Source organism: Xenopus laevis, chromosome 9_10L (assembly GCF_017654675.1).
Source record: "Xenopus laevis strain J_2021 chromosome 9_10L, Xenopus_laevis_v10.1, whole genome shotgun sequence".
NCBI lineage: Eukaryota > Metazoa > Chordata > Amphibia > Anura > Pipidae > Xenopus > Xenopus laevis.
In genome coordinates this window covers 5480975-5597666 of record NC_054387.1, presented here as the reverse complement: position 1 = coordinate 5597666, position 116692 = coordinate 5480975, and the positions used below count along the sequence as shown (strand labels likewise).

The following is a 116692-nucleotide window of genomic DNA, read 5'->3' as shown; positions in this document are numbered from 1 at the left end:
CAGACTTCTCCTACGCCAACTCTTTTTACACTGGGATGTGGTTCATGGGTAAAATAGGGTTGGGACCCCTGGACTAGAGAGAGAATACCCATAATTATTCTGGGCCAATGTGAATACATCATTCCACACCGTAGGGGAGATTAACCAGTGGTGGATTACCACAAAACCTATCCAAGTGGTTGGGTCTCAAGGGGTCCTGAAATGCAATATCAGGAATTTTCCTGCAGGATGAGGCAGCATAACTCCTACTTGGGGTGAGGTGGAACAGTGCTGGGGTTCAAGTTTACAGTGCAGACCAGAACCTAAACCACTATTAAGTTACATCCGCTACTCACAGAAGAACAAACAAAATACACCAAGATGGGTTCAGTGAAAATAACACAACCCTACTTAGCAATATCAGAAGCTTTTATGGGCATTTATAGGTGGCCAGTCATAGAATTTGTTCCTGGGCCTCATCAGTCCCTTTGCCCATATTTATACGTTTACCCCATTACATTCATTTACAGACCCTCACAAGTCTTTGCCTGTAATATTCTTTACCAACATCTGTCCGCTTCCTTTCTAGACGTACGTGTTCGACTTAGGAGCTGAAACCAACACTTCTGGGAGACCACTGTGGACATGGAATCATTTCTCACATTTTCCATGATCGTGACCTCCCGTGGTTCAAAGAATAGATTAACGATCTGTCACTTCCTGATAAAACCGCTTTGTTTATGGATTTATTAAACTTTCTAAATACGTGTGATTTTGCTATTTCACATTAATTACTGTCCAGAACGGAATGGTTAAAGAACATTTGCTGATTTATTTGTAGTAAGGAAACTCTAAGGGGGTGATCCGATTTAAGCCATCTGCAGCTGGAGCGATGGTTGGTTCCCATAGGATATGAACGCATGCCTCTTTCCCATGGTTTGTGTTTATAAAGCAAAAGGCCTGGGGGAACCATGGACCTCTCTATGTTTCCTAAACTAATAGAAAGGGACAGGAGGAGAGATCGAAAAGCACAGGGATGAGTAAGATAAGAGAAACCCACCCTGACTGATATACCGTATAACCACCCATGGGAGAAACACTTTATGATTATGGAAACTGAATGTGGCTTGCCTATCTCTAGCAATCATCTAGCATATTTTATGAGGCTTTGATCTACATACGAGCCAAAAGCGATGTTTGTTTACAGAGAATTGGCTGAAACAACAATTGGCCAAGTGATTTATGTGTCATCTCCTCTATACACAAAAATGAGATTGCAGCACTGTGATCCAAATGACCACTCTGCTCCTCTAGGGGAGTGTTAATAATGTCTGTGGGTAACAAAATGCCCTGGATACTCCTCAAACTACAATAGGGTAATTGTTATACCAATATTGTTATACTGTATGTTTGTAATGTTCTTCTAAACTCATGATTTGCAGGTTTAGTCTCCAGTTCTGGTCAAATGTTGCTCTGCCAGTGGACTGTGAACCCTAAATCTCTGACTGCCAGTTGAACTGCTAATGGAGTAAGAATCCTAAACCTCTGAAACCTTCTGCTTTAAGAAAGGTCACTTTCTCAACAGTGTGTTCATAGGCACATACAGTAACTCTACTGCCTCCTCTAACTCTGGCTCTGTACATCATAGGACCAGAACTAGGGGTAGGTACATGGTTAGGGTGCAATGGTGGTGGTGGGGTGCCAGGCATTACTCTGCCTCGGCACCAGTGCCATTTGTTCTAGCACTGGCATCCAATTCACAAGAGCACTGAGTGTTGAGTGGGAGTGTAGAGGAGATCTCAAGCTGGGAGATGTGACAGCAGTGGGTGGGAGAGAGACCAAGAGGACTTGCCAAGCTGAGGGAGAGTTGCCAAGTACAGGTGGAGGGAGGGCATGGATAAAGCCAGGAGCTTGTCTGGAGTGCTTTTCTGTTTTGGCTCAGCTCCCCTTGCAAAAATCTTTCTGTTTAGCTTACAGCCTACGGTTGGTACTCATGAGATGTTGGGGAGATGGTTCGGTAATTACAAGTCCAGATCCTCTGTAGTTAGGATAATCCACTTGATGGATATTCTGCATAGGTGTCCAACTATCCAACTGAGAAAGTTCCTAGCATACTCACAGAGATTTTCTTTTCCTGGCCATCCTCCCCGGCAACAGAGAAAAACATGAAATTTAACATCATTCTTATATCTGTTTATTTATACTTAAGAAAATATGCATAAGGAGAAGACTTATTCCTCAATTTGGCCCTGGTTGGCTTTTGTAAGCAATGCATCGACTGGCACCATATTAATCTACTTATATGCCATTTACACATATAAAATATATTTTATTCTCTAGTACTGTCACTCACTTGTCCAGTTAAATATCCTGTTGGCGAAATGCAGATATAAATATACACAAGTACACAGCCTGATCCAAATTTACACTTGACTGTGCATTCTGTAATTGCTCTGTACAATTGTGCTGGCCAGTCAAATCCTAATGTCTCTTATTATCTGTTCCTCTGTGCGTCTCGGAGTAGAAATTTGCCTTTGATATTGCCCATAATGGAGAAATTGTGAGTTGTTGGGATGGGGGAGGTGGCCTCCTGTCTCACTTCATTAAGCTAATTGGATTTCTGGGTCCCAGGCTACTGGTTATTTGTCCATGTTGCTTCTTTCTTTTTTCCCTCTGGGTCATTAACCCTTTCGGGTCAAGAGCATGGTGAGCATCAAACACAAGCAGAAATATGTAAAATGATAACATATATTAAGCATAGATCACTGTAACAGAGTTCAGCACTTTTATCTAAGCGTAAGCACTTTATCTGACCTAGAGATGACTCTACACTGGTCTTCTCAAACAAGCTCCAGATTCACACTTGGGGGCAAATTTAAGGATGCTCGAACCTTTGGGCAGGGCACTGTTCACTTCTTGTAATAATTATTTGTTGCTTTGTATGTAAATCTGTAAATGTCCAATGCATGTGATGCACCCAATCAATGCTCAGTGCTAAACATGTTGGCACTTTATAAATATATCTTAATAATAATAATAATAATAATAATAGGCCTATAGCAAATAAGGCATTCTGATATTTTGATCTTCAGTCCAGTGAAAAACTGCAATAGTCTAAACACCTTTCCCTCCTGTTACTGCTAATGTTATTTAATAGGTACCACCTTGGTGCAAAAATACTCATAGGTCTACCTGTCACCATTCCGCACTCGTCAGAGGTCTTTTTATTAATATTACTAGCTGTGATGGGTGGCAGGGGCATATTGTCCGCCTCCTATTGCTGCTGTGTACCACTGGATGGCAGTAGCAGCAGCAGACGAAACACCCTGACAAATAAAATAATAAAATCCTGTGAGTAAATTTCACTTTAACCTATTATACAGTACAGGTTATCCAGAATGCTTGGAACCCCGCATAAGAGATCTTTTTGTGATTTAGATCGCCACACCTTAAGGGCTCTTACACACGGCCGTTCCGACCTGCGCTCCCCTGCGTTCCGTTTGTTGGCGTTCATCCGCAGGGGAGCGCAGGAATAGACGCAAGTAATGATCTGAAATGGGGCTGTACGAACGCAGGAAAAATGCAGCATGTTGCGTCTGAACCTGCGTTCGGCGCCTACACGCGCCTGAGTGAGTACAGCCCCATTTCAAATCATTACTTGCGTCTATTCCTGCGCTCCCCTGCGGCTGAACGCCAACAAACGGAACGCAGGGGAGCGCAGGTCGGAACGGCCGTGTGTAAGAGCCCTTAATCTATAAAAAGATAATTTCAAAATAAATGAAACCCAGTGGGATTGTTTTGCCTTCTATAAGTTTTCACTTTATCTTAATTGTGATCAAGTGCTATATTCTACCCAATTTGCAGGGCTGAATTCTGCACTGTCTGAGACTATTTCTTCTCCCCAGTCATCTGACACATTTGGCCGGTTACTTTCTACATGCTGGCATTGTGGCCAAGGGAATATCTGAGAGTAGTAGAAGAGGTACCACCACTGTGGTGCATGTGCAAAGGGCAGGGGTCCCCAACCTTATTTACCCGTGAGCTATATTCAAACGAAAAGAAAGTTGGGGAGCAACACAAACATGAAGAAAGTCCCAGGGGATACCAAATAATATAATATGATTGCCTATTTGGTAGCCCTTATGTGGACTAGCAGCCACAGGAGGATCTATTTGGTAGAACACCTGTGTTTTATGAAACCAAAGCTTGCCTTCAAGCTTGGAAATCAAATATAGGCACCCGCTTTGAAGTCACTGGGAGCAACATGTTGTTCACACGCCACTGGTTGGGGATCACTGGCTAAGGGGGAATAAGACTGGAGGGAGGTGAAAGGCTGGAGGAAAGGGATTGATTTGGGACTGACAGGCGGCAGTGAGAATGTCCAGTAGTAGTGTATAGTAGGGGCGGGAGAAAAGCAGAATGACATCAATAGAGAGAAGCACATATGAATGTATCTGGCATTCCAGAATCCATCTAGGTGTCCAAATCCATCTGGAGTAGAAAGGGGGTATCACAGGGACTGGGGCCCACCAATATATTCCTCTGTATCCCATCAGTCCACCCCAAGAGCAGCAGTGAAACTGGGAATGAAGGGTGCAATGTATCTAACTGCCCCCTTAAGCTGGGACTGAGACATCCATCTGCTACTGAAGAACTGTACCTGTCAGGACTATTCACTGTGCCAGAGATGTCCTTACAGGAGTGAATTCACCAGCACAAAAAGGTAACTCCACTGTGCCCCACTGATGTAGCTTTAACCCCGGAGTGCAAAATAGTGTGAATAGTAAGTTATAGTGGTATCAGAGAAAAGGGCTGTAAATCTGGTATAGGGTTATAATACAATAGGGGAGAGGAATGTAACAGGGATAGTGTGTATAGTACGGTAGAACACTCCACTATATAAAGCTATAACCTGAGCATTTCCTTTTCTTTTGAAACAGGTAGCAGGCAATTTTTCCGACAGGAGTGTAATTACAGGGAAAACACACCGTCTGCAGTGTGAGCTTTCCATATTTGAGGTTCAGTCCCCTGTCTTAATCTTTTATGCCTATAATCAAGCACTTACATTTATTATTACCCTTTCCCTTTCACTGCTTTAGTGAAGCTTACACTCCTATTTTATCGGCAGTTTATACACTGTTTATACTGTTGTGCAGTTGTGCTTAGTTGAAATAGGAACAGTAACACCAAAAAAATTAAAGTGTTTTAAATAATGAAAATATAATGTACTGTTGCGCTGAACTGGTAACTATAGTTTATATAAACAAGCTGCTTTGTAGCCATGGGGGCAGCCATTCAAATCTGAAAAAGGATAAAAGGCATTGGGTACACAGCAGATAGCAGATAAGCTCTGTAGTAAACAATGGTATTCTACAAAACGTATCTGTTATCTATTGTGTGTTCTGTGCTTAAATGGCTGCCCATATGGCTACACAGCAGCTTGTTTATATAAATTATAATAGTACTTATCTGTTATCTACTGTGTATCCTGTGCTTGAATGGCTGCCCCCATGGCTACACAGCAGCTTGTTTATATAAACTATAGTAGTACTTATCTGTTATCTACTGTGTATCCTGTGCTTGAATGGCTGCCCCCATGGCTACACAGCAGCTTGTTTATATAAACTATAGTAGTACTTATCTGTTATCTACTGTGTATATTGTGCTTGAATGGCTACCCTCATGGCTACACAGCAGCTTGTTTATATAAACTATAGTAGTACTTATCTGTTATCTACTGTGTATCCTGTGCTTGAATGTCTGCCCCCATGGCTACCCAGCAGCTTGTTTATATAAACTATAGTAGTACTTATCTGTTATCTACTGTGTATCCTGTGCTTGAATGGCTGCCCCCATGGCTACCCAGCAGCTTGTTTATATAAACTATAGCACTGTTTCTAAAGCAAACACATCAGTTTTACCAGTGGAGGGCACTACATTATATTGTCATTCCTTTAAAACATGTTTTTTACTGATACAATGCAAACTCCAATTTAAAATAAATGTGAACATGCTCTGAGTGCTGTGAAAACTTTCTGCACACACACAATTCAGTACTTGCATGGGCCCAACTCTACATACGGGTACTTTATTAACAACCTGCAGATGTCAATGGCAGCCAGTCAGCAATGAGTTCTCAACATTTAGATAAAATGGCACTGATGGTGGAGGGCTAAGTGGCACTTTCGTTACATACCTGGGGATGATTCCACAGGTGTGTGATTCAGGTTTCCCGTCTGTATGAATTTCTCTATTAATTCCAATGTGCCGGGGGTGGAGTTGATCTCGCTGGGCAAACGTGTGGCGTGTCAGAGACCTGAGAGAATAACAGAGAAACTTTGAATCCATGGAGCTGTCAGTCAGGCAGTGCCACTCCAACCAACTTTAAGAGCCATTTTGTAAACAGAAAACAGAGTGCAAGGAGTGTAATTGTGTTCAGGTGGGAGGTATGGGGATGGCAGCAGGTTGGATTGTCTCAGGTGACATGGGGCACAGGCGATAGATTCTGACAAATGCAAGAGCAACTGCTGTAAGATGCCAGAAACAGGCAGCAGTTATTGGACTGTGAGGGCTGTTTGGGGCCTCTGTGTAGTTGAAATACCAGGGCCTATTTTAAATCAAAGTCCAAGCCTGCTCCCCTTTTATCAGATTCTCACAGAAACAAAGATTCTACATTCTAGAGCCTATTTTAAATCAAAGTCCAATCCTGCTCCCCTTTTGTCAGATTCTCTCAGGAACAAAGATTCTACAGTCTAGGGCCTATTCTAAATCAAAGTCCAGGCCTGCTCCCCTTTTCTCAGTTTCTCACAGAAACAAAGATTCTACAGTCTAGGGCCTATTTTAAATCAAAGTCCAATCCTGCTCCCCTTTTGTCAGATTCTCACAGGAACAAAGATTCTACAGTCTAGGGCCTATTCTAAATCAAAGTCCAATCCTGCTCCCCTTTTCTCAGTTTCTCACAGAAACAAAGATTCTACAGTCTAGGGCCTATTTTAAATCAAAGTCCAGGCCTGCTCCCCTTTTCTCAGTTTCTCACAGAAACAAAGATTCTACAGTCTAGGGCCTATTTTAAATCAAAGTCCAGGCCTGCTCCCCTTTTGTCAGATTCTCACAGGAACAAAGATTCTACAGTCTAGGGCCTATTCTAAACCAAAGTCCAGGCCTGCTCCCCTTTTGTCAATTTCTCACAGAAACAGATTATATAGTCTGGGGCAGGGAAACAGTTATAATCCATATGCCAAGTGTTATGTCAGTATAAACTGCCTTTGTTCCCTTTACTTAGTACTTAATAGCCACCTAAATGTAAGAGTGTGGAAGGAAGGTGTGCAGTTTTGGCGGGAAGGCCATCTTCAGGTAGGGTTGCCACCTTTTGTGGAAAAAAAATACCGGCCTTCCTATATATTTATCTTTTTTCCCTATTAAAAACATTGGAATGAGCCATCATTTTTGCCAGTAAAATGGCGACCAGGTGGCCAGCCTATGTTCAGGCATGTGACATTTTACCTCACACAAGTTCTGGGCACAGCTGCTGCCCCCCCACAGAATGTAGTAAACACTCAGTAAAAGCACGAGCTGGTGGCACATAAGAAGTTAATTTATTGTTTTTATTAAAGAAAAAAACAGTTTCTCTCCTCCTCTGAGCCCCAGACTTCCCTCTGCTCAGCTGCTTATCCATTGCAATGTTAGTTAGTCTGTGTGGATGTCGCTGCTGAGCTGCCATTGGACAGTACTGAGGGGCCGGAATTCCAACTTGAAGCGGCCACTCACTTTCCTGTCAGCACATCACTTTGCCTGTGCACTGGGGACGGCTGAAGGGTCCTGCTCATTGCTCAAACCCTATGGGGTCTTTGTGGGCACTGAGGCGGAACAGCATGAGCAGCTGCCACTTTAGCTGCCTTTGTTTGTGAGAGAAAATTGAGGGGGAAATGATCACATGATTGTCCCTGTCCCGAGAAGAGAGAAAGGGAAGGAGGACACAAGCGGGAAGGAGCCTTGGGATGCTGCATGGTGAGTAGTGCTCATGTCTCTCTCTAATTGCTTGTGTGTGAGTGAGTGTGTGATTGAGTATGTGAGTGAGTGTGTGTGTGTGTGAGTGAGTGTGAGAGAAAGAGTGTGTATGAGTGAGTGTGTCTATGTGTGTGTGAGTGAGTGTGTGATTGACTATGTGAGTGAGTGTGTGTCTGTGTGTCTGTGTGTGAGTGTGTGTGTGTGTGTGTCTAGGAGTGAGTGAGTGTGTGAGTGTGTGTGTGTGTGTGTCTAGGAGTGAGTGAGTGTGTGAGTGTGTGTGTTTGTGTGTGTAGGAGTGAGTGAGTGTGTGAGTGTGTGTGTTTGTGTGTGTAGGAGTGAGTGTGTATGAGTGTGTGTGTGTATCTAGGAGTGAGTGTGTGTGTGTATCTAGGAGTGAGTGTGTGTGTGTGTGTCTAGGAGTGAGTGTGTGTGTGTGTGAGAGTGAGTGAGTGTGTGTGAGTGTGTGTGTCTGTGTATGAGTGTGTGTGTGTGTCTAGGAGTGAGTGAGTGTGTGAGTGTGTGTGTGTATCTAGGAGTGAGTGTGTGTGTGTGTGTGTCTAGGAGTGAGTGTGTGTGTGTGTGTGTCTAGGAGTGAGTGTGTGTGTGTGTGAGAGTGAGTGTGTGTGAGTGTGTGTGTCTGTGTGTGTGTAGGAGTGAGTGAGTGTGTGTCTAGGAGTGAGTGTGTGTGTGAGTGTGTGTGAGTGTGTGTGTCTGTGTGTGTGTAGGAGTGAGTGAGTGTGTGTCTAGGAGTGAGTGTGTATGTGTGAGAGTGAGAGTGAGTGTGTGTGAGTGTGTGTGTCTGTGTAGGAGTGAGTGAGTGTGTGTCTAGGAGTGAGTGTGTGTGTGAGTGTGTGTGAGTGAGTGTGTGTGTGAGTGTGTGTGTGTTTCTAGGAGTGAGTGTGTGTGTGAGTGTGTGAGTGAGTCAGTGTGTGAGTGTGTGTGTGTGTCTAGGAGTGAGTGTGTGTGTGAGTGTGTGAGTGAGTCAGTGTGTGAGTGTGTGTGTGAGTCAGTTTGTGAGTGTGTGAGTGAGTGAGTGTATGAGTGTGTGTGTCAGTGTATGGGCAGGGGAGGAGGAATTCTCCCAAATTCAGCACTAAATCGATTCTTTTTGCCTGGCTTTAATACTTTGTGGGGAAGAAGTCCTGATAATATTAGATCCTTAAAATAAAGAACAGGCATGGGAAACCTGTTATCCAGAAAGCTCCGAATTATGGAATGGCCATCTCAAATAGCCTCCATTTTATCCAAATAATCCAAATTTTTAAAAATGATTTCTGTGTAAAAAGGAAATAGTCGCTTGTACTTGATCCCAACTAAGATATAATTAATCCTTATTGGAAGCAAAACCAGCCTATTGGGTTTATTTCATGTTTATATGATTTTCTAGTAGACTTAAGGTATGAAGATCCAAATTATAGAAAGACTTTTTATCCGGTAGAACCCAGGTCTCCAGGATTCTGGATAACAGGTCCTATACCTGTAATATAGAGAAAACTTGTCTACTCTTAAAGTATTGTGGCGTGAAATATGTGCCATATACCAATATAGGGATAAGGATATGTCCAGAAATACTTTGCTTCCCTATACAGGTATGGGATCTGTTATCTGGAAACCCGTTATCCAGAAAGCACTGAATTACGGAAACTCTGTTTCCCATAGACTTTATTTTATCTGAATAATCCAAAATTATAAAACTGATTTCCTTTTTCTGTGTAATAATAAAACAGTCGCTTGTACTTGATCCCAACTAAGATATAATTAATCCTATTGGCTTTATTTAATGTTTATATGATTTTCTAGTATCCAAGAAAGTGAGATAGACTGGAGCCAACAACCACGGGATATTAGAGTAAAAGAAGAAAGTCTTTATTTCCAAGTATCTTTAAAAACACAGACAGGCATTCTCCTGAGGCTGTACAACTAAACCATGACGTGTCTAGTCACCTGACGCGTTTCGTGCCTCTCTTTGGCACTTCATCAGAGGCACCTCTGATGAAGTGCCAAAGAGAGGCACGAAACGCGTCAGGTGACTAGACACGTCATGGTTTAGTTGTACAGCCTCAGGAGAATGCCTGTCTGTGTTTTTAAAGATACTTGGAAATAAAGACTTTCTTCTTTTACTCTAATATCCCGTGGTTGTTGGCTCCAGTCTATCTCACTTTCTTGGATGTTGCCAATTTGCCAGGTGCGGAGTCTGGCTGACTGAGGGCCACCACGAGGATAGATGCGGACCAGTCGCGTGTGAGTAATAAATACATATAATGATTTTCTAGTAGACTTAAGGTATGAAGATCCAAATTACGGAAAACCCCAGGTCCCCGAGCATTCTGGATAACAGGTCCCATACATGTAGAAAGGTAAAAAATACAATACGAATAAATACAAGCTATGAAGAGCTCATTGTTAAGGAGACAAGAGGATGGAAATCCCTGCCCCGTATAGTTTACAATCTAAATGCTCCGTGGCCCATGTGCAAATTAGCACCTATGTTGGTAAATCAGCCCCAGCCTAATGTATAAGGATAATAACTGTGATCTGTCTTTGGGTGCCCCGATGTAGATCAGGATCTGGTTCCAAAACTGTGAGTAGGAGAAAGGCATATTTCTTACAGAAATGTCAGATTCAGGTTCTGTATCCTGAAGTGTGAATTTAATAACTTTCAGCCTGTGTGATACAATATAATTGCAGCATATTCTAGGCACTTAAATATGAATGTTTTCCTGTGCCGCAGATCTCATGGGAACCTAGCATCCCTACACATGCCATTTTATCCATCGGTATGTAGAGTATGTCTATAGCCAGGATTTATTAGAATTCCACCAATTCCTCAGACCTAATCCTACTTCAGAGCTGATTTTACATACGTGACCCTATGTGAGTGGCTCTCACCTTACGTGGGTATTCCACTATAGCAATAAGCAACTTCTAACATTAATTACAGCATTATTATTACAACATGAATATTTGGCTTTTGATGGAAATCATTATTTTATATAAATATGTTGGAAGTTCAGCATGCATGAACCCTTGCATTATTTGTTGCAGCAAAGTGTAGATTTGCTCTGCCGAGAAGATCCTACTAGTGCAGTAACAGTTACAGAGAACAGGAATGGGCTCCTAACTACAGTGAGCAAAGTTCTCCAGGTTAGTAGTTCCAAACTCCAACAGCAACTCAGCAGCAACCGTCTTCTTCATGATGCACTGGGGGTTCATTCTCAGGTACACGTTTTATTTATGTACACCCTATATAAAAGGTGCTTGAAGGACTATGAGAGATCCGTAGCCTGGGGCTCCAAGTGCAGAACATAGATACAGAAATCTGTAAAATAATTTCTGTTTTAATCCAGATATCATGGGGTTTAAAATACTGGATGTAAAATGTGTGTGCATATAGCTGTGGGATCCTAAATAGGAGTTTTCCCCATTTGCCCATGTCTCTCTCATTGCTTGTGTCTGTGAGTGAGTGTGTGAGTGTGTGTGTGTGAGTGAGTGAGTGAGTGAGTGTGTGTCTGTGTATGAGTGTGTGTGAGTGAGTGAGTTTGTGTGTCTGTGTATGAGAGTGAGTGTGTAAGTGAGTGTGTGTGTCTGTGTATGAGAGTGAGTGTGTGAGTGAGTGTGTGTGTCATGGGCAGGGGAGGATGAATTCTCCCAAATTCAGCATTAAATTGATTCATCACTTTTTGCCTGGCTTTCATGCTTTGTGGGGAAGAAGTCCTGTTAATATTAGCTCCTTAATATAAAGAACAGGTATCGGAAACCCGATATCCAGAAAGCTCCGAATTACAGAACGGCCGTCTCCCATAGTCTCCATTTTATCCAAATAATCCACATTTTTTAAACATTATTTCCTTTTTCTCAGTAATAATAAAATAGTCGCTTGTACTTGATCCCAACTGAGATAAAATTAATCCTTATTGGAGGCAAAACCAGCCTATTGGGTTTATTTCATGTTTATATGATTTTCTAATAGACTTAAGGTATGAAGATCCAGATTACGGAAAGATCCGTTATCCGGAAGACCCCAGGTCCCGAGAATTCTGTATAACAGGTCCCATACCTGTTATATAAAGAAAACTTGCCTACTCTTAAAGTATTGTGGCGTGAAATATGTGCCGTCTGCTAATATAGGGATAAGGATATATCCAGAAATACTTTGCTTCCCTATACAGGTATGAGATCCGTTATCTGGAAACCCGTTATCAAAAAAGCTCTGAATTACGGAAAGTCTGTCTCACATAGACTCCATTTTATCCCTGTTCTCTGTAACTGTTACTGCACTAGTTGTATCTTCCCGGCAGAGCAAGTCTATATTTTGCTGCAACAAATAATGCAAGGGTTCATGCATGCTGAACTAAATAGGAGTTTTCCCCATTTATTGTGACCACCAGTGCACCACCAATGTGGGGGGATTTTGTGTTGGTTGCTGTTGACTAGGTTTCGGTTCGGGATTCGGCCAGGATTCGGCCTTTTTCAGCAGGATTGGGATTTCAGCCGAATCCTTCTGTCCGACCGAACCGAATCTGAATACTAATTTGCATATGCAAATTAGGGGCGGGAGGGAAATTGTAAAAAATGTTTTCCCCTTCCCACCCCTAATTTGCATATTTGCATAACCCAATTAGCAGAGTGCTACAGCCCTGAAACAAACACGTCCTGTTTCTTTAAGTATTGTGTTGGTACAACATTATCAGAAATAGAAAAAAATTGATCCTGAATATGTATCTGGTTTCCAGGGTCACTGACCTTGGCAACTAGAACACTTTCACTCGTTAAACGATAAACAAATATAATTAGTAATTAGGCATACATATATTTACTCAGAGATATATCCTTATACTGGTAAAGGATGTGTTATCAGAGGATCTGTTATCAGGAGACCTGTTATCCAGAGAGCTCCAAATCACGGAAAAGGTCATCTCCCATAGATTTCATTTTAATTAAATAATACAAATCTTTAAAAATTATTTTCTTTTTCTGTGTAATAATAAAACAGTACCTTGTACATTATACCAAGTAAGATTTAATGAATCCTTATTAGTGAGAAAACAATCATTTTTGAATTTTAACAGATTTAAGTTCCAAATTACAGAAAGATCCTGTATCTGGAAAACCCCAGGTCCTGAGCATTCCGGATAACATATCCCATACGCCCACTACATTCCTAATAAAGGGAAATCCTGAGTTATACACTTCTGCAAAACTAGTAAAAATATGCAATAACATTTGCATTAATAATAATACAGGTATGGTATCTGTTATCCGGAAACCCGTTATCCAGAAAGCTCTGAGTTAGGGAATGGCTGTCTTCTGTGTAATAATAAAACAGTCGCTTGTACTTAAACCAAACTAAGATATAATTAATCCTTATTGGAAGCAAAACCAGCCTTTTGGGTTTATTTAATATTTATATGAATGTTTTTCTGTATAGAACAACAACATTGTGGGCAAAGAAATAAAAACAATAAGGAGGTTGTTTACTAAACATTGAATTTATCTGGTCAGGGTTTTTGGGGCAAAAACTGTAATTTTTCGTGGAAAAAACCCTCTAATTTTCCGAGATTTATTAAATAAATCCAAATCCGAAAATCTGCCATCTCAGACCTGTCTATGTCCTTTATAAGTCAATAGGAGAGGCACCAATCTCAGTTTAAAGTTACCGTGCTTCACGATTCAGGTTTCCGTTTGATTTTACTGGGGTTTTTTCCCCCGATTAGATTGATTCAAGTTTTTAAAATAATAAATAAGGTCAAATAAAATAATGAGATACATTCTGAGTTTAGTAAATAACCCCCTAAGACATTTGTTCCAAAAAAAAAATAAATGACTCATTTAATAAAAACGAAATGAGCAAAAGTGCTCAGGGGAACGTATCCTTCCCCGTTTAGAAACTGTTCATTGTTATGTCGCTTAATATGGCACCGACATACTCAGCAGTGTTGCATGACAAGATAACCCAATACACAGCGACACTAAATTGCAGCAGACAAGACGAGCGAGACCAAAATGAGTAAAAATTCTCATTCCCGTTGAGTGTAGAATCTATAGGGAATAGTTAATGGACAATTGGATGCTTCTGGCTCCTTTATTTTGGGCCCCGCTGCCTTCATTTTCCCAAATCTGATTTTGCTTATGGACTGTTCCATTAAAATACAATACTAATTGTGGAGGGTTTGAGTATCGGATACACTTCTCCAGTGTCAGCTGGTTCCAGTCAGGCCCATTCCATGGAGAGGTTTTTTTTTAGCCCAAACCCTTTTTCTACATGAATCCCACCGTGTCTGTTCTTTACATTAGATTCCGCTGCTCCGTCATGTCTGCTCTACATTATCCAGAGCCATGCTTTTTACGGAATCTTTAATTTTTCCTGTCTGTCAGGGCAAAAGCCAGTATGTCTGGCGGATTTATGTTTAATTTTCTGTGAAATGCCATGAAAATTGAGAGAGAGAGAGAGAGATAGGGCGTATAATTGTTAGAAGGACTGGCAAACATTCCACTGGAGATATATTTCTACCTATATTTCTCCTTTTGATGTACATGTATAAATAAATAAATAAATAAATATATATATATATATATATATATATATATATATATATATATATATATATATCTGTGCACATGCTTATATATTAAACAGGGATCGGTGGGTACCACAGGGCTGTTTTACACAATAATATTAAAAATATACTAAATAAATTGCATTTTGCAGATGGAGCAGACCATTCAGGTTAGATAGATTGATTAATGTTTATACAATCAGAATGGGCCCCTTACAGGAAGCTGCACTTCCTGTTACAAAGAGAATTATTTCCCCTTATTTTTTTTTCTCCTGCTGCCGTGTGCCCCCATATTTTGTTGGGTGTTTTATCCTGATATAAGTATGCTTATAAGATATCGTTTTTATTAGCTCCCTGGTTTGCAAACAGGTTGCTAGGATTATTTACCCTAGTGACCAGGAGCAGCTAGAAAGTCACAATGGAACATGAACAGGAGCCAGGGTTTCGGTTGTTGGGGGTAAGGCAACTGTATAGCGCAGGATGGAATAAGTCCGAAGGCACACGCTAATGGTTTAAAAACATACAAAATAAATAATGGGGACCATTTGTAAAGTTTCTTTTTTTTTCATTTTCAAGTAGAAGAAATGCATGGCAAGGGTTAGTTCTCCTTAAAAGAGAACTTTGTGCAGATCTGTGATGTCGTGCCGGGCAAAGTATCTTCCGATTGTATGGGATCCCGATGATCCATGAAGAAATCTGGTTGCTCACGCTGAGCCCATCGACGCTGCACCCTGGAGACTGAATGGGAAATGCTTTGTGTATCGCTTCATGTGACTCACATTTTCCATTCCCTCTCATTAAAGGAGCAGGAACTTAGTGCCGGAGCAGTGAATTCCACTTTACTTGTCCTTTAAAAGATATATAGAAAAAGCAATACAGTTTTGCTGATGTATTATATATATATATATAAAATCTACAGTTTGGTCATTTTCTTATGGGACCAAACTATAAAGGATATCCTTATAATACACAAAAGCCATGAATATCTTGTAAATTATATCCTTATAAACGGTGAGTTCTGATGTCATCAGTTAGAAACGGTGAGTTCTGATGTCATTTCTGTCACATGACTCACTGAAATTCGTGTATTATAATAAATAAACCCCCAGTTGCAAAATATGAGGATATTAGAAGTTACCTCGGAGTTCCTTCGGCCTCGTGTTTTTATATGGTCATGAAACTCCTCGGTAACTTATCATATACTTATATTTTACAAGAGGGGGTACTTTATTCACTATATAATACACAAAAGCCATGAATATCTTTCCCCTTTTTGGAAAATCTACTTAAAAACCTCTGTGACTTATAATATTCTTATATTTTACAATAAGGGCTACTTAAATCAGTATATAAACCGTGCATTTCTACGTCAGTAAGCCCCGTTTATACACTAGAGCAGTGATCCCCAACCAGTAGCTCGTGAGCAACATGTTGCTCTCCAACCCCATGGATGTTGCTTCCAGTTGCCTCAAAGCAGGGGCTTATTTTTAAATAAGTTTGGGTTTACAAATTTTGGTTGTATAAAAAACAGTTAAACTGCCAAACAGAGCCTCAGTGTAGGTTGACAATCCACATAAGGGATATCAAATGGCCAATCACAGCCCTTATTTGGCACCCCAAGAACATTTTTCATGCTTGTGTTGCTCCCCAACAACTTTTACTTCTCAATGTTGCTCACGGGTTCAAAAGGTTGGGGATCCCTGCACTAGAGAGAACACTTTCCCCAAAAAGGAACTACTGGGAGAAAATTTAATCAGCAAAAAGCAGAACAGCCTTCAAAGTGTCATTTTGAAGCATTTTGCCAAAACACTGCATATACATATAGCAAAGAAATTAAGACACTGGACATAAAAGCTGTAGAATATATACAGATATATATATATATATATATATATATATATATATATATATATATATATATATATATATATATAGTGAATAAAGTACCCCCTCTTGTAAAATATAAGGATATTATAAGTTACCGAGGAGTTTCATGACCATGGAACTCCGAGGTAACTTCTAATAGCCTTATATTTTGCAACTGGGGGTACTTTATTTATTATAATACACAAGTTTCAGTGAGTCGTGTGACAGAAATGACATCAGAACTCACCGTTTATAACTGATGACATCAGAACTCACCGTTTATAAGGATATAATTTACAAGATATTCATGGCTTTTGTGTATTTTATATATATATATATATATATAGTGAATAAAGTACCCCCTCTTGTAAAATATAAGGATTTTTTAAGTTACCGAGGAGTTTCATGACCATGGAACTCCGAGGTAACTTCTAATATCCTCATATTTTGCAACTGGGGGTACTTTATTTATTATAATACACAAGTTTCAGTGAGTCACGTGACAGAAATGACATCAGAACTCACCGTTTATAACTGATGACATCAGAACTCACCATTTATAAGGATATCATTTACAGGATATTCATGGCTTTTGTGTATTCCATTGTGTATTCCATTCATGTAAATGTCAAGCTGCAGGGCCACGGTCAAGGGGTGCTTTACAACCAGGGGCCACAGGAGTAGTAGGCAAAATATATTCTGCACCTTATTAAAAATCTTAGAAAGTTTGCCTTGTGCGGTTCTGTTTGGTTCAAGGAGGGTGCCACACACCTTTAGGGAACCCTGTACATAGCTAAAGGGCTCCCCAGTAGTGATGTGTGGGCTGATCCGAAAATGGTGGTAACCTGCAAACACACATCTTGGTGGGTATAGGCCAAACTGTGCCAAACACGTGACTTCTCTGTGCCCTGCTTCCAACTCCAGCCGCCACTTTCAAGTTGGCAGTTGCAGATTGGGCAAAGTACAAAAAAAAAAAAACATGGCAGCAACATTCATAAATGAGGCCGCAGGTATGGAGGTCAGTCGTTTCCACCGTCTTTTTTCCACTTTGAACCATATGTAAGGTCTATGTATTTTCCGCAGGACAGGCATGGAGTGTGCAACGCAATGGAATCATAACAGATCATTGTTATTCCCTCTTCCCTTGTGATCAAAGGAAACAAAATATTTATTTAACTTTGATTTTTTTCGTTTCCTCCCCGTATTACAGAATTATCTCCAGCCATGAGGTTCCGTGGTGACCTTTATTGTTCTGGCTTCACTAGAGCACCTGAATGATGAAAATAGATATATAAGGACTAATCTACATTCGGTCCACATTTTCAATGGTTTTTACAATGTAACTGGAAACAATGCAGCAGCAGCAGCCAGTTCTCCTGCGGGTCTTTTAATCTGCTGGCTTCTGTTACACTGCTTTAGGAGTCAGAACCAGTAGTGCAGAGAAAATAAACAAGACAGATGCAATGACAGTTACAGATAACCTTTACATTTTTAATGAACGTATATGGGGAAATTACATTTTCTTTCATTATAGAGAAACAGCTTGGTTTGTTTTTGGGCAGCAAAGTGCACACTCAGCAGCAGGCGACTCGAATACGTGACGTGCATGAGTCATGTCGAGCAGTGACAGTTGTCGTACCACATGACCACGTCTGTTTGACCCTGAGCCGGGCCAATTAAAGAGATAAAATTGTTTTCTGCTCCTTTGTTTCTGCCTCTCTGTGACAGGTGCCAGTACAGATGTTTGTGTTGCTTGTACATGGATCTGTCTGCATTTTGCTGATGAGATGCCTGGAATCAACATGATGTGCCAAGCTGCATTATATCTAGAGGAGGCTCAGTCTATATAAAGGGGACTTTCTACATGTTCTCATCTATTTCTTTTGTGGCATTTTCCTATTACTTTGCATAGGAGTTACAGGGTAATTAGGGATAAACCAAATCCAGGATTCGGTTCGGGATTTGGCCAGGATTCGGCCTTTTTCAGCAGGATGCAGCTTCTGCCTGGCCGAACTAAATCCAAATCCTAATTTGCATATGCAAATTAGGTGTGGGGAGGGAAATCTCGTGACTTTTTGTCACAAAACAAGGAAGTAAAAAATGTTTCCCCTTAACATCCCTAATTTGCATATGCAAATTAGGATTCTGGTTCGCTATTTGGATCTCAGAATCCAAAATAGTGGATTCGGTACATTGCTAGTTCTAATTCATTCAAAAAATTACCATTTGTAAATGTCATTGTGACTAAAAGCAATATCTGTCTGTCCCTTGCTAGTTCCTGCACTGCTGGCCCTGACTACACATACAGTTGAAAAAACATTGCGGTAGTCAGCTCCCCACCAGCCAAGACTTCCACAATGCCTTGCGTGCTGTGTGACCTGTAAAGAAGGAGATTCAGATCAGATCAATTAGAATCAAATCTGTTTTCATTGTGCAAAATGCTTTGTTTAGATTTACAGTAGACTGTACTGATAATACAACAACACTGTGCAATGTCGCCAAACGAGCTGATCTCCCCCTGATATGCCCTCATTGAAGTGGGTGCTATCGGGCTGATCCGATCTGGGGCCCTAGGGCCCAACGATTCGATTAGTTTGTCGGCAGCTTTTAACGGCCTGTGTATGGGGGTCTTTAGATTGCAAGCTCTATGGGGCGTGGACCCCCTTCCTTTTGTCAGTCTAGTAAAATGAATGTGATATTTTTTTTTATCTTTCAGTGCCTTATCTGAATGGATTCGGGAGAGAACTGGATTTCTCAGAAAGATTCAGCTGACCGGAGCACAGGGTTGCAGGTGGGTTGCTTGATTGGCTGTTTTCTAAGCTCGGGGCATGTTTCAGCCAATAGAGTGGCTTGTTTATGGCCAGCTTTACTGTTCTTGACATTGACCCCTGTACTTGTAAAACCACTTGTGAGCCAATGTCAGCAGATTTTTGGCCGCATTATTCCCCAATCACATCTTGATACTCCCTTGACCAGACCTTGCCCCCAGTTCTGCCTAGGGATGCACCAAATCCAGGATTTGGTTCGCGATTTGGCCTTTTTCAGCAGGATTCGGATTCTGCCGAATCCTTCTGCCCAGGCGAACTGAATCCAAATCCTAATTGGCATATGCAAATTAGTGGTAGGATGGAAATTGTGTAACTTTTTGTCACAATACAAGGAAGTAAAAATGTTTTCCCCTTCCCACCAAATTAGTGGTAGGATGGAAATTGTGTAACTTTTTGTCACAATACAAGGAAGTAAAAATGTTTTCCCCTTCCCACCAAATTAGGATTCGGATTTGGTTCGATATTCAGCCGAATCTTTCGCGAAGGATTCCTAAAAAGTGGATTCGGTGCATCCCTAGTTCTGCCTAATTCTTTCTGTATCTCAGGTCAACAAACAAAGTTTGTAGGCCTTTTCAGTGAGGCACACAGTATAAATTCGGAAGCAGATTATGGGAAACAGGTAGGGTTGCCACCTGGCCGGTAAAATATGTATATGCCAATGTTATTAATAGGAAAAAACTGCAAGAATATAGGAAGGCCATTATTTTTTAGGCAACCCTAGAAAGAGTAGACTGGGCTGTTACTGCAGGGATGAGCCAAAACTGGGTCTGTAATACAGTTTATGAACCGCGCATCAGCAGTGATTGTGTTACCAGCTTTTAGTTGGCATGCTCCCTGCCCAGCCCTGGTATAAACATGTCCCTAAATATTTCAGTAACCTAATGAGAACATAACTTGGGGGGAAAAAAGAGAAATCCAGAACTGGATGCATAACCGGACTCCTGCATTCCACTCTACTTTTCTGCTCAGCTTCTCTGCACTGGATCTGTTTCCCTGTCATGTTAATATAACAGCTGCCCCAACTATGTGACTCTTGTTTTTCAATTCATATAAATTTGCAACTTCCTGCCGGCCTGTGGGAGTAAGGCTTGGACAGCAGCCATTGTGTCTGTCTCAGAGCCATAATCAAACTATAACATTCTTGTGCATTAGAGATGTATGGAGTACAAAACACGCACACGGGGCGCAGGGTATTGGGTTTGCCAACTCCATCCTTTGGACTCTTTACTTTACTTTGTGTTTTGCGAGAGTAGGGAAAGATGCCTTCAAATCTGAATGGCTCCCCAGGGGATTTATATAAACGTCCATCTTTAATCAGTTTAAAACCCCCTCCGCCTTCTTTCATTTCAATAATACAACAATAGTTCGAATATTTAGAAAATTAAAAGCATATGTACCCACTTAACAATTGTGTTCTGTAACATCTCTCCTGTTGCCTTAGTTGGAACACACGGTGCTCATATAGTACATAGCACAAGGCAGCACCCTCTTTTGATCGGATGTAGATACAATATTGGCAAGGACAAGTAATGCTGAATAAGTTATAATATCACTATTTTGAATGTTCTCTCCTCTGCTTGTGCCTTAGGAGAAGCTGGCACAATGAGCTGGAGCTTCTTGACACGCCTCCTAGAAGAAATCCATAACCACTCCACATTTGTGGGCAAGATCTGGTTGACCGTCTTGATCGTCTTTCGCATCGTCTTGACCGTCGTGGGGGGAGAGTCGATCTACTACGACGAGCAAGCCAAGTTTGTGTGCAACACCGGGCAACCGGGCTGCGAGAACGTGTGTTATAACGCGTTTGCTCCCCTCTCCCACGTTCGCTTCTGGGTTTTCCAAATCATCTTGGTGGCAACGCCGTCCCTTTTTTACTTAGGATATGCCATCCATAAAATAGCGAGGACGGAGGAGCACCTGGAGCAAGAAAAAAGAGTAAAGCACCGGATGTTCCCAATGCGTTGGAAGCAACAGCATGGTTTAGGGGATGCCGACGATGACAATGAAGAGGACCCCATGATGTACCCTGAAACTGACATTGCAAGCGAAAGGAGCAAACGTGAATGTGTGCGCAGCAGGGTGAAACACGACGGGCGAAGGCGTATCCGTGCTGATGGACTAATGAGGATTTATGTTCTTCAGCTTCTTTTTAGAACATTTTTTGAGGTGGGATTTCTGGCAGGACAGTTCTTCCTGTATGGGTTTGAAGTCACCCCAATATATGTGTGCGATACAAAGCCTTGTCCTCACAATGTGGATTGCTTCATATCACGACCCACTGAAAAGACTATATTCTTGCTTATTATGTATGGAGTAAGTGGTCTTTGCTTGCTTCTCAACATTTGGGAAATGCTCCACCTTGGGTTTGGGGCAATACTTGATGCGATTAACAGCAGGAAGGAGTCTGATGATACCTCTGCCTACAATTACCCTTTCACATGGAACACCCCATCAGCTCCCCCCGGGTACAATATTGTCGTGAAGCCTGATCAAATCCAGTACACAGATCTCTCAAACGCCAAGATGGCTTACAAACAGAACAGGGCCAACATTGCTCAGGAGCAACAATATGGCAGCAGCGAGGACAATATCCCTGCCAATCTAGAGCACTTGCAGCAAGAAATCCAGGTCGCTCAGGAGAGGCTAGAAATGGCCATCCAAGCCTACAACAGCCACAGCCATCTGCCTTCGTCCAAAGAGAAGAAGATCAAGAAGGGCTCAAACAAGAGCAGCGTCAGCAGCCGCTCCGGGGATGGAAAGACGTCTGTGTGGATTTAGTGCGAGTTGTGATGACTTGTCTCCGGGAGGAACTTGAGCAGAGTTATAACTTCCATTTGTGTAAATATTTTGGATTTGTTAGTATTTAAGTGACTCATACGGCAAGGGCCGGGGCTATAGAGAGTAAGGCACTGTATCTGCAGAACGTTAAATGGTTTGTTATTGTGGCAGATCCGATGGCTCTGATTTATAACATTCAATGGGGACAGTAATACACTACGATGACAACTCTGGCTGTCGCATTTGTTTATCTATTGGACATTTTCTCCTGTCTTTTTATAATGAGCATAAACTGCTTATTTAGCCCAAGATTTGTCTTTTTTTCCTTTTTTTTTCGTTCATACATTGGAAGTATTTATCAAAATACCCCTCCCCAGCCGGATGAATCAAAGCAAAAAAAGAACGTGGGACTTTGAGTTTCTGAGCCTGTGTTAAATAAGTGCATTAAACGTTCAGCTTGACGGATTAACCCCACGTGGTCAGCCCGAAGGTTAAAAGTGCCTCTGTTTTGTTACAGTTCTTGCATCAGTTTTTTTTATACTTTATTTTTTGGTTAAAAGATTAAAAAAAACACAGCTGTCCTCATAGGAGGGAATAATTTGTCCTTATACAGCCTTGTTTTCTGTTTGTACTGATGTTCTTGTATAGGAATGCTAGCGGCGCGGCTGATGGAACACAGAATACAGGCGTCCTGTTCATCGAATAAGGATTCCCCTATTGGATATTCCATAGGGTGCTCCCAGAGGATTTAAATCAAAGGTTCTCTAGGTTATTCTTATCATTGCTTTGTTCATTCTAGAGGCGGAAAATATTGCTGTGATTGCGACTTTAGAGCCACATTTCTTAGAGGCAACAATAGAATGCTTCCATTGCCTTCCAAAGGCTGCAAGCACTGCTATCTCTTTATATTCGGTCTTACCCCTGCCTGTGGTGCATACACCTGCTGAGCCTCAAACACCCTGGGAGAAGGCATAATGCCTGCCAACTTACCTTTTCCCTCCATGATGGCATTTTAAAAAGAACCCAACTACCCGTCTGTTTTAATAATCATGTGGTCTGCTTTACACTTATTGCACGTGGGGAGATTTGAGTGCTGTAGTTGGATAGCGGCCGATATGCCTCTGTCGTGGCTTCCCATAGAGCTATAAGTGCAGAGACAGATGAGAAGATTTGGGGAGATTTAGTTGCTTGGTGACAAATCGCCTCTACTTCGGACCATTAATCTCAACCGAACTGCCTTCACGCCGGCTTGCATCACAAGGAAACTTCGGGCGACTTCGGAAAACAAGGCGATCTGGGTTCCATCCCACCGACGATTTAGATTCTAGCCGGCGGGGAGGCAGTTCAGGGAGATAAGTCGTCCAAAGAAGATGCGATTTGTTGCCGGACGACTTAATCTCCCCGAATCTTCTCGTCTGTCTCTTCCCTTAAAGTGGCAGATTTAAATTCTTATTTCTCTAGTCAGCCCTTTCTGCACTGACTGTTTGGGCCTACTAGAAAAGGATTTTCCTTTAAGTCCAAAATCTCCTTCAAGGAGAATTCAACCCCCCACTAATAAAGCCTCCTACCCTACATAGTCCCACTCCCTGCTCCTCCCTGCACAGGTGATAACACCTGTAAGTGCCCCATATCCTTTAATTACCTCTCGTTGCAGAGTCAGCGAAGCTCACGGGCGCCATCTTCCGGCTCTTCGGTCTTCTTCATGTCTTCTCCTTAACTTTGGCAATTTCCGGCACTTACGGAGCATGTGCAGTTGTCAAGAAACGGAAGACTGCTCCAACTGCGCATGCGCCAATACAGCAATAACGTCCTGAAGAAGACCAAAAAGCCGGAAGATTACGCCCTTGAGCTCCGCTGCACTCAGGGGCGATCCACCAATGAAGCGGGTTGAGACACTTATCTCAGGTGGCAGCGCCCCCTGGCACTCTGTGGGTTCTGGCAAATGCCAGAGGGGCATCTCTATGGTTCCATAGAAAGTTACCATATAGTGGGCTGGAAGGGGGCTATTTGGGCTGGTAGGGGGCTGTTTGGGCCTCTGTGTACTTGGAATGGCAGGGCCTATTTTGACTCCCAGTCCAGGCCTGTCCTGGTAACAAAGAGCCAAATTTCAGTTTTTCAACACGGAAAATCGGCTCTTCTAGTGCAGAGAGTGCAATTGTGCTCACTGCACTAGTAACTTGGACCTCCCCCTCCAGTGCAACATGGACCATCCCCAAACCCCCCCGGCGCACTTTTCAGTCGCAGCAAATGAGTTGAATAAAGTATTTTTTGGGGAGAAAAAAAAAGTAAAATTTAAAAAAATCTGAATCTATGTCAAATCAACGAGTAGTATCAGCAGTAAGATCCTTCACAACTGGTGGCCAAGTTCTTCCAACCTTTACTTGCTAATGTGGGGAGCCAACTCTGGCAGCAACATAGCCCCCACACATGCACATACAGGAGGTGAAACACATATTAGTCAATGCAAAATGTATAAGACGAAGGGAGGCTTTTAGTCTGTGATATGCGATGGAATTAAAGGGTTTGTTGTCACTGCTCATTACAGAAAAACGTAAGCAATTTAGATCCTTCCTCCTAATGGTCCATTATTTACTCTCTCAGTCAGATGCCAATGGGGCCGCAAGCATATTACACCGCTTTCAATTTACTTGTGGCCATTAACCTGGCTGACATGGGTGTAAATATTAGTGTGACCCAGAGGCTTTCCAATGAGTATGGCTGTGGGTGGATCCAATATTTCTGAGGTTTTTGAGTTCTGATGGTATTTAAATTTCAGGCACAATTGGGAACTAAAAGCCCCCATACACGGGCCGATAAAAGCTGCCGACAGACCGAGTCGGCAGCTTATCGGCCTGAGTCTCAGGTTATCCGACGGGCTTCCCGTGTCAATATCTCGATCGGGCAGGTTAAAAAATCCTGTCGGATCCCGTCGGACAGCATCTATGCTTGTATGTGGTCCTGCGATCTGACCGCCTGTTTTGAATGCATTATGATCCGATTAATGGGCCCTATGGCCCACGATCAGATCAGCCCGATATCGTCCACTTTAATGTGGGCATATCGGGGAGAGATCCGCTCGTTTGGTGACATCGCCGGATCTCTGCGTCTATGGCCACCTTAATGTTGATATATGAATATATTGTGTGTTTATTCACTGCCATCTTGTGGTTCTGATGCAAATGACAGGTCTTATCTGCTATATAAATAAAGAATACGATGAAGCTATATCCATGGATGAAAAGATGGGGTGCCACAATGCAAAGTGCAACAATGTTAATCTAGATTTGGGGGCAGATTTACTAAAGGGCGAAGTGGCCTGCGTCGCCAGTGTCTCTGCCCCCAGGGACTTTGCCGATTTATAACTGGCGCAGGCGTCACTTCACTAGTAAAAGAGATGCTTGCGGAGATTCTATCTCTATCACCAGGCAACTTTTCGCTCTGACGAATGGACGATACTCTGCAAATTCACTAAAATGCGGATTTTACTGAACATTACCTCTTTTGCCAGACCAGGCGAAGTGCAATGAAGTGCATAAAAAGTCCTCAATCTTCAGTTTCTTACATCATATCTTGTGAGTGGAAAAACTTTAAAAGTCCCAAAAAAACACTGCCTTCTTTTCCTTTTTTCAGGGTGAGAGGCTGCAAAAGTCTTACATTTTTTTTTTCGTGTAACCGGTTTCCCCCATACATTTTATAACATATGGAACATTATTTTACAGTGGGCTCATGTGTAGGGCATTAAAACAACTCTATTATCAGTGGCAATGTAATGTATTAGATGCAACATGTAACAGAAAGAGGTGCATTCAACTTTAAATTTCCCGCCGTATGCAAATTAGTGCAAGACCTCTAACTAGTTTGCGCTAGGCAGAATTGAACGAAAATTCGCCAGCGTCCGCTCTACCAGGACGGAAAGTGTGCATTTTAGTAAATTAGCATTGACCCAGCGAATTTTCACCTGGCACAGTGTTACGATGGATGCGAAGCCGTTGCTGATGAATTTTCGCCACTTAGTAAATTTACTCCTAGGGTCTTTACATGTCAAGGGCGATTCTACTCACCTTGTTAACACTGTGCCACTCCGTGTCCACAATAAACCTTGAATCTGCAGTAGTCTAAAGGGAAATGGAATGAACCAGTTCTTACTATGGCTGCCATAAATGCCAACCAAACACCTCCCCCTTCCCCAATAAGGGATCAGAGGAAGAGAATTCAAGTTACAAGTTACAACAGAACCACACTAAAATCTTCGTTAGCACATTCATTTTATTTGATTTTTTTAATAAAAGAATCCCTTTAATCAAGTTCTCCGAACCCATTCCGCATCGAGTTCGTGTAGAAGTGAAGAGTAAGAGCTGCTAAGAATTGATCAGAATTCAGTTCCGTAGTCGGGTTCTCCTTTATCTTACAATAAAAACATCCAGCAGTGTGGGGCTTCTGGTGGACCACAATCTGGATACTGAGAAGATGAGGTGGTGGCATCCAATAGACACTTGCCCACACTGACGTCAAGGTATGACGGTGACTGGAAAAACAAATGTTTACTGAGGTGTTGATATAGTCCCAGGAGATCCAAGTCTAAGATCTAGCATCTCCCTTCCTGCTATAGAGACCCACCCTGTCTATATTGTGCTCTCTCTTTGGTCCACCAAGGGCCAGTTCTTTCATGTTGCTTCCTGCAGGTCACCATGAATCCAAAATCATACTGGCAGTGACTTATTCAGAGGTTACCAGTCTTGGAAAGACTGACTCCATGTTGGCTTGATGCTCTTCAGCCAACATCATCGATCCTACAGTAGCGGAGTCCAGACTACTGAGGGTGCAGAAAAGAATGGAAATGTCAAGTCAATGTCAATACTTTTGGAAGGAATGTCTTGAATTGAAATAATTACTATTTCGTTCATTGGAATGTTGTCGGTTGCCACCATTACTGGCTAAAAGGGAAGGCCGGTCCAACCTAAGGCTGTCCTTATCCACAAAAAAAATTCTTGTACAAGAAGTAAACAAACACAGGAGAGATTTGGAAGCTATCATCTTGTAAGTCCTTTCCTGGTGGACATTTGGTCATATAGTAAACACACACATACTACATTTGATTCAAGTTGTAGGGGTGGAAGAAAAGCATCTTGGATATGAAATCATGAGGGTACATGTTCCTGTCTACTGACTTCTCCCCTTCCCCGTTCTGCTTCTTTCCTTTCCTATCTGTACAATCTTCAGTGCAACTTGGTGGTCAAAAATATTTCATTAGTGCCTTGCAGATAAATAAGCATTTGCGACAGAAACGTCTAGATAAATAGGAAAAAAAGAACGCCAGGTATAGATCAGATGTTTAACTTTGTTCAAGTAGAATTATTAACCCGGACAGATAAATTCATTTTATATGGTGATCCCCCAATGACAGCTAAAGGTGTGAAGGGAAAGTATTCCTCAAATTAAATTTAAAAATGATGGAGCGGATTTAACGTCGGTGGAAGTGGAATTCCAGCTATTTAATCGGTTTATGGATTTATCAAAAATGTTCAATTAGTTCAGCAATTAGGGTTCAGCCAGACCCCAGAGAGAAGTGCTCCTACACAGAATTGTACTCCTTAATTCTAATTCAGGGAGCACTTCAGGCTGAACTTGGCACCTCTCGGCAGACAAAACTTTGGCACAAATTGCAGAGAGCAATTTTGGCACAGGCCATAGGGCAGGAGGATTTGGACCAATTGTTCCAACACAGAAAATAAATTGGTAAATCCAAAAACCTTTGTAAAAAGGAGTAGCTGTTCCATATGAGGTTTGGGATATTAGCTGCTGAAGTCACACATTTTGTAGAAGTTCTCCAGACATGGAGAACCTCGTTTTTGGCGTTGGGCGCAGTAGAATTTCTACCCATAACTCTGCATGGCAGAAACCTTATCACCGTGCAGTAGCAATGACATAGTTGTCGGTAGTGACTTGCCAAATAAGTTTGTGTTGGAAAAAAAATCCCTCAAACCACATCTATCTTTTAACAATTATTGGTGCAATTAAAAGATGAAAATATGCAATCATTTTACAGTCCCAATCTAAAAAAAAGTATTTGTCAGCAAGCAAGATTTACAGTCTAATAAAAGGGTGCCTGGTTAATGACTTAATTAGAGTTTGCAGTTGAGGAACGAAACACTCTTTCTGTAAAAAGGCCTTAAAACAGACTTCTTCATAGAAAATTCCAGTTGGACAGAAGGCTACTCGGCTTCAAGAAGAATTACCTTGTTCTAGAAGGTTCTCGATGGCCCTACGCTGACATGTTCTACATTGCACTTTCTGTAGTCGTTATGGTGATATGATTCAAGTTTAACGTGGGACCCCCTATTCGAACTATTCAGTGTAAACTAAGGGCAGTGATCGTTCTTCAGGGATATAGTACTTCTAGAAATAAATGGCAGTGATTTCAATGGTCCTTTCCTCCTAGAACCATAGTGTTCTAATGACATATTTGGGGTTTACGGGGGGACAGCATCAGTCATCCAAGTTCCAATAAGTACCAATGATCCTGGCAGGTTTTTAATCAGACATTTGGAATGTGGGCTGATTTATATTCTCACGTTTATGGGCATCAAACACATCTCGGACCGGGGTCTTTTAAGAGACCATCAAAGACTTACGATGACTGTTATTTGAAATAAGCTTCCCCGACTGCCCCCCTCTCTTTATTCTTGGTCGAAGAGTTTGGTTTGTTCCCCCAAAGGATTGGCAGTTAAACTCCAGTTTTGGAAGACAGAGCGAGATCTCAAGCGTTTTCCCCTTTAGACATTGGCCGTTGCTCCTCTTCCATTCTTTACACTTCAGTTCGGTTTGATTGTTAGTTTCCTTAGCAAAGTCCCAGAAGGATCTTAATGGAAATGATTTTAAATATTGAGGAATGGTGAGCGAGCATAGCGTTCTTGTCTATCCGCCTCCAGATCTGAAAGGTAAAAGCAGGGAATAGGTTGATCCCAAGACATAGATAGGTGAATCGACTGCCAGAGAATAAATCATGGATTGTATAGACTTTACCCACAACCATTGTGAAAGTCATGAGTAGGATAGACCTACCCAGGTGGCCAGTGTATAAGACGTATATATTTAAATGAACTGCTCAAATTGGCCACCACTGCTGTGGGACAAATCAAGACAATAATTAGATAAGACAAGATAATTTAGATCTTGTTCAGGTAGGCCACCAGGAGTGCCCCCATACACTGGCCAAAAAGCTGTAGGTCAAGTTAGCTGTTTTTATTGACCTGTGAACTTAGCTTAAGTTGAATTAACAACACTAATTAAAAAGGTTAGGAAGAATAATGGTACTGGGGCAAGAAACTACTCCTAAAATGTTTGGGTCATCCATCCAGTTATAGTTTTCTTACACTTCCCAGTGGATTCCCTCCTGGTGGCTACTTATGGAGTGTGTAACTGGAGGTTGGTGCAATTGATTTATTCTGGGGCCTTTTCTTCCATGGCCTACAAAGTCCTAATGGAAATGACAGGCAGTTCTCTAGGCTATCCATTTAAAGGGTCCCATCAGGATGGACTATTGTGTCAATACCATGAATTTCTCTGGTACATACCTTCCTCTTCGGATATTCCTTGATAGTAAAGTGAGGAGGGGGGAAAAAGGAAAGGTTGGTTAGTTAATCATACTATGGGAAAAAAAGATATCTTTGTATTGGTCTATCACTTAAACTGATAGCTCCTTGACTCCATGTTGGAAAGTGCATGTAATTATGACTATGAGTAATTTTCTAGATTACAAATGTAAGACACATATCCATGAGTTCCCACTCTTCCATCAAACACTTGTGGACTAGTTTATGGTTGAAGGGAGAATCTTCCTAGCTCCAAAATGTTAAATGGACCAGACCCTGCATTATGGATATCATTTGCTAAAAAGGGTGGGTGCTGTATAGGTGTGTGTGTCGAGACCACAGTCAGCGAATTAACACGCAAGGTTCTCTTACTTGAATCCCCATCCGGTCCCTCCAAGCACAATTGCAGCAATGAGGACGGCCCCTGCAATGGATCCAATGATGATATTGGTACCACTAGGACCTGGGGCAAGAAGAGGACAACAGTGAGCTTTACTAACCCTAGCGTTTTAAAAAGCCGCAGTCACCAAACAACATTTTGGGAGGGGTGGTCAGTGCATTTGAATACCTTTGTACTTCTCTACCACCCCTGTAGGTTTAGGGACGGGAAGCGGATCGTACACACTGCAGTCCTTTCCAGTCCATTCTGGGTGACAGATGCACTTTCCTTCATTGCTGCAAACCTAAGGACAGATCATATATAAACCTCTTCAGACGTGAAAAACATCTCCCTGTCGGACAAGGCACTCAGGTAGAAGTGCTTTCTTATCATCAAACGCCACTGTAGTGAAGCAGTTGCCATGTTTTTTTACCCAGAATGCATTGGTTTTTTCCAAACATAACACTGTACATTGAACTCATACTTTTGACTGATGCGGCCCCCTGCCAGCAAGATTTTGCATCTGATTGGTGTCTGAGCACGCACACATTTCTTTGACTCAGATGCTGATATATTGTTTAGTTACTGGGACTTCCTGTCCAACCACAGCTGGAGGGCCACTCCTGCTCAACTGAAGAGCCACTATAACTACTATTATCTAGATCAGAAAGTAATGGTATCCTGGCTTGCCTACACTTACCCCATGATCTGAGCAGATCACGCCATTCCAACTGCCAGGGCAGGTGCTGAAATTAAAAGCAGATGCAGGGAGGCACCTCCGATCCAAACAAATCATATTGGGGCCACATGGTGTCCCATCTTCCACATATCCCAAGCACGATCCATCAGGCAGCGTCACCTGCCCCCCTCTTTGTGTACAATGGAAAGAAAATGGAATTACAGGCACTGAATGGCCTTCAAGGTTCTTTACCAGCCCTTCACCCCTCGTTGCCCCCAACTCACCTACAGTCCAAGTATCGATTCTGATGGTAGAAGCTCATACTGGTGATGTCTCCATTCAGCTCCCCAATCTGAGGAATTCCAGAAATATTGGAGCACAGAAGATATCCGCATAGCACGTCCCTGCAAACATAGGAATGATCAGTGTAAGAGCAGATTAGAGGGCTAATGAACCTTAATGATAACTAATATCTATTATTTAGTTACATTCAGGGAATGACCCAATCTGTAGATACTGAAAAATACCAGAGGGACTGCAGTAAGATGCTATAGACCTCTGTGCACTGGAAATGCCAGAGTCTACTTTGAATCCCAGCCCAGGTTTGGAATGAACCCCAAAACACTACATAGGTTACGCATATTCCCACCTCATGTTCACTCACTGTTTGCTACACTGAATCCAGTTCTGCCTGTCTCTGCCGCAGTTACCCTTCTCTGTCCCCTCGATGTTTAATTTTTCATAGCAAAACCGATCCGATGCACCTGAAACGAGTGGAGACGTATTTATCTGATCGTGGGCCTCTGCGTATCCTCACAGACCCAAATATTTCCTGAATGAATAACCTACCTTTTACTTGTGTCCATTGGAAGTGTGATCAATAAATGATCTTTGTTTAACGCCAATTATTGGATCTAGCTTAATTACTAGTGGCCATCATAAGTGACCCAGAACAAGATCAAAAGCCCCCAGTGTAACGTCACTGCCTGACACTGAGCTATTTCATAGCTGCTGGTATCTAAAGACCTTGAGGGCCAAGGAACCACTAGGAAGCCAATAGCAGTTCTGACATTCTGAGACCTTGGATGCCTTCTGCACTGGCAATGCTTTCTCTAGAGCAGGGATCCCCAACCTTTTGAACCCGTGAGCAACATTCAGAAGTAAAATGAGTTGGGAAGCAACACTAGCATGAAAAATGTTCTTGGGGTGCCAAATAAGTGCTGTGATAGGCCATTTGGTAAACCCTATGTGGATTGTCAACCTACATTGAGGCTCTGTTTGGCAGTACACCTGGTTTTTATACAACCAAAATCAAAATAAACTCCTGCTTTGAGGACACTGGGAGCAACATCCAAGGGGTTGGAGAGCAACATGTTGCTCACGAGCTACTGGTTGGGGATCACTGCTCTAGAGCTACAGTTGAGCAGGATCAGCTTGTGACACCCAGAGCTGTCCCTTGGATATGGCAAACGGGCAGCTGCCTTGGGCCCTGTTCATAGCTGGGGGCCCTATGTTGATTGCAGCATCAGCTGCTTCTTGACTCCTTTATAAATATGGAGGCCTCTGCACTAGATATCTTGCCCCTGGACCCCTCAACCCCTCAGAATGATTCCACCAATACTGTGGTCACAAACAGATGCTAAGAGGAGAGGTAAATAGTTGGAACCACCATATGGGTTGGGTGCACCCTACTGCATGACGTTTAGAGAACTTTTGGAGATTTTGGAATACTGTACACTCTGCAGAACATCTATTGTCAATTAGTGGCATTGCTTTTTCCCAGCCGCTTTCTGCATAGGACTTACCGCGCCCCCATAGTGCATGGCACTGCCGATCTCTGGTCTTGCAGCGACCGCCAAAACATCGTCCCTGTAGGAAATTGATAAAGAGACGCTTGTACAGGAGAAGATAATTACAGGGGGTGATCTATTAATAAGCATTAATGGCTCACAATGCAAGACAATATTCAGACTCTGAGGTTCACTTCGTTTGCCTACTTTACAGAGCATGGCATGTTGGTGATATTTAGGCAATCAGCTTTGTATCTGGACCTTTTTGCAACAGATTTGCTAATGAGAACTAAATGCAATATATGTTACTCTATACTGAAAGTCTTAGCTAAAGATAAATAAATGTTACCTGCTCGTTGTCACAGAAGTATCCATCTTGCTTGTGCAGATTTGCCGGGCACTGAGTGACAAAAACATGGACTGTTAACAGGTAGAACCCATGGATGATCAACCCCAACAATTGAAGTGGATTGATATTTTAAAGGGGACAAGTACCCACCTGCGCAAATTGATGTGAAATTCCCCAGAGTGTTGGTCTGAGCACTTTCACCTTTTACATGAATTTTGTCTTTTTGTTCCAAACTGCTTATGATTTTGTAACAGGAGCGCCCCCTTCTGTTCTATCCACACAACGTCAGAAGTTTATGTTACTGATGCAGGAGACATCTGACACTTGTCTGCTCAGTTCTACCGACTATTATGGCAGGAGCAATAGAATTAAGCAGAAAAGCACAAGAAGACACTTTCTGGCTTAGTAAATTAAGCTTCTGTGGTTATGCCCAGCTGCTGCCTGCAGGGCCTCCATGAATATTCATAGGGTCCCATACGACTAACTTAGTATTAGTCCACCTGGGCTAATATAATAAAATGACCCTTCATAGACAGCCATGCTCCTATCCACCCTGACCATGACCTTGGTCCACTGCAATCCCGACTTCTTTCTTGATTAGTAAACCATGCCTTTTCATCTCAGGGTCCCTGACTGCATTGCCCCCTGTATCGACTGAACAAAACAGCCGGGGTATCCCTGAACTGAGCAGTGAATTGTATTCAAAGTTTGCAGACGAGAATGGGTATATGTCCCCTTTAAGGAAAGCCACTTCCTACAATGCCTTCCATGCTTGTTTGCGGATCTGGTTTCAATCATCGGAACCGTTGAGAAAATAGCATGGGACATACAGATACTGCTTTCAACGGCAATTACATTTACTGAGAGTATCATTGATCAATGGAGCTGGGTGGGAGGCAGCAAGAAACCCTTACCGCGCTGGAATCTCCAGGGCAAGCCTCTGGCACATCACATTCATTAAGAGACTCACGGCACACGGTCCCCCGGGGCTCATACTGTGAAGGGGAACAAGTACACTATGTTATTATAGTCAACAATGGGCTCTTGAGCAATCTAAAAACACAATGTCCAAAGTAACCATTGCACATATCTTCTATCCTGTATAAGGAATTAAAACGATTAATTGTTTAACACTGCAAATTGCATTGCTGTAATTGCAATGGTGCACAGTGTCGGACTGGGACACCAGGGGCCCACCCAAGAACCTTAGACCAGGGGCCCACCCAAAAACCTTAGACCAGGGGCCCACTCTCAGTACAATTATTCTTCCTCTCCTCACTCAACCCCTATTCTTCTAATCTCTATTCTTTACATACTATAAACTATTATTCCATCTATTTAGCTTCCTAGAAATAGGGAATGGCCATGAAATAGGCCAAATATTTAACAGCATGAGGGACCACTGACACCTGGGCCCACCGGGAGTTTCCCTGGTATCCCGGTGGGCCAGTCCGACACTGATGGTGCAAATGATTACTTTATATTAGATACCCATTAGCACCTACAGTTCTTCACACAGCGACACCTGAGAATATTACCTTACAGCCCCGGCAGCACAATCCGTCGCTGCACATAGCATCATGGCTGAGGGTGCACTTCTTGCAGCAATTCCCTGCTCTGGACTTGTTACATTCCTGCAATAAAAGGCAACATGATCAAATCTATTGGATGCTTTGACAAAAAATAACATTAATCATAATAACATGGCTGTGTGGTAGCCCCATGTGAACTTCCAGCCTGCATGTGCACCAATGGTTTGGGATCAATTGTCTACCTGTAAAAATTGACCTGATGAAGATCGGGTAGGTTTGATTAACCAAGTAAGCTAGTTGATGCAGTCTTTGCTCCGACGGCTCCTATATCCGCTGTTATAACCTATCGTTTGTGCCTAGGGCCAACAATTGGATTAAAGTCTAATATTGTCCAATTTAGATGGACATATTGGGAAAAGATATATAGTGTATGGTTACCTTTACCTCTTTACATTGTTCCCTGCCCCTGATACTCCCCTTTCCTTATATTGTTTCCTGTCTCTGACACTCCAATGTTTACAATGTTCTCTTTCCCCAAGACTCCCCTCTTTACACTGTTCTCAATACCTGAGACTCTCCCTCTTTACACTATTTCTTGTAGACTTCCTCATTGACATTGTTCCCTTTATACAATACTGCTACATTGCAGATTTTTTTTCATTTTACCATGCCCATAAACATCAGGTAACAAAGCCATAGTAGGTAGATGAACAAACTCACACCGTAATGAAAACTCAGATATTACTAATGGAAATTATGGTAACCAAGGCGACCATATGTGGGGTCAGCAATAGCTAAAAATAAAGTAGCTTGTGGTATATAGTCCATGAAATACAAGTTGAGGCCACAAAGCTACCTTGGACTACAAGGGTCCTAGGTTGGATTCCAGCCGGGGCGAGGAGTTTGTATGGTCTCTCTGTGTCTGTGTGGGTTTCTGCTGGGTACTCCACTTCCCACCAAACACATACAGGCAGGTCAATTAGCTCCTCATGACCTGACCATCACAGTAACTTATGTATCATCTCTGTTATGCACCCAACATCTATGGCCACCATTACACTAATGGTAGGAATCTGTCAACTTTCCAAGAAGAAGTCTTTTCACAACTGTGCCACAGTTTTTAAAATTGGGCAGATATCTATTGGGCACGTTTAAGGACCACATTGGCCTCTGCTATGATCTGATCTTTGGCCTGAGGTTCAGCTGGATATGACCCAGCACATAGATGGAAGGCAATCTAATTAAGTTACTTTACCTACTTTATAGTAATAAGAAAGAAGGTTTTTATCTAACTCTATGTCACCTTCCATGAATGGACGGACAAATAAAGCAATTTATACTTACAGCAGGAGAGCCGCAGTCACACTCCTCCCCAATCTCAATGAAACCGTTGCCACAGGATGGAGGATCCAGAAGCTGGAGAATAAAAAATCCCACCATGAGATGTGAATGTGCAACAATGTATATATACATATATATATATATATATAGTGCAGAGGACTCTTGTATTTGTCTATATGTATTTTGTGGTCACAGCCTCATTGCACCCCCGATAATGGGTTGAGTGCAGAGGACTCTTGTATTTGTCTATATGTGTATTTCCGTATATGTAACATACAGTATAGTCTTTGTGTAGCGTATAAAGTTATGTGTACAGGAGGAACGGAGGCTGCACAGAGAACTATATTTAAAGAGAAAATGAAGACTAGCAATGGCTGTGCTATGACGAATAGGTTAATACACACACATGGCTGCATTGAGTAGAACAGTCTGCTATTAGTCATCTGCACTCTAATTACCTTGAGGGGTTTATTAAACAGACAGCTGCCTCCTCCATCTTGCAGGAACTTGCTGTACTCATCCACACTGCAACGGGAAAACTTCTGGGGGAGGTAGAATCTAAATATGGTAAAATAAAAAAACACCAGAACACAATAAAAAAAACCCATAAAATATCTCTCTCTGAGCTCAGGCCTCCTTAGCTCCTAAGCACCTAATACTGCTTTTGTACCTACAACAGTGAAAATACAGGTATGGAATGCTTGGAACCCTGGTGTCTTCCATAATTTGAATCACAAAGTGTTATGGGCAGATTCAGTCTGATTTGGCAGCTTATCTGCCCATGTATGGGGCTCTTCAATGGGCTCATTTCTTCTAGAAAATTGATGGTAGGGTAGGTTTGATATTCCTGTTGGATCAAGGACTGTAACGTTCCTCGCTCTTTTGGCTCATCTTATCGGATTAGCCCGATATCTCCTAGCTAAGGTGAGGTGACCAAACAAGAAAGAGACCCTTGGAGATGATCATGAATGGTTTGTGCATGGCCAATAGGACCAAGAACACCTAAGAGCGATGACAGTAATTTCTGTGAACAAAGAATGTAGCAGAGAATGCCCACGGTACAATGGAATTCTACCATCAGCTTCCAGTAGATCTAAAACCATCAAACTCGGAGGAGAAACAACTCAACAAAACATTTCATAGGTCAAATGTAGGATTTCCAACTGGCAGCCCACAGGCCAGATGTGCCCCAAACAAAGCTCTTTTGTATGGCCTTAGTCTTTAGTCTTGACACAACATTCAGCGCAGGGATCATTCCACTAGTACGTAGGCCTAAACAAAACAATGGGCTTCACTCAGACTCCTTGGAGGCTGAGAAACATTTATGGGTGCCTTACACCAAAGGTCACAAATAGCAATATATCCCTTAGAGTAGAAAATAGCTTCTCTCTTCTATTCATGAATAGCTAAAGCCTAAGCAGCTTGCTTCTTCTTTCCGTCAGTCAGTTACAGAACCATTAATAGAGAAAGGCAGTTGAGTCGCAGACTTTCGAAGTGCACCAGCACCTTCCTCCTGGCTATATACGGAGCTAAGATAAACGAGGCCACTAACAAGGCAGCACTGGGCCCGGGAAACTAGGCCTGTGCCCAAGGGATGTGAAAGGGGCTTGGCAAGTTCTGGAATCTCGTGGGAGGCAGTGGGGTTGCCGGCAATTATGTGATCCATTTCTGCAATATGAACATGCTCAAGGGAAGCAGCACATTTGATCTCTCAGTGTTCAAGACCCAGAATGCATCTTTACATAGTCCTGGGGCAATTATACTCCAATGCTGCAAGTGGTTCCATGTACAGATATGTTTGGGAAGCTGTTTCTGAGCAGAACATCTTTGAATACTTCTATACTACAAGCTGAGTACAAGATATTTTATACACCAGGAGCCCTATACTGTAGCTTCTGCCATTAAAACATGCAAAACTTGTTCCTTGTTCTTTCTCTCAAAAGTGGCAACATTCCTAACTGGAATTATGGACATCTAACCTCACCCCTGAGCATAAAATGCACTTGTTTCTAGGGCCAAAGGGAACGCTACAGGTTGATCACTGAGACCAGTCTGGAGAGGAGCACATCAACACAACGATGCTGACTTCAACTGAGGAGATGCCCTATAGATATCTGCCAGATTACTAGCCAGATACTGATTTGTAGGCAGTCTGGAGGGCTTCCAATATAGTGCAAACTCCATCTGGAGGGGTCAAAGATAGCAGCAGACATGCTTCCCATTGTAGGACTTACCCAGTATCCTCCATAATGCAGCCCCGCCACAGATCAGGACATTTGCAGTCACCTGTAGAGAGGAATCTAGATCACCATAGGTCTCACTGACACCAGTGAAGTAATAGCTGTATGGGCAGAGGATCAAGCATAGGGTACCCACCTAAAACTTACCAGTTGTAGTGCGTGGTTTATTCCACATCATGCCAAGGTTTTGCCCCAGGGTCTGGGCCAATGTAATTGCCATGGCACCAATATTCCCATACTGCAGAGATGGAGACAGAATTAGAACATCTGTTTCTAAGACTGATATATTTTTATTTAGGGGTGTACAAAATCATCAGGCAACATGGTGAGGAGATAAACATGTGTCATGAAATCACCACTAAAATATCCAATTTTTCTTATTTCAAGGCATATTGACGTTTCCCAAACCAATATCTTGTAAAGCAAGTCTAGGTGGTTAAAACAAGCAGTAGGAGATGAGCGATTTTCATCAGCACACAGTGCAGGGTCTACCCTGGTCCAGAAACCCAAAACTCCAGTTTTTATTGATCTAATGCAGTTGCGAAAAATAAAAGCAAGTATCTGATTGTTTGCTGTGTACTTCTTTAGTGGTGGAAAGTTTTCCATAATGCTCTTAGCCTTTACCAGAGTTATATGATATTAGGGATAAGGTTTATATTCAAGACTCACCTCATTTACGCCACCACCATGGGTTGGAGAGCAGATGCCACCAAAATAAGCTGCCCCACTGTGACTGCTCTTAAAAGTTTGTCCTCTAAAGGGAAGACAAAAATAAGTTTGTGTAAAAAAATAGGTAATAAAGTCCCACATAAGTGACCTTATGACAATGATAAGTACAACAGATTGAAGATCCATCTCATGTAGAAGCGTAGGTGATGAATTTAGGATGAAAGTAAATTGGTTATAGTAAGTGTAAAGCAACTCTAAAGCTTGTCTAAGGAGGAGGTCATGCAATCAATACATGGGCTTCCATTAAATATTAATGTAGTGTAGCACTTATATTTTTACAAGCTGCCTGGTGTTGCCTATATTGCTTGTTTCATTTTGGGCCATTAAGGGACCATGTGAGAAATATAATAATGAGTGGCAGAAGGGAGCCATATTGGTCCCCAGGGGTCATGCTTACATGGAATGTAGAAAGTTTGACTTTGCTAGAACTTTGCTATTGATGGGACTTTTGTGTATTCAGTACAAGCAGGGACCTCATAGGCAGTCTCTTGTTAAATGAGTTATATAAGAAGGTGCCGCTAACCCAATAAGACTCACGAGAAGAGGTGAGTGGTGTCGCTATGCTCCGGGATTTCTGCTCTCCGGTACCTCATGAATTCTTCCAGAACCTGAAGGGGATCCTCACTTCCAGTTATCTTGTCTGTAGACGTCCAGGTCTCCATGCCAACCAGCACAATCCGGGTGTTTAGTTGTTCTCTAAAAATCTAATGGGATTGGGAGTGAAGAACGCACAAGGGCAGGGAAAGGGGGAAGCAGATATGGGAAGAGAGCAGTGATAAGGGACCTGTCATGGTAAAAGGGATTGGGGTTGCAAGATGCTGACAATCCGAGAGTTATACAGGGAACGCTGAGTATCACTCATGTATTATAAGGGATAATGTACCCCCTACTGTAAATGATAAGGATATTAGAAGTCACTGAGGGGTTGTTCTGTGACCATATAAAGGCACAAGGCTGCAGGCTGAGTTATACAGGGAACTCTGAGTATCACTCATGTATTATAAGGGATAATGTACCCCTACTGTAAATGATAAGGATATTAGAAGTCATTAAGGGGTTCTGCACAAGGCTGCAGGCTATATATCGCTCATTTATAATGGATAATGCATCCCATACTGTAAATTAAAAAGCTATTAACATGAAGACATTAAGCAACCATGTTAACATCACAAAACAACATGTATAGGTATATAAGGTGGCTCCTTCTCCAAGCGCTAATATTCTGCAGGCCTGAAGCTCTCTCTTTAGCAAGGGTATTATAGAGGGGTACAAAATATTTAATAGAAATACTTTGAACGATTGTTCTCTTGATGTCATTGATGCCAGCGCCCTACCCTCAAACAAGTCGTAATGTTCAGGCAGGGAAACCTTACATTCAGCCTGGACTGGAAGAAGAAACATCAGGTGAGTATGTAAGGGTTAAAAAAGAATCCCTAATTTTGGTAATGTGTCGGCAACTTCCTCACCGGCTCAGACATCACTTACGAGAAGGCTCAGTGGTAGTAAGAAGGTTAATTAAACATATTGATCTTAGTGTGCTGGGTAATGTGGTGGGTGGGGGTCCATGTCATAAAGCAATAATAGCAAGGGAAGCAGATGGGACCATTAATGCTCTTTGCACTAGACTGTAGGAAGGTAGAAGGCCAGTACATGGAGGGACACCAGGCAGGAAAGCTCCTATGTTATGATTAAAGGGAATCACTATTGAGAAGAGCACCAATAAACAATTCCAACAGCACAGAAGGGGGGGGGGGTTGGCAAGTAATGTGTCCAGTGTGTCACACTCCCACTCATTATCATGGTCAGTGGTCTGTGACAGTTCCCTGCATTATTTTGCCATGGCAAAAGGCAAGGGGTGGACTACAGGCACTTTTTTACTTTTTTTTTTTACAACTCCTCAGTGACTTCTAATATCCTTATAATTTACAGTAGGGGGTACATTATCCCTTGTAATACATGAGTGACACTCAGAGTTCCCTGTATAACTCAGCCTGCAGCCTTGTGTCTTTATATGGTCACAGAACAACCCCTCAGTGACTTCTAATATCCTTATCATTTACAGTAGGGGGTACATTATCCCTTATAATACATGAGTGATACTCAGAGTTCCCTGTATAACTCAGCCTGCAGCCTTGTGCCTTTATATGGTCACAGAACAACCCCTCAGTGACTTCTAATATCCTTATCATTTACAGTAGGGGGTACATTATCCCTTATAATACATGAGTGATACTCAGAGTTCCCTGTATAACTCAGCCTGCAGCCTTGTGCCTTTATATGGTCACAGAACAACCCCTCAGTGACTTCTAATATCCTTATCATTTACAGTAGGGCGTACATTATCCCTTATAATACATGAGTGATACTCAGAGTTCCCTGTATAACTCAGCCTGCAGTCTTGTGCCTTTATATGGTCACAGAACAACCCCTCAGTGACTTCTAATATCCTTATCATTTACAGTAGGGGGTACATTATCCCTTATAATACATGAGTGATACTCAGAGTTCCCTGTATAACTCAGCCTGCAGCCTTGTGCCTTTATATGGTCACAGAACAACCCCTCAGTGACTTCTAATATCCTTATCATTTACAGTAGGGGGTACATTATCCCTTATAATACATGAGTGATACTCAGAGTTCCCTGTATAACTCAGCCTGCAGCCTTGTGCCTTTATATGGTCACAGAACCCCTCAGTAACTTATAATATCCGTGTAATATCAATAAAGTAGGGTTTAAAGTATGCAGTTTATATTTATTTCTGCACAAATATCTCTTCAGAATGACAAGTAAGGAACGAGACACAGCAATGCTCCCTAATGGGATACTTACAACATCAGCTAAATTCACCACTGATTTGGCAAAGCTACTGGTCAGACCCACAGACTGGCGGTGCTGATCAAACTGGCCCAGGAAAAAGAGAGAAGGGAATTTGAAAAATGATATACAGTGTATATACAGATACATTTAGATAAAACAGATACATATAACTTATATAATAGGTATAAAACTACAACAGTGCAGTTACCAATTAGCAATTACTTCAGTAATCGGGGATTTAGAAGGAAGGACCTGACAATAGTTATATGAGCACCAAGGAATTCTTGCTCCAACATGGAAACTGCAAGGGCCCTGAAAAGCACAATTCTACAGAGACCCAGAAAGAAAATAGTAGCTCGGAGTGGTAGTCTATGAGACTTACCAAATATTGGTCATTCACCACCATGAGTTCAACATATTTGGTCTCAGTCAGAGCTGAGTGTGAAGTCCGACGAACCTGAGAATAGAAAGGTAGAGCCTTATTATACAGGGGTATATGCACTGGGCCCTCCCTGAACACTCCAATAATATTACACCAACCTGTCTTTTCCTTCGTATTTTGGAGCCTGGAAGAATTGTGTGATGTTCACAGTCTGGGGAAAGAGAATTTCAAATTGATATACTTTGTACGCTAATACATATATGTTTATATTCATTCATGAGCTAATATAACATGTGAGCCATATAGTGCCTTCAGTGTAACCTTCATCATCTCATTGCAATTCTTGGATTTCCTGCAACTTAAATTTTCCCTTCTTTCAGTGATATTTCTTATTGAGACTGGATGCCCAATCTGATGCCCAATCTATGCATCCTTTAACACAGTGCTATCCAGCCTTTTACATGTAGTTTTCCGATAATTTCTCATAATGTATCCTCAAAAGCTGGATTGAATTCAGATAATGATGTCATATACAGATGTTATGGGCTGGTGAGCAGACTGGGGGCCATAAAAAAATTGTTGTAGGATCCCATTTGGACCACGGCCTTCCAGCCTGATAGCCCTATTTTAGCAGAAATTCTATTAGTGGTAAGACAAATCAATGAGCAACATTTGAAATCTGCAGACGTCTTTCTGTGGAGTCAGATAACACCACACTGGGCACAATGTATACTGTAACCGCTAATAGACAATCTTAAGTGTAATTAAGCAAGAAGGCACCATGTTTGCAGTTAACAGTTAACAGCAATTAGCACTTTGGCTCCCAAACTTTCTCACATAGTATGTGAAAAACCACAAACAGCAAAGATAATATCCGTCATAAAGTCAACTACTAGGCTTTTCAATGTGAGGTCTAATCCTAACCCCTTGTGTATACTAAGCACAGTATTTGCTATGTATGTAAATGCTGTTTATTTGCAGTTCCAAAAAATAACATGGTATTCTGCACCCCGGTATCACCAACCCCTTTTGCCCAAACTGTAGGTATTATATAAGTACCTGGCTCTGTGCATTTTTTTGTTCGCTCAATAACATGAGGCCATTTTTCTGTCTGAAAGAAAGATATAATAAATGTAAAGAGGAAGAAAGGACCACAACATATTGTATAGTTATTTGTACATATATATGGATATAAATTCAGACAGGGAATGTAAATCTATCCACAGTTATTAGGAACTCCAATCATTTCCATATTTGTATTTCCCAAGCCTATTTTATTGTTCTATAAACGATCCTGTTCATTTACTACACAGATTTACTCACCTCTGTGCTCTGTTCCAAAGGATATATTGTATATGTGTAAACTCCGTCGGAAAAGGCCCCACTGAAAGCACACAAAATAATTCTATATTAGCTTTTCCCTGTTTAGCCTGTGTGCTCTCTTGCATAGAATTGCTGGAAAACCAAATAAAAGCATGGGGGAAATGGGTCCCCTAGGCCTGAATTTTGGCGAGATTGGGACCCCATCCACTCAACTTAAAAATACCATAGAATCTATTAACATTTGGGGTCATATAGATGTATCAGGGGTATACTTAATAGCATTTGCTTTCAAAATTCTTACCTGAGACCGTTGCAAGTGGAAATGGCAGCCCATGAATCCTCTACCCTTCGCAATTTTCCCTGATAATAACAGTGATTGCCAGTTGTACCACCAGTCTGTACAAGAATGAGGGAAAGGATGCATAAATCATAGAACTCCTACAGAACTATCCTAGAGTGCCTGTTACAGCTATAGTTTCGATATATATATAATTGTTTTACAGACTAAGCGACCCTGCATGGTGCTGAAAAGGATCACTTGAAGCCAAAAAATTTGAAAGCTTCTGCTAAATCGCCTCTTCTCTATTTATATGACATGAAATGAAAACGAAATGAATTCTAATTTAACCTCAGGGCATTCTCTGTGACTGGGAATAAGCCTTTATCCTGTTTTGGCAATTCTTCTGCTCCAGTTATATTCACTTTTCAGGGCTCTCTGAGTCTGAAACAAGAATACTCACCACCACATGAGAACTATTGCCATCACCATAGTGCCGCTCCACATACTTCGATGACAGAAGGTGACTGCAAATGTAACAAAATGTAAATATCTCTTAGAAACGTACTATTCCCAGGCTGAATGACATTAGAAGTAGTTAGAAATGTTGTACATTATGTTTTGTGCTTCTGTACCAGCCCAAGGCAACCACAGCCCTTTAGCAGTAAAGATCTGTGTCTCCAAAGATGCCCCAGTAGCTCCCCATCTTTTTTTCTGCTGATTCACTGCACATGCTCTGTGCTGCTGTCACTTACTGAGCTTAGGGACCCACTCACAATATACAGTACACATAGAATAGAAATGTCACAATATAAGGCTGATTAGTAATTAATACACATAATTACTACATGGCAGCACAGAAACCAGTGCAATTAGCATCAGAATTTAATAATCAGCAAACCTGTAGCATCAGCTTATATTACAGCCAGGGAAGCTCATTTTCTGCTGGATAATTAGTGACGAGCCCTAAGCTTAGCTTCTCAACAGCCAATCAGAGCCCACTGAGCATGTGAGTGTCACAGACACTTTCCAAGGTGGTGACCCCCTGTGACAAGTTTGAAGTCCTGGATCATTGCTGCTATTGATAAGCTCAAACTTTAGCCTTGTGCAATAAGTTCAGTAACTAAAACATGGCATTTTTAGCCCTATTTTTAGGGTTAAGTTCTCCTTTAACTCCATGGCATCATGCTATTATTATTGTTTTGCTTCACAAGAGTCTTCTATAGGAGCCCACATTGATTCCCTTGATTTCTTCCTCATCTGTGCCTTCCTATGTATATTCAAAACAGGGGGGGATAAAGGTCCCATGTTGAGGAGAGGACACCTCCTCATCATGTAAATATAGTGAGTGATGGAACCCCATGACAGCAGGGGGCCCTCCTGTGCCTTCTAATATAAATGTGTAACAGGAGAGATAGAAGATTCTGTTCAGTTTTCAGCCTTATGAAACCTGAACAATTATCTGGCCAATACACGAAAAGCATTTAAATACTAAGATACTCACCTCAACATGGCTCAGTTACTATCAAATAAAGTTCATCTCTTTTTATTACAGATACTTAAAAAGGAAATCAATGAAAAATAAGAATGTTTTCTTTTCTAAATGAGCATAGCTGTATTTCAGAGCTTTCTGGATAACTGATTTCTGTATAATAGATCCCATACCTGTAATTAAAGGATTGGACTTAATCATCAAGCAGAATATAGCTAGCGATAGGGTTGCTATTAGTGATGTGCGGCTCAGGGTTTTCCTAACCCGCCCTGCTCCAACCCGCGCCCCCCGCACCCGCGATTCCAGGGTCCTTTTATAGAGCTGTGCTGCCTGCCCCGCCAATGACGTCACAAGGATGTCACAAAAGGGATGGGGCGAGCAGACGTGAGACTATAAAACTGGAACCCGGAAATTGGAAGCCGCATTTGAAGGTGGCGGGCGGGGAGAGCAGAAGAAGAGGTAACCCTGTGGGTATCGGGTCGGCCCGCAAATCACTAGTTGCCATCTATGTGGTTTTGAAGTGGGCATCAACACTTTATAGTAAAACATTGAGAATGCAAGATAGAAATCTAGCCAGTTGCATCTAAGTGATGCAATAACCTTGCCCTGGTGTCATAACTCCACCAACATCATTGTACCCACCTCTGATGTCATCATGCCTATTCCTACATCACTGCCCCACCCCCAATGTTATCTGCCCCGCCCCACGGCCTCGGGTTTAGGCCTTCAGCAAAAGTGGCAACCCTAATAGAAGGTCACAGGTTGAGAACGAGACACCTATAAATGGGGGAAACCTATGACTGCAGGGGGGCTCGTGGGATAGGGATGCGTTCCCCCTGCCATCCAACTGGGGGGAATGATGCCATGTTTTCGCCTGTCATTTTTGTACTGTGTTCAACCTGTCTTCATACTGTCTCCTGTAGTCATACAATGGGAATATAGTTACTAAAATGTATCATTAATCTAAAAAAGCGCCAATAACTTTTAAAATTGGCAGATATTCCCACTAATGAAGCTCCATCTGGAACGAGGGTTCCTCATTAATTGGCCAAGCTGTTCTAACCCTCGGTTCCAGGTTCTAATGAAGTTACAGAGAGATCTCTCAGAAAGTGACAGCTGGGGGCACAACACAGAGTGGGAAGAAAACAGAGCTTCACAGCCAAAAGTAACTGATACGCTGCATCCATTATATCATATGGTTTGCCTTCACTAATTCATATATATGTATACTATTACTGTGAGGCATATTCAGATATAATGGCAGGGGGCTGTGGGTAAGGCCTGTAACAAGTTACTTATGCGAGAGCCTCCTCACAGACAGTCTGAACAGACCTAGCAGTGATAAGTACCTCACAAAAGCATCCTGTCACAAGCCCCGCCCTCTAACCAATCATTTGTCTTTGAATGAATCACATGGTTAAAAGTAAGTCAAAAGAGATTTAGGCCATGTGATTCATTTAAAGACAATGATTGGTTAGAGGGCGGGGCTTGTGACAGGTTGCTTTTGTGAGGTACTTGTCACTGCTAGGCCTGTTCAGATTGACTTGGGCCTTGTCACAAGTAGCTCATTTGAGGTGTAATGTGAGGTGAAAGTTAGAGTAGAAAGATGGGGTAGAGGGCAGGGCATGGTACACGTTTATTTAGGAGAGTTGTAATAAAGGGCTTAACCCTTCCTGCCATAGCAGGGTCTATTGTTCTTGTTGTGCTGCAAGTGTGACAGTAAACAAGCGGCACGACATAGATGAAAAGGAAAGACAGAAATGTAGAATCTACAATGTGGGCACCATTGTAAAATGCTGCTTTGTGGTAAACCAATGGGACCTTTGTGACATCATTTAAAAAAAATAGAACTTTTTGAATTTTCACCCCGTCCTGCACTTAGTAATTTACCCCTCAGGTCTCTCCACAGTATATTGAGGCTAATGCCTGACGAGAGGCCGAGAACCCGCTCCTACGCGTCTTCTCAAACACGGGCACATTTCTTCACTAGAGTTTAGTATTTTGGTACAGAAATCCTGTTCCGACGTAATGTATCCAGGTGCAGGCACATCCGAAAACTAAAGAGATTCATCTCTCATTTATGGACCAATAAAGGTCGCCTCAGCTTACATTTACCCCAATCCAAGTGCTAATCATTTTGACAATGTCTGTACTAATACAAGTGCAGAAAGCTAGGCACAAATATATAAGGTAAAAATGATGGTTTATCCCAATGTTATCAATAAGGAAAAAAGATAAATATATAGGAAGGTCAGTGATCCCAATGTTATTAATAGGGAATAAAGATAAATATATAGGAAGGTCAGTGATCCCAATGTTATTAATAGGGAATAAAGATAAACATATAGGAAGGTCAGTGATCCCAATGTTATTAATAGGGAATAAAGATAAATATATAGGAAGGTCAGTGATCCCAATGTTATTAATAGGGAATAAAGATAAATATATAGGAAGGTCAGTGATCCCAATGTTATTAATAGGGAATAAAGATAAATATATAGGAAGGTCAGTGATCCCAATGTTATTGGCATTTTTTTCTGAAAAAGGTGGCAACCCTACTCATGCCCCTGGGTATGCAAATGACCCCTGTTGTGTTTGTGTTTTACTGGAATCAATACACGTGTGAATTGATTGTGGTTCGGTGCGCATATAGCTACCACACACAAAGTATTATCATCTACTTGAGAAGTTAATTCCAGGGCACCTTACTCAGCAAATGTAAACAAGAATTTTGAGGTAATAAGGCATGTGTATTGCATTTATGATTAGATACAGATATTTCTGGTTACTCACTGATTTAGTTCCAGATCCAGAATAACATTTTTTCCAGACAACGGCACAAGGAAACTGGCGTGTGTAACATGGGCCTCCTGCAAAACAGTTTCAAATGAAAGGGGCATTTATATTAATAATAATTGTTATTTCTAATAATATTACAGTCCTACACAGTTTTGGCATTTCAGTTTGTACCAATGTGTTTGCCCATAGCAGTAAAAAGCTCCACCTTACCAATACACAACCTTGCTCCATAATTCACAAACAGTACAAATTGGCCTGGCTTTGCTCATCCCACCCTGTTCTGCTAAACAGACAGATAGAAATGTAGGTTCCTGTGCCCAGTGACACATTATGATAAGGGTTGCCACCTTTTCTGAAACAAAAATACCAGCCTTCCTATATATTTATCTTTCTTCCCTATTAATAACATTGGGATCATATCACTGACCTTCCTATATATTTATCTTTATTCCCTATTAATAACATTGGGATCACTGACCTTCCTATATATTTATCTTTATTCCCTATTAATAACATTGGGATCACTGACCTTCCTATATATTTAATCTTTATTCCCTATTAATAACATTGGGATCACTGGCCTTCCTATATATTTATCTATTTATTCCCTCCTATATATTTATCTTTATTCCCATTAATAACATTGGGATCACTGGCCTTCCTATATATTTATCTTTATTCCCTATTAATAACATTGGGATCACTGACCTTCCTATATATTTATCTTTATTCTCTATTAATAACATTGGGATCACTGACCTTCCTATATATTTATCTTTATTCCCTATTAATAACATTGGGATCACTGGCCTTCCTATATATTTATCTTTATTCCCTATTAATAACATTGGGATCACTGACCTTCCTATATATTTATCTTTATTCCCTATTAATAACATTGGGATCACTGACCTTCCTATATATTTATCTTTATTCCCTATTAATAACATTGGGATCACTGACCTTCCTATATATTTATCTTTATTCCCTATTAATAACATTGGGATCACTGACCTTCCTATATATTTATCTTTATTCCCTATTAATAACATTGGGATCACTGACCTTCCTATTATATTTATCTTTATTCCCTATTAATAACATTGGGATCACTGGCCTTCCTATATATTTATCTTTATTCCCTATTAATAACATTGGGATCACTGGCCTTCCTATATATTTATCTTTATTCCCTATTAATAACATTGGGATCACTGACCTTCCTATATATTTATCTTATTCCCTATTAATAACATTGGGATCACTGGCCTTCCTATATATTTATCTTTATTCCCTATTAATAACATTGGGATCACTGACCTTCCTATATATTTATCTTTATTCCCTATTAATAACATTGGGATCACTGACCTTCCTATATATTTATCTTTATTCCCTATTAATAACATTGGGATCATATCACTGACCTTCCTATATATTTATCTTTATTCCCTATCAATAACATTGGGATCACTGACCTTCCTATATATTTATCTTTTTTCCCTATTAATAACATTGGGATCACTGACCTTCCTATATATTTATCTTTTTTCCCTATTAATAACATTGGGATCAACCATCATTTTTACCGGGCAGGCCTATAAAATACCGGCCAGGTGGCAACCCTAATTACGATTCGCTAACGACATTTCAAAAATGTACATGGAGGTCACCAGCTGTCTGTTACATTTGATTTAAAGGCCTACTATTCTCCATTCATTTCCCCAAGGTCTCACATAAGCCTTCATTTGGCCTGCTACTTTTCTAATTCAAGGGGTCATGCCAGAATATTTTAATGTGCCTGACATTGATGGGAAAGCCTTACATTAATGATACAACTGGTTGTTTTCAGTTTGTGCAGACCCCAGCGTTCATTTTAGGCTGAAAGGGGACAGTAATAGTGGTAGACAGAGGAATATACACCCTGTTTAGCACAGCCCTAAGGCTCTTCAAGTGTCCGTGGTGTAAACAATAAAAACAAAGAGGACCATTTACTTTTACATTTTGCACTAACACAGGCCACTCTGTGTGTGAAATTCTGTATAAATAAGACTATGACCATGCTGCTTCTTCAATAGCCAGTCATTGAAGCTTTATTTATAGGTTGCAATGAGATGCCAGATGGAGGGGAAAGCAGGGTACCCTGGGTACAAATAAATGGCGGCATACTGTAGCAAACTAACATTTTTTAAGCAAATATCAGCACTGGTGTTATTTCTAAAAAGGTCCCTTGCTCTGTCTTCAGTTATAGGATCATTGATCTCGCTGTGACTCATTTGTGACTCGCTCTATAAAGCTGCTGATCTGCGAGAAGGGTGAATCAGAGCGATAATCACTTACTAGGAAACATGCAAATATACACCGGGGTAATGACCCACAGCAACCAATCAACAGTTTTCATCCATCAAATGTATTTTTTTTAAAAATTAAAGCAAAAAACAAAAACCTGTCTGGTGGTTAGGGGTTATGGCACTAATGCCAATTTACACCAGGGATAAATCACTCTTCCCCGGCACTCTGCTGATTGAAAGGGGTTCTTCCCCTTTAAATAAATATTTAGTATGAAGTAGAGAGTTATATTCTGAGACAATCTGTAACTGCTTTTTATTTTTTATTACTTCAGACTATTTACTTATTTAGCTTTTTAGTCAGCAGCTCTCCAGTTTGCAGTTTTTAGCAATCTGGTTGCTAGGGCCTAAATAGGAGAGGCCTGAATTGAAAGATGATTAATAAAAAGTAGCAATAACAATACATTTGTCGCCTTACAGAGCATTTGTTTTTTAGATGGGTCAGTGACCCCCATTTGAAAGCTGGAAAGAAGAAGCTAATTCAAAAACTAAGGATGCACAGAATCCAGGATTCGGTTCAGGATTCAGTCTTTTTCAGCAGGATCCGGAGTGATCCAATTGCCTGGTCGAACCAAATCTGAATCTTTAAAATCACGTGACTTTGCATCAAGGAACAAGGAAGCAAAACATTTTCTAACCGAGCACAGTTCTGATGCTGAATTACTAAACTATGCTGAATTACTAAATGTTGTGGGAATTTTTTAAATAAAAGTTGTTTGGAAATTTCATTGCAAGAAAAGTGATATTTGTTTGTGCCCTTCCACACTGCTGGTTCTGACTCTTGAAACAAAAAAAGTAAGCTTTCCGCTAGGCTCCAGCCCCCTCATTGACTTGCATACATTGCATTCTGCTACCTTATTTCAAAAGTAAGAACCAGCAGACCCATTTAAAATGGAAGTTGAAGTGTCTGCTAGTGTATGTTGCAACAGCAGATAAAAAAAGTGAAGAGAAGCCTCAGAACTCAACTCAGAGCGTTTGGAATCTGGATTCCCAGGTAGGGTTTCCACCTTTTCTGGAAAATATATTTTATTGGGTTTTCCCTATAAATAACATTGGCATCAAGCAACATTTTTACCGGCAAGGCTGGTAAAATACCGGTCAGGTGGCAACCCTATTGCCAGGCCCAATCATTTAGATACTATATAGAGTCTGGCTGTGTATGTGCTCCTTATAATTAGCCATACACAGTGCCGGATTTCTTTGCCGGCCGCCCCTAGGCCGTGCGGTCCGACCAGGCGGCCGCGCGGTCCTAGCGCCCCCCTTCCCAGCGCGCCGGCGAAAAACGCCGGTGCAGCTGGTGTAATTGAATGGGGATGCACACGTCCCCATAATGCGGCTGGGCGGCATGCCGCCCCTGTTTTTTGCCGCCCAAGGCCCGGGCCTATGTGGCCTTGCCACAAATCCAGGCCTGAACAATAGCAGATTAGTAGTCAGCACAACTGCAACTCACTTCTTTGGCTGGGTGCACGTCCTCAAGTGGCCACCTTCCACTGGCAATATTAGCGAAGAAAGTTAGTCCAGCACCCACTGTTTCATGAATAAAACGGCCTTTATTGGACCAAGGGCATTACAGCAACGTTTCAGACCAACTGGTCTTTTATCAAGCTTGATAAAAGACCAGTTGGTCTGAAACGTTGCTGTAATGCCCTTGGTCCAATAAAGGCCGTTTTATTCATGAAACAGTGGGTGCTGGACTAACTTTCTTCACAAATCCAGGCCTGGCCATACAAATCGAATAAATAAATTGAAAGGGAATTAAATAAAGAAATAAAGAGGCACAGAGAGAACATGGGGATGAGATAGGGACAGGAGCTGGGTGAATGTGGGCAGACAGGCTGGGAAAGCAGAAGCACATTAGAAAGGCATAGAAAGTACAGATGGAGAGGAAACAGAAAGAAAACAAGGAGGGAGAAGGCACTTGGCAGAGTGGGATACGATACAGAGAAGAAGGCAGTCAAACAGACTGTGCAGCGAAATGCGTAAGGGGAAAACAGCTCTTGGGAAAACAGGGAGACAATGTAGCAAAAATGGAAAAAAATGAGGCTAGGGAAGATACTAGGGAGATGAAAAGATAAAGGTGGGGAGCACAAGGCACAGAAAATGGGGCAAAATAAATGAAACAAAAGGAATCAGTCAGAAAAAGGAGGCAGGAGGGCAAGGGGTCACAATGCTGCGAGCAAAAAGGCAGAGGGACAGAAGTAGAAAGCATTGCAGAAAAAGGAACAGCAATTGAAAACAGGATAGTGGGAAATAAGCCGGAAATAGCAGGGAAACTCAGGGAGGAAGAAAAAAAGAACAAGCAGCCTTGGGGCAGAGAGAAGAAAACCTGGAGACATCAGAAATCTCATCACTGAGCCATTCCTGGCCTGACTGGAGCAACATGGGTTTGTGTCCATGTACAACCTGATTGCCCCAATCACAACCATTTCAAGCTGAGATGCTTTTTATTGGGAAGAGAGGTCAATCTGATGGTCGCCTTGATCAGTTCATGAGTTCATCTGCTGTTCTGCCTGGGTGCTTAGGGATCCATCTGTCTGACCAATCTCATTATAAGCAGTTGGGTGCATTTATCAGCCAATCTGTCACTCCCAGTGTAAGGTCACGATGGCAAGTCCAGTGATTTAGTGGTCAGGCTAGTGGGTCGTTGGCCATGCATGAGAGTTCCCTGCATTTCACAGGGTCAATAAAGAAGTGGAACACCCCACGCAACCACATCCACAAGTATATACAATATCTGCACAGCCAGAAGCAGAAAAGCCCACCAGACTTGTTTCTGGAAAAAGAAGGGGCCAATATTATCAGGATGTCCTAGGATTACACAAGTCAGACTGGTACCCTGTAAGGTGTATTTAGAGTTTCCCCAATCAGGTAAAAAAGGAGGGGGCCCTGGCAATGCAGGAAAGTTAGGATCCCCATCTGCGGAGAGGGTTACATAAATCAGGGAGAGAGCAGCTCCACCATAGTTAATACAAAGGCACAGATACTAACTCTATCCCCTTCTCTAGCAGAAGCTTTTCCTGGAACCCACTGGGCTATTTATAGTAGCAAAATAGTCAGTATCATGGTAAAGAACATATCAGCCCTCCAGACAGAAAGGGAACTCTTCACATCTGACCTAAATACATTGATTGAAATCAACACCCTTACAAACTAACTGATACACCTTTGCTACCCATAGCAACCACACAGGGGTTTGAATGAGAGACTAGAAGGAAAGAGGAGAGGGCCTGCATAGAAACACAAATAATAAAGTAACAATAAAACTGTAGCCTCACAAAGCAATTGGTTCTTGGCTGCTGGGGTCAGGGACCAGTTTGAAAGCTGGAAAGAGGCAGAGGAAGAAGGCAAGCAATTGAAAAATGAAGACCAACTTAATAAGAATAGGACATTCTATCGCAAGCACATTTAACTTCCCCTTTAAATCTTTCCCCTGCTAAGACAAGCACTATGGCTATAACCCCTCGCCCCTTAAACAGAAACTCTCTAAAGGCATCTATCTTTGGAAATTATCCTCCCCCCCCCCCCCGGATCCAATTCTTTCTCAGTAGTAAATGGGAAGACTTCGTTAGCAGAGCACTGGTAAATAGGTCAGCAACAGACACATATAATATAATTAGTACCACAGAGCCATCCTGAATGAGTTATGGCAAACCCAAATAGCAGTTCTCCGAGACAACTGGGCCCAAAAGCAATTGGGGTATCAGTCCCAGGTTAACAAACTTTAGTGCTACAGAAGCCAATAGATCGTTACTAATCCCCTGGAGTCCTGCTATTGGCTATTTGCCACTGATTGCCTTTTCGTTATTGAAGGGGAAGCTAAGCCTTCGAAAAAGGTTGCTGTATACAAATGCTAAGGCTACTGTACAATCCTAGAAGTACAGCAGCCCACTGAGAATATTCCCTCAAACTGCAGCTCCAGTTGTGACATCTCCAGCGTCCGCCAGCTGGATGGCCTCAGGTGGAGCTTCTGCACCAAATGGCAATTAGAGACGTATCTGCAGGGTATAGATATGTAATTGTGCATGGGCATGTAATGCTGCAATATGCTATGGCCATCACAGATCACAGGGAGGAATATTCTATCATTAAAGGGAACCAGGGGGTTTAAAACTGGGTGAAGACCCCCAATGTAGGAGTCCTACAGCAATAGGGCATGACTTCTGCTACTGACACCATCTTGACTTACAATACACAATCAGCCCCTCTTTCCTAGAAGTTGAGGACACCGGGGCAGAGGGTATATGATATATATATATATATATATGATATAATGATATATATATATATATATATATATATATATATATATATATATATATATCATTATATCATACACATATAGCAATTAGATTGCATCCCTGCAGCATCTACAGACAAAAGCCACATGCTTAAATGCACTTCGGAATGTGGCCCCCATGCACCAGCGCATGTGGCCCCTAAGTAACTGCTACACATTGGTATCAGGGGTGTATCTACAGAGGAAGCAGACCTAGAGGCTATAGGGTGGCCCAGGAAGTTTAGGGGTCCCATGAGGTCCTAATTTATATGCAATTTCAATAAATATAGGTAAAACAGGTCCATTTCTAGAGATTTTGGGGCCTGAAAAATAATCTGCTGTGGGGCCGAGTAACATCTAGTGACACCACTGAGAGGTATTGACACTCACCGGGTCATTTTGGTTCTGGCTTCTAACCCTGGTGTCCAGCTGATATCTGGGGGTCTCAGCTCCAGAGGTGTGCTCCACCAAGTGGCTGGGGTGGGTGATCTGTTTGTGATTGAGCTTCTGGTGCCATCGCTTCGGGGAGTCCGAATGAGCAGTGATGGGGGAAACTGTGGTATTGACCAGTGAAGAACCTGCAGGGAGAAAGGCAGAGACAAATGAGAACATGGCAAAAGGAGCTAACGTTCAGAACCACTTTAATGTAGGGCTACCCCCCTCCCAGTGGGCTAAATATTCAATACACCCAATATTCAAATAATTGAAAATGATGATGTCATATAAAGACATCATGCCAACCCCTATATAGTCATGCGTTCCACTGGAATCCACTGAGGGGAGGAGGCTACACTAGACCCAGCACCTTCAGTTGGGAATCCCTGGTAGATCCAGTACAGCAGTGGTTCTGAAATAATGGGGCTGACAGTAGATGACAGATAGATAAATGACACATAGAAAGACAGATATATAGACTGATGGAGACCAGGGGCCTAAAGGTGTGTGTAGGATGTGGCAGATCAAGTTGGATGGCAAAGAGTCATGGTGCACAGGGAATCAATAGGAATCCATAGAGAATACAGAAATGAGAAAAGACATTGAGGAGTGGGATATACATATACATTGAGGCAGCAGTGTAAAACGAGGCTGAGATCATGTAAAAAAACAGCTAGAATTGACCGGAATTGTCCCCCCCCATAGGCAAATTCCAATGGGTTCAGCAGGTGGGGGACAAAAGCACCCACAGACCTCAAGCACAGCACCCCCTCTGTATAATCAGCTGATGGGTCCTCCCTGCATTGCCTGGATCTACTGTATCTACCTGATGCATTGCAGTATAAGAGGGGATGTTACAGAATGCAGGGGGGAGGTCTCTTGCCCTTACTGTATTTTGGGGAGCCCTGTATGTCATTGGCACATTATATCATTCCAAAGGAGGGGAGTTACTACTGGCAAGGATAACCTTCCTTCCCAGGTGCATTAGTGCCTATTTGCCCTAGAAACCAGCTATTAACCCATGCTGCTCCAGAAAGCATATACTGTATGTATGTTATGGTGCTAATAATGGGGGCAATACAGGGGGAGGCAAGGAAAGGCATAATGAATCAGAGGAGAGGAAAGAAGCTGAAAGGCGGAGAGGATACAAGTGAATGCTAGTGGGGGGGCAGAAAGCAATAGGGGTGGCATACTGAGGGTGAGAGGGATAGGGTGCTGGTGCATTAAGGGTCAGGGCTGTGTAGGATCCATAGCTACCTGACCCCAGGGAATCTCCAGCCCTAACCCATATACTAATTGGAAAACAAATACAACATGCAACAGGAATCACAGACAGGTGATGGTACAGGGAACACACAAGGCAGAGAAAATAGCCAGACCCATGGCCCCCCCAACTGTCGTTGAACTTTAACTACCAAAATCGACTGTCACGGCGAGATTTATAGTTCAGCAACAGCTGGAGGAGGAGAACAGGTTAGACATTGCAAGGAATGGATGGAGGCGACTGTTGCATGTAGAGGGGGTATCAGGGGTGGGAGTGGGGGTCTGGTACTTACCCAATGGAGGCATAGTGGCACTGGTAGAGATCACAGCAGCTACAACCCAGAGCAGCCCCAGACACATCATTCATACATAATCATTCAGCCCTGAGCACAGGGGGCATGGGGGTGACAGGGAAGAGCCTCACACAGACAGGAGCCCTCAGCCTGGGGACATCAGCCCGGCTTCTTTGTGCCCCCGTCACCATCAGGGTGTAGTGCTCCCTAGCTGTGTGCCCAACGATGCTGGATCTGCAGTGTGTGTGTGAGGCACAGGCTCCTGTATTAACATAGGGACACGTGAGGGAGGACCACTCTCCCCCTCCCTCTCCTGCCTCCCCCCCATCTATTCCCTTCCCCCCATCCTTTCCCATAGACTGATCTCAGCCTTCATCCAACCTTCCACCCTAATTCCTGCCCCTACACACCCACTGGGGCTTCTCCGTAACCCTCTTACACGTTCAATGGGCAGCTATGGGGATGGTGAGATTTTATGGATAAAACATTGTCTGTGTGTTTTATTATTCAAATTGACAATCAATTCTAAAGACATCTGTGATTGTTCTGCTGTCAATTAAACTCCCATGATCCTCAGTCGCTCTACAGGTCAGAATCAGCTCCAGCCTTGGCATCCTACTCTGTGTCCGAATTCCTTCCAGCCAGAGGGGACTGACGCAATTGGATGGAATTATTCTCTTCTCTTCTATATCCACTATCCCACAGTAACACTCCCTTCCCAGAGACTATTATCCAGTTACTATAGACACCATCTCTTCCTACTATACCTGCTATCCCACAGTCACACTCCCTTCCCAGAGACTATTATCCACTGTTACTATAGACACCATCTCTCCCTACTATACCTGTTATCCCACAGTCACACTCCCTTCCTAGAGACTATTATCCCACTGTTACTATAGGCACCATCTCTCCCTACTATACCTGCTATCCCACAGTCACACTGCCTCCCCAGAGACTATTATCCACTGTTACTATAGGCACCATCTCTCCCTACTATACCTGCTATCCCACAGTCACACTCCCTTCCCAGAGACTAGTATCCACTGTTACTATAGACACCATCTCTCCCTACTATACCTGCTATCCCACAGTCACACTCCCTTCCCAGAGACTAGTATCCACTGTTACTATAGGCACCATCTCTCCCTACTATACCTGCTATCCCACAGTCACACTCCCTTCCCAGAGACTATTATCCCACTGTTACTATAGGCACCATCTCTCCCTACTATACCTGCTATCCCACAGTCACACTCCCTTCCCAGAGACTATTATCCACTGTTACTATAGGCACCATCTCTTCTCTCCCTACTATACCTGCTATCCCACAGTCACACTCCCTTCCCAGAGACTATTATCCACTGTTACTATAGGCACCATCTCTCCCTACTATACCTGCTATCCCACAGTCACACTCCCTTCCCAGAGACTATTATCCACTGTTATTGCTCCATATAACCCTCCTATAACTCCTCCTATTGCTCCATATAACCCTCCTATAATTCCTCCTATTGCTCCATATACCCCTCCCTATAACTCCTCCTATTGCTCCATATAACCCTCCCTATAACTCCTCCTATTGCTCCATATAACCCTCCTATAACTCCTCCTATTGCTCCATATACCCCTCCCTATAACTCCTCCTATTGCTCCATATAACCCTCCCTATAACTCCTCCTATTGCTCCATATAACCCTCCTATAACTCCTCCTATTGCTCCATATAACCCTCCCTATAACTCCTCCTATTGCTCCATGTAACCCTCCGTATAACTCCTCCTATTGCTCCATATAACCCTCCCTAAAACTCCTCCTATTGCTTCATATAACCCTCACTATAACTCCTCCTATTGCTCCATATAACCTTCCCCATAGTTCCTCCGGTTGCACAATACAATTGCTCCCTATCGATTCCTTTGTTGCTCAGTATAATCTTTCCCTGTAACTCTCCAGTATTCATGCAATAATGCTGAGCCAGTAGGATTAATAATGCATGGTATGGCATGTTTACAAGTGTGCAATGAGGCTTTCCTAGGGATTTATGGGGTTAATGCATATGGGTGAATTAATAATAAATATAGCAAGAGAATGTTTCCTACCTGTGAGACGTGAATAATTGATTTGCGAGGCTTTGATCGCTCTATTTGCCCAGAGATGGAACAGAGTACAAGTGCAGGGGGGATCCAGCTGGACCTAGAGCCCCTCAAGGATAAGAGAATGTAGGAAAGGTGCGCACAGAGGAACAAGCTCCCTAATGTTGCTCTGGCTGCACAGCAGGATCATCGGGGTCTGTAAGTAACTGCAGGAACTGAAAGGAAATGTAATTCTCAGCAACTTCCCAATATACATCCATTGACTATTTCCATAGGTTTAAACGTTCTATGTAATTACCTCCAACCTTTGTGCCTGGTTCCGACTCCCTGGCCTAGTATTGACTGGTCCCTGCAACAAGCACAGAGTTGGACACACACACACGTGTCTTATCACATGCAAGAGCCCTTTTTTGTCCAAAAATGTTAGAGACTGTCCCAACCCATTGTCCATAACACATCAGTATGTTCCCCCATATTTTATAGGCTGCACCCCTATTAAAAGTTGTAAAAACCCCAAGGAGGAAAGGCACAGTTTTGGAACTTCATTTGTAGGGTGTCTCCTAGCAGTTCTTTCCAACTAAAGCCCCCCAGGGTCTAATGTGGCTCTCCAGTGGCTATTTGTGGCCTATGCACAGGGGAATACCCAAACAGCAGGGGGTTCTCTCTCCTGAGAGATGTGTGCTGCCCAGGAGTCGTTCTACAGCATGTTAAGGCAAATTCACCTTTAAGGGAAACAAATAAACACTCACAACCCCTTCCTAGTGATTAATAATGGGGATTTAGCATGTCACCATCTCTGCCCAGGTACTGATTAATATCCAGGGCAGCATGGAAATGATGATGCAGTAAATCTTCATTATTAATCGCTCAGCTCGGCCTTGTTATTGTGCCTTGTCCATTTGCCCCCTCTCCGTGGGTACACACAGTCACCCGCAAAACGGGGGAAGCTGTTATTAATAGGTAGAGTCCTATTAAATGAAAAATAGAATCACCGGATGGATGGCTGGAAAGCACTGCTTTCATCTATTACTAATATTCCACAGGCTTCCTGCCTACAATTGTGGGTCCCACAATATGTGGGTTCCAAGGGAAATGCTCATAATTGGATGGGTGACCAGATCTTGATGATTGGCATGTGTGTCCCTAGACTTGAAACCTTCTTATCGCAGTGATAAAGCAAAACCAAACTGCCATGCAATGCAACAGATATCCAGGGTAAACCTAAATCAGTGGAAAGGTTCCCCATGCTACACCAAGTGTGAGGAGCAAGTCAAGGAAGATGAGCTGGCTGGTGGAATCCTGGTTTATGAGGCATCACAACCAATCATCTTCCTCTAGGTGAAGGTGTAGGAGATGATCCAACATCTGGTAATGCCCTGCTTTCTGGTTAATGTGGAGGTTTATTGACTGAATTAAATGTCCTTTCCTAGTGATCACATCTGATTATATATGAATCATTCACTAGGATAGTCTTTCTGACGCTATCAAGCGAGCCAGTCGGGGCACCTAGGGTGTTACATATAGCCACTTCTAAGTAAAACAGATCATTTCTTCTACAGTTCATATCATTTTTGTGTCTGTATTGAAATCAAAGATTCACAACATTATCCTTCTCTATGCTTTTTTGGCTTCGAGGATACAAGGCCAGCAGGCCACGTGAGCTGAGGTCAGCTTGTACCTTCTGGGTGATGTAGGCAGGTTATTGTGTTCACTTGCACTTGATATTCAGAGTTTTATTCGTACCATTGTGCCATGTGATATTAGTCGGGGCTCTGAAATATAAGCAGACACAATAAATGCTGGCAAGTGCCTACGTCTTGTCTTTAGCTGGAAGCCAAGGGAGGTTACAGTAAGTAGGAGAAGGGCAGACTGTGTGGGAGAATTATAGTTTCATCTGCCAGAATTTTCCATCATCTGCCAGAATTTTCCATCACTTGTGTGAATACAATGAGATACTTGTAAGGGACAAGTCTTAAGCTTCTGGAACTACAGCTTCCAGGAACATGCGCTGGAAAGAGGTTATAGTACCATACTTGTAAACAAGGGATGAGCCTTAAGATACTGATGCTACAGCATCCAGGAACCTCTTGAGGGCCACGTCCTGGAGGTTATGGTACCATACTTGTAAACAAGGGACAAGCCTTAAGCTACTGAGACTACAGCATCCAGGAACCTCGAGGGTTCATGTCCTGGAGAAAGTTTATGGTACCATACTTGTAAACAAGGGACGAGAGTTTCCCAACATTGAGCCCTACATTTGATGTACAGGTCCCATCTGAAGGCCTAGTTTTCCCCCCAAGTCCCACCATACTAAAGATAGCTCTGGCGTGACAGCTATACTACAGTAGAACAGCCCAAAAATCTCAGTTCCCTGTGGCCCTAATTATGAGCAGTTGGTGGTACAGCTATTTGTACTCAAAGGGGGACATTCAGTTATTAGCCTTTTAATGTCAGGCAGGGGATGGGACAAAGACAATCATTCACTGTTCTGGGAATTTCTTTCCTTAGGGGGGGAATTAATTTGGCTAAGAAGAGCATAACCCCAATTCCCAGAACAGAAGACTACTTGTAATGACTTTCTTTCTGCCACCCACCCGCTCCTTAATAAAGGGGCCTGTATTTTCATTACAGGGATGGAATTTGCTGTCAATGTTGTCAGCAAGCAGGCAGCCAGCAAAGGGTAAGTCACTGAAAACACAATGATGTCAATTTTAATTTCCCCTATAAGATCTTCTGAGATTGCACAACGTCCCCACTCCCCATATGACATTGATTTGGCAGATCAACTTTTAAAAATGCATTTGCTCCTTAGGAAAAAACTTTTAAAAATTGTATCATTGCAAAGTATCTGTACCTTCATTGCCTTTTACCCAATACTATCTCCCAAAGCTGTATTGATTCCAGCAAAGGCTGAAGCTCAAGCCAATGTCACTCAATAGAGTCAATGAATTGGGCAAACCAAGCAATGCAAGTCATCAACTTTTTTGGAAGGCCAGTTAGGATAAAAAAAATTGGGGAGAAAGGTTGTTTGCTCTCCTAGATACCCCTGAAAGCCAGTTAGGGAGAAATTTGGGGTGAATAAAATATTTGCCGTACTAGATATTCTTGGACCTATGGCTGAATTCAACAATATGGTAAATATTTACCTTGTACATCAGCTAAGAGAGACCCGACCAAAGGCTGGGCCTTCAAGTTGGATCAGGGATGAAGACTGGACCTTCAAGTGAGATTCTGGCCAAATGTTGGACCTTCAAATGGAGCTTGAGCTAAATGCTTCTTGTATGCCACTTTGCACTGGTCTCCCCCCAGCAAATGGCATCAAGCCATGCACCCCAAATCTCACTAATATTTAGATTGCAATATCATTATTGATCTTTCCTAATATTTGCATTGGATGAAAAAAAGAAAGGGAAAATAAACAAAAGGAAGGTGCAATGGGAAATGAGTTAGTTGGTATAAAGTAATAAAAACCATACAAGGCTTTGGAGGACCAATAAGTCTTATAGATCAGATGAGCAATGATGGGAAGATACAAAACAATTGATCTGAGACCTGCTATATAGAAAGAAGAGAACAAATGTAGCCACCCTTTTTACCTTCTGCTTTTTAAAATTAGTTTTGAATTCAATCCAAACGGTCTCCGCTAAAATCAATGAAACCTCTTCAGTGAAACAGGAGGCTACTCCCCATGCTTTGTTACATCTGCAATAGCGGCTTCCACTGTCACTGCATTTAGGCAACCTGGACAAACAGTAGGTTCCACTCACACCGCACCCCATCTAATTGGTTACTGTGGGTTTCTAAGAGTGGGAGCAGGCAGAAAAGCTCAACTAGAACTCTCCCGCGACTCGCAGGAGGACGGTCTGGTCCCAGCAAATCACTACTAATTACTCCTCTTAAAGGACCAAAAAAATGGACTCTCCGTTATCTGTAAAGCAAAAACACAGGCAAAAACTGTGTGCAGAGGTCCATTATGCAGAGGACATTACCTTTCATTGACATAAGGCTAGGTTAGGCTCTTCTGCCTAGAAATGCCCTTTCCACAAAAGAGAGAAGCTCTCTGCCACGTGCCTGTAGAGTGCAATGATCCAGCCTGACCATGGGAGAAAAGCAGTATTAGTACATGAAGAACAATTCCACAGGCAATCAGGAGAACTTTTTGTTTATGCCAACCCCTTAGTCATGCGGCCATGTGCTGAGCAGCACTTACTTACTGCTTCTGACACACCAATTTGCTAATCCTCACAGTTGAATTCCAGACAGAGACGTCAATAAGGGAACCATGTTCATTTTCTGGAAGCAGCAGAGAAGGTTAAAGGTCTCCTGGGAGTTGTGAGAAGAAAGCAGCATACAGCAATGATGGATCCTCTCGGTCTTTCCTACACAAGCTAGTTTAGTCCAAGAGAAGCATCTGTTTGCAGGGCTGCTTCAGGGTTCTAATGGGTCACCCCTATGCAACAAACCTGCACCAGGGCTTTCTCCATCTTTTTATTAGAGGAAAGTACCATGTACATCCAGGGGTAGGGGTCACAGCAAAATGCTTGGCACATTGGATGAATAAACTCAGCAATATAAAGATATACGTAGCTGGGTACTTAGTGGGCATCCCTGTTCAAACTGGCATACAGTAAATATCACAAAACCCTTTAGAAAAAAAAAACATTTTATTCATAGCAAACAAACTTTCAATAAAATACATAGCATGGTTGGTAATAAATGCACTGAGAAGTTACAATGTGTAGAGGTATAGATGGTGCCTACTACTGGGCTGTTCCTTTCTTAGGGATACATACGTATTAGATGAACTCCCAGCAGCCACAGTCAATCAACAACTGCAGTTTCAGATGGGTTCGGCTATCCTGGTAATGCCGATTTTATTACTGTATGGCCAAAATGAGTTTCCAATAAAACGTAGTTGTCTAAAAATGTGATGTATAAATACAAGCCTCTCACTGGTCCATGGAAACGAGCAGAGAAACGGACGGAGATGCTTAGTGCATCAGTAACTTAAGCTACCGATGGTATGTCCAACCAGATATTTCTGAGTACAAAAGCAATTGACTTCTAGTGTTGAGTTGGCTATTAAAAGAGAAGGAAAGGCTTCATCACTTGGGGGTGCTCAGTTATGACCCTGGGTGACACACCAGCACCTTGTAGCTGGTGTAAGAGAGCTAAAGTTTTGCTCTATTGCACGAGTACAGCCCAGGGCAGTAGCAAGAATCCTGGAGCAGGAAACACAATGGCGGCACTGCAATCCTTATATTATTACCTTGGGGTGCCAAACAGCTCCCAGTGATTAAGCCTTTCCTTGTCCTTTAACTATTGTTGATTTCAACTAAAATAAGCTCACATGACAACAATATGCTAGCATGACAGGCCCCCAAAAAAGTCCCATGTGCTGCTATTTATAAATGGGTGACCTTTGGCCCAAGGGGGCACCGTAGGTCAGGAATGTCTATCCTGTTCCACCCGTCTCAGCTGGGGCAGAACTACAAATCCCAACAAAGGGGTCTCAAGACACACATGCAGGAAAAAACAGGACCTGCCTGTTTAAACATATTCACATGCAACTTTAGGGCCCATTTTGCTCCCAGTGAGAGAGCGAGAGCCATTAATGTTTCTTTGCTGAAGGCATTGGATCAGTTTGTAGACAGGATGAGTTCATAGCTTGGTGATTCTGGCACGATTGGAGGAGGCATTTCAATTCCATCTAAAAACTTCTTCAACCCATTAAGTCATTAAGAAGCAGTTAAGAGCTCTGGGCAGAGGCAGAGGTCTCCATCTGACTTACCCATTCCGGAAGGAAGGGGGTGGGGAGATCCACAAAGCAGAAAAGAGAAGGCACTTGTGCAAGATAAACACTCACAAAATAACTCATAAAGGGACAGAAAGACGAAGAACAAAATGGATACTAAAAAACAAAAAGGGGACATTTAGCATTATGGGTTTTTGCAGTTCACATGGTCAATTGTACCTTCTCCATCAACTTTCCCAACAGTTACAACTGGATAACGCTGCAGAGGTTATGGATCATGGGTCAGTATGTTGCACAGCTGTTTCCCATACCAGCTCTCATTAAGGGTAACCTGGGCTGTCCTCAGATCCCCACACTGCAAGCTCTGCTGTGGGTTATTCTGGAAAAAAGATGGCAGGTGGGCGTCCCAGTCGGACTCAGAAGAGAAACTGTCCTGGTGCAGTTTAGGAAGAGTAGAAGAAGAACTGCAATCAACCGTCCCCTCTTCTACTGCCGCTGTGCCATCCCACTTGCACAAATCTGCCCACACAGGCACCTGTACCTGCTGCCCATAATTAGGAAACTGGCATAAAAGCCACATGGGCAATGTCAAAGATTGGCAGTGGGAAGGGCTAGTGGGTCTTTTCCCTGGAGGGGATAGAAGTGAATCCCAGTGTTTCCGTTTGGCTCTGTGGCAGTTCGGGTTGGCAAGGTCCATTTCAAGCAAAGATGGGGTTTGGTTACTTTTCACATTCTGATTGGGCGGAGAGTGGGACGTGGAATGAACACTCACGGTGCAACTCTTAAACTCTGTATCCGTGCAGCAAACAGTGGTAATGGATGAACAAGTAGATATGAGCAGTGGTTGTTGTTCTGGAGTGGGATTGTGAGCTTCTGGGCCCAGCTCCCCAACAGTCACTGTAGTGCTGTAACTAAGCAGTGTATCAGTGGTACCTCCCAACGGCACCTCCCAGTGTGACTGCATTGTGGCATCCACGTGTCTTCCTCCATTATCCAGAGTGGGAATTACACAAGACATGGCAAGGGCATCACTCCCAGCTGGTTCTGCGTGACGGTCACCTGTGGAATCTACCGGACAGTTCTCAGTGTGTGGCTTATTAGCAGCTGAATGGGATGTCACATCACCCTGTGACCCGACGGTACCACCGTGAGATGGAAAATGCACAACAGATGCTCCCTCTAGTAGCATACACGGAGCACTGGTAGGAAGTTGTTCATGTGCAGTAGAAAGTAGCTCTGGTTGTGAATCTTTTGTTAATGGATCCTTCTGTAGCTCTGCATGTTTCAGTTCTCTTCCATTCCCAAGAGCCAGGTCTATGTGGGGCTCACACGTGCCATTAGTCCTCTGCAGCACCCGCTCATCACCCACAGTACTGCCTAACAAGTTACTATGGATCTTGCCTTCTGCACTTACATCTGGCAGCTCCATGGTACACGTGACAACAGGTTGATCAAAAGAACAGACATTGTAAACATCAACTTCTATGTTGGCCAATGGGATTTCACCACATCTCTGATCTGGTCCTTCTGCCCCACCGTCCCTTAAATACGCAGGAGCACCTTGATCTTCACAATCAGCATGTCCATCCTTGTCCAACCTTGTAGCCTTAAGGATTCCCAGCTCATGTCCCTCATTCCCTGCAGGCTCTGCCTCACCAGGTGCCAGATCCAAATCCCAGTCCTCATTTTGGGAAGATCTTTCAGCTTCTGGGCTTGTGGGTGACCTACATCAAATTGATTATAATTAGAACAGTCTATTAGAATGAGAATTAACGGCACAATACAAATATGTCTTACTTGGGAAAGAAATTCTAATAAGTGAATTTTGGAGAACAAGGCAAATACTAGGGATGCACCGAATCCAGGATTCGGCCTTTCTCAGCAGGATTCAGATTCGGCCGAATCCTTCTGCCTGGCCGAACCGAATTTGCATATGCAATGCAAATTAGGAGCGGGGAGGGAAATTACATGACTTTTTGTCAGAAAACAAGGAAGTAAAAATGTTTTCCCCTCCCATTTGCATATGCAAATTAGGGTTCGGTTCGGTATTCGGCTGAATCTTTCACATAGGATTTTGGGGTTCGGCCGAATCCAAAAAAGTGGATTCGGTGCATCCCTAGCAAATACATTGGAAGATAAAATGGTACACAGGGAACCTCATTTACTAGGAGCAGTCACTGTGGTTTCTATTACTACAGAGCAAGGCACAGTGTATGGATTGGTGCACAAATGTATGCCCATAATGGTACAGATGCAAGTTATGTCATATTTAGAAACAGGTGCCATGACAAAGGAATTTTGGGAATAATGTCGGTAAATAATGCCCCAATTGTTTGCACCTGTTTGCAAATGTCACAGCATTAAAAACAAAGACCGAGATGTTCTGAATGTTGAATTATTGCACAGTGGGTCGAATGGTCCTGTTCTCAGAGCTTGGCCGAGAGTCCGTAGGAAGCTCCAAGGGTAGGATTACCTGCTCCGTGATTACAGACTATTTCTGGGATGGAAATTTCTGCCACCTGGGACTGAAAGGGTTATAGAAGCAAAGCAGCCAGCCACAGAACGTGGCTATCCGCCAGAGAAGCAATTAGAAAGCTGGATCTGACGAGCAGGAGAGACATTCTAAACACATTAGGTAGAGAGGGGCGAGTTGTTACACTAAAAGGGATTGTCCCACAAGGCACTCTACAGAAAAACAAACCTACCTGATCTGACTAGTCTAGCCCTAAAGTACTTGTTGTACTCAAACTCGTATAAAGCACAATCTCACTGATTATGGGGAATAGGAAGGCCAAGGAGCAATGTTTTACATCATACCCAAAAGGCAGTTCCATGAGGTCACAGGTAAGTTGGGCAGCAAGGTCATCGATCATCTTGTAACTCAAAGGATTGGAAACGAATCGGAAGTGGTGCTCACCAACTAGATGCTGGGGGTGTGTATGAGAAAAAGTATTAGGCTGTGGATGCTTTGTATACCAGCTACAAATGTTTCACCCAGCATTCTATTATTATCCTATTTCCCCATTACTTACAGGGCAGTTTCCTTACCTCACTCAGGGCGTCAAAGGTTTCCTCGCAGCACTCGCAATAACCTTTTCTTTTCCTTGCTTGGGGCTTCTGACTTCTTTGTCCTTCCTCCTCCTCCTGATCACTGAAGGGTTAATGGTTGTTAGCAAAAGAAAAGTAATAGATGCATACATCTGGGAGGGGAATCCTCCATATACTGTACGTATACACATTCACAAGGGGTACATTCATATACAGTATAAGCAATAATTCAAAGAAAAGGACAGTTGTACTTACAGGTCTTTATTAACAACATTTAGAGGGTTACCGTATATACTCGAGTATAAGCCGAGGTACCTAATTTTACCTCCAAAAACTGGGAAAGCTTATTGACTCGAGTATAAGCCTAGGGTGAGAAATGCAACAGCTTCTGGTAAGTTTCAATCAAAAAATTGAGGGTTTCTGCTCCCATTGGAGGTGCCAGCGACTCATTTTTGGATGCCGGCGACTATTCTTGAACGCCGGCGAATAATCTTGGAGACTATTCTTGGATGCCGGCGACTATTCTCAGACGCCGACGACTATTCTCAGACGCCGACGACTATTCTCAGACGCCGACGACTATTCTCAGACGTTTTTTGCGCTTGACCCTAGTATAGCCGAAGTAGAGTTTTTCAGCATATTTTGGGGGCTGAAAAACTCTGCTTATACTCGAGTATATACGGTATGTAATAAAAAGAGCAGTAACCAATCATCAGGTAGAATTTGTACCTTTTATACTGCTGAATACATACATTTATATAAACCTACATGAATAAAACATAAGTGGCAAGTAACCTTTAAGACTGCTTACCCAGGATCCTTCTTTTTGACTGTCTGGACGGTCTCAAAGGGGCTCTTATCGGAACACACAAACGAGAGTTCTGGGAAGCTTGTAAAAGTGCATTGTAGAGGGCGAAACTTTCTATGGATACAGAATATAAGGAAACATTGGAGTGCTGTGCGACAGAAAGAACAAACAGGCAGTTAAAATAAAGCTAATAAGGCTGACAGTTGCACACTGGGCAGCCATTGCTAATCAGGGTCTTGTAGAACGAAGTTAGCTGTGCCACCCCAATGGTGGGTCACAATTATTAGCCCACTGGGTGGTGCCTACAAGTAAATAGCCCGGATGTGGACCCCTAATCCACCCTAGACACTACTCAATTACGCCCAACCCCACAACCCTGTGGGGGCTGCTTGGGACTCTTGAAATTTCAGGACCTGTTTTTACTGTTGAAGTCCGGAGTGACGTGTGTGTTATACGCGCTAAAATCAGATCTGTAGGACAAAACTCCCCCTATTGGCTTACATGTTGTACTCAGTCTACTCATTAGTGCCAATCAAAATAGAGAGAACGCAATTGCAGACTCTTTACCTGCTCTGATCCTCAATTTTTATGAACGGGCTCCTCAGTCTCGCAACTGGCAAAGAGAGAGATTAAAAATACATTTTAGAACACAGTATGTAATAAAGGAGGTGGGAGGAAAGAAATGTGACACGAGGGGAGGGGGTCGTTTACTCACTTTTCAGACTTGGCCTTGTAGAATCTGCAGCTCGGCCCTAAAAACAGAGACACAGAGATACTAAGGGGTTCCCAATACTTGTTGGCTTGCATCACCAACCTACAAAGCATCTTATATCCGTTGTCCAGCCTGATGAACTTAAGATTTACTACAATCTAGACCAGTGGGGCTGCCACCCTTCAGGTTAGGTGGCCTTGAGCAGTGATACATCCCAGCTTGAAGGTCATTCATCCCTGCTATGCTGAATCAATGCTTAGGTTTATCCTAAACCCATGGGATTTCAGATGTCAATTTGAGCCATTAAACGATCGTCTGGAGATGGTTCTACCATACGAAGAGAGAGAGCCAGAGAGACCAAAATTTTTAAACTCATCCGATCAATTTTGCCAACGATACTGTCGAGCCAATCATTCATTCCGACGATTGTTCGTACAACATCAACTATCCGATAAGTTACCGATATTATCGGAACGTTCTGGAATCAGAAGTAAAAAATCTGCCCGTGTATGGCCACCTTAACACAGCCAATAATCTGCTGCTTGCTTGACCAAAAGCCTTTGTCTGACCCATGTACAGGCACCTTAATCTACCCGAGGCACAGGACAATTCAACTTCTGACAAAACCCCTGCAGAATTAAGAGACCAGTGACTTAACCAATAATCACTTTGAGCCTAGTGAAGTAAAGCATCAGATTTCTTGTATTTATGCATCCGTCACCCAGACTAAACAGCACAGGAAACCATTTTTTAATCCTGACCGACAGTTTAAGCGCCCTTGATATACCAAAACCTGCACAATAAATTGATTCTTACCTCTGCCGTTTTATTCTGGATTCCACGAGAGGGAGGTCGCTCCAGACGCTCTATATAACTTACAACATCTGGGGAGAAAGAAGTGTTTAAGTACACAGCAGAGATTTGTACTCTTACATTTTGCTCTTGGGCATTTTTTCCTTGTTTTTACATAAATTGATCATTTAGCAGTGACACAGTCATTTTCCTAATTTCTTCCTCGTTTTGAGGCTGTGACAAGAGGAAGAAAATGATACTGCCTACTTTAGCACTCTCTGTATACAGATAAGAGTCATTATAGGGAAATGAATGGGATACCTTCCACGTAGAGAACCGTGACTCCCCAAGAACGTGCGTTGGTGAGGACGCTGTTGCACTCCTGCGAGAATTGGGAAGATATTAGAAGCAGCCAAATACACTTTAAGGGGTTGTTCACCTTTGAGTTAACTTTTAGTATGATGTAGAGAGGGATATTCTGAGACTATTTGCAATTGGTTTTCATTTTTTATTATTTGTGGTTTTTGACTTATTTAACTTTTTATTCAGCAGCTCTTCAGTTTGCAATTTCAGCCATCTGGTTGCTAGGGTCCAAATTCCCCTAGCAACCATGCACTGATTTGAATAAGAGACTGGAATATGAATGAGAGGCCTGAATAGAAAGAGGAGGAATAAAAAGTAGCAATAACAATACTTTTGTAGCCTTACAGAGCATTTGTTTTTTTAGATGGGGTCAGTGACCCCCGTTTGAAAGCTGGAAAGAGTCAGAAGAAGAAGGCAAATCATTCAGAAACTATGAGAAAGGAAAAATGAAGGCCAGTTGAAAAGTTGCTTAGAATTATAACAGATTAAAGTTAACTTAAAGGTGAACCACCCCTTTAACCTGCCAACATGGCTCTGTAGCCAATCACTTACCTGACTATGGACGACTTTCTTCAGAAGCTGCTTCCCACGGCTACAGTGAATGGGCTGCAAGAAGTTAAAGAGAGGAGACGTTATCCAGCGGGGAAAGGAAGGCCACGGAGTTGGGAAAAGAAGGGTGAAAAGAAAAGTCTTGGGGTAGATGATGAAGAAGATGTGGAGTCACCTCCTTCCGTTCCGCAGCCTGGATTTGGGACTTTTCTCCTCTTCTAGTAGCCACAGAGCTCACACTGGCCACTGCTTTCTTGCTGCCAGTCACCACATAGTCGACATCTCTGCTCAGGAAGCTCTCGATGATCTGCGGAGATTATCAATAAATTATCAAATACTAGTAATTTCCATATATCCCTCCTCGTGCTTGATAAACAAGTCTGCTTAAAGGAGAACTAAACCCAAAAAATGAATATGGTTAAAAAAGGCATATTTTATATAGTGAACTTACTGCACGAGGCTAAAGTTTCAGCTTGTCAATAGCAGCAATGATCCAGGACTTCAAACTTGTCACAGGGGGTCACCATCTTGGAAAGTGTCTGTGACACTCACATGCTCAGTGGGCTCTGATTGGCTGTTGAGAAGCTAAGCTTAGGGCTCGTCACTAATTATCCAGCAGAAAATGAGCTTCCCTGGCTGTAATATAAGCTGATGCTACAGGTTTGCTGATTATTCAATTCTGATGCTAATTGCACTGGTTTCTGTGCTGCCATGTAGTAATTATGTGTATTAATTACTAATCAGCCTTATATTGTGACATTTCTATTCTATGTGTACTGTATATTGTGAGTGGGTCCCTAAGCTCAGTAAGGGACAGCAGCATGTGCAGTGAATCAGCAGAAAAGAAGACGGGGAGCTACTGGGGCATCTTTGGAGACACAGATCTTTACTGCTAAAGGGCTGCGGTTGAACAATAGCCCAAAACATAATGTAAACATTTCTAGCTACTTCTTTAGTTCTCCTTTAAAGAAATAATAAAGTTCATACATATTACCTTCTAGTCGCTCATTCCAACCGCTGTCTGGTTGCTAGGGGTAACTGGACTCTAGCAACCAGGCAGCTGCAGAAATTCCAAACTAGAGAGCCACTAAACAAAAAAAAGCTAAATATTTAGAAAAATTATATTATATTATATTATATTATATTATATTATATATATATATATATATATATATATATATATATATATATATATATATATATATATATATATATATATATATATATATATATATATATATATATATATATATATATATATATATATATATATATATATATATAAAAGGCCATTTAGAAATAAAGGTGAACTAGACCTTTAAAAGGCCATTTAGAAATAAAGGTGAACTAGACCTTTAAACTATCTTCTCTCGGACATTAGAGAACAAAAGTACTTTCAATGCCACTGAAATGAATGGACTAGTACAATAAGCGACTGCTCCTTGCATTACACCTGAGCAGCACTCACCCCTCCAAGTCTTCCGATGGCTTTAGTCAGGAGCTGCGTCTGTCTGTTGGCCGGCACATCCAGGTAGAACGACTTCCCCGCAAAGGTGATCTCCCTGCAGCGACGTCTCTTGGCCAATGGGGGTTCATCGTCCTGCTGCATCACCTGACCTGAGCGCACAGATTGTACACGTCACACACACTGTGGTTATTCATACAGGGACAGACCAGAAGAGATTGTGATACTTATTGATAGACGTTGGCCAATGATATCAGTACGGCTTTGCTCAATGATTAAAGAGCTGCAGTTAAAGCTGAAGGACGATCAATAGCTAAAGCCAGAAGTATTTGTTATCATTTATAAAGGACAAGGCTACTGGGGATTTGTGCCTGAATGATTCATTATTATGGACTGCCCCATTAAGAGCAGGGATGCACTGAATCCAATATTTTGGATTCGGCCGAATCCTTCACGAAAGATTCGGCCGAATACCGAACACAATCCTAGTTTACATATGCAAATTAAGGATGGGAAGGGGGGAAACATTGTTTACTTCCTTGTTCACGTGATATCCCTGTGTATGCAAATTAGGATTCCGATTCAGTTCGGCCGGGCAGAAGGATTCAGCCGAATCCTGCTGAAAAAGGACGAATCCCAGATTGGGTGCCTCCCTAATTTAGAGACAGCAAATGGGGATATAAGGGTGTTTTATTTGCTTTAGAGAGAACAGAATCATAGTGGAGGGTGTCTGTACAAAGGTCTATAGACACCAGTGTTTAGGGGGGACATATATCCATTGGGCAGGTTTAAAGGAGAATTCAACCCTAATATTAAAAAAAAAACCCTACATAGACCCCCTCCCTCCTCCCCCAGCCCAAGTGTTACCCCGGGAAAATGCCCCCAACGTTTTACTTACCCCTCGTGCAGATTCATGCATCGGAGTTCACGGGCGCCATCTTCTTCTCTTCGGAATGAGACCGGCGTGGCGGCGCATGCGCAGTTGGAGCAATTTCTGTTCCGTGACAACGGCGCATCTGGCGAAATTCACGAAAATTGCAGAATCGCCGGTCTCATTCTGAAGATTACTGAAGCGGCTGAAGATGGCGCCCGTGAACTCCGATGCCTGAATCTGCACCGAGGGGTAAGTAAAACGTAAGGGGCATTTACCCGGGGTAACACTTAGGGTCAGACCACACTGGGCGTTTTGGGGAGATTTGGTCGCCTGGCGACTAATCGCCTCGTTTTTGCGGCGACCAATCTCCCCAAACGCCTTCCCTCACCCTGCGCCAGCTAAAATGAAAAAACGCCGGCGCCAATCACACAGCGATTTTTTTTTGGAAATCGCCCGAAAACAAATCGCCATGTGTGAAGCACTCAGGCGACTTCAGAGTGAGGGAAGGCATTTGGGAAGATTGGTCGCCGCAAAAACGAGGTAGGGTAGGGTAGGGCTTTTTTATGTTAAGGGTTGAATTCTATTTATTCTATTTGGAGTTTTTGAGTTATTTAGCTTTTTATTCATCAGTTTGTAATTTCAACCGTCTGGTTGCTAGGGTCCTAATTACCCTAGCAACCATGCATTGATTTGAATAAGAGACTGGAATATGAATAGGAGAGGCCTGAATAGAAATATGAGAAATAAAAAGTAGCAATAACAATACATTTGTAGCCTTACAGAGCATTTGCTTTTAGAGGAGGTCGGCGACCCCCTTTTGAAAGCTGGAAAGAGTCAGAAGAACAAAGTACCGACTTTCAAAACAATAAAAAATAAACAACGATGACCAACTGAAAAGTTGCTTAGAATTACCCATTGAACAACATACTAAAAGTTAACGTAAAGGGGTTGTTCCCCTTTAAATGAACTGTTAGTGTGATGTAGAGAGGGATATTCTGAGACAATTTGCAATTGGTTTTCATTTTTTATTACTTGCGGTTTTTGAATCATTTAGCTTTTTATTCAGCAGCTCTCCAGTTTGTAATTTCAGCCAACTGGTTGCTAGGGCCCAGCTCTCTAGCAACCATGCATTGATTTGAATAAGAGACTGGAATATAAATAGGAGAGGCCTAAAGTGACCCTGTTTGAAAGCTGGAAAAAGTCAGAAGGCAAATAATGTAAAAACAAAAGATGAATTGAAAAGATGCTTGAAATGATAAGGTAAAATATAGGTGAACCCCTTTCTGAAAAGCCTGAACTAGGACTGATCCCTTGCCAATGAAGTGGCCACATCAAGTAACATCTACAGGTATATGCTTGTCTGAAATGTGTAGTTCAGACGAGAATGCTTAGAATGGCTCATTCTAAGCAACATTTCAATTGGCCTTCTTTTTTTTTTTATTGTTTTTTTGATTTGCCTTTTTCTTCTCTTTCCAGCTTTCAAATGGGGGTCACTGACCCCATCTATAAAAACAAATGCTCTTTAAGGCTACAAATGTATTGTTATTGCTACTTTTTATTCCTCATCTTTGTATTCAGGCCTCTCCTATTCATATTCCAGTCTCTTATTCAAATCAATGCATGGTTGCTAGGGGAATTAGGACCCTAGCAACCAGACTGGTGAAATTACAAACTGGAGAGCTGCCTGAATAAAAAGCTAAATAAGTCAAAAAGCACAAATAATAAAAAATGAAAACCAATTGCAAATGGTCTCAGAATATCCCTCTCTCCATTATAATAAAAATGAATGTTAAGGTGGAAGGATCCATTTTGGGGGTGAGCCAAATGGAAATGAGAAGCAGAATGAGAGTATGAGGGAGAGGATAAAGCAAATGAAGAGCCGGGCGCCGGTGTGAGGCCACTTACCATGCAGAACAGAGATCACACTGGCCATGGACCTTGTCTCGCTCCTCCGGTAACGTCAATGCTGCCACTTCTCCCCTTAGTTATGATTCAAACTCCACTCTTTCTCCCGCCTGTGTACGCTTACGGCTAGAAATAGGGGACAAACTATCGCTGACGGCGAGTCTGTGAGTTCTGCGCATGCGTGTTGATGTTACGCAAATCCGAGAGGACAACTCCTCCCACCCGGGAAGGCTTCCCAGCCAGGCTGAAAGATGGCGGCGCCCAGCGGCCAGGTGGCGGCTGTGGATTTCGGGTCATGGCTGGAGAGCAGGTTAGAGCAGCTGGGCATGGATCCGGACGTGTACCCGGCCTACATCCAGGGAGTCCTGCGAGAGGAGGAAGACAGCGAGGAGAGGGACGAGGCATTGCGGGGAATCCTGGCTGCATTTCTGGTGAGTGTCGTCTAGACTGGTGTAAGGGAAGCAGGAGGGGTCAAATACAATTGGATTCCCTATTCTCACCTTTCTTCTCCTTATCTCTTTATTATTGTTATTAAAAGGAATTCACCTTCATATTAACTGTCTGTGAGTATGTTCTAGAATGTCCTATATCTAGCAGCTTTTCAGTTGGTCATCATTTCTTTATTATTTCTGCTTCTTTCAAATGAGGGGTCACTGACCCCCCCCCCTCCGGCAGCCAAAAACGATTGCTCTCTTAGGCTACAATGTCATTGTTACTTTTTATTACTTAAATTCGTTTTCATTCCCTCGGATATTCCTATTCCAGTCTTTCCTTCCAACTGCTGCCTGGTTGCCAGGGTAAACCAGTCCCTAGCAACCAGACAGCTGTTGGAATTCAAAATTGCCTATAATATAAAGTTCAATAACCAAAAAACCACAGAAAGTAAGAAGACCAATTGCAAATTCTCAGTATACCGTACTGAAAATTAATTTAAAGGGGAACTGTTGATGTAGAGACGGATATCCTGAGACAATTTGCAATTGGTTTTCATTTTTTATTATTTGTGATTTTTGACTTATTTAGCTTTTTATTCAGCAGCTCTCCAGTTTGCATTTTTATTTAGCAATCTGGTTGCTAGGGCCTAAAAGAAAGACAAGTAATAAAAAGTATCAATTTCAGCCAGCTGGTTGCTAGGGTCCAAATTCCCCTAGCAACCATGCACTGATTTGAATAAGAGACTGGAATATGAATAGGAGAGGCCTGAATAAAAAGATGAGTGATAAAAAGTAACAATACATTTGTAGCCTCACAGAGCATTTGTTTTTAGATGGGGTCAGTGACCCCTATTGGAAAGCCAGAAAGAGTCAGAAGAAGGCAAATAATTAAAAAATTGCATTTTCTGTGACGTCTTCGTGATATTTCAGGTAATCGTAATTGCACATCGTAGTAGCTCCATTTGCACAAAGACACATTGTGGAAGCAGCTGGGGAGGTCCAAGCAGATACTACTCCGATCCCAGATTCTGTTTGATTCAGAGTATTCTGACTTGTCACTTTTGCTTGGGAGGGTATTTATTATTCATTATTCTGTTGCCCAGGAAGAAGACTCCTTGGAAGACGTGTGCCTTGAAATTGTTACTAAGTGGACAGACTTTCAGAACTCCATCTCCGCGGACTCTGCCCCTAAAGGTAACTCCACCGTTTGGTGTTGTTCACGTATTTGTGTATCATGATGTTGTTCCTACAGAGATGCTGGCGAGAGAGTTTAGGGGAAAGTCCTACACCTTGTGTCTTATTCTCTTTAGATTGTAAGCTCTCTTGCACAGGACCTTCCTTACCTTTTGTACCGGTATTGGTTGTGATGTATGTAACTCCATATGTTATATGTACGTATGTAATTCACGTGTTTTAGTTGTATAAACTAGCGATGCAACGAATCTAGGATTCGGCCAGGATTCAGCCTTTTTCAGCAGGATTCGGCCGAATCCTTCTGCCCAGCCAAACCGAATCCAACCCCTAATTTGCATATGCAAATTAGGGGTGGGGAGGGAAATTTCGTGACTTTTTGGAAGGAAGTAAAAATGTTTTCCCCTTTCCACCCCAAATTTGCATACTCAAATACGGTACGGTATTCGGCCGAATCTTTCGCAAAGGATTCGGGGGTTCGGCCGAATCCAAAATAGTGGATTTGGTACATCCCTAGTGAAAATTAAGTAAGTTATCAGAAAGGTCTATATAAATACACCAGTAAAACCCCCAAAGTAATGCTGCTCTGAGTCCTCTGTCAAAAGAAGCAGCACATTTCTTTCCTTCTATTGTGTACTCATGGGCTTCTGTATCAGACTAACTGTTTTCAGCTTAAACCTCCAGGGCTAGGGCTTGAGCATGCTCAGTTTGCTCCTAATCTGAGCCCAGAGCTATGAGTGAGCAGGGAGAGACTCAGGCAGGAAGTGATGTCACACCAAGCTAATATGGCAGCTGCTGTCCTAAACAAACAGAGAGCTTCTAGAGCTGTTTACTCAGGAATGGTAAAGCATTCTGCAGAATAAATATAGTATATAAACTTGCACTATTGTGGCTAATCTATTGGAAATAAACTGCTTCGGTAGCTTTCCTTCTCCTTTAACTCCATGTGACCTGATTATGTTGAGCAGACGAGGTACAGGCTCTCACCAGTATGATAGAGAAGCAGGCGCAAATTGTGGTGAAGACCAGAGAAGTTTCGGAAGAGGAGCAGCAGAGGAAGGCCGCTCTCCTGGCGCAGTATGCCAATGTTACAGATGAAGAGGAATATCCTTTTGTTTTATTCACCATCATGTCTGTTACATTGCAGCCATAGACACTTCAGAAGCAGCAGGCAACATGGCAGCTTTCACTCAAATGGTAAGCTATAGCTTTAAAGGGGTTGTTCACCTTCAAGTTAACTGTTAGTAGGATGTAGAGAGGGATATTCTGAGACAATTTGCAATTGGTTTTCATTTTTTATTAATTGTGGCTTTTGACTTATTTAGCTTTTTATTCAGCAGCTCTTAAGTTTGCAATCTGGTTGCTAGGGTACAGTTCTCTAGCAACTATGCGTTGCCTGGAATATGAATAGGAGAGGCCTGAATAGAAAGATGAGTAACAAAAAGTAGCAATAACAATGTGTAGCCTTACAGAGTATTTGTTTTTCGGATGGGGGTCAGTGACCCCCATTTGAAAGCTGTTAATAAGGAGGCAAAAACAATAAAAGAAGAAATGATTAAGAGCAATTGGCCATTCTATAACATACTAAAAGTTAACGTAAAGGTGAACCACCCTTTTAATCCTGTGGTTAAGTATTGGAATAAACATTTAATTGTATTATTTTAGACACATATTGAGCATAGGGGACGTCCAGCGGGTTTTATTCTCCGTGTGTCAGATAATACAAATAATATTTCTGTTAATCTGAGTCTGAGTTCCTTAACTAGTGATACTGAGGATGAAGACGGTGAAATTAATGGAGCCTCCGCCATCAACCCTGAGAAATGTATCCTTTTATAATACACAAAAGCCATGAATATCTTGTAAATTATAAACGGTGAGTTCTGATGTCATCAGTTATAAACGGTGAGTTCTGATGTCATTTCTGTCACATGACTCATTGAAACTTGTGTATTATAATAAATAAAGTACCCCCAGTTGCAAAATATGAGGATATTAGAAGTTACCTTCTCGTCTTTTTATATGGTCATGAAACTCCTTTGTAACTTATAATATCCTTATAATTTACAAGAGGGGGTACTTTATTCACTATATATACACACCTCCCATTGATATCTATTATACTTCTCATGACCCAGAATCCCTCGCTTTATGGAACAGGGTTCTCTATGATTTCCTTCCTTGTTCTGTTTATTCAGTTTATCTCTTGTTCTGTTTATTCCCTATTAAACCACTTGTTCCTGCCCCATTGTCCGTATTCTGAATGGGTTCCTTTGCCTCAAGGGTTGTCCCTTTTCTGTAGTTATTTTTATGGCCTGCGGGGGGATGTGCTGCTCGATGATGTCATGGGGTGAACAATTTGAGTCTATGATTTCAGGGGCAGGGAAATGTAAGCTTTTGGAGAGGGGAGGGAGGGTTTACCAGCCAAATGCTCAAAGGAGTTGTTCACTTTTAAATTACGTTTTTGTATAATGTACAGAGTGATATTCTGAGACAATTTGCAGTTGGTCCTTCATGTTTTATTATTTGTGGGTTTTAAGTTATTTCGCTTTCGATTCAGCAGCTCTCCAGTTTGCAATTTCTGCAGTCTGGTTGCTAGGGAACAAATGACCCTAACAACCATGCACTGATATGAATAAGAGACTGGAATATGAATAGGAGAGGCCTGAATAGAAAGATGAGGAATAAAAAGTAGCAATAACAATACATTTGTAGCTTTACAGAGCGTTTGTTTTTTACAGGGTGTCAGTGACCCCCAATTTGAAAGCTGCAGAAGGCAGATAATTCAAAAACTATAGAAAAGAAACCATGAAGGCCAATTGAAAAGTTGCTTAGAATTAGCCATTCTATAACATACTAATACTTAAAGGGGTGGTTCACCTTTCAGTGAACTTTTAGTTTGTTATAGAATGGCCAATTCTAAGCAACTTTTCAGTTGGTCTTCATTGTTTATTTTTGTATTGTTTTTTAATTATTTGACTTCTTCTGACTCTTTCCAGCTTTCAATAGGGGGTCACTGGCCCCATCAAATGCTTTTGTAAAATGTGTTTTTATAGCTACTTTTTTAAGACCCTCTCCTATTCATATTCCAGTCTCTTATTCAAATCAGTGCATGGTTGCTAAGGTAATTTGGACCCTAGCAACCAGACGGCTGAAATTAAAACTGAAGAGCTTCTGAATAAAAAAGCTAAATAATGCAAAAACCACAAATAATAAAAAAATAAAAACCAATTGCAAATTGTCTCCAAATATCCCTCTCTACATCCTACTAACAGTTAATGTAAGTGTGAAGGACCCCTCTTAAAAACGGGAGAAGAAGACGGGCAATTACAAATTTACGAGCATCTACATTGCCGTCAGATTTGGAATACAGGCTCCATCACTAGCTGGAGGAGTTAAATAGCGGCTGGATGACAACCCTAGCTTCACCCCTATCAGCATGTGTGTTATTCAGGGTATTGTGATCACATTGGTAATAAATAGGGATGCACCGAATCCACTGTTTTCGATTCGGCCAAACCCCTGAATCCTTCTTGAAAGATTCGACCGAATCAAATCCTAATTTGCATATGCAAATTAGGGGTGGAAAGGGGAAAACATTTCCTTGTTTTGTGACAAAAAGTCGCACGATTTTCCTCCCCGTCCCTATTTTGCATATTCGGATTCGGTTTGGCTGGGCAGAAGGATTCAGCCGCATCCGAATCCTGCTGAAAAAGGCCGAATCCCGAACCGATTCGGTGCATCCCTAATAATAAAGCTTTCTAGATGCCCAGTTACCGGCCCTTTAACTGACACCCAGCGCTGTTTAAGAACACAAACCTTGAAGCCGTGCAGAATGCTCGCAAGCTGGAGCGCGACGCCTTGCGGGAAGCCGGTCAGAAGAAAAAAGAGCAGGACAAGCAGCAGAGGGAGAATCAGAAGGCTTCCAAGCAAGAGCGCAAAGACAAAGAGAAGAAGCGCACACAGAAGGGAGAGCGCAAAAGATAAATTTGCGGGTGCCACAGACTAAGGCGCGGGTGGAGTAATGGCCACAGAGCTGATGTAGGCGTGTAGCTGGGACAGGGTTATGGGATGTACCATGTTTTATGATTATTGGGGAAGGAAGTCAGCGCTGCTCTGCTGCCCCCTGGCTGCGGGATTTACCAAACACCCAGAATGCACCAGCAGTTGGTTTTCTGTCCTGGGGCCCCACTTCTGCTTTGCACACACAATACATGAGAGGATGAGCTCAGTGGGAAGCACCAAACACTTGCTGCTTTATACGCTCCACTGCCAGAAGTGCCTGAAAGCCCCTGAGGCCTGTGTCCGGCAGCTGAGGGGTTAATGTACCACCCCCTCTATCCCCCTGTTCCTTCCCCTCGGCACTGAATGGAGATTTATTTATACATTTGTACATTGGTGTCTCAAATAAACACTGCCCGGCAAACCCAACTTCCCGACTTGAACCATTTTACTCTGCATCAGTTATTCTGCTGTTCTAATTAGGGATGCACCCAATTCGGTTTTTGGGATTCGGCAGAATCCTTTGTGAAAGATTCGGCTGAATACCGAACTGAATACAAAACCTAATTTGCATATGCAAATTAGGGAAGGAAAAGGAGGGGAAAATGTTTTTTACTTCCTTGTTTTGTGACAGTCATGTGATTTTCCTTCCCACACCTAATTTACATATGCAAATTAGGATTCGATTCAGCCATGCATAAGGATTCGGCCGAATCCTGCTGAAAAAGGCAGAATCCTGGTCAAATCCCGAACCAAATCCTGGATTTGTTTCATCCCAAATTATAATAAAAGGGATCTTAGGTGCAGCTTGGGTGTCACTTGGGGAGAGAAGGACACACCATCATTAAATGGGTGGTTCACCTTTAAATTAACTGTTAGTATGATGTAGAGAGTGATATTCTGAGACAATTTGCAATTGGTTTTCATTCATTTGCAATTTTAGTAGCCTGGTTGCTAGAGTCCAAGTTACCCTAGCAACCACGCAGTGATTTGAATGAGAAACTGGGATATGAATAGGAGAGGCCTGAATAGAAAGATGAGAGATAAAAAGTAGCATTGTAGTCTTACAGAGCATTTGTGTTTTCAGATGGGGATCAGTGAAAGTGATTTGACAGCTGCAGAATAGTCTGAAGAAGAAGGCAGATTTATTTATTATTTATTTAGCAGCTCTCCCGTTTGCAATTTCAGGTTGCTAAGATCTAAATTACCCTAGCAACCATGCATTGATTTGCATATGAATAGGAGAGGGCCTGAAAAGAAAGATACAATAACAAATGTGTAGCCTTAAAAAGCATTTGCTTTTTAGATGCGGTCAGTGACCCTCATTTGAAAGCTGAAAAGAAGGCAAATTAGGACCAAATTAAACTCTGCTTAGAATTGGCCATTCTATAACATACTAAAGTAGATAGAAATGTTGTACATTATGGGGCATGTTTATCAAGGGTCGAATTTCGAATTGAAAAAACTTCGAAATTCATATTAAAAAAAAAAACAACGGAAATGAAGTCGGTTTATTTTGGTCGAATAGGTCAGTTTTTGATTGAATAGGTTCGTATTCGGCCGAATTAGAATCATACAAATCGAATTAATAGCGCATTCGATTCAAAGTTTTTCCCCAAAAAAACTTAGATTGACACCAATTGAATCCAATTCCAAAAAAACTTAGATTGACACCAATTGAATCCAATCCAATTCTAGGAGGTCCCCCATAGGCTAAAACAGCAATTCGGCAGGTTTTAGATGGCGAATGGTCGAAATTCGAATTTTTTAATGTTTTTGCAATTTCGAATCGAATTTGGACTACTACCTAGTCGAGGTACACAAAAATAACTCAAAATTTGAATTTTTTTCATTCGAAAATTCACCTTGACCATTGATAAATCTGCCCTAAGTTTTGTGCTTCTGTACCAGCCCAAGGCAACCACAGCCCTTTTGCAGGAAAGATCTGTGTCTCCAAAGATGCCCCAGTAGCTCCCCATCTTCTTTTCTGCTGATTCACTGCACATGCTCTGTGCTGCTGTCACTTACTGAGCTTAGGGAGCCACTCACAATATACAGTACACATAGAATAGAAATGTCACAATATAAGGCTGATTAGTAATTAATACAGATAATTACTACATGGCAGCACAGAAACCAGTGCAATTAGCATCAGAATTTAATAATCAGCAAACCTGTAGCATCAGCTTATATTACAGGGGAAGCTCATTTTCTGCTGGATAATTAGTGACGAGCCCTAAGCTTAGCTTCTCAACAACCAATCAGAGCCCACTGAGCATGTGAGTGTCACAGACACTTTCCAAGATGGTGACCCCCTGTGACAAGTTTGAAGTCCTGGATCATTGCTGCTATTGACAAGCTCAAACTTTAGCCTCAATAATAATATGCAATAAGTTCACTATATAAAATATGGCATTTTTAGCCATATACATTTTTAGGGTTTAGTTCTCCTTTAAGAGCTTCTTTTCTAGCATAAACAACCCTTATATGAATAGTCCCTGAAAGAAGCCCCTGGAAACCCACCGGGTGCTGTAAACTTCTAATGGCTGAAATGAATGAAGGCAAGAAGCCGATGGATCACTAGTGTAAGGAGGCAGATGGTATTCCCAGGTGCTGGACTGGAAGTCACTATTAAATGTTACCCTTCCCATCAGCCTTTATGTTTAGGTGACACCTCGGCACTTGATAATTACACATTGTTATTGAGAGTCACGGCTCTAAACCTCCGCACAATTAACATGTTTCTCTGCTACAGCGATGTTTGAAAACAAAGCAAAGTTAATAACACGTTGCCAAAATATTGCTCATTTACACGGGCCGAGCAAAAGGCTCAATTGCCTTTATTTAAAAGGGATCCCAACCTAAAAACTTGTGTAATAAGAGCGTGCCATTCTAGTGTTGTCTTCCCAATACAGCTATGGGACCCCTTATCCAGAAAGTTCTGAATTACGGAAAGGCCGTCTCCCACAGACTCCGTTTTAATCAAATAATTACAATTTTTAAAAACTGATCTTTTTCTGTGTAATAATAAAACAGTCGCTTGTACTTGATCCCAACTAAGATATAATTAATCCTTATTGGAGGCAAAACCGCAGCCATGTTCTTTAAAGGAGAAGCATACCCTAAAGTTAAAAAAACCCTACCCTACATAAACCCTCCTCCCCCCAGCCTAGCTGTTACCCCATCAAATGCCCCTAACGCTTTACTTACCCCTCGGTGCAGATTCTGTCCAGCAGAGTTCACGGGCGCCATCTTCTCTTCAGTAATCTTTGAAATGACGCCGGCGTAGTGGCGCATGCGCAGTTGGAGCAATCTTCTGTTTCATGACAACTGCGCATGCGTCAGAACTCACGAAATTTGACGAAGTGCCGGTCTCATTTCGATGATTACCGAAGCGGCAGAAGATGGAGCCTGTGAACTCCGCTGGACAGAATCTGCACTGAGGGGTAAGTAAAGAGTTAGGGGCTTTTCCCCAGGTAAGACTTAGGCTGGGGGGACAAGGGAGAGGGGTCTATATAGGGAAGGGGTTTTTTAACGTTAGGGTTTGCTTCTACTTTAAAGTGATGTCATGAAGATGGGGCTGGCATCTGGACAATTGGTGTGTTTTGTACTTTATCTTCACATGTCGCCTTGGTTACCTGCAGTAAGCGGTTCCGATTGGCGCGATTGATGGAGGCAATCATTCGTTCTCGTGAAATCGAAGACGCAATCCAACCATTACTTTAACGGACTGCGCATGATCAAGAGTCTCGGTGAAATCAAGATGAATCATGGGACTTTTTCTGCTGCAGGGAGTAGGGTTGCCACCTGGCCGGTATTTTACCGGTAAAAATGATGGTTGATCCCAATGTTAGTAGGGAAAAAAGATAAATATATAGGAAGGCCGGTATTTTTTTCCAGAAAAGGTGGCAACCCTAGCAGGGAGTGAACGACACAAAGCTTATTGCAGAAGGGAATGACAAGGACAGATGGCATTAACAGAACTCTGCTTGTAAATACCCTTTCCTTGTCCTTTAATCCGTCTATAAATGGGATATTTATTTATTAGGGTTGCTGACCCCCCTGTTTTCAGTTTTCAAATGGGGAGTCACTGACCCCCTTCAGCCAAAAGCCTTTGGAACTGTGAGGCGACACATTTATTGTTGTTGACACTTTGTATTGCTCATTGTTTATATGAAAGCCTCTGCTTTCAGTATTTCATTGGGAGCTGCCTTAGGTTATTTGACAACAAACCCTCAGAACTACTATCTTCTCACTGTATTTGCATAAGATGCAAATAAAACTCTGCCCTGAGGTACACTACTTTGCCTATAGAACACTCCATAAAGAGGCTGGTTGCCAATAGCAGCACAAGTAGAGGGCGGAAGAGGCTGCTCGGGAGGCATCTGCGCTGCAGGAGGGCGGAAGTGACGAGTTTGGTTGGAAAGCACGAAGTTGGCTGTCGGAAGTGATTTTGTCTAGAGACGGGGCAGGTTTGGATGAACAATGGCGGCGAGTGGTCGTAAGCGGCTTTTGCAGCTGGTGACTCGGTTCGGGGTTTTGCTGCTGACCCGCTGCCCGTTCTGGTTCTGCTTTAGTCAGCTGATGTTGTACGCGGAGCGGGCCGAAGCTAAGAGGTAATGTTCGTGCGTTTCCGCCTGTCACAGACACGCTATGCGCTTCCAATGCCTGACACTTGTCACTGAGCTGTGCCTCTGTACGGACACTAGGGGCGCTGCTTGTCTGAAAGGCTAGGCAAGCGCTATGGCAGCTCCCAGGCAAGTTCTAAAGGCTGATAATGTGCAGTCAACGAATGAATGAGACGATCCATAGGAGATTCCTTCCTGCTAAAGAGCTGCTTCAGCTTTCAGTTAACTTTTATTATATCATAGAATTACTAATTCTAAGCAACTTTTCAGTTGGTCTTCATTGTTTATTTTTTCATAGTTTTGGAATTCATTGCCTTTTTCTTCTGACTTTCCAGCTTTCAAATTCATATCCCAGTTTCTTGTTTAAATCACTGCATGGTTGCTAGGGTAACCTGGACCCTAGCAACCAGACGGCTGAAATTACAAACTGGAGAGCTGCTGAATCAGTCAAAAACCACAAATAATAAAAAATGAAAACCAATTGCAAATTTTATCAGAATATCCCTCTCTACATCATACTAATGGTTCATTTAAAGGTGAACAACCCCTTTACGTTAACTTTTAGTATGTTGTTCAATGGGTAATTCTAAGCAACTTTTCAGTTGGTCATCGTTGTTTATTTTTTTATTGTTTTGAAAGTCATTACTTTGTTCTTCTGACTCTTTCCAGCTTTCAAATGGGGGTCGCCGACCTCCTCTAAAAGCAAATGCTCTGTAAGGCTACAAATGTATTATTAGTGCTACTTTTTATTTCTCATATTTCTATTCAGGCCTCTCCTATTCATATTCCAGTCTCTTATTCAAATCAATGCATGGTTGCTAGGGGAATTTGGACCCTAGCAACCAGACGGCTGAAATTACAAACTGGAGAGCTGCTGAATAAAAAGCTAAATAACTCAAAAACTACAAATAATTAGGGATGCGCTAAATACAGGATTCGGACAGGATTCAGCCGTTTTCAGCAGGATTCGGCTGAATCCTTCTGCCAGGCCGAACCGAATCCTAATTTGCATATGCAAATTAGGGAGCAGGAGGGAAATGGACCATTTATCACAAAACAAGGAAGTAAAAATGTGTTCCCCTTCCCACCCCTAATTTGCATATGCAAATTAGTATTTGGATAGGGTTCGGTATTAGGCCGGATCTTTCAAGAAGGATTCGCGGGTTCGGCCGAATCCAAAATAGTGGATTCGGTGCATCCCTACAAATAATAAGAAATGAAAACCAATTGCAAATTGACTCAGAATATCCCTCTCTACATCGTACTCACTTTTAAATGAACTTTCAGTCTGGTACAGGCATTAATATTCGGAGACAATTTGCAACTGGTCTTCCTTTTTCCTGTGGTTTTTTGGTTATTGATCTTTCTCTCTGCGTCATACTAAAAGTTAACTCAAAGGGGAACGAGCCGTTTAAAAGGCAACATTGGCTATTGGAAGCCCCATTGAGGGGACCCTTCTTTCCATTGCAATTCTCTGGCTGCCTAGGCTGAAGGGGGGGCTGATTTCTCCTACATTGATTCAGGAGTCGGAGCCGGTAGTGCAGAGAATATAAAGAGCCAGGTATCTGCCATGCTTTGCCATAGCAACTACAAATAGCTTTATATCCATCAGGCAGTTGTAATGTATGTTAGAAAGCTAAAGAGAATAGCATTTTCTTTTATTAGGGCCAGTTTTTTGGGGTTTTCGTTCCCTTTAAATGCCTCCATGCAGGCAGGGTGTTGCATCATCATCATCATCATCATCATCATATTGATCTTTCCAGATTAGTCTCCAGGAATCCAGTAGCAGCAAATGAGCACCACCCTGTGTCAATATTAAACATGGTTTTGCTGAGGGACGTTTACCCTTTAAGGACTGTAGGACCCCGAGGCTTCCCTAGTGGGGGGTCAGCAGAGGTCGGGAGTTTCCTGTTGTAGCACTACCCTAAGGGGTGGGTCCCCTTCAAGTTAACTTTTAGTATGTTGCACAATGGCCCAAGCAACTTTTCACTTGATCTTTATTTTCTATCGTTTCTGAATGATTTGCCTTCTTCTTCTGACTCTTTCCAGCTTTCAATGGGGGTCACTGACCCCATCTAAAAAAACAAATGCCCTCTAAGACTACAAATATATAGTTACTGCTACTTTTTATTACTCATCTTTTTATTCGGGCCTCTTCTATTCATATTCCAGTTTCTTATTCAAATCATTTGGACCTTAGCAACCAGACAGCTGAACCTGTAATCTGTAATAAAAAGCAAACTCTCTTGTTTAAATCAATGCATGGTTGTTGGGGTAACCTGGACCCTAGCAACCAGAATTGCTGAAATTACAAACTGGAGAGCTGCTGAATAAAAAGCTATATAAGTAAAAACATCCCCATTTAAAAGGGTGTTGTGGCCAATTCTAAGTAAATTCATATTCCAGTCTCTTATTCAAATCAATGCATGGTTGCTAGGGGAATTTGGACCCTAGCAACCAGATTGCTGAAATTACAAACTGGAGAGCTGCTGAATAAAAAGCTAAATAAGTCAAAAAACACCATTGATTTGAATAAGAGACTGGAATATAAATAGGAGAGGCTTGACGTGTAATAAAAAGCAGCAACAATCATACATGTGTAGCCTTACAGAGCTTTTGTTTTTAAGATGGGGTCAGTGACCCCCATTTGAAAGCTGGAAAAAGTAATAAAAAGTGAAAACCAATTGCAAATTGTCTTAGAATATCCCTCTCTACATCATACTAAACGTTAATTCCAAGGTGATCAACCCCTTTATTGATTTGCAACGAACCCTGCGTTTTTTCAGCTGCCCAGAACACACTGAGCATGTGCAGTGCCATTGGCACATGCAACATAATCCAAGATGGCCACCCCCTATGCACAATGTTATAGGCCTGAATCTTTAGTTAATTTAAAGGTGAACAACCCCGTTAACAAGTAACCCTTGGGCTTGTCTCACTGGGTTCCTCTGTCCCTATCCTAAAGGGGAAGTTCACCCTTACATTAACCTTTAGTATGATAAAGATGGGTTTATTGTTTATATTCATATTCTTTCTTTCTCCAGCTGCCAGTTTTCTGGTCATTGGGGTCACTGACCCCTGCAACTATAAAAACAGTTAGTAAGGATTCCAAATCCGTTAAAACGATGAGTCCTCTCTATAACAGACTTGACATACTCTGATTTCTGTGCCTTTGCAGAAAGCCGGACATTTCCGTTCCGTACCTGTATATCGACCTCGCCGTGGCCGTTGTCTGCGCCAGTTTCATGTCGTTCGGGGTGAAGAGACGTTGGTTCGCTCTCGGTTCTGCTTTGCAACTTGCCATCAGCACCTACGTGGGTCACATCGGAGGACATGTTTATTATGGCGACTGGCTGAAGGTAATTAAACCCGCCCTTCCTCATGTCTCCGTGTTTATTCTCATTCATTATATATTGACTTCTTCCCCTTGTCCGCAGGTTCGGATGTATTCCCGTATCATCGCTGTCATTGGCGGTTTCCTGGTCTTGGCCAGCGGCGCGGGAGAGATTTACAGGCAGAAGCCGCGCAGTCGCTCGTTGCAGTCCACGGGTCAGGTCTTCCTTGGTATTTACCTCATCTGTGTAGTAAGTGCTCACTCCTCTATGTATAAGATGAACCAAACCACTCCCATGGTGCAACACTGAAAGGGCTGGTTAACTTTTAGTATCTTATAGAATGGCCAATTCTAAGCACATTTTCAATTGCTCTTCATTATTTATTTTTTATAGTTTATTTGCCTTCTTCTGACTCTTTCTAGCTTTCAAAAGGGGGACACTGTCTGACCCCATCTAAAAATAAACCCTCACTATTGTTATTGCTACTTTTTAATTGCTCCTCTTTCTGTTCCGACCCTGCCCTATTAATATTCAAATTTTTCATTCAAATTAACGCATGGTTGCTAGGGTAATTTGGACCCTAGCAACCAGACTGTTGACCCTCGCTATTGTTATTGCTACTTTTTAATTACTCCTCTTTCTGTTCCGACCCTGCCCTATTAATATTCACATTTTTCATTCAAATTAACACATGGTTGCTAGGGTAATTTGGACCCTAGCAACCAGACTGTTAACACTGGAGAGCTGCTGAAGAAAAAGCGAAATAACTCAAAAAACACCATTGATTTGAATAAGAGATTGGAATATAAATAGGAGAGGCTTGACGAGTAATAAAAAGCAGCAACAATCATACATGTGTAGCCTTACCGAGCTTTTGTTTTTAAGATGGGGTCAGTGACCCCCATTTGAAAGCTGGAAAGAGTCAGAAGATGAAGGCAAATATTTAAAAAAAAAAACATAGAAAATAAATAATGCAGGCCAAATGCAAAGTTGCTTGGAATTGGCCATTCTATAACATACTAAAAGTTAACTTAACTGGATCTGCCCCTTTAATGGGGTGGTTCACATTTGAATTAACTTTTAATATGACGTAGAGCATGTTGCAATTAGTTTTCATTTTGTATTATTTGTGGCTTTTGACTTATTTAGCTTTTTATTCGGCAGCTCTCCAGTTTGCAATTTCAGCCGTCTGGTTGCTAGGGTCTAAATTTCCCTAGCAACCATGCACTGATATGAATAAGAGACTGGAATATGAATAGGAGAGGCCTGAATAGAAAGATGAGGAATAAAAAGTAGCAATAGCAATACATTTGTAGCCTTACAGAGCATTTGTTTTTTTATAAAGGGTCAGTGACCCCCGTCAAAAACTATAGAAAAAATGAAGAGCAATTGAAAAGTTGCTTAGAATTAGCCAGTCTATAACATACTAACAGTTAACTTGAAGGTGAACCGTCCCTTTTAATAATATAATCATGTGACTATGGGAGGAAGTTGGTGGTTAAATAGATAATAAAGTCGTTTTTAATGATGGGGAGACGCTAACTCGTTGCTGTTACCCCCAGGCTTACACTCTGCAGCACAGTAAAGACGACAGACTGGCGTATCTAGACTTCATCCCGGGGGGAGAGCCTGCGCTTCAGATCCTCTTTGTCCTGTACGGGGTCCTGGCTCTGTCTTTCCTCTCTGGATATTACGTCCGTTCCACATCTCAGGTCCTGGCCGTGCTGCTGCCCTTTTCTCTGCTCCTCATCGACGGCAACCTCGGCTACTGGCACAGCTCCCGCAAGGTGGAGTTCTGGAATCAGATGCGCTTGATTGGTCAGAACGTGGGCATCTTTGGGGCGGTCGTCATATTGGCCACAGATGGTTAAATCACAGGTATATGGGACAGAATATGACATTATATTGACTGACAGTTGCAGCGGCTGCAGAGCGTTTCTCCTTCATTTCCATTTCAGACATTGGCGTGCCCCAATTCTAGAGAGAAGGACCCAGGAACACTTAGGAGATGTGGCACTTGCACCCCATCCCTCCATTAATTTAAACACTATGACATTATATTGACTGACAGTTGCAGCGGCTGCAGAGCGTTTCTCCTTCATTTCCATTCCAGCCGTTGGAACGCCCCAATTCTGGAGAGAAGAAACCTGGAACCAACAACACACGGGAGAGGGGGCACCTGCAGCCCATCCCTCCATTAATTTAAAACTTCTAAACTTTTAAAGAACCTTCCGCAGAAAATGTCTCTTAAATATCTAAATGCAAGGAATGCGTCTGATTTATTGCTCATACTCCACATGAATTTATATGGATTCTGCAGAGCATCTCCCCTTTGCATGAGTCACTACTGCTGGAATGATCACCCCCTAATTATCAGCACCTCGGCAGAATAATGGTGTCTGTGTGTGAGCTTGTTCTAATACACGTCTTTTTATTCTTTCCACTGTGTCTGCTGCTCCATAATCCACTCTGGATACACAGCTTTAACTCTTCCAAAGCTCACTCATGTATTATAAGGGATAATGTACCCCCCTACTGTAAATGATAAGGATATTAGAAGTCACTGAGGGGTTGTTCTGTGACCATATAAAGGCACAAGGCTGCAGGCTGAGTTATACAGGGAACCCTGAGTATCACTCATGTATTATAAGGGATAATGTACCCCCTACTGTAAATGATAAGGATATTAGAAGTCACTGAGGGGTTGTTCTGTGACCATATAAAGGCACAAGGCTGCAGGCTGAGTTATAAAGGGAACTCTGAGTATCACTCATGTATTATAAGGGATAATGTACCCCCTACTGTAAATGATAAGGATATTAGAAGTCACTGAGGGGTTGTTCTGTGACCATATAAAGGCACAAGGCTGCAGGCTGAGTTATACAGGGAACCCTGAGTATCACTCATGTATTATAAGGGATAATGTACCCCCTACTGTAAATGATAAGGATATTAGAAGTCACTGAGGGGTTGTTCTGTGACCATATAAAGGCACAAGGCTGCAGGCTGAGTTATACAGGGAACCCTGAGTATCACTCATGTATTATAAGGGATAATGTACCCCCTACTGTAAATGATAAGGATATTAGAAGTCACTGAGGGGTTGTTCTGTGACCATATAAAGGCACAAGGCTGCAGGCTGAGTTATAAAGGGAACTCTGAGTATCACTCATGTATTATAAGGGATAATGTACCCCCTACTGTAAATGATAAGGATATAAGAAGTCACTGAGGGGTTGTTCTGTGACCATATAAAGGCACAAGGCTGCAGGCTGAGTTATATAGGGAACTCTGAGTATCACTCATGTATTATAAGGGATAATGTACCCCCTACTGTAAATGATAAGGATATTAGAAGTCACTGAGGGGTTGTTCTGTGACCATATAAAGGCACAAGGCTGCAGGCTGAGTTATACAGGGAACCCTGAGTATCACTCATGTATTATAAGGGATAATGTACCCCCTACTGTAAATGATAAGGATATTAGAAGTCACTGAGGGGTTGTTCTGTGACCATATAAAGGCACAAGGCTGCAGGCTGAGTTATAAAGGGAACTCTGAGTATCACTCATGTATTATAAGGGATAATGTACCCCCTACTGTAAATGATAAGGATATAAGAAGTCACTGAGGGGTTGTTCTGTGACCATATAAAGGCACAAGGCTGCAGGCTGAGTTATATAGGGAACTCTGAGTATCACTCATGTATTATAAGGGATAATGTACCCCCTACTGTAAATGATAAGGATATTAGAAGTCACTGAGGGGTTGTTCTGTGACCATATAAAGATACAAGGCTGCAGGCTGAGTTAACTCTATGGCTAAGCAGCCAATCCCATATAATAATTCCTTGCTTTTTGGGACCTGACCCAAGGGTTAAGAATCCCTGGTCTACCCCATACTAAGGCTTTATTTTAAGGTAAATTACCTTTTAAAGAGACACACATTCATCTCACTAATCACATTGCAAGGACATGATCTAGGCAGGACTATTGTGGAGTTGGCCAGGTCATGGCAAAGATTTTACCTAAATTCCTATTTGGCAACATTACAGACAAAGATTAGTTGTTCCATTAAGTTTATTATTTTTTTGGTTTTCAGATACTTAAGGTCAGACTTTTAAATAAAACCACAGTTGTGTATATTTATAGTTTTAAATAAAATTAGCTTTAAAAACAGCAAATAGTTTAGAAATACGGATATACATTATTTCAAGTTATAGAGGAATTATCGGCACAGGCCAATGTAGCTACAACCAAGAATAAGGACAATATGTAGAAGGGAAGGTGGCCTCAGGGGGGATAAAAGCGGTGGTAGCAGAAGGCCAAGAGCATAGAGGTTCCAGTGTGTTGTCAAGACTGATGCCACCTTCAAGCTTCACCTTTCCTTGAGGTCTGGGGAGTTTTGAAAAGATATTGCTTTAGGGTCCACGAATGTCAATGGATTGTGGAGAAGGTCCCTGCAGCCAATATGGTAGGCAGTGTAGAGCAAAAACAGGGAGTTCTGCTCCCCCCTTCATAAGGTGGCCATAATGCGGCCAATAAAAGCTGCCGACAGACCCAGAGTCGGTAGCTTATTGGCCCGTGTGTGGGGCCCCTCAGATCAATATCTGGCTGAAAGTCGATCGGGCAGAGCTAAAAAAAATCCCATCGGATTGCGGACCACATCTGTTCGTTGATGTGGTCCTGAGATCCGACCTCCCCTATTGCCTGCATTATGATCCTATTGTAGGGCCCATGATCGGATCAGCCCAATATCGCCCACCTCTACGTGTATGGCCATCTTTAGTGCGTTGAGTGACACTCAAAGGACTAGCTGCCTTCTCAACTAACTCTCTACTACTCTACCCATTCTAACGCAACTCTTTTGCGTTCTTCTGCCTTCCCTTATTGGTTTCATGGTTTATGAACATTTTCTTGTCCCATCTTACTATTTTGTATCCCTATGTAGTTCAACTAATTATTTCTAGAGCTTTCCAGTATTGATTTATCAAAAACCACAAAGAGCCTGAGGCTCAGGAAGATTAAGTGGTAAGATCTCAAAGTTAAAGTTTCTCCAAGGGAAAAGATCCACTCTAACCAAAGGAGGGACCTCACTTGGGAATGTAGGGCGTGGATGCATGGCCTACTCTTTAAGCACTGGGGAAGCAATTTCTTGAGTTTGTTATCTATCCAAAGGGTCAGTGCAGGACTCGTAGTCATCATCATCATCAGGAATCAAATGCAAGATTCCCTAATCTATAGTTCTGTGAAAAGGACTTCTATGTGGCCTTCAGAATGTCTCTAAATCTGCCTGAGCCATGCTAGAATGATGCCATTGTATAATAAGTTGCACTATATGAGACTATATGATATAACAGTTGTACTTGTTGGCTCATTAAAAAGTCCTAGTAAGACTATGCACATTAAATATCAGGATCAGTCTACACTCCAGTAAGGTCTTCAGTTTTTCTTTATGTTCATTACCCAACATCTCCGTTACCATTCGGTTTTTGGAGATGGATTTTTAGTAGACGTCCTTCCTTCTCAGGCAGCTCTCAGACACTGGGCTTTTTGCTACGAATACATTGATAAGTGAATTGCTCCCATCACAAGCCAAGTTGTGACTATCCTATGTAGGCAGAGAGCACATCTTCATTAGCTCATTCAGTTGGCATGGTAACAATTTGTGCAGGTCAATGAGGGATAAGGGTCTAGAACTCATAACGTTTGAGGCTTGTAGAAGGAATCAGGAATAGTTTTTGCATGGTTTACAAGTTCATAAGAGTCCCTGATGTCTGAGAGTCCCAGCCAAAAGAATATCCACTGCTTGTTGGTGAAACTTCCATCGCTGTTCTTGAAGTACCTGCAGAAGAAGAGAACATGTGGTTTAGTATATAAATGAAAAATAATTAGTAAATGTGCTTATCTAATGGTTGTGGACTAAGCTGGAGCAACTATTCGGAGGGGGGAATAGGGGAAAGGGAAGTTGCAGAAACATTGCAATATAGTAAGAGTTTTAATGTGTAGGCCATTGGATTCCTCTTGCTGCTCAATAGAGACATATATGTTAAAATATCTGGTCCAGCTGTTTGCTAGTTTCCCCTTCTGGCCATTGACCTGGTGACTGGGAGGTGGGACTGCTAGACCTGCTCTCCAACTTGGCACCAGTACCTAGTGCAGAGTCACAAGCTGTGTAATATGCTGAGTCTTGCCACATGAGTACACAGAACATGTCACATCCCTCGTCATGTCTGTCTCCAAACACCTCCAAGAATAATATTAAAGAGACAATATGCAATATACACTGTTAGCTTCCTGGAAAGAAAAGTTATGGTGCAAGGTTGTCACCTTCTAAGTTACCAACGGGGCCATCCTCGATATAGTTACAGTATCATAGATAGACAGGACGTGACGGCACGCCCACACTCACCATGGATTTATTGGGTTGGTGACCCTCGATCTCCAGAAAAGGGTTTGCAAGTCTTGTCTCACACACTCCCACAGCATTTGCCCGGAGCCTTGTCCCTGTTGTCCAGAGCTCACCACAAACTTATCCAGATATGGTGTCCCTCCCAATACTGGTTCTTTGGTAATGATGGCTGCTGCGTTGTACCTGGAGGAATGTTTGTATTAAGTCATTGATAGGGCCTTCCCTTATCTGCTCTCTACCTCCCGTTAAAGATAGTTTCAACTATGGCTTCATTACTGGAGAACACATGCTAGAGCAAATGTATGGATATGTGCCCTGAATCTGCTGTAGGACCCCATGACTCACCCTTCAGACAGGTACACTGAGTGCAGCCTGGAGGACACGCTCTTGATATAATCTTTTTTTAGAGGTTTCTGGAAGGATCTGTTCAACAGTGAGACCAACTTCTCGGTATTGATGTCCTCCATAGATTCATATCGCAGCAATCTTTCTGCGTTTTTGAACAGGGTGCCGGATCCTAACCAATAAAAACACATATAAGGGGAGTCAGGAGACCTTCTTGAACCCAATATGCAAGCAAAGAAAATACTTATGGGCTGCATCTAAAAGACCAGAGGTGTCTAACAGACAGCTGCAATTGGGGTTCATATAGTGATCTCTGCAGCCACCTTCTGTGAGCCAATCAGATTGCAGTATGGTGACCTGGAGTTCTATTCATTATAACCTCAGCTGACCAAAGCTTTGAGAAACCAAAGATGTAAAGACCTTCCACATTTGCAGTTCTTTACCTTTGTTGCTAAAAAGCTCACCGAGCAGGGTGCGGGCGGAGGTGATGACCGCGGAGGAGCTGTGGGGCAGGCGATTGAGCAGGTCCACAATGACAGTCACTTGTTGCCTCTGCCGTTCGCTCATCCACATTGCATTCCTCATCAGTTCCAAGTCAGAGGGCAAGTTCACAAGACCAATGAGCTGTGGATAAAAGAAAGGTCAATCCTTTACTTCTGACCACCCACCAGCCCCCTTGGTGATCTGCATTCCATTTCAATGGGTGTAAGTGGGTTTTTTTTCTGCATTACACTCAATTATTTTGGCCCATTTGCCTTAAAAAAGCAAAGAGAGGTCAGATAGAGAGTTATTTTACTTACCTTTTCGCTCAGGTCCTTCAGTCCCCCCGCTGTGTTCAAGAAGATGATCTTGAGGGGCTGCAGAACACGAGCAATACTGGCGGTGACATCTAAAGAATCCAAAAGGACAGAGCGGCCGGAAGGGGTTTCTCCAATGGGGCATATGATGGGGATATTGCCAGAATTCAGGCACCAGGTGAGCAGTTCTGTGTCAACTGAAAGCACCGACCCATAACTGGGGGCAAAGGAGAAGAAATAGTTCATGTCAGTTCACTACAGGACTCATCGAAAAACGAGAGCTTAAATACTACTGACAAAAGTATTTGCACCTGGAAATCCAGTGTTAGGTGCAGAGTGCAAGGCAAAAATGACAGATAAGCCTACTAGCAAGAAGCATGAAGACAAATGCAGTGTAGCCATTAGTTCTTACCTTCCCTCTTGTTCTCGGGCCATGAGCACAGATCCTCCATTGAATAAAGGCAGCGCAGTGCCTAAGCTGGCATACATGGTGTTCACCAGTTTCTGACAGTTTTGCACCAGCAAGGACTTGGCATCTTGAGAAGAGGGACGAATGCAGTATGTGCTGGGCTGCCCCATTATCACCAGCGGCTTCATATCCATCCGCTGGAGGAAGGAGAGAGCAAAGGCCACGCTGGCCAAAGACCTTTTGCAGGTGAACACATTTTCATCCACCTGAGATAGAGAGAGAGAGCACAGGACCAGGTGAGAAGCTGCAGACTTTTTAAAGAGGTAGTGCACCATAAAATTATGATTTGGGAACGTTGAGGTGAATTTAAAACGTGGACATGGGCATTTTATCCTATGCAGAAGAGAAGTGACCATGGCGCCATGCTCATTACCAATGCATTTCTATACTTAGTTTTCAGGTCGACTCACCTCAATTATGGCAAAAGCCTTTTCATAGTTGGAATGCAGGTCCTGGAACTGAGCCAGCCAATGGCGTGCCTCTTTGGGTGTCCCGCCGCACTCTTTCAGGAAGAGTCTGATGTCCCTTTGCACCAGGGATCGGTCGACCATCGATGCACCGCTGGGTTCATAGAAGGTTTCATCTTGTTGGGGCTCAGGGTTTGGCTCCTCATGGGCAGGGCGAGCTCTAATTCTTGCCTGTTGATATGGAGCTGATCTACCAGCTATTCTACTGAGGAGGCGTCTGCCACAGGGGGACAGTGTAGAAAAGCCCTTTGCTATTGCCATGGATAGGTTCTGAAGTCTCTGAATTTCTTTGTACCCTCTTCTTTCTCTACTCTATCTTAGCGGGACCTCCGTTGGATTCTTTGCTCAGGAATTGTAGACTTTTTCCTCTCCTGTTCTCACTTTTTATTCTTGCTTTGGCAGCTGAAGGCCATTCCTGACATCACAGGGGTGTGACTTGGCTACCAGAGAGGAACGTTGCTGGCCTGAAGAGCTTCCAGGGCATGCAGAGAGACGATAATGAAGAGTATGGTCTTAAGTAGGGAAGGTTAAAAAGAGCAGCTAAGGGCAAATAACCCCATTTAAAGGTGGTATAGAACTGATGAGCTGTAGGAGAAGCCAGAGATGTGGAACTCTTCAAGGAGATGATGGAAGGAACCTCAGAATCTGCTGCTTTAGGATTAGTATGAATATGGGCTTTAGTAGACCATCCTTTTCTGGTTGCATGCCCCCCCCGCTCTATATATACATACGCTGAGAGATGATACAATAGAAGGGAACATTTCATCATATAGACAAATAGTCTTGTGCAATCAGATCATCTGATGTAGGGAGAATGCCAAGCGAACTTTCCTGCACAGGTAGGGGTGATGGGGTTATTATAGGATAGAAACAGCTGATTTCTATTGCCTTATTCAGCTATAGAGGAACAGTCTGGGGACCCCCTGTGTCTGCTTCCTCCAGCTGGCTGAAAAAAAGCTTATCACTGATTGGTTGCTATGGGTTACTGCCCAGGTGCAGATTTAGCCAGTGTTTAGTAGGGATGCACAGAATCCACTATTTTGCATTCAGCCGAACCCCCGAATCCTTCACGAAAGATTTGGCTGAATACCTGATTTGCAAATGCAAATTAGGGATGGGAAGGGGAAAATATTTTTTACTTCCTTGTTTTGTGACAAGAAGTCACGCTATTTCCCTCCCCGCCCCTAATTTGCATTTGGTTTGGCCAGGCAGAAGGATTCAGCCGAATCGGAATCCTGCTTAAAAAGGCCGAATCCTGGCCGAATCCCGAACCGAATACTGGATTAGTTGCATCCCTATAGTGTTTAGTGATGTGCGGGACGGCCCGATACCCACGGGACCCGCGGGTTGGGAGGGTTCGGGCCAACCTCGCACTCCTCTTCAAATGCTCGCTTCCGACTTCCGTCTTTATAGCCGCGCGCCTGCTCGCCCCGCCCATTTTGTAACGTCATCAGGGGACGGGTCGGCTTGGGTCTATAAAAAGTCAGATTCGGGCAGGTGTGGGCTGAGGGAGGGCGGTAATACGGTTGGGTGCGGGTCGGAAAAAACCCATCCCGCACATCACTACGAGTGTTTATAAATGATTCCCAATCATTGAGTGCATCACATTCCCAACAGAATCCTCCAAAACTCATGATTGGGCTGCCTATTGTCTCCAACACTACACTACAGGTACCCCCCAAATCTGTATCCCCAACATTGCCAAAATAAATCATGTAGTTCACAGTGTCCCATTGCACACATATACCCTGGTCAGGGGACCCCACGTGGCCCTAAAAAAATTACAATTAGGGATGCACCGAATCTAGGATTTGGTCTGGGATTCGGCCAGTATTAGGCCTTTTTCAGCAGGATTCGGATTTGCCCGAATCCATGTGTGTGGCCGAACCGAATTCGAATCCTAATTTGTATATGTAAATTAGATGTGGGAAGGGAAATCATGTGGCTTTTCTTCTAAAAACAAAGAAGTAAAACATTCTTTTCCCACTTTTTCCTTTCCTGCCTCTAATTTGCATGTGCAAATATTCAGATTCGTTTCGGTATTCGGCCGAATCTTTCACAAAGGATTCAGGGATTCGGCCGAATCCCAAATAGTGGATTTGGTGAATCCCTAATTACAATGGAACTTTTTTCCCCTTTCTTCATTGTTTTTTAGGCTGCAGCTCAGTTTCCACCTGGACTAAATGTTCTATAGAGTCATTTCCCATCAGAACTGCAAATATTATTTCATTGGCTTCATAACGTCCGTTGCTCAATCTCTGGGTCACTTTACCATTTCCAAGTTTTCCTCTCTCGCTGATCTTAAAGGGGTTGTTCACCTTTAGTGTCTCTCATGCCGTAGACATTGATATTCAGAGACTGGTTTTCATTTATAATTTATTTTTTGTTTTTTTTTCTTCAGTTTGGAATTTAGCGGCTATCTGATTGCTAGGGTTCAACTTAGCCTAGCAACCAGGCAGTGGCTTGAGTGAGACACTGGGATATAAACAGGAGAGGGACTGACTAGAAAGATAAGGAATAAAAGGTAACAATGATAATACAATTATACATTTAATATAAAATGGGCCAGATTAAATCTGGTGGGAAACCCAAACTCATTGGTTGGTGCAAACTCTGCTGAAGTCTATAGGAAAACCTGGAATTCAATAGAATCTCACCCATTGTATTTGACCCAGAAAGAGACCAAGAACCCCCAAATACTAGGGTCCAAATTCCCCTAGCAACCATGTACTGATTTGAGACTGGAATATGAATAGGAGAGGCCTGAATAGAAAGATCACTAATAAAAAGGAGCAATAACAATACATTTGTAGCCTTACAGAGCGTTTGTTTTTTTTCATGGGGTCAGTGACCCTCATTTGAAAGCTGGAAAGAGTCAGAAGAAGCAGACGGCAAATAAATTAAAAAAAAAAAACTATAAAAAAGAAAAAATGAAGGCCAATTGAAAAGTTGCTTAGACTTAGCCATTCTATAAAATACTAAAACTTATCTTCGAGGTGAACCACCCCTTATACTTCCAGCTTGAGCCACACTATGATCCCGCTGTATAATGTATAACATAAAACGTCTGGTTGCTGGAACCTGTTATCCAGAATGCTCGGGACCTGGGGCTTTCCGGACAATGGATCTTTCTGTAATTTGGATCTTCATCCCTTAAATCTACTAGAAAATCATGTAAACATGAAATAAAGCCAATAGGCTGGTTTTGCCTCCAATAAGGATTAATTATATCTTAGTTGGGATCAAGTAGAAGGCACAGGTACGGGACCTTTTATCCAGGATGCTCAGGACTTGGGGGTTTCCAGATAACGGATCTTTCTGTAATTTGGATCTTCATCCCTTAAATCTACTAGAAAATCATATAAACATGAAATAAACCCAATAGGCTGGTTTTGCTTCCAATAAGGATTAATTATATCTTAGTTGGGATCAAGTACAAGTGACTGTTTTATTATTACACAGAAAAAGGAAATCATTTTTAAACATTTCGATTATTTGGATAAAATGGAGTCTATGGGAGGCGGCCTTTCTGTAATTCAGAGCTTTCTGGATAAAGGATCCCATGCCTGTACTGGAAATAAAATTGACATTTCAGATTTGCCAGCAAATCCTATGACCCTGACCGTCATTACACGGGAAGAACTGCCTGGTCACATTTTGTTTTATTTGGCGCAGGGATCCCGGGACTCATCACATGACCAAAGAACAAACGAACAAGAGAAAGAAGTGCAGCCCATGGTCACCTGACTGCCTTGTATTTACCTTTAATGTATTCATTACATAAAATCAACATTCTTTCCCCAACAGCTAACCCTTTTCCCCAACTTTCCAATATACATTCTTTTTAAAAAAAAAAATGACAGGGGTTTTAAAGGATAAGTAAAAAAATGAAAGTAAAAATGCTCAGGCTTTACATTGATTCATCCCTCCCCATTTCTGAAGCTAAATGAAATATTAACTGCCAATGGAATGCATTTTGGAATCCAGTATAGCGCAGAGGGTATGAGCAAACATAGAGGGCTGTTCCTGCTGAATTATATTTAGCCCAGAGGAACAGCTATGCTCCCATAGATTTATGTTTCCTCGGCGAAATGGGAAAATGTAGGATATTACCCTGGCTGACCCCACCCTGAAGCTGCTTCTTGTACGGAGATTGTAACACACAAGGAGGGCTGCGGGAGGTTATTATAGAAACGTATAACAACTTTACTGAGCATTGCCCATTCTTTTCAGACACAAAGCAAAATGACAATTACTGGTGCTGGATTGGGCTGGGTCCCAACAGTTTGCCGAGGGCATCAGAGGGGCAATGGCTGATAACGAATGGGAAGCCAACGGCCCCGAGCCATTGCTTCATTTCAGAAACAAACTGACTGTCATTTATCTCGATTTGATCTTGTTTGTGCCTTGTCCATAGGCAAATAACTGAGGCAGCACCTCTGGCAAAAACATTTCCTTGTTAAAGGGATCCTGTCATCGGAAAACATGTTTTTTTTCAAAACACATCAGTTAATAGAGCTGCTCCAGCAGAATTCTGCACTGAAATCCATTTCTCAAAAGAGCAAACAGATTTTTTTATATTCAATTTTGAAATCTGACATGGGGCTAGACATATTGTCAGTTTCCCAGCTGCCCCCAGTCATGTGACTTGTGCCAGCGCTTTAGGAGAGAAATGCTTTCTGGCAGGCTGCTGTTTTTCCTTCTCAATGTAACTGAATGTGTCTCAGTGAGACATGGGTTTTTACTATTGAGTGTTGTTCTTAGATCTACCAGGCAGCTGTTATCTTGTGTTAGGGAGCTGCTATCTGGTTACCTTCCTATTGTTCTTTTGTTTGGCTGCTGGGGGAAAAAGGGAGGGGGTGATAACACTCCCACTTGCAGTACAGCAGTAAAGAGTGATTGAAGTTTATCAGAGCACAAGTCACATGACTTTGGGCAGCTGGGAAATTGACAAAATGTCCAGCCCCATGTCAGATTTCAAAATTGAATATAAAGAAATCTGTTTGCTCTTTTGAGAAATGGATTTCAGTGCAGAATTCTGCTGGAGCAGCTCTATTAAGTGGTTCATTTTGAAAAAAAATTTTTCCCATGACAGTATCCCTTTAAAAATCAACAGCAGAACGAGCCATGCTCTCATTTTCTTATGGTAATTGGGGCAGAGCCAGGGGGCTACAGTCTTTGCAGGGACCCTTTATTTATATCCCTTCAGTTTATGTAGGAATGCAACTCCCTGCACCTCCCCAACAGCCTTTAGACACACACAGTTGTGATTCTGCAGGGCAAGGATATATCTCTACATGTCTGGGCTGCAACTCCCAACACAGAATCAGGGGCCAGTGCACTGTTCTGCAACATCTGGGGACTCATGGTTTAGAAAGGGAGCCTCTAAAAGCAGAAAAATAATATTAAAAATGACAATTCTACAAGAGGATGTTAATTTGTTAATTCACCACTAGATGTCACTAGAGCTCTCCCACTCCTTGTGACACTTCTAGAGTTAAAAATCTCAGGTTTTGCTTAGGGCCCACCAAATTACTGTACCTGGGTATTATCTCATGGCAACAAATAACATTTTCGATTTCACCGGATTACTTGCAACTGGCGGAAAAAAAGAAATATTTCCTTTTTCTGTGTAATAATAAAACAGTCGCTTGTACTCGATCCCAACTAAGATTTAATTAATCCTTATTGGAGGCAAAACCTCCACCTTAATATTTACATGATTTTCTAGTAGACTTAAGGTATGAAGATCTGGATTTTATGTAATGAATACATTAAAGGTAAATACAAGGCAGTCAGGTGACCATGGGCTGCACTTCTTTCTCTTGTTCGTTTGTTCTTTGGTCATGTGATGAGTCCCGGGATCCCTGCGCCAAAAAAAAAACAAAATGTGACCAGGCAGTTTTTCCCGTGTAATGATGGTCAGGGTCATAGGATTTGCTGGCAAATCTGAAATGTCAATTTTATTTCCAGTACAGGCATGGGATCCTTTATCCAGAAAGCTCTGAATTACAGAAAGGCTGCCTCCCATAGACTGAATTTCATCCAAATAATTGAAATGTTTAAAAATTATTTCCTGTAATAATAAAACAGTCGCTTGTACTTGATCCCAACTAAGATATAATTAATCCTTATTGGAGTCAAAACCAACCTATTGGGTTTATTTGATGTTTACATGATTTTCTAGTAGACTTAAGGTATGAAGATCGGAATTACAGAAAGATCCGTTATCTGGAAAACCCCAAGTCCTGAGCATTCTGGATAACAGGTCCCATACCTGAATCAATGCTATGCGCGGGGCAGAATGTCCTGTGTCCTATTTGCCAGCAGATGGCAGCAGTGATGTCGTTAATAGAAATAGGTACATCGTTAGTCTTTGTGTTGAGTTTCACTCCATGTACGTGGTGCTGACCTGACGTATGAACATGGATATTTGGGTTTGACGTCAGGATGATACATTGGGAATGACTGGTAACAAACGTGTGGGATGGAGCTCGTGCCTCTGTTCACGTTGGGCTTAATGTGTGTCACGGTAGAAAAGTGGCTGATGGAAAGTAAAGAAGGGGGGTCGGTGGTGGTAATGTAGACGTTCAGCAACAGGAGGAGCACTGGGGTTAAAGAGCTTTTATGTTATTGGGGGAAATGCTTCTACAATTGATCTCACCATTCTCAGGGGTGTAACTACAAAGGAAGCAGACCCTGTGGCTGCAGGGGGGCCCAGGAGGTATAGGGGTCCCGCAAGACCCTAAGTCATATCGCTAGGGTAAATCGGAGGCTAGCAACCAGATATCTGCTGAAAGTCCAAAATTGAGAGCTGCTGAATAAAAAGACCAATTGCAACGTATCTCAGAGTTAAAGTAAAGGTTAACTTCCCCTTTACCAAACATTCCTTGTGACTTGTTATTCCAGCCTGACCCACTTACTCCTCGTGCCTCCCTTTCTTTCCTTTTGTCTCTCAATAGCTGGGGCGCAGATGGAGCTGCTGCTGCTCCTCTCCACTGGCTTTGCAAGAGCTAAGAGCCTTAATTATGAAAAGCCTCTCCACATTCCAATCTTCCCTCTGCCGTCAGCCCAGGCCACTTTCTCCTCCTGACTCTCAGCCTCTACAATACCCAGTCCCATTCTCTCCCGGAGTCTCATCTTATTAAGTGATGTTTAGCCGCTCCTTCCTCTTCCCCGTGTCCTTCACCGCCTGTGACTTTATATGTCCGTCACCTTCTGCTTTTGTACAAGAAATGAAGAGAACAAAGCGAGTTATTAGCTGAACTCATGATTATTTGTTTAGGACTCCGCGCCATTCATTGCTCGTCTTTTATCTCTTTATATCAAGATGCACAAGTTCCATGTATTGTATGATAACTAAGTCTTCTTCATGAAGCTTCCAGAAAGCCTCTCTGCTAGGGGTTTGGTGTATGGAAGAATATGGTGTGACCCTCACTGATCTAACCATGCAACAGAACCAGACCCAATTCATTCTATACAATATGACTTTAGATGATGGTTGTGTTCTACTGGAGGCCCAGCCTAAAAGTGAATTAGAGTAAATGCATATTTATTGTCCTAATTATTATGGCTGAGGGAGTTAATGTTTTTGTTTTATTTGGTAATGGGAGTGGTAGGGTTGGTTATGCTGAGAAATAAATATGATTTGGAAATAAACTCATCTGAGGTCATTTACTGACACAAAGAAACTAGACTCCAGTGCAGATATCCATAGCAACCAATGGTCCAGCTGCCACCAGTGGTGATGTCTCCAATTGGTGCGTATATGGGGGACCCAACAGCCCCTCCATAGAGACCATGTGTATTGATACTTGAAAACTTGGCCAGTGGGTTAGGCTTTTTGAGCAATCCAACCGATGGCCTTCTATTCTATTCTACTTTTGCTTCATGTCTTGGTAGGACAAAAGCCTGAAGGTGGTGGATCAAGCTTATGCCCATTGACTGCTCAGTTACTGTATCGCATTCTGAATGGGAAGCATACACACACACATATATATATAGATATATAAATAGCTCTCTTGTAATTGTTTGGGCTGTTCCTGCAAAACAGTGCTTAATCCAGGGAAACAGACTGGGTTTATGGCACCTCTCTGTACTGCTCCTCTGCTAGACAACTAAAGAGCTTGATTATATTTGGTTTCTATAAAGTCACGGGGGCCCGAGATGCTACAACTATTTCAGCCAGCTCTATTCCCTTTTGGGGATTATGTCACATTAATTCTTAATTTGCTTCCTATACTTTATAGACGTCAGGCCACTTCTAGGACAATAAAATGTTGTTACTGACTTCATGCTCATCAATTGTGCGTTTCAACGAAGGTTAATTAACTGAGAGGCAAACAGAAGGCTATCGATTGGAGAAACGAATAGAAAGACCAGCACCTTGTCAATAAGTAATTAAGATGTTGTTTGTTAAAATGTGTTGAGTGCCATGGAGGCCTTCTATGAACTGGTGGTGGCCCACTGAAGGTTTCTTTAACCTCAATGAGATCTTATCTATCTATCTATCTATCTATCTATCTATCTATCTATCTATCTATCTATCTATCTATTTCTATCATCTATCTTAGATAGAACATAGAACTCTTATGGTGGCCTGGGATAAGTGGCACATAGAGAGATTAAACAAATAATGGGTAATAAGTTCCATTGAGAAAGTTGAATCTTGTTTAATAAATAACCTGTAATGTTGAGTGTCCCAATAATTCATTTCACTGGTCCCTAATACCCATTGAGGTTCAGGAGCTTATTCCATTGATTTTCATGGATGTCATGAATGGGAAGGGCCAAAATGGGATTTCGATGCACCAGTCTTGGTTTTTGATCACTGGGAGGGAGGGTGGTAGTCTCTCCAAGGAAAAGACACATCCATTGACCATGGGATAAAGACATTTCCCATCATGTTCAGTGGGATGTTGCCACATTTTTGGTTCACACACAGTTTGAAGTTAGTTGAGTCTGGCTGGTAATGATTACAATGGCAGGGCAATATCTGCTGATATCAGATCAGCTGTAGATTGTAAGCTCCATGGGGCGTTACACCAATAGAAGAATTTTCTATACAGTGTATAGAGTTCAATATATTTCGTTGTGTGTACAGAAATGCAAGATATCTGTGCCTGATGATCTGCACATCAGCTGGGCGTCTATCACACAGCATTGACATCTACTCTATTAAGGCAAATCAATAGAACATGAAACAATCGGTGTTTTGGAAAAGGAACAAAAACCTTTGCCGTCTATTGAGCACCTTAAATGACCTGGGGTCCAATAACTTCTAGTTAAGCCACTGATAGGAAGACAGTTTTTTTTTTACTTGAAGTATCTTCGAGTACTTTCATAGAAAAGCTTGGTGTAAGCTCTACAAGCTGCTCCAGCATTTATGGAAACGTAGGATGGTTATGTCTTTAAGAAGCATGACACTGGCATGGTATCTATAGACTGTGGGTCTTTCTAACAACATTGGATATATCTAAGGTTCACTGTACCCCAAAACTTTTGTCTGGCTTTTTTTTTATCTTGTAAAAGGTGTTGGAGCTACACAAGCATTACAAGGGGACAATGAAATATTGTTGTGATTGGCTATGACGTAAACCATGTGGGCACTGAGAATTCTCCACTAGGTTACCTGGTTCCTCCACCAGGTTGTAGAACGTTACAAAGCATTTAACGTTGATACAGTGCAGGTAGTGTATCTCATATCCATTCTATACGCCATGTCTTTGCCATTACCAGCCCGTGCGGCTCTAGTTGTCCCAGAACATTGTGTTCCCCTCCTCTGCCCATGGATTGAGCAATGTAAATAGAAAATAACGAGCCCACTGTTTTATGGCCCTTCACTTACTACACCGTTGCATTAAGAGGCTATTATCTAGTGATTTAATGGCAATGAGTTATCAGTGTGTTCTAAGATAAACACTTAATTTGCCAGAGGCTATAAAATCCCTTTGTTTGCTTGATGGGAGAAGATGGTTCCAAATGCCAAGGCCCATGTCTTTCTTCCCCTGACTGATTTGATTCTGCAGTACAAGCTGATTATAGATATACAGACCCTTAAAGGTATAGTGTTTGTGATATTTTCTTAACTTTGCATCTTTGAGTTTAACCTTTGTTGTAAACCCAGAATCCCAGCAATAGGAAGATGTCCAGGGGTGCTGGGAGTACAACAAACTGGAGGCAATGTTTACCCAATTCTAAATTGGGGCACTGGCCATCCTGCCGACCAAGAAGATCAGAGTATGAGCCAAACATCAAGGGCAAGGAAATAATGTGAATAATCTGAGATATGTAATCGGAAAGAAAAATGAACTAAAGGAAGGGGATGATGAAGACTTGGGAGATTGAGGGGCTGTATTTCTGTATATATGAAAGGCAATAAGCCTGTCATACGTTGGTAGATCTACACTGTATCAGTTATGGTCTTAGTTTATGGAGGAAGAAATTGAAGTGCACAATCTTCTCACCATCATCTGCTGCTTCTCTGTAGTGGATGAATTCATGAGCAGCCATATTTCCTTATATCTGTATTTTCCTGGTCAGCACACACCTATTTCATAGTCCATGAACACCAGCTAATGCAATGCACTTGCTTCTCATGTGCCCCAACTAGTTAACCCAGAACACTCTCAGTCAACCTGAAAGCCTTGTCCCTTTGGAAGTCCAAAATCTGGACCATAGGGGGGCATGCTTAAGGCTTGGTGCACCATATTATTGAAGGGCCTGTTTTCTGGAGAACCTCAGGTCCCAAGCATTCTGGCTTTATTTAATTACAGGGGGAAACCTATGCTGGTTATTACTTTAAGGTTTTTCTTACTACAGTCTATGAGCAAACTGATAGGGGTGCTCCTGTTGAATTGTAGCAGCTGAAGGCTTTCATGGTTCTGGGAGTAACTGGGCTACAAGTTGGGAAAGTCTGATGTGAACCCTCTTGTTTTACCTTCTCTGTCTTGCTATGCCAAAACGGCCTTCCCCAAGTCATTCTACCTGCAAGGCTTGTCCTTTAGATTTCCATTAGGCTTCTTTGTGGGGCCCAAGTCAGTCTATTTACACTCTGGTGTGCAAGCCAGCTCCAGAATAGTCCCAAATAGTTCTCAGGATGGTGGGACAAGTCTAGTGTAAAAGATGAACAAGTTCTAACAGCTCTATCTACTATAGCGATTCTCTTCTGCTGTGGAAATCTGATAACATAGCCATTACCTTCGGCTGCATTGCTTAATGACTGTAGGGTAGTGGGTGTATACCCACGAGGATGTTGTGACACACAGCGTGAGATTATGACAGATGGCCACTATTAAACATTGTTTAAAGGTCATCAGTGAGACATTATTTTAGTCATACTTTCCCTTCTTGTGGGAATAGTGTCCAAGCACCGAGGTGGGATATCATCAAGATAACAGCATGGACCTTGGCAGCTATTTCTGGCACAGAAACTTCTAACTACTCCAATCATAACGGGAATAAACATGTTTGCATAGAGTCAATACAAATCTACAATGGCTTTCAATTAGATGGGTGATATTGTTCAATACAGCCCTGGGACAGTACCTGATGAGTTTTTAGGTTTTTAAGCTTGATGTGAGATATCAATGTAGACCTTCAGTTCCTCATATGGTGGCAATGAGCTTGCAGCTATGTGCACCTTATAGAGAATTAAATGGCATTTAGTGCACCTGTGCCACGAGGGCAGTTCCATAATAACTACAGACACATTGACTCCCTCCGGTACATATTAACCCCTTCTGTACCCCAGAGAGGAGCCAGGAGCTTGTTCCTTTCCTTCTGGCAAGTGGAGAGGTTTCAGATTTTGTTGAAATGTACGTTGGGAAAATGAATGTGCCTCCTTTTATCTTTACATTGATTACCCTAGACATTATTCAATGGATCTTCTCTATTCCTTGCTATATACTTTGCTTTTCTTCCGATCCACCCTGGCAGTGAAAGAGTTTTCTATATAGATATCAGGTGATTCCTTCGCTGACAACCCCAGTGGGCACATTAAGGGTTTATTAGAGCTGTGTGTGTGTGTGTGGATCTATCTCCTGTCTGCTAAATGGGGCAGAAACTCTCATTGTGTGAAGGGAGGCAGAGTTGTGTGCTTCCGGAGTGAACCAGTCAACACCATCTGCCCTTGGGTCGACTCGCTCCATCCACTGTCCTAAAGTGTCCCCCTCACGGCTTTCCTGCGTGCAAGGTACTCTATTAAGCAATCTGGTTTTACCCAAATAAAAGGTTTCTGCACTAACACAGAGGTGGACTGGCAGCTGATTTTTAAGTGAACCTGTGTTTTTCTTTTTAATTTAAAGGGATACTGTCATCGGAAAACATGTTTTTTTCAAAACACATCAGTTAATAGTGCTGCTCCAGCAGACTTCTGCACTGAAATCCATTTCTCAAAAGAGCAAACAGATTTTTTTATATTCAATTTTGAAATCTGACATGGAGCTAAACATTTTGTCAATTTCCCAGCTGCCCCTGGTCATGTGACTTGTGCCTGCACTTTAGGAAAGAAATACTTTCTGGCAGGCTGCTGTTTTTCCTTCTCAATGTAACTGAATGTGTCTCAGTGGGACATGGGTTTTTACTATTGAGTGTTGTTCTTAGATCTACCAGGCAGCTGTTATCTTGTGTTAGGGAGCTCTTATCTGGTTACCTTCCCATTGTTCTTTTGTTTGGCTGCTGGGGAGGAAAAGGGAGGGGTGATATCTCTCCAACTTGCAGTACAGCAGTAAAGAGTGATTGAAGTATATCAGAGCACAAGTCACATGACTTGGGGCAGCTGGGAAATTGACAATATGTCTAGCCCCATGTCAGATTTTAAAACTGAATATAACAAAAATCTGTTTGCTCTTTTGAGAAATAGATTTCAGTGCAGAATTCTGCTGGAGCAGCACTATTAACCGATTCATTTTGAAAAAAATGTTTTTTCCCATGACAGTATCCCTTTAAACATTGGCTATAAAGGCTATTGTAGAATCCAGTTCTGACTTGGAACTAAATATAGAAAACAAAATAAAGAATAACTGAGTTGCGGTTCACACCTGCTCTGGACCATTTGGACATCATCTAGTGCTCTTCCTGCAGTCTAAATTTTGCAGAACAAAGACAACAGAGTAGTATTTTGTAGTAGTAACCTGTTTGCAGGGCTGTATACTATCGGTGCAGAGTTGGAGCCAGTGAGAAAATGTGACATTAGCACTGGTGTCACCATATTCAGTGTTGCTCCCTTCATTTAGGAACCACAATATTGGTTCTCATTTCAGTGGTTTGTTCTGACACTGATGACCAAGTCATGAGCTTATTGGCTCATTAAGAGCATCAAATTGGTGGATTCCCTAGACAACATTGGTTGGAGTCATCCATGTACTGCTTAAGCTAGCTGGAAAGACTTGTTGGCTGACGATTTGGTGAATACGGTTCTCTACTGATCCACAAAGGACTTTAAAATAATATGATCTTTTGGCCCACTAGCTCAGCAGAATATGGCCTGCTGTACCCCCCGTTCTGTTGGGGTTGTGTATTAGGACTGAGCTCTCATTTGCTTGATATAAAAGTGGTTTCTTTGGCAGTAATTGTGGTAAAGCTTATAGTTCGCCTCCTATAGAGTTCCCAAGGGTCCCAGACCTTTTTGACCAGTGAGCCACATTTAAATGTAAAAAGAGTTGAGGAGCAACACAAGCATGAAAAATGTTCATGGGTGGTGCAAAATAAGGGCTGTGATTGGCCTATGTAAACTCACCGCCTACAGGAGCAGCTGTTTGGCAGTACAACTTTTTTTTATGCAACCAAAACCTGGAATTCAAAAAGGCCACTGGGAGCAACATCCACATGGTTGATGAACAATGTGTTGCTCATGAGGCACTGGTTGGGGATTGCTGTACTATACAGAGTTTCTATATCAAAGGCAGCAGGGAAACCTGGAAAATGATGGCTTCCATGGAATCCACAGAGTGGGCTGCTAGTTGCCTTCACAATAACTTTAATCCTCCTAAAGTTGGAAGCTATTACTGTTGGTGTTGGCCATACACCTAAAGGAAGCTCTTCAACAACTTGAAAGAAGAAGGGGGTAGAAATCTGCTTCCTACTCAGCTAGTCATAAAGGTTCATGGAATTGATTTTCATGAAGCATCTTGGTGATATTATTACTATGCAATATAGGGTGCTTATGCTTATAATGGATTGTGTTGTTGTGCCATTGGGTTTAGTTGCATGTGGTTTCCATAAGGGAACCCTTTCTGTTCTTCTCTTTGCTTTTGACCGTTTCCCATTGAGACAACAATTTATCCATATTGTCGGCACACTGTGTTAATAATTCAATAAGCTGACGGAGTTCCTCCAATTAAATCCATGCTCATACTTATTAAGGCTTCTGATTCCGACCGTTGAGCACATTGTGACACAGAATGACTCAACGTACAAATCCAGTCTCTAAATGACCGTTGCTATGTATATGCACAAACAAGAAGATTGTGTGAGTATGTACTAAGGGAGATTTATATTATTACTATTAATTACATTTTTTTTTGTTGAACGAGTGTTTGCATATTTATTATAAAGGATTTGTCACCGGCAACCATTGACGGAGACGGATATTGCGCCCATTGTCTAGGTGACTTATATTAAATGAAAAAGAAAGGGAAAGAAAAGCAAGTTATTAAGAAAAAATATTTTATAAGAAGAGTAGATGCCTTACTATGGGAATCTCAGCAGACTTAGGTTGTTGCACTTCTCTATAAAAATATATCACATCAAACAGCCCATAGTTACCCTTTTTTAATTCAGATTTTTCCCTAGCCTAAAATTCTGTATCTCTTTTGGGGGTAAATGTTTTTTTCTTTTATATATTCAGAGGCATGGATGGACTATAACTTACTTACATCGTCAAGGTAAAAATACGTCTAATGAACCCTCTTCTTCCATAGGGCAGCGCTGGTTGCAAGATGGCACCCACCAAGACTGGAGGAAGGATAGTTAACCACCATTTATATTCATTTATTTTTGGAAGGTCGGGTTAAATTTTAGTTTGAGCTCACATGAGCTGATCAGCTGACCAAGATCCATGGGGGGTGAATTGAAAATAGGACGGGTCCAAAAACAGACAGACAGACAGGCCCGCCCCCTCTAATTACGTTACTGCCCCCAACTGAGAGAGGCCACGGTGATGAAATAGATTGGGTCCAAAAACAGACCCTTGATGTACTTCAATTGAGAGAGACCAAGGTGATGAAATAGGTTGGGTCCAAAAACAGACTCTTGAGTTACCCCAACTGAGAGTGGCCAAGGTGATGCAATAGGTTGGGTCCAAATCAGACCCTAGACATACACCAACTGAGAGAGACCAAGGTGATGACATAGGTTGGGTCCAAAAACAGACTCTTGAGTTACCCCAACTGAGAGTGGCCAAGGTGATGCAATAGGTTGGGTCCAAAAACAGACCTTTGAGGTACTTCAACTGAGAGAGACCAAGGTGATGGAATAGGTTGGGTCCAAAAACAGACCCTTGAGGTACACCAACTGAGAGAAGCCAAGGTGATGAAATAGATGGGGTCCAAAAACAGATGTCTGAGGTACCCCAACTGAAAGAGGCCAAGGTGATGAAATAGATTGGGTCCAAAAACAGACCCTTGAGGTACCCCAACTGAAAGAGGCCAAGGTGATGAAATCGGAAAATATCCCTTTCCAATAAGAAGAAAGAAGACTTTATCAACAGCGTAGCAAGGGTGTTAGTGTAAGGGTTGTATTTGTATTTCTTTCTATCCTGTACCCAAAGAAGGAGTCACCAGTTTGTTGGTGGGTTCAGAAATGGGTCAGGTGACCTTCTAGTATCAGTGGTGGTTGGCAGCTAGCCTGTTGGAGGTTTCACCTTCAATTATAGAAGGGCTGAACATGGCAACCTTGTCCTTTCCCTAGCCTAATTATTACTGTATATATCATTTAGATAGAGTGGTGGAAGTCATCGCTTTGAGTCTGCTGATGCAGTGATTGCCCAGGTTGGAGTTGACTAACTAAGGCACCTTGGACAAAATCCAGCTATCACCTGCTTTAAATAATAATCTCTGGGGTTTATTAAATCTAGAAATGCTCTTCCTTGGCCAATCATCACTAGCCATAAACAAAGTCCTTCCAGATGCCGAGCTTTGGTGGTAAACATTGAGTAAAATATTCACATCCCAGGCTCCCTAATTTCAGGCATCACTTTAGTTTGTACCCTGATGGAGAATTAACCTTTACACCCGCCCCCACCCCTATCACCTCTGCCTCGTGAATTACCACTTAACATGCATTTTTCTGTGATTCTGATAAGATAAGAAATCTCTGAGCAAGACGTTAATGTGAGGGAACATCCGAGGGAATCAATCTAATCTGTGCAAGGCTTGTTCCGGAACTTTCTGAGGCATCGATCAGGGCTCCAGAGCTTGTTGACACAAGATAAGGCTGGGAGGGACCAAGTAACTGAGTGAATTTGCTAAACTCTGTGTAAATAGGGAGCCAATTCCCATCACATGTCACTTAGCGCATTAAATACAGTATGTGTTGTTTGGGACAATTGTCCATTCTCGGCCACGAGAAACGCTGGTTTTAATGTTTAATCAAGTATTTTTGAAAAAAGTGCTTTAATAGCAATTTATCTCCAAAAAAACTTTTTATTTTTTTACAGTGTTCCATTGGACAAGGTTTAATTTGTATTTAGATCAGGATTTGAGCAGAATGGGAAGTCCTTGTGCCGGGATAAGGCCTTCACTCAGGCCACACAACTTCCATGCCCATTGCTCTCAGTGACGCCCCCATCTGACTTTGCGTCTTCTGCCGACCCTTAGTTCTGACACATGTGAATACATTCAGATAACTGGGACTTGTCCTACAGACCCCTCCATAGACACACACAGAAACAATACCGGCTTGGGGAGCAGGTGTGTGTTTTATTGATGACACCAAAGAACAAGATTTGGGGAGCTGTAGATCTTTTTTCCACCATCAAAAGAATTGCATTACATGGCCTGCAGGGCAGGGACCCTCACAAGCTCTATTTAGGAATAATGTAATATATTATAATGCTAAATAGAAAGGTCACATGGAAACTTATTATCTATCTATCTTGTTATTATATTTCTAGTTATCTATCAATCTATAATGTACCTATCTATCTATCATGTATCTATCTATCTATCTATCTATCTATCTATCTATCTCTCTGTCTATCTAGTTATTATCTATCTATCTATCTATCTATCTATCTATCTATCTATCTATCTATCTATCTATCATCTATCTACTTATTTTCTTTCTTTCTTTCTTTCTTTCTTTCTTTCTTTCTTTCTTTCTTTCTTTCTTTCTTTCTTTCTTTCTTTCTTTCTCTCTCTCTCTCTATCTATCTATCTATCTATCTATCTATCTATCTATCTATCATCTATCTCTCTCTCTCTCTCTCTCTCTCTCTCTCTCTCTCTCTCTCTCTCTCTCTCTCTCTCTCTATCCATCCATTATCTATCTGTCTATCTGTCTATCTGTCTATCTATCTATCTATCTATCTATCTATCTATCTATCTATCTATCTATCTATCTATCATCTATCAATCTATGATTTATAGCATACACATTAGGCTATCAGTGTCTCAGGATCTGTGTTGAGACAGACACACGGCTGAGAATTCTCACAGCAGAGGGCACCCAATACCCGCGGTCTCTGAACAGCAACCAAACAGTAAAAACAGGGAAAGGGAAGTCTGAACTTAAACTATTACATGACATTTTTTCAGTTACATTTTTATTTATTACTTTATTTGTTTTACGTGCTCCACTCTGTATCCAGCCGAACAGGGCACTGACCCACTCTCCTGTTATATCCCCCTATAACTCCTCCTATTGCTCCATAAAAGCCCTCCCTATAACTCCTCCTATTGCTCCATATAACCCTCCCTATAACTCCTCCTATTGCTCCATATAACCCTCCCTATAACTCCTCCTATTGCTCCATATAACCCTCCCTATAACTCCTCCTATTGCTCCATATAACCCTCCCTATAACTCCTCCTATTGCTCCATATACCCCTCCCTATAACTCCTCCTATTGCTCCATATAAACTCCCTATAACTCCTCCTATTGCTCCATGTAACCCTCCCTATAACTCCTCTTATTGCTCCATATAACCCTCCCTATAATTCCTCCTATTGCTCCATATAACCCTCCCTATAACTCCTCCTATTGCTCCATATAACTCCTCCCTATAACTCCTCCTATTGCTCCATATAACCCTCCCTATAACTCCTCCTATTGCTCCATATAACCCTCGCTATAACTCCTCCTATTGCTCCATATAACCTTCCCTATAACTCCTCCTATTGCTCCATATAACCCTCCCTATAACTCCTCCTATTGCTCCATATAACCCTCCCTATAACTCCTCCTATTGCTCCATATAACCCTCCCTATAACTCCTCCTATTGCTCCATATAACCCTCCCTATAACTCCTCCTATTGCTCCATATACCCCTCCCTATAACTCCTCTTATTGCTCCATATAACCCTCCCTATAACTCCTCCTATTGCTCCATGTAACCCTCCCTATAACTCCTCTTATTGCTCCATATAACTCTCCCTATAACTCCTCCTATTGCTCCATATAACCCTCCCTATAACTCCTCCTATTGCTCAATATAACCCTCCGTATAACTCCTCCTATTACTCCATATAACCCTCCCTATAACTCCTCCTATTGCTCCATATAACCCTCCCTATAACTCCTCCTATTGCTCCATATAACCCTCCCTATAACTCCTCCTATTGGTCCATATAACCCTCCCTATAACTCCTCCTATTGCTCCATATAACCCTCCCTATAACTCCTCCTATTGCTCCATATAACCCTCCCTATAACTCCTCCTATTGCTCCATATAACCCTCCCTATAACTCCTCCTATTGCTCCATATACCCCTCCCTATAACTCCTCCTATTAAAAAAGTTGTGGGCATGCAGAAAATTATAGAAAATTGCACGAAGATGACTCTAAGTTGAGTAAGAAACACTTCCATAGGAACGTAAGGTAAACAAATCAAGAGATAAAATAATTATACATTCACCTGTTAATAGTTTACTTAGCAAAATATCAAATGAAGGTGTAGTTGTCCTTTAATTTCCCTAGTGGGCAAACAGTTGGCTGAAGCCTTCGTGGGCTGTTTAGCAAAGAATAAAAGCTCCAGATGACGGTACTCTGGCTGGAAGGGACGGCTGACAGCTGGAGAAAGACATGATGAATGGCCACATTACTTAGCAATGCGATCTTTAAACAATTACACTCCACATATCACCATTATACAATTAGCAGAACAAAGGAAGAGTAATTAACTGATAAATAATTGAGTGCAGATTATCCTACAAACAAAACAGAATTATGCGCACCCAAAGGGGAAGAATTTTAGGAGTTCTGAACTTTTCACATATTACATACCTTGGTGCAAACAGTATTCATTCCCTATTGAAATAGACCCTAAAGGTGGCCATAGACGTAACAATTACGATCTTTCTTGGAAAAAGAAATATTGTTCATTCCAGTACACACGTGTAGGAGCTGAATGGTCAGATATACTGATATATTGGTAATTGAATTATAAACTATGGATACCTGGGGCCTCACCCACCCTACCCACATCTTGTCTAATGCCCTCCATTCCTCCTTGACTCTTGAAAGCTAGTCCATGCTAGTGATCATTATGATTGGGCTTAAATTCCTGCAAGGCCTGCTCAGCTGACCATACGATAGGCCTCTTGCTTGGATCAGCTGGTAAACCAGTGAATGTTGTTGCTGACATCACAGGAACTTGACCCAAAGGAATGTGATAGGTTCTACCTACTGAGTGGGCCTATTGCCTACTCCCTTGTGGAGTAGAAATTTGCAG

General features: G+C 42.2%; 6 protein-coding genes across 10 annotated transcripts; 3 read left to right on the top strand and 3 right to left on the bottom strand.

Annotated features, from left to right (window-relative positions):
• The first annotated feature begins 7681 nt into the window (after nucleotides 1-7681).
• Nucleotides 7682-22623, top strand: LOC108700843 (gap junction gamma-1 protein). 3 transcript variants are annotated; one of them, XM_018234835.2, is made up of 4 exons: nucleotides 7682-7986; nucleotides 11032-11130; nucleotides 19126-19200; nucleotides 20826-22623. In XM_018234835.2, exon 4 carries the CDS (start codon nucleotides 20840-20842, stop codon nucleotides 22013-22015), a length of 1176 nt encoding a protein of 391 aa, XP_018090324.1. In that variant the 5' UTR covers nucleotides 7682-7986; nucleotides 11032-11130; nucleotides 19126-19200; nucleotides 20826-20839; the 3' UTR covers nucleotides 22016-22623. The 3 variants fall into 3 exon arrangements, with proteins under 3 accessions (XP_018090324.1, XP_041432794.1, XP_018090323.1); XM_041576860.1 differs by having other exon boundaries at nucleotides 11032-11205; XM_018234834.2 differs by lacking the exon at nucleotides 11032-11130.
• A 3640-nt stretch (nucleotides 22624-26263) lies between these two features.
• Nucleotides 26264-56623, bottom strand: adam11.L (ADAM metallopeptidase domain 11 L homeolog). The gene is made up of 27 exons (XM_018234833.2): nucleotides 56354-56623; nucleotides 54753-54940; nucleotides 47733-47809; nucleotides 43911-43974; nucleotides 43472-43566; nucleotides 43171-43231; nucleotides 42907-42958; nucleotides 42006-42058; nucleotides 41848-41922; nucleotides 41478-41549; nucleotides 39184-39350; nucleotides 38587-38671; nucleotides 38065-38155; nucleotides 37912-37963; nucleotides 36136-36235; nucleotides 35681-35752; nucleotides 34343-34438; nucleotides 33719-33799; nucleotides 32805-32855; nucleotides 32471-32534; nucleotides 31330-31429; nucleotides 30950-31069; nucleotides 30687-30855; nucleotides 30176-30290; nucleotides 29980-30070; nucleotides 29590-29607; nucleotides 26264-28946 (listed from the first exon to the last, which is right to left on the bottom strand). The coding sequence occupies exons 1-27, from the start codon at nucleotides 56421-56423 to the stop codon at nucleotides 28931-28933; spliced, it is 2295 nt and encodes a 764-aa protein (XP_018090322.1). The 5' UTR covers nucleotides 56424-56623; the 3' UTR covers nucleotides 26264-28930.
• A 6475-nt stretch (nucleotides 56624-63098) lies between these two features.
• Nucleotides 63099-74747, bottom strand: dbf4b.L (DBF4 zinc finger B L homeolog). Its single transcript, NM_001089271.1, is given in 12 exon segments — nucleotides 63099-65927; nucleotides 67021-67130; nucleotides 67252-67354; nucleotides 68063-68173; nucleotides 68627-68672; nucleotides 68775-68811; nucleotides 69588-69655; nucleotides 69885-69945; nucleotides 70479-70532; nucleotides 70651-70782; nucleotides 71944-72092; nucleotides 74720-74747. Coding segments are annotated over 12 exon segments (2355 nt in total). The 3' UTR covers nucleotides 63099-64471.
• Nucleotides 74748-74915: 168 nt separating this feature from the next.
• On the top strand, nucleotides 74916-80775 carry ccdc43.L (coiled-coil domain containing 43 L homeolog). The gene is made up of 5 exons (XM_018234832.2): nucleotides 74916-75150; nucleotides 76257-76347; nucleotides 77313-77448; nucleotides 78117-78169; nucleotides 80144-80775. Exons 1-5 carry the CDS (start codon nucleotides 74971-74973, stop codon nucleotides 80329-80331), a joined length of 648 nt encoding a protein of 215 aa, XP_018090321.1. The 5' UTR covers nucleotides 74916-74970; the 3' UTR covers nucleotides 80332-80775.
• Nucleotides 80776-84262: 3487 nt separating this feature from the next.
• tmem101.L (transmembrane protein 101 L homeolog) lies at nucleotides 84263-90752 on the top strand. Of its 3 annotated transcripts, none has more exons than XM_018234598.2 (4): nucleotides 84263-84962; nucleotides 88153-88558; nucleotides 89872-90208; nucleotides 90364-90748. In XM_018234598.2, exons 1-3 carry the CDS (start codon nucleotides 84832-84834, stop codon nucleotides 90178-90180), a joined length of 846 nt encoding a protein of 281 aa, XP_018090087.1. In that variant the 5' UTR covers nucleotides 84263-84831; the 3' UTR covers nucleotides 90181-90208; nucleotides 90364-90748.
• A 3151-nt stretch (nucleotides 90753-93903) lies between these two features.
• On the bottom strand, nucleotides 93904-97062 carry nags.L (N-acetylglutamate synthase L homeolog). The gene is made up of 7 exons (XM_018234831.2): nucleotides 96742-97062; nucleotides 96275-96537; nucleotides 95866-96079; nucleotides 95509-95689; nucleotides 95066-95237; nucleotides 94721-94903; nucleotides 93904-94153 (listed from the first exon to the last, which is right to left on the bottom strand). The coding sequence occupies exons 1-7, from the start codon at nucleotides 97057-97059 to the stop codon at nucleotides 94009-94011; spliced, it is 1476 nt and encodes a 491-aa protein (XP_018090320.1). The 5' UTR covers nucleotides 97060-97062; the 3' UTR covers nucleotides 93904-94008.
• Nucleotides 97063-116692: the final 19630 nt, after the last annotated feature.

What these genes read in the sequence shown, in the direction of transcription:
- ccdc43.L (XM_018234832.2), top strand. Translation starts at nt 74,971, where the DNA reads ATGGCGGCGCCCAGCGGCCAGGTGGCGGCTGTGGATTTCGGGTCATGG. An exon ending in GAATCCTGGCTGCATTTCTG is followed by an intron (nt 75,151 to 76,256) that starts GTGAGTGTCGTC and finishes TCTGTTGCCCAG; the next exon opens with GAAGAAGACTCCTTGGAAGA. An exon ending in CGCCATCAACCCTGAGAAAT is followed by an intron (nt 78,170 to 80,143) that starts GTATCCTTTTAT and finishes ACTGACACCCAG; the next exon opens with CGCTGTTTAAGAACACAAAC.
- tmem101.L (XM_018234598.2), top strand. Translation starts at nt 84,832, where the DNA reads ATGGCGGCGAGTGGTCGTAAGCGGCTTTTGCAGCTGGTGACTCGGTTC. An exon ending in GAGCGGGCCGAAGCTAAGAG is followed by an intron (nt 84,963 to 88,152) that starts GTAATGTTCGTG and finishes GTGCCTTTGCAG; the next exon opens with AAAGCCGGACATTTCCGTTC. An exon ending in GTATTTACCTCATCTGTGTA is followed by an intron (nt 88,559 to 89,871) that starts GTAAGTGCTCAC and finishes TGTTACCCCCAG; the next exon opens with GCTTACACTCTGCAGCACAG.
- adam11.L (XM_018234833.2), bottom strand. Translation starts at nt 56,423, where the DNA reads ATGATGTGTCTGGGGCTGCTCTGGGTTGTAGCTGCTGTGATCTCTACC. An exon ending in TGGTGAATTTAGCTGATGTT is followed by an intron (nt 39,351 to 41,477) that starts GTAAGTATCCCA and finishes CAATCCCATTAG; the next exon opens with ATTTTTAGAGAACAACTAAA. An exon ending in TGCATTATGGAGGATACTGG is followed by an intron (nt 36,236 to 37,911) that starts GTAAGTCCTACA and finishes TACCATATTTAG; the next exon opens with ATTCTACCTCCCCCAGAAGT.
- nags.L (XM_018234831.2), bottom strand. Translation starts at nt 97,059, where the DNA reads ATGGCAATAGCAAAGGGCTTTTCTACACTGTCCCCCTGTGGCAGACGC. An exon ending in AGGCTTTTGCCATAATTGAG is followed by an intron (nt 96,538 to 96,741) that starts GTGAGTCGACCT and finishes TCTCTATCTCAG; the next exon opens with GTGGATGAAAATGTGTTCAC. An exon ending in TCAGTGTACCTGTCTGAAGG is followed by an intron (nt 94,904 to 95,065) that starts GTGAGTCATGGG and finishes ACATTCCTCCAG; the next exon opens with GTACAACGCAGCAGCCATCA.
- LOC108700843 (XM_018234834.2), top strand. Translation starts at nt 20,840, where the DNA reads ATGAGCTGGAGCTTCTTGACACGCCTCCTAGAAGAAATCCATAACCAC.